At 43.2% G+C, this 135,367-nt stretch overlaps 2 protein-coding genes across 2 annotated transcripts in view; both read right to left on the bottom strand.

The window, feature by feature from the left end:
* The window catches only part of LOC117506911 (RNA-binding protein 15-like), a 2,916-nt gene extending 929 nt beyond the window's left edge, over positions 1-1,987 (bottom strand). Inside the window, exon 1 of the mRNA XM_034166586.1 lies at positions 1-1,987. This exon is cut by the window's left edge and continues 929 nt beyond it. Coding sequence (XP_034022477.1) covers positions 1-1,764 — 1,764 coding nt within the window. The 5' untranslated portion in view covers positions 1,765-1,987.
* An 11,791-nt stretch (positions 1,988-13,778) lies between these two features.
* Positions 13,779-83,255, bottom strand: urb1 (URB1 ribosome biogenesis homolog). The gene is made up of 39 exons (XM_034166585.1): positions 83,003-83,255; positions 82,755-82,894; positions 73,488-73,639; positions 73,286-73,415; positions 73,113-73,209; positions 72,943-73,028; positions 69,680-69,805; positions 69,467-69,594; positions 66,327-66,522; positions 66,105-66,242; positions 65,837-66,010; positions 65,615-65,735; positions 61,375-61,497; positions 59,913-60,025; positions 56,442-56,558; positions 54,927-55,043; positions 53,433-53,571; positions 53,182-53,340; positions 52,902-53,101; positions 52,606-52,824; positions 50,476-50,661; positions 49,480-50,317; positions 49,143-49,347; positions 48,877-49,063; positions 48,744-48,802; positions 48,461-48,645; positions 46,839-46,949; positions 46,686-46,749; positions 45,349-45,517; positions 40,143-40,245; positions 39,898-40,058; positions 39,700-39,811; positions 37,706-37,812; positions 37,344-37,487; positions 36,999-37,108; positions 36,661-36,867; positions 31,768-32,009; positions 27,137-27,715; positions 13,779-14,378 (listed from the first exon to the last, which is right to left on the bottom strand). The coding sequence occupies exons 1-39, from the start codon at positions 83,127-83,129 to the stop codon at positions 14,188-14,190; spliced, it is 6,762 nt and encodes a 2,253-aa protein (XP_034022476.1). The 5' UTR covers positions 83,130-83,255; the 3' UTR covers positions 13,779-14,187.
* Positions 83,256-135,367: the final 52,112 nt, after the last annotated feature.

The following is a 135,367-nucleotide window of genomic DNA, read 5'->3' as shown; positions in this document are numbered from 1 at the left end:
GCTGCTCACTCCAGGGCTGCGCTCCAGTGAGCCACCATGGCGACGCAGGCTATAGTCACTCCCATCAGGTGAACAATCAAGGCGCCAGCCATCGTCCAACTGTTTCCTTTTACAGTTTAGGTCTCTGTTTTGCAATTCCCTTTCACGTTCCGCTGCCCAGGTATCGTGGGAACGCCTATCCAGACGATCCAATGGTTCAAAGCCTGCTCCTCTCATTCTGTTGGAAACACCCAGGCCAGGCCACTCAGGAGTAGAGTAGAACTCCCTTTCTCTCAAGCGAACAGGGAGCAGAGTCCTCTCTCGTGATCTCACCGGGTCTGTAGTAAGGTGGCGGACGTAAGGCTCAGGGACTAAGTCGTAGGGAGGCAGGGGGAGAGGGAGCTGTATGTACGGCTGCTGCTGTTGGTGGTAGCGTTGCTCCATATGTGCAAAGTCTACTCTGAGTCTCCTGTCAGGGCCACCCAGAGGGAACCCATGCATGTGGGCACAGGCAGCCTGAGCAGCATCCAAGCTTTCGTACTGAATATAGGCCCACACCTCACCTTTCCTGTAGTCTATAGTTCGAATTGTGCCAAAGCGGTCAAACTCCTTGGCCAGAGCAGCAAGAGGGACCCACGGTCCAAGGCCACCCACCCATAGCCGGGTTGTGGGAGTAGGTTTACCATATCCAATCTTAATTTGGCTGTGACCCACAAGTTTCCCTGACATAGCCACTTTGGCACGATGAGCCATGTCAAGATTCTCAAACTTTATAAATCCATATGTGTTACTCTGACCGCGTGCTGCCCACTTTATGTCCACCTCTGTTATCACCCCAAATCTGTCAAAAGCCCTCCTCAGATCGTTCTCTGTCAAACTAAGGTCTAGATTCCCAAGAAACAAAGTCCTGTTGGGCCTCTGCTCATCCTCACAGGTCCTCAGCTCATCCTCCCGGAACACAGCACATTCAGGGATAAAGGGCGGGCGGTTTCTGGCGTCATAGAGGGCATAGTCTTTGTCCAGATCCCGGAGGTGAGGCGGTGGGTGAGGCGGGGGGAGGCGGCCTAAAGCCAGCTGCTGTAAGCGGTAGTCTCTGTAGCCCAACGCCGTAGGGGACAGCGGCCTCTGGGAGTGTCTGTTCCCTGACGGGAAGCTGTCTTTGCAAACAGGCGAGCGGCTTCTGTGTCGGTTCTGGTAAACGGGCTCGATTTTCAGAGGACGGTCGTACAGCATCAGCTTGCCGCGGGCGCGTTTAGCCGCGCGTGCGTCCTCAGGCCTCCTGAAGTTAACGAGCGCCACCTTCTGGTCGTTTTCTCGGCTCATTTTAATACTCACTTCGCCAAACTTTTTAAATTCGTGAAACAGTGCGTCTTCTAGCTCCTCGTCGTTCAGCTGCGAGCCCAGCTCACTTACTCTCAGAGTCTTGTACTCACATTCTGGGTCTGACGGAGGCCGTGAACCGGACATGGACGCAGCGACACCGTCCGCGGCGGCGTCAGCGCCACCGTGCGGTTTGTTATACGAAGCAGCTCCGTAATCGTAAGGCCCAGGTCTGTTCAAAGAATTAAGGCCGCCGGGCTCCCTCGAGTCTCGTTTCTCGCCGTGTAAAGTCCTCTTGGACGGAGCGCCGCCGCTCTGTGCGGAGCTGGTACCGTTGCTGCTGCCTGCTAGCCGCGGCGGCAGCGCGGCCGCCTTCCTGCCGCTCGGGTGGCTTCCTCCGCGGTCACGGCTCTCATCTGACGCCCGGGAACGTTTCTTCAGCGGTGATCGCTCTTTTCCCTTCATGTCCAAAAGCCGATGTCTGAGGTGCAGCAAGACGAAGCGCGTTGTCTAAACGAACATCAACTGCTTTCTTTCAAGCAAGAGTCACCGCGGCCATATTGCACTACTTTACGGAAGGCCCGGCTACACTGAGGCAAAAACTCATTGGCTGCACGGGCTGTCAGTCAAGTGAGACAGGGGCGGGCGTGTCTACTCTGTGGAACGAGTCGAATGAGTTTTTTTGTTTTTGTTTTTTCAAAATTAAGCCAGATAGTTGCCAGCTACTCTTTATATGAAGAAGCCCTTGAAATTCCTGCACATATATTATCCAGTACACCGAACTCGATGCTGTGACCATCTGTTGTGGTCAAGACGGACTCTAGAAGGGACAAAACAAGATTGCCACAAACACGCAGTAACCACTGATCTGAACGAACAGTGGCTTATAACAGTTAAGTTGCACAGTGAAACAAGCAAATAGATAATTGTGTGCAACGGAAGGATTACTTTAATGAATACAGAACAGAACGACAAGGTGGTGATCAAAGCCTGACTGCTCTACTCCGCACCCTGGTGGCTAAACCTAAACACTGGATGCATCTGCTGAGCTGACAGGGAGGGGAAAAAAACAAAAACCCTGCATTCAATCCAGCACATATACATGTGGGATTTTGCTTCAACCACACTGATGAGAAACCTTTCCACGTGCACAGAAAAGCGTTTTTTTTCCTGCCTGATTCTTGGGGTGACACATGGAGAACTCAACCAGTTTTGTGAGCTATGAGTACTATTACGGCTACCTGGATCCTATAATTGTGGATGAGCGTAAACTGAAATATCATAAATGTAAGTATTTTATGCTTTGCTGAATTTTTATATCCATCTTTGGTTGTATGCAATAACAATTTTTCCCCCCTTTCAGATTCAATTGTTATTATATTTTGGATTTGCCTGGCTACTTTTTTGGGATTTCTGTTCTTCATTTTAAAGTTCATGTCTCGCAGTGGAAACCCACAGTAAGTGTCATTCATTCATATTTTAAATATTTGATGCTGACAGGGTAGAGGTGTTTGTCAGTTTGCGATTTTGACACAGAGACTAATTTTAAGACTGTTAAAATCACAGGTCCCAACCTAAAAGGAGTCAGAGAACATCTGCAGCTTAATATGAGGTTTATTCAACTTGGACTCCATCAGGTGAGATCACAAAACCTTCACAATCAAATCAAATCAAATCAATTTTATTTATATAGCGCCAAATCACAACAAACAGCTGCCCCAAGGCGCTTTATATTGTAAGGAAAGGCCATACAATAATTACGGAAAAACCCCAACGGTCAAAACGACCCCCTGTGAGCAAGCACTTTGCGACAGTGGGAAGGAAAAACTCCCTTTTAACAGGAAGAAACCTCCAGCAGAACCAGGCTCAGGGAGGGGCAGTCTTCTGCTGGGACTGGTTGGGGCTGAGGGAGAGAACCAGGAAAAAGACATGCTGTGGAAGAGAGCAGAGATCAATCACTAATGATTAAATGCAGAGTGGTGCATACAGAGCAAAAAGCGAAAGAAACACTCAGTGCATCATGGGAACCCCCCAGCAGTCTAAGTCTATAGCAGCATAACTAAGGGATGGTTCAGGGTCACCTGATCCAGCCCTAACTATAAGCTTTAGCAAAAAGGAAAGTTTTAAGCCTAATCTTAAAAGTAGAGAGGGTGTCTGTCTCCCTGATCTGAATTGGGAGCTGGTTCCACAGGAGAGGAGCCTGAAAGCTGAAGGCTCTGCCTCCCATTCTACTCTTACAAACCCTAGGAACTACAAGTAAGCCTGCAGTCTGAGAGTGAAGCGCTCTATTGGGGTGATATGGTACTATGAAGTCCCTAAGATAAGATGGGACCTGATTATTCAAAACCTTATAAGTAAGAAGAAGAATTTTAAATTCTATTCTAGAATTAACAGGAAGCCAATGAAGAGAGGCCAATATGGGTGAGATATGCTCTCTCCTTCTAGTCCCTGTCAGTACTCTAGCTGCAGCATTTTGAATTAACTGAAGGCTTTTCACTGAACATTTAGGACAACCTGATAATAATGAATTACAATAGTCCAGCCTAGAGGAAATAAATGTATGAATTAGTTTTTCAGCATCACTCTGAGACAAGACCTTTCTAATTTTAGAGATATTGCGCAAATGCAAAAAAGCAGTCCTACATATTTGTTAAATATGCGCATTGAATGACATATCCTGATCAAAAATGACTCCAAGATTTCTCACAGTATTACTAGAGGTCAGGGTAATGTCATCCAGAGTAAGGATCTGGTTAGACACCATGTTTCTAAGATTTGTGGGGCCAAGTACAATAACTTCAGTTTTATCTGAGTTTAAAAGCAGGAAATTAGAGGTCATCCATGTCTTTATGTCTGTAAGACAATCCTGCAGTTTAGCTAATTGGTGTGTGTCCTCTGGCTTCATGGATAGATAAAGCTGGGTATCATCTGCGTAACAATGAAAATTTAAGCAATGCTGTCTAATAATACTGCCTAAGGGAAACATGTATAAAGTGAATAAAATTGGTCCTAGCACAGAACCTTGTGGAACTCCATAATTAACCTTACTCTGTGAAGAAGATTCCCCATTTACATGAACAAATTGTAATCTATTAGATAAATATGATTCAAACCACCACAGCGCAGTGCCTTTAATACCTATGGCATGCTCTAATCTCTGTAATAAAATTTTATGGTCAACAGTATCAAAAGCAGCACTGAGGTCTAACAGAACAAGCACAGAGATGAGTCCACTGTCTGAGGCCATAAGAAGATCATTTGTAACCTTCACTAATGCTGTTTCTGTACTATGATGGATTCTAAAACCTGACTGAAATTCTTCAAATAGACCATTCCTCTGCAGATGATCAGTTAGCTGTTTTACAACTACCCTTTCAAGAATTTTTGAGAGAAAAGGAAGGCTGGAGATTGGCCTATAATTAGCTAAGATAGCTGGGTCAAGTGATGGCTTTTTAAGTAATGGTTTAATTGCTGCCACCTTAAAAGCCTGTGGTACATAGCCAACTAATAAAGATAGATTGATCACATTTAAGATCGAAGCATTAACTAATGGTAGGGCTTCCTTGAGCAGCCTGGTAGGAATGGGGTCTAACAGACATGTTGATGGTTTGGAGGAAGTAACTAATGAAAATAACTCAGACAGAACAATCGGAGAGAAAGAGTCTAACCAAATACCGGCATCACTGAAAGCAGCCAAAGATAACGATATGTCTTTGGGATGGTTATGAGTATTTTTTTCTCTAATAGTTAGAATTGTATTAGCAAAGAAAGTCATGAAGTCATTAGCTAAAGTTAAAGGAATACTCGGCTCAATAGAGCTCTGACTCTTTGTCAGCCTGGCTACAGTGCTGAAAAGAAACCTGGCGTTGTTCTTATTTTCTTCAATTAGTGATGAGTAGTAAGATGTCCTAGCTTTACAGAGGGCCTTTTTATAGAGCAACAGACTCGTTTTCCAGGCTAAGTGAAGATCTTCTAAATTAGTGAGACGCCATTTCCTCTCCAACTTACAGGTTATCTGCTTTAAGCTGCGAGTTTCTGAGTTATACCACAGAGTCAGGCACTTCTGATTTAAGGCTCTAGGAGCTACAGCATCCAAAGTTGTCTTCAATGAGGATGTAAAACTATTGACGAGATACTCTATCTCACTCACAGAGTTTAGGTAGCTACTCTGCACTGTGTTGGTATATGACATTAGAGAACATAAAGAAGGAATCATATCCTTAAACCTAGTTACAGCGCTTTCTGAAAGACTTCTAGTGTAATGAAACTTATTCCCCACTGCTGGGTAGTCCATCAGAGTAAATGTAAATGTTATTAAGAAATGATCAGACAGAAGGGAGTTTTCAGGGAATACTGTTAAGTCTTCAATTTCCATACCATAAGTCAGAACAAGATCTAAGATATGATCAAAGTGGTGGGTGGACTCATTTACATTTTGAGCAAAGCCAATTGAGTCTAATAATAGATTAAATGCAGTGTTGAGGCTGTCATTCTCAGCATCTGTGTGGATGTTAAGATCGCCCACTATAATGACCTTATCTGAGCTAAGCACTAAGTCAGACAAAAGGTCTGAAAATTCACAGAGAAACTCACAGTAACGACCAGGTGGACGATAGATAATAACAAATAAAACTGGTTTTTGGGACTTCCAATTTGGATGGACAAGACTAAGAGTCAAGCTTTCAAATGAATTAAAGCTCTGTCTGGGTTTTGGATTAATTAATAAGCTGGAATGGAAGATTGCTGCTAATCCTCCGCCTCGGCCCATGCTACGAGCATTCTGGAAGTTATTGTGACTCTGGGGTGTTGACTTATTTAAACTAATATATTCATCCTGCTGTAACCAGGTTTCTGTAAGGCAGAATAAATCAATATGTTGATCAATTATTATATCATTTACTAACAGGGACTTAGAAGAGAGAGACCTAATGTTTAATAGACCACATTTAACTGTTTTAGTCTGTGGTGCAGTTGAAGGTGCTATATTATTTTTCTTTTTGAATTTTATTCTTAAATAGATTTTTGCTGGTTATTGGTGGTCTGGGAGCAGGCACCGTCTCTACGGGGATGGGGTAATGAGGGGATGGCAGGGGGAGAGAAGCTGCAGAGAGGTGTGTAAGACTACAACTCTGCTTCCTGGTCCCAACCCTGGATAGTCATGGTTTGAAGGATTTAAGAAAATTGGCCAGATTTCTAGAAATGAGAGCTGCTCCATCCAAAGTGGGATGGATGCCGTCTCTCCTAACAAGACCAGGTTTTCCCCAGAAGCTTTGCCAATTATCTATGAAGCCCACCTCATTTTTTGGACACCACTCAGACAGCCAGCAATTCAGGGAGAACATGCGGCTAAACATGTCACTCCCGGTCCGATTGGGGAGGGGCCCAGAGAAAACTACAATCATATAATGAAGCTGCAGTGTTCACCTCAAATAAGTCAAATTTAAACAGCAGACACTAATTCTTTGCAGTGCTTCACTGAGTAAACAAAGCATTACACAACTGTTATGCTGGGCTTTAAATAAAGTGTGAGGGTGCATGTGGACTTTTAGCTTCATCTTCTTCTTCTTTGTCTTTCGGCTGTTCCCGTTAGGGGTCGCCACAGCAGATCAATCGTTTCCATCTCACCCTGTCCTCTGTATCTTCCTCTGTCACACCAACCACCTGCATGTCCTCTCTCAGCACATCCATGAACCTCCTCTTTGGTCTCCCTCTTCTCCTCCTGCCTGGTGGCTCCATCCTCAGCATCCTTCTCCCTATATACCCTGGGTCCCTCCTCTGCACATGTCCAAACCATCTCAATCTCGCCTCTCTGACTTGTCTCCAAATCGTCCCACCTGAGCTGTCCCTCTGATATGTTCATTCCTAATCTTGTCCATTCTTGTCACTCCCAAAGAGAATCTCAACATCTTCAGCTCTGCTACCTCCAGCTCTGCCTCCTGTCTTTTTGTTAGTGCCACTGTTTCTAAACCATACAACATAGCTGGTCTCACTACTGTTTTGTAAATGTTCCCCTTCACTCTTGCTGATATTCTTCGGTCACAAATCACTCCTGCCACCTTTCTCCACCCACTCCACCCTGCCTGCACTCTCTTCTTCACCTCTCTACCACACTCTCCATTACTTTGAACAGTTGACCCCAAATATTTAAACTCATCTACTTTCACCACTTCTACTCCTTGTAACTGCACTATTCCACTGGGCTCCCTCTCATTCACACACATGTACTCAGTCTTGCTTCTACTGACTTTCATTCCCCTTCTCTCCAAAGCATATCTCCACTTCTCCAGACTAGACTCAACTTGCTCTCTACTCTCACTACAGATCACAATGTCATCTGCAAACATCATAGTCCATGGGGACTCCTGTCTGATCTCATCTGTCAACCTGTCCATCACCACTGCAAACAAGAAAGGACTCAGAGCTGATCCTTGGTGTAATCCCACCTCCACCTTGAATGAGTCTGTCATTCCGACTGCGCATCTCACCGCTGTCACACTATTCTTGTACATGTCCTGCACTACCCTAACATACTTCTCTGCCACTCCAGACTTCCTCATACAATGCCACAACTCTTCTCTTGGCACCCTATCATAAGCTTTTTCTAAGTCCACAAACACACAATGTAACTCTTTCTGTCCTCCTCTGTACTTTTCCAACAGTATTCTCAGAGCAAACATTGCATCTGTAGTGCTCTTTCTCGGCATGAAACCATATTGCTGCTCACAGATCTTCACCTGTTTTCTAAGCCTAGCTTCTACTACTCTTTTCCATAACTTCATGCTGTGCCTGATCAGCTTTATGCCTCTGTAGTTACTGCAGCTCTGCACATCACCCTTGTTCTTGAAAATAGGAACCAGCACACTTCGTCTCCACTCCTCAGGCATCCTCTCACTTTCCAAGATTTTATTAAACAATCTGGTTAGAAACTCTACTGCCATCTCTCCTAGACATTTCCATGCCTCCATTGGAATGTCATCTGGACCAACTGCCTTTCCACTCTTCATCCTCTTCATAGCAGCCCTCACTTCTTCCTTGCTAATCTCTTTTACTTCCTGATTTACTCTCACATCATCCAGCCTTTTCTCTTGCTCATTTTCTTTATTCATCAACTCTTCAAAATATTCCCTCCACCTTCTCAGCACACACTCCTCACTTGTCAGCACATTACCATGTGCATCTTTTACCACCCTAACCTGCTGCACATCCTTTCCAGCTCTGTCCCTTTGTCTGGCCAATCGGTACAAGTCCTTTTCTCCTTCCTTACTATTCAACTTCTTGTACAGCTCGCAATATGCCTTTTCCTTTGCTTTTGCCACTTCTCTTCTCGCCTTACGCCACATCTCCTTGTACTCCTGTCTACTTTCTTCATCTCTCTGACTATCCCAAAACTTTTTCGCCAACCTCTTTCTCCTTATGCTTTCCTGGACCTCTTCATTCCACCACCAAGTCTCCTTGTCTTCCTTCCACTGTCCAGATGTCATACCCAGTACTGTCCTAGCTGTGTCCCTCACCACATCTGCAGTACTTTTCCAGTTGTCCAAAATTACTTCCCCTCCAACCAGTGCTTCTCTCACCTGCTCGCTAAATTTCACACAACAGTCTTCCTCCTTCAGCTTCCACCATCTGATCCTTTGTTGAGCTCTCACTCTCTTCTTCTTCTTTACCTCTAAAGTCATCCTACAAACAACCATCCTATGCTGTCTAGTGACACTCTCTCCTGCTACCACCTTACAGTCTGTGATTTCTTTTAGCTTGCATCTCCTATAAAGAATGTAGTCCACTCTGTGCACCTTCCTCCACTCTTATGTTACCCTGTGCTCCTCCCTTTTCTTAAAGTAGGTATTCACCACAGCCATTTCCATCCTTTTTGCAAAATCAACTACCATCTGTCCTTCCCCATTCCTATCCTTGATACCATATCTACCCATTACTTCCTCATCACCTCTGTTCCCTTCACCAACATGCCCATTGAAGTCTGCTCCTATCACCACTCTTTCATGCTTGGGCACACTCTCCACCACCTCATCTAACACACTCCAGAAATCTTCTTTCTCCTTCATCTCACATCCTACCTGTGGGGCATATGCACTGATGATATTCATCATCACCCCTTCAATTTCCAACTTCACACTCATCACCCTGTCAGACACTTGCTTAACCTCCAACACACTTTTAACATACTCTTCCTTTAAAATGACCCCAACACCATTTCTCTTCCTGTCCTCACCATGGTATAACAACTTGTACCCACCGCCGATGCTCCTGCTCTTACTTCCCTTCCACTTGGTCTCTTGCACACACAATATGTCTACCTTTCTCCTCTCCATCATATGAGCCAGCTCTCTCCCTTTACCAGTCATACTACCAACATTCAAAGTCCCCACTCTCATTTCCACCCTTCTAGTTTTCTTCTTCTCCCGCTGTTCGTGGCAACGTTTTCCTCCTCTTCTTCGTTGTCGTCTTCGCCCAGGACTTTTAGCTTCATGGAGTAGAAAAATTACACTGGTCAAAAAAAAAAAAATTCTCGCATGGACTTGGATAACTGATTTTGGGTAATTTTAGGGTGCTGAATCCAAATTGGAGCTCAGATTTCCTACATCACGTTTTTTTTAATTTTTTGCAATCTACATGTTCCTTATGGATGGATTATGCAAAAGTTGCTCATTCACTCACAAATTTGACACCACTAATCACACACAATTAGGGAGTAACTTTGATTTTGATATTGTTGGGGACACAAAAGTGCTCCAAGACAAAGATATTTTTTTTTGCATTACTAATCATACGTTCATGTCATGCAGATGTTATAGGTTAACGAGCCATCCCAATGGTTAGGGAGTTGGTCTTTCAATCACAGGGTTGCAGGCTCAAATCCCAACCTTACCTCTTTACACCTTCATCCATGACTGTAGTGACCTTGAGCAAAGCAACTAACCCAACATTGCTCCAGCTATACATTTAAATTGAATTCATCGAGGATGGATATTTAACATGAAGTATTGCAATGACCCTATCTGCTAGTGTTGTGACGTTCGTGATGAATCGATTCCCGTTTGTCTGTCTGTTATTGTGTCCGCCCGTGCAGTCTTTTAATAAGTTCCCTGCAACTGTGCAGAAGCCTAGCTCTAACGATGCGTCCTGCCACGTTGCTAAAACCTGCCTAGTGCCTAAAGAGCAGAAGAAGCCTAATGCTTTTAAGAAGGATTTCCATTCATGAAAGGGATTTTGCTTAGTTTTTAAACCTTGACAGAGACCCTGCACTTACATTCCTGACTGTGAAGAATGAACGAATATCTCATTTCTTGGGAGGGGGGCTGTCATCCATTACCAAATATCACCGAAGTCTAGCTCAAGAGAGAGAGAGATAGGGGCGGGGGGGGATGGGGGTCGATGGGCGGTTATGGCCACTGTGGGAAGTGTGCTGCTTGGAGTGACAAGTGGGATAGCCAACCAAGTTAGCTAGAAACAGGCTGAATATTGGTAGGGACGTGACCCTAGCGTCCCTACCCACGAGGAGAGGCGGAGAGCTGGGGTCGTATTGCTTATTGCTCCCCAGCTCAGTCGCCATGTGTTGGAGTTCACTCCGGTGAACGAGAGGGTCACGTCCCTATGCCTTCAGGTCGGGGACAGGTCTCTCACCGTTGTCTCCGCCTACGGGCCAAGCAGCAGTGCAGAGTATCCGACCTTCCTGGAGTCCCTGGGAGGGGTACTAGATAGCGCTCCAACTGGGGACTCCATTGTTCTCCTGGGAGATTTCAATGCCCACGTGGGCGGCGACAGTGAGACCTGGAGGTGGGTGCTCGGAAAGCACGACCTCCCCGATCTGAACCCGAGTGGTGTCCAGTTGTTGGACTTCTGTGCTAGTCACAGTTTGTCCATCACGAACACCATGTTCGAGCACAAGGGTGTCCATAAGTGCACGTGGCACCACGACACCCTGAGCCGGAGGTCGATGATTGACTTTGTAGTCCTATCATCTGACCTTCGGCCACGTGTCTCGGACACTCGAGTGAAGAGAGGGGCAGAGCTGTTGACCGATCACCACCTGGTGGTGAGTTGGATCCGCCGGGAGGGGAGGAAGCCGGCCAGACCTGGCAGGCCCAAACGTATCGTGAGGGTCTGCTGGGAACGACTGGTGGAACCCTCTGTCCGCGAGGTCTTCAACTCCCACCTCCGGGAGAACTTCTCCCAGATCCCGGGGGAGGTTGGAGACATGGAGTCCGAGTGGACCATGTTCTCCACCTCCATTGTCGATGCGGCCGCTCCTAGCTGTGGTCGCAAGGTCTCTGGTGCCTGTCGCGGCGGCAATCCCCGAACCCGGTGGTGGACACCGGAAGTAAGGGATGCCGTCAAGCTGAAGAAGGAGTCCTACTTATCTTTGTTGGTAGGTGGGACCCCAGAGGCAGCTGACAGGTATCGGCAGGCCAGGCGTGCCGTAGCCCGTGCGGTCGCAGAGGCAAAAACTTAGGTCTGGGAGGAGTTCGGGGAGGCTATGGAGGAGGACTATCGGTCGGCCTCGAAGAGATTCTGGCAAACCGTCCGACACCTCAGGAAGCAGAAGCAGCTCTCCACCAGCACTGTTTACGGTGCGGGTGGGGAGCTGTTGACCCTGACTGGGGATGTTGTTGGGCGGTGGAAGGAGTACTTTGGGGATCTCCTCAATCCCATCGTCACGTCTTCCGAAGAGGAAGCAGAGACTGGGGACTCAGAGGCGGACTCATCCATTACCCAGGCCGAAGTCACCGTCCTTAGTACCTTAAGTCTCTGGATGTTGTGGGACTGTCTTGGCTGACACGCCTCTGCAACATCGCGTGGCGATCGGGGACAGTGCCTCTGGATTGGCAGACCAGGGTGGTGGACCGGAGGGTGTGTTCCAACTATAGGGGATCACACTCCTCAGCCTCCCCGGTAAGGTCTATTCCAGAGTACTGGAGAGGAGAATTCAACCGATCGTCGAACCTCAGATTCAGGAGGAGCAGTGTGGTTTTCGTCCTGGTCGCGGCACACCGGACCAGCTCTACACGCTCCATCGGGTGCTTGAGGGTTCATGGGAGTTCGCCCAACCAGTCCACATGTTTTGTGGATCTGGAGAAGGCGTTCAACCATGTCCCTCTGGGCACCCTGTGGGGAGTGCTCCGGGAGTAGGAGGTCCAGGGCCCTTTGCTAAGGGCTATCCGGTCCCTGTACGACCGCAGCAGGAGCTTGGTTCGCATTGCCGGTAGTAAGTCAAACCTGTTTCCAGTGCACGTTGACCTCCGCCAGGGCTGCCCTTTGTCACCGGTTCTGTTCATTAATTTTATGGACAGAATTTCTACGCGCAGCCAGGGTGTAGAGGGGGTCTGGTTTGGGAACCACAGAATCTCGTCTCTGCTGTTTGTGGACGATGTGGTTCTGTTGGCTTTGTCAAATCAGGACCTTCAGTGTGCACTGGGGCGGTTTGCAGCCGAGTGTGAAGCGTCCGGGATGAAAATCAGCACCTCCAAATCCGAGGCCATGGTTCTCGACCGGAAAAAGGTGCTTTGCCCTCTTCAGGTCGGTGGAGTGTCCTTGCCTCAAGTGGAGGAGTTTAAGTATCTTGGGGTCTTGTTCACGAGTGAGGGACGGATGGAGCGTGAGATCGATAGATGGATCGGTGCAGCATCTGCAGTGATGCGGTCGCTGTATCGGACCGTCGTGGTGAAGAGAGAGCTGAGTAGGGGGGCAAAGCTCTCGATTTACCGATCGATCTACGTTCCGATCCTCACCTATGGTCATGAGATTTGGCTCATGACCGAAAGAACGAGATCGCGAGTACAAGCAGCCGAGATGAATTTCCTCTGCAGGGTGGCTGGGCGCTCCCTTAGAGATAGGGTGAGGAGCTCGGTCACTCAGGAGGAGCTCGGAGTCGAGCCGCTGCTCCTCCATGTCGAAAGGAGCCAGTTGAGGTGGCTCGGGCATCTTGACATGCGGGTATGTTTAAAAATGGGTAATTTCTTTGGTGAAGAAACTTGTCCAGTAATCATATGTTGATGACATTTGGAGGGGTGGGGGGGGCACAGTCCAACACCTAAAGAAAAACAGCTGTCGCTTTTCAGTTGTTGTATTATCCCTTGCGTGATGCCTCAAACTATCAGTGGGGATACAGTCGAGAGTATCACATGTACTTGTACATCTGAACATTAGCCTCTAGACATCTTCCAAGGCCTTGGAGCCCTACTAACCATACTTGGCACGTGTAGTTTTAGTTGGGGAGATGATCACTGTAGCAACAGTGAGCTGATTTGGATATTAGTCATGGTGCCTGTGTGTGTGTGTATATTCAGATTGTGGCTCATAGATTACATTCCTCGAGCTAAACACACAAAATGCCAACAGCCTACAACTGACTTCAAGGCAGCCGAAAGTTATCAGATATATTTCTTTAAATCATGAGGTCATTCAGTGTAGAACTGTACCCAGAGCTGGGTGGAGGATTTGATTTAAAAATTCCACAGCTGTACTGATCTTGTGAAAAGAGTAGTTTTAATAATTTTTTTAAAATACAATTTATGAGTTCTATCTGAGGTGTACTGTACATGGTCATAAACAGACACCTTTATGCCCATGTACAGGCATGTCAAACAAGCACTTGAAATTTACTTTAAAGGGCGTATTTGCAAATTTAATACAAACTGGCACCCAATAATCCTGACACCACGATTCATCTGGTGCTGCCACTGACCTGCTAAAATAATACTGTACAATTCCACTTTTAAAGCCATACAGTTGGTTTTCAGGAAACAACCATGTGTTTAACAACAATCTACAATTTGCTTTGCAAAGCAACAATTTATAGTAAAAATGATTAGGAACGATTACAAAATATTTTCTACCTGTGTTACAGATTACAAAGTAAAGGAATGACACATTTTAACTGTGCATGGCGATGATGTCATTACAGATGTCTCTGATGGCTGTTCGGGTCACTGACGACTTGGATGACTTCTGTCTCTTACACTTTGCTCTGCTCACTAAACTGACATGAGACAGGAAAAGCTCCGCTGATTTGCCTTCACTCCATAACTCGTGGATGTATAAGGACAGCAGGAAGAGTCCTGCTTCTGCAAAAGAACAACAAAAACAAGACATTTAGTCTCATCCCAAATGAACACACCCAAAGGCTCCTTTTATCAGACAGACATTTTCAGAGAAATGTTCTGATTATTTAACATTCTGACTCATCTACCGCTGGTCAATATTCGGCCGTAAGACAGTATGTAATTTCTGTTCATCTGATAGCAGGTTTTCATGACTCTGTTATTCACTGTCTGTTAGCAGGATAACTCCAAAAGTAATGAATGAATACCAATGAAATTTGGTGAGTAGACTGATTATTCTGGGAGATAAGTGAATCTATTTTTGATGTGATGCAGAATATATTGTGGAACTGAGATCCAGAAGAATGTTTGGCACATAGCAATGTTTAACTCAAAGTTATGAGAAGGTGTTCAACTAATTTGGTGAGGAGATGGCTGATTTCCTAGAAAATGAGGGATTTTATTTAGAATTTGATCCATACATATTTTGGAAACAGGATTCAAAAGAACTTTTAAGCAACGTAACCTGGACTACTCAGAGTGCCTTCTAGTTAATCCTCTTTTTGGTGGTACAAACATCGAACAGAGAAGCAAAAACGGTTTTTGTTAAGAATAAACCCAGAAAGCCTTCAGTGCTGAGTTGGATTTGCTTTCCTTCATTTTATCTGCTCACATCATCAGCATTCTGCCTTAACAACTGATGTTATTAATATTCTGCATCTTTATCTGAATAAACTGTTCAAAACTGGACTGCCTGCTTATAAAACAATTATTTTACATAATTTTTTTTAAAACTACAGAGCATTCAAATCTTCTGCATTCATCATTTTAATAGCAAATGTTTTGACTTGTTTCAATCTTTCAATCTTTTAAAAAACTCATGGAAAGATCTGATTTCACATTATATATACACACACACACACACACACACACACACACACACACACACACACACACACACACACACACACACACACACACACACACACCACACACACACACACACACACACACACACACACACACACACACACACACACACAGTAGTGTTCAGAATAATAGTAGTGCTATGTGACTAAATTATTAATCCAGGTTGAGTATACGAGGGCTGTCAATAAAGTAACGGTCCTTTTTATTTTTTTCAAAAACTATATGGATTTCATTCATATGTTTTTACGTCAGACATGCTTGAACCCTCGTGCGCATGCGTAAGTTTTTCCACGCCTGTCGGTGACGTCATTCGCCTGTGAGCACTCCTTGTGGGAGGAGTCGTCCAGCCCCTCGTCGGAATTCCTTTGTCTGAGAAGTTGCTGAGAGACTGGCGCTTTGTTTGATCAAAATTTTTTCTAAACCTGTGAGACACATTGAAGTGGACACGGTTCGAAAAATTAAGCTGGTTTTCAGTGAAAATTTTAACGGCTGATGAGAGATTTTGAGGTGAGACTGTCGCTTTAAGGACTTTTCACGGTGCGAGACGTCGTGCAGCGCTCTCAGGCGGCGTCATCAGCCTGTTCAAGCTGAAAACCTCCACATTTCAGGCTCTATTGATCCAGGACGTCGTGACAGAACAGAGAAGTTTCAGAAGAAGTCAGTTTCAGCATTTTATCCGGATATTCCACTGTTAAAGGAGATTTTTTTAATGAAAGACGTGCGGACGGGTCCGCGCGTCGGGACGCAGCCGCCGCGACGCTCCGCCACAGGAAAAACACCTCTGTTGAAAGCCTTAAGGACAAGTTGGAACATGTCCTGCCTGTTAAACAATTTCTCATATACTCACTCCACTGAAAGCCATCAAAAGCCGCCTGGATTTTACAAATGGTTATCAACACGGAGGTGTTTTTCCTGTGCCGCCGCACCGCGTCGGCTGCGTCCCGACGCGCGGATCCGTCCGCACGTCTTTCATTAAAAAAATCTCCTTTAACAGTGGAATATCCGGATAAAATGCTGAAACCAACTTCTTCTGAAACTTCTCTGTTCTCTCACGACGTCCTGGATCAATAGAGCCTGAAATGTGGAGGTTTTCAGCTTGAACAGGCTGATGACGCCGCCTGAGAGCGCTGCGCGACGTCTCGCACCGTGAAAAGTCCTTAAAGCGACAGAATCACCTCAAAATCTCTCATCAGCCGTTAAAATTTTCACTGAAAACCAGCTTAATTTTTCGAACCGTGTCCACTTCGATGTGTCTCACAGGTTTAGAAAAATTTTTGATCAAACAACGCGCCAGTCTCTCAGCAACTTCTCAGACAAAGGAATTCCGACGAGGGGCTGGACGACTCCTCCCACAAGGAGTGCTCACAGGCGAATGACGTCACCGACAGGCGTGGAAAAACTCACGCATGTGCACGAGGGTTCAAGCATGTCTGACGTAAAAACATATGAATGAAATCCATATAGTTTTTGAAAAAAATAAAAAGGACCGTTACTTTGACAGCCCTCGTATTTCTTATTGTTACATGGGAAACAAGGTACCAGTAGATTCAGTAGATTCTCACAAATCCAACAAGACCAAGCATTCATGATATGCACCCTCTTAAGGCTAAGAAATTGGGCTATTAGTAAAAAAAAAAAAAAAAAAAAAAAGAAAAGGGGGTGTTCACAATAATAGTAGCATCTGCTGTTGACGCTACAAACTCAAAACTATTATGTTCAAACTGCTTTTTTAGCAATCCTGTGAATCACTAAACTAGTATTTAGTTGCATAATCACAGTTTTTCATGATTTCTTCACATCTGCGAGGCATTAATTTTGTTGGTTTGGAACCAAGATTTTGCTCGTTTATTAGTGTGCTTGGGGTCATTCTCTTGTTGAAACACCCATTTCAAGGGCATGTCCTCTTCAGCATAAGGCAACATGACCTCTTCAAGTATTTTGACATATCCAAACTGATCCATGATACCTGGTATGCGACATATAGGGCCAACACCATAGTAGGAGAAACATGCCCATATCATGATGCTTGCACCACCATGCTTCACTGTCTTCACTGTGAACTGTGGCTTGAATTCAGAGTTTGGGGGTCGTCTCACAAACTGTCTGCGCCCCTTGGACCCAAAAAGAACAATTTTACTCTCATCAGTCCACATAATATTCGTCCATTTCCCTTTAGGCCAGTTGATGTGTTCTTTGGCAAATTGTAACCTCTTCTGCATGTCTTTTATTTAACAGAGGGACTTTGCGGGGGATTCTTGCAAATAAATTAGCTTCACACAGGCGTCTTCTAACTGTTACAGCACTTACAGGTAACTCCAGACTGTCTTTGATCATCCTGGAGCTGATCAATAGGTGAGCCTTTGACGTTCTGGTTATTCTTCTATCCATTTTGATGACTGTTTTCCGTTTTCTTCCACGCGTCTCTGGTTTTTGTGTCCATTTTAAAGCATTGGAGATCATTGTAGATGAACAGCCTATAATTTTTTGCACCTGCTTATACGTTTTCCCCTCTCCAATCAACTTTTTAATCAAACTACGCGGTTCTTCTTAATGTTTTGAACGTCCCATTTTCCTCAGGCTTTCAAAGAGAAAAGCATGTTCAACAGGTGCTGGCTTCATCCTTAAATAGGGGACACCTGATTCACACCTGTTTGTTCCACAAAATTGACGAACTCACTGACTGAATGCCACACTACTATTATTGTGAACCCCCCCCCCTTTTTTTTTTTTACTAATAACCCAATTTCATAGCCTTAAGAGTGTGCATATCATGAATGCTTGCTTGTTTCCCATGTAACAATAAGAAATATACTCAAAACCTGGATTAATCTTTTTAGTCACATAGCACTACTATTATTCTGAACACTACTGTACATATCTATCTATATCTATATATAGATATAGATATACACAGTAGTGTTCAGAATGCATGATTTCATGATTTCCCTGCATGATTTCTAAGTGAGGAAAATAAGTATTTGAACACCCTGCGGTTTTGCAATTTCTCCCACTTAGAAATCATGGAGGGGTCTGAAATTTTCATCTTAGGTGCATGTCCACTGTGAGAGATATAATCTTAAAAAAAAAAAAATAATCCAGAAATCACAATGTATGATTCTTTAACAATTTATTTGTATGTTACTGTTGCAAATAAGTATTTGACCTCCTACCAACCAGCAAGAATTCTGGCTCACACAGACCTGTTAATTTTTCTTTAAGAAGCCCTCTTATTCTGCACTCTTTACCTGTATTTAATTGCACCTGTTTGAACTTGTTACCTGTATAAAAGACACCTGTTCACACAATCAATCACACTCCAACCTGTCCACCATAGCCAAGACCAAAGAGCTGTCTCAGGACACCAGGGACAAAACTGTAGACCAGCACAATGCTGGGATGGACTACAGGACAACAGGCAAGCAGCTTGGTAGAAGACAACTGTTATGATTATTTATTAGAAAGTGGAAGAAACACAAGATGACTGTCAATCTCCCTCAGTCTGGGATTCCATGCAAGATCTCACTTTGTGGGGTAAGGATGATTCTGAGAAAGCTCAGAACTACACAGGAGGACCTGGTCAATAACCTGAAGAGAGCTGGGACCACAGTCACAAAGATTACATTAGTAACACATGATGCTGTCATGGTTTAAAATTCTGCAGGGCAGCAAGGTCCCCCTGCTCAAGCCAACACATGTCCAGGCCCGTTTGAAGTTCACCAGTGACCATCTGGATGATCCAGAGGAGGCATGGGAGAAGGTCATGTGGTCAGATGAGACCAGAATAGAGCTTTTTGAAATCAACTCCACTTACCATGTTTAGAGGATGAGAACAACCCCAAGAAAACCATCCCAACCGTGAAGCATGGGGGTGGAAACATCATTCTCTGCGGGTGCTTTTCTGCAAAAGGGACAGGACGACTGCACGATATTGAAGGGAAGATGGATGGGGTCATGTATTGAGAGATTTTGGCAAACAACCTCCTTCCCTCGGTAAGAGCACTGAAGATGGGTCATGGCTGGGTCTTCCAGCATGACAATGACCCCAAACACACAGCCAGGGCAACTAAGGAGGGGCTCCATAAGAAGCATTTCAAGGTCCTGGAGTGGCCTGGCCAGTCTCCAGACCTGAACTCAATAGAAAATCTTTGGAGGGAACTGAAATTCCAAATCTGAAAGATCTAGAAAAGATCTGGTATATGGAGGAGTGGACCAAAATCCCTGCTGCAGTGTGTGCAAACCTGGTGAAAAACTACAGGAAACATTTGACCTCTGTAATTGCAAACAAAGGCTACTGTACCAAATATTAACATTGATTTTCACAGGTGTTCAAATACTTATTTGCAGCAGTAAAATACAAATAAATTATATATATATATATATAAAAAAAAAAATACATTGCGATTTACGGATTTTTTTTTTTTTTTAGATTATGTCTCTCACAGTGGACATGCACCTAAGATGAAAATTTCAGACCCCTCCATGATTTCTAAGTGGGAGAACTTGCAAAACCGCATGGTGTTCAAATACTTATTTTCCTCACTGTATATAGATATATATTCATTATCTATCAAATTTCACTGAACATTGTTCAGATATTTTGCACCTTGCAGTCAAATGGGCAAAAATCATGAACAAAATCATCATCATCCACAGTTTGTGTTGAGGGACCTTTAACTAACCAACAGCATTTAAGAACTGATTTTTTTTTAGTGAAATGATTTCAGTTAAATTTTTAAAGCAGAAAGTTTCTTTTGGGGTTCCATTCTGAAATCTTACATTACTCAATACAACTCTGACACGTCGCATTAGCAATGTAAGATATAATGTATACCGACACACAATAACAAATGTGGCACCTGTAAAAACATGTATTTTCACTGATCAAATCTAGATGGATGAGTTGATTTAGATCATTTCATGCAAATTGAAGACATTCGTGACAGCAGACTCATTATTTACAGATTAAACATATCACCAAAGACAGATGTTGGAATGCTGAATCTGTCTGTCTGTGGTAAAGAATTTCCTTTTAATTCTGTGGATCAGCCTAATCATGGAAGAGGACCACACAATGGTGACACCCTACCTTTGTGCAACACCCGCACCACATCTCTGACACAGATTCATGCATTATTTATTTGTATTTCAGTAATGTCATCATATGATGTTCTGTCTGGCTTTGATATTTGATGAGTTCTGTCCAGACCAGAACCACTCTATCCTTGACTAACAAAAACCCTTCCGACATATTTAGTCCATGTTGGTATCTAATTTTAGGTTAAACAGTTATGGCCTTGAATTTGATCCTTCAAGGTCACCCAGGTCAAAGGGTCATGTAACCAACAGAAAGGTGACACAACTTCATACTGGTGTTTCGTAGTAATTATAGGATAATACATAAATACATCTTCAGCCTCTTATCTGGGATCAGGTCGCGGTGGCAACTCCAGCAGGGGACCCAAAACTTCCCTTTCCTGGGCCACATTGACCACCTCTGCCTGAGGGATCCCGAGACATTCCCAGGCCAGTGTGGAGATATACTCTCTCAATCCTAGACCTGGGTCTTCCCTGGGGTCTCCTCCCAGATGGACGTGTCTGGAACACCTCCCTAGGGAGGTGCCAAGGAGGCATCCTTACCAGATGCCTGAACCACCTCAGCTGGCTCCTTTCAACACAAAGGAGCAGCGGCTCTACTCGAAGCACCTCACAGAGCTTCTCACCCTATTGCAACAGAAGACACCAGCTACCCTCTCGAGGAAGCCCATTTTGGCCGCTAATACCCTAGTTCTTTCGATCATGACCCAACCCTCATGACCGTAGGTGAGAGTAGGAATGAACACTGATTGGTAGATCAAGAGCTTCACCTTTTGGCAAAGCTCCCTTTTCGTCACAGCAGTACGGTAGAACGAATGCAATACTGCCCCTGCTGCACCAATCCTCCGGCTAACCTCATGCTCCATTGTCCCCTCATTCGTGAACAAGACCCCGAGATACGTGAACTCCTTCACTTGGAGCAAGACTGCATTTCCTACCTGGAGTAGGAAATCCATCAGTTTCCTGCTGAGAACCATGGTCTTAGATTTAGAGGTGCTGATCCTCATCCCAGCCACTACACAGTTGTGGCTGTGAACGGACCCAGTGAGTGTTGGAGGTCACCGGCCGATGAAGCCAACAGGACCACATCATCTGCAAAAAGCAGTGATGAGACCCTGAGCCCACCAAACTGGAAACCCTCCTCCCCCCCAACTACGCCTCGATATCCTGTCCATGAAAATCACAAACAGGACTGGTGACAAGGCGCAGCCCTGGTGGCGGCCAACCTCCACCAGAAACGAGTCCAACTTACTGCCGAGCACCCAAACACAGCTCTCGCTTTGTGAGTACAGAGATTCCATGTCCCTGAGAAGGGACCCCCTCACTCCATACTCCCACTGCACCTCTCACAGTATCTCCTGGGGTACCTGATCATACACCTTCTCCACCTGATCATACACCTTCTCCAAGTCCACAAAACACATGTAAACTGGCATACTCCCGGGCCCCCTCCAGGATCCTTGTGAGAGTGAAGAGCTGGTCGGTTGTTCCACAGCCAGGATGGAACCCGCATTGTTCCTCTTCAATCAGAGGTTCGACTATTAGCCAAACCCTCCTTTCCAGCACCCTGGAATAGACTTTACCAGGGAGGATGAGTAGTGTGATGCCCCTGTAGTTGGCACACACTCTCTGGTTTAGGATTATCTTTCACTAATTCCTCAAAATAACAATTCAGAGTTTGAAACTTCAGGGTGACCAAAGGCTATGTGGCCAATAGAAAGATGAAATATTTCATATGAATATTTAGTAGTTACCACAGTGTCTGTAACTAGTTTCTGAAAATGACCACTATAAGGGAGGTTGAGTTTTCAAGATCCCTCAAGATCAAAGGTTGTATGACAGGCATATATATTCATATTAGTGTTTCACACTCCCCTTCTAGCTGCCACCTTATCGTGGTGGGGGAGTTTGCGTACCCGGATGATCCTAGGAGCTATGTTGTCGGGGGCTTTGTGCTCCCTGTAGGGTCTCCCAAGGCAAACAGGTCCTAGGTGACAGGTCAGACTAAGGGCAGTTCAGAACCTCCATGACCAGTAAAAGATCAAGGACCGAGACGTCGCCCGGTATGGCGGAGCCGGGGTCCCACCCTGGAGCCAGGCCTGGGGTTGGGGCTCGCGCGCAAGCGCCTGGTGGTCGGGCCTTAGCCCATGGGGCCCGGCCGGGCTCAGCCCGAAAGAGTGACGTGGGCCCGCCCTCCTGTGGGTTCACCACCTGCAGAGGGGGCCATGGGGGTCGGGTGCAGAGAGGACTGGGTGGCAGTCGAGGGCAGGTGGCCCGGCGGCCCGGTCCATGCTCACAGCCCCTGGCTGTTGGGACGTGGAATGTCACCTCGCTAGGGGGGGAAGGAGCCTGAGCTTGTGCGGGAGGTTGAGAGATACCGACTAGAGATAGTCGGGCTCACCTCTACTCACAGCTTGGGCTCTGGTACCTAACTGCTGGAGAGGGGCTGGACACTTCATTTTTCTGGCGTCGCCCACGGGGAGAGGCGGAGAGCTGGGGTCGCATTGCTTATTGCTCCCCAGCTCAGTCGCCAAGTGTTGGAGTTCACTCCGGTGAAGGAGAGGGTCGCGTCCCTACGCCTTCGGGTTGGGGACAGGTCTCTCACCGTTGTCTCGGCCTACAGGCCGAGCAGCAGTGCAGAGTACCCGACCTTCCTGGAGTCCCTGGGAGGGGTACTAGATAGCGCTCCGACTGGGGACTCCATTGTTCTCCTGGGGGATTTCAACACCCACGTGGGCGGCGACAGTGAGACCTGGAGGGGGGTGATCGGGAAGCACGGCCTCCCCGATCTGAACCCGAGTGGTGTTCAGTTGTTGGACTTCTGTGCTAGTCACAGTTTGTCCATCACGAACACCATGTTCGAGCACAAGGGTGTCCATAAGTGCACATGGCACCAGGACACCCTGAGCCGGAGGTCGATGATCAACTTTGTAGTCCTATCATCTGACCTTCGGCCACGTGTCTCGGACACTCGAGTGAAGAGAGGGGCAGAGCTGTCGACTGATCACCACCTGGTGGTGAGTTGGATCCGCTGGGAGGGTAGGAAGCCGGTCAGACCTGGCAGGCCCAAATGTATTGTGAGGGTCTGCTGGGAACAACTGGCGGAACCCTCTGTCAGCGAGGTCTTCAACTCCCACCTCCAGGAGAGCTTCTCCCAGATCCCGGGGGAGGTTGGAGACATGGTGTCCGAGTGAACCATGTTCTCCACCTCCATTGTCGATGCGGTTGCTCGTAGCTGTGGTCGCAAGGTCTCTGGTGCCTGTCGCGGCGGCAATCCCCGAACCCGGTGGTGGACACCGGAAGTAAGGGATGCCGTCAAGCTGAAGAAGGAGTCCTACTTATCTTTGTTGGTAGGTGGGACCCCAGAGGCAGCTGACAGGTACCGGCAGGCCAAGCGTGCCGCAGCCCGTGTGGTCGCAGAGGCAAAAACTCAGGTCTGGGAGGGGTTCGGGGAGGCTATGGAGGAGGACTATCGGTCGGCCTCGAAGAGATTCTGGCAAACCGTCTGACGCCTCAGGAGGCGGAAGCAGCTCTCCACCAGCAGTGTTTACGGTGCGGGTGGGGAGCTGATGACCCTGACTGGGGATGTTGTCGGGCGGTGGAAGGAGTACTTCGAGGATCTCCTCAATCCCATCGTCACGTCTTCTGAAGAGGAAGCAGAGACTGGGGACTCAGAGGCGGACTCATCCATTACCCAGGCCGAAGTCACAGAGGTGGTTAGAAAGCTCCTCGGTGGCAAGGCTCCTGGGGTGGATGAAATCCGTCCTGAGTACCTTAAGTCTCTGGATGTTGTGGGGCTGTCTTGGCTGACATGCCTCTGCAACATCGCGTGGCGATTGGGGACAGTGCCTCTGGATTGGCAGACCGGGATGGTGGTCCCTCTGTTTAAGAAGGGGAACCGGAGGGTGTGTTCCAACTATAGGGGGATCACACTCCTCAGCCTCCCCGGTAAGGTCTATTCCAGAGTACTGGAGAGGAGAATTCGACCGATGGTCGAACCTCGGATTCAGGAGGAGCAGTGTGGTTTTCGTCCTGGTCGCGGCACACTGGACCAGCTCTACACGCTCAATCAGGTGCTCGAGGGTTCATGGGAGTTTGCCCAACCAGTCCACATGTGTTTTGTGGATCTGGAGAAGGCGTTCGACCGTGTCCCTCGGGGCACCCTGTGGGGAGTGCTCCGGGAGTACAGGGTCCTTTGTTAAGGGCTATCCGGTCCCTGTACGACCGCAGCAGGAGCTTGGTTCGCATTGCCCGTAGTAAGTCAAACCTGTTTCCAGTGCACATTGGCCTCATGACCGAAAGAACGAGATCGCGAGTACAAGCGGCAGAGATGAGTTTCCTCCGCAGGGTGGCTGGGCGCTCCCTTAGAGATAGGGTGAGGAGCTCAGTCACTCGGGAGGAGCTCGGAGTCAAGCCGCTGCTCCCCCACGCCTTGGGGTTCCCCCAGAGGAGCCGGGGGAGGTGTGTGTGGATCGGGAGGTCTGGGCGGCTTTGCTTGAGCTGCTGCCCCCGCGACCCGACTCCGGATAAAGCGGAAGAAAATGGATGGATGGATGTTTCACAGCAACTACATGTATATATAGAGTGTCTCAAAAAATGTATTTTGACAGCATAGAAAAACCAATCAATAGACATTTTATGCATGACCATGGCTGAAGCATATAATTTTTCTCCACAAAGCACAGTTTTTACTTCAGTCTTTCCTTTTTGATGTTTTAACCGTTTATCTTTTACACCACATGACCAATGTAACCTCCTCGTCTGAAGTTTCTTAAAAAACAAATCATCCGTCTCCAGGTTTCCGGAAAACCATGTAGCAAATTCAAGCCTCCTTGCCATTTGCTGGGGAGTTAGTTCGCTCTAAGACTGAATTTTTGTATAGAAAATGATGCAAGTCAGCCCATAGGATGCAGCACAGAACTCAACAATTTTTGTTCTCTGAATTAGGGTCAACTGCGGCATTTTTCCTGGACTTTAATGTCTTGCAGAACAAACTTTAGGGTTCCTGAAATGAGAAAAACGCCATTAATTCCCAGTAAAACCATTTCCTGGTATTCATATTTCAGAGTACTTTTGGGTACATTCTTTTGAGACACCCTATATTTATCTTGTTCCTCAAAACAGTCAGTCTTTTTAAATACAGTGCATCTGGAAAGTATTCACAGCACTTCACCTTTTCCACATTTTTTTTTATGATACAGCCTTATTCCAAAATAGATGAAATTCAATTTTTTTCCTCAAAATTCAACACACAATTCCCCATAATGACAATGTGAAAAAAGTTTATGATTTTTGCAAATTTATATATAAAAAAAGAAACAAGAAATCACATGTATGTAAGCATTCACAGCCTTTGCTATGAAGCTCAAAACTGATCTCAGGTGTATCCTGTTTCCACTGATCATCCTTGAGATGTTTCTACAGCTTAACTGGAGTCCACCTGGGGTACAATTAGGTGATTGAACATGATTTGTAAAGGCACACACATGTCTACATATAAGGTCCCATAGTTGACAGTGCATGTCAGAGCACAAACCAAGCATGAAGTTAAAGGAATTGTCTATAGACCTCAGAGAGTGGATTGTCTCGTGGCACAAATCTGGAGAAGGGTACAGAAACATTTCTGCTGCTTTGAAGGTCCCAATGAGCACAGTGACCTCCATCATCTGTAAATGGAAGAAGTTCAGATCCACCAGGACTCTTCCTAGAGCTGGCTGCCCATCTAAACTGAGCAATCGGGGGAGAAGGGCCTTAGTCAGGGAGGTGACCAAGAACCCAATGGATGTTTTTCAGAGGCAGGAACTGGAAGACTAGTCAGGATTGAGGGAAAGATGAATGTAGCAATGCACAGAGACGTCCTGGATGAAAACCTGCTCCAGAGCGCTCTTGACCTCAGACTGGGGCGATGGTTCATCTTTCAGCAAGACAGTGACTCTAAGCACAGTCAAGATATCAAAGGAGTGGCTTCAGAACAACTCTGTGAATGTCCTTGAATGGCCCAGCCAAAGCCCAGACCTGAATCTGATTGAACATTTCTGGAGAGATCTGAAAATGTCTGTGCACCGACATTCCCCATCCAACCTGATGGTGCTTGAGAGGTGCTGCAAAGACGAATTGGCAAAACTGTCCAAAGATAGGTGCACCAAGCTTGTGGCATCATATTCATGAAGACTTAAGGCTGTAATTGCTGTCAAAGGTGCATCAACAAAGTATTGAGCAAAGGTTGTAAATACGTAGGTACATGTGATTTCTTAGCTTTTTTGTTTTTGTTAATGAATTTGCAAAAAAAAAAAAAAAAAAAAAAAAAAAAAAAAAAAAAAGTCATTATGGGGGGTTATGAATAGACTTGAGAGAAAAAAAAATGTATTTACTCCTTGTTGCAATAAGGCTGTAACATAACAAAATGCGGAAAAAGTGAAGCGCTGCAAATACTTTCCGGATGCACTACGTAAACACTGGGCCAAAATTTGGACCGCCTGTGAGCGTGACTTTTAATAAATTTTTCTCAAAATGAAATTACTTTGTCCTTGGCTAACCCTCAGACATTCCATAAGGTTTGGTCTAAATCAGATCAAAACTCTGAGTTACTTTGTTCGCACAATCTGATGACCAGACAGACATACAGGACCAATAACAATACTACTGCATGTGTATCTGCGTGTGATTAATCCAGAGCAAGTGTTTTTTTAGTAACCGTGTCTGCCGACTCTCCAGAACAAGGAAAGAGTCATAAGTTTAAGAGGAAAGCAGGCGTTTACCTCTTCTGGACTGATCCATTGTGACGTCTTTCAGGCACGCAGAGACAACAGTCTGATGCAGCTCTGGAAGGAGGCCTCGTGTCTCAAGTAAGTTCAACATGATGTCAGTAAACAGCTGGATGGTTTCTACCTGTGCTGAAAGGGTGGAATGACACTGGTCTTCAAAGACCCGATGGTAAAGTCGAAGAAGGTCGGCCTTCAGACCACCATCGAGTAGCACCACATCCACAATTCCCCAATGTTTTATCACAGCTTTTTCAAACCAATGCAAGAAGACCTTTGTTCCATTTTCATCGTAGGGTTTCTCCACCAAGCACCTCAGGCACCACCAAGTGAGCAGGTGTGCCGTATCTCTGACTAGATGGCTGGGAACCTCTGTGTCACTTTGCTCAGCTGTTCTGGGAACAGTAAGAGGAATCACAGGCTCCCAGTGAACAAAGATGCTGCTGAGGTAAAATTTACAGTCTGCCAACAGAGTCTCTTCTCGTTTCTCCATCCCTGTGTCCTCTGCCAGGTTCTGTTTTTGTGCATGGGCCTGAGACAAAAAGCCTTTACCGTGGGCCTTTTGTTTTGCTGTCCCTGAGGGAGAGGAAGAAGTAGAAGAAGAAAACTACTTTTATTCCAGCAGATAAACAGGTGATGATTTAGATGCAGTGATCAAATATTTATGGCGACCATGAGAAGCCACAATACCTCCAAATGAAAACAGAAAATGCAGAAAATAAACAAAAAACATCAGCATCAGTTCAACAACAGGTAGTACATCAGAAAAGTGTTGAATTGGTGGTGGGTTGAATTGATGTCGGTGTATTTTTGTATTTGTTTTTTCTGCATTACTGGCATCAACTTAATTTGGAAGTGTCATGGACTCTCTTGGCCACCGTACATATTGTTAAATGCTTGGGGCAGAAATGCGATTTTTTTTTTTGCAATGCTAATACTGGGTTACTGGAAATCAGAACGTAAAGCACCAGGTTTGAAAATGTGAAATACAAGTTAAACTGTTGCATGTGAGTTAAAATCAATCTTCATCACAGTGATTAAAACCATAAAGAGAGGTGTGTGTAAAAATCAGTAAAAGTTAAACTTATGGTGGAAAAAATTAGTTTTCATTCTCCAACAGAAAAGACAACACAGGGTCAGCTACAGAGCAGCAGCCTTGGAGTCAGCATTGATTCATAGTGCAAACCTGTTCAAGTCATCTGTAGCTGCTAAAAAACAAAACAATAAGACTGTTTACACTATAGCATTTACGCTTAAAAAACCTGACATTTTACACTGCATCCACAAAATATTCACAGCACTTCACTGTCTCCACATTTTATGTTACAGCCTTATTCCAAAATGGATGAAATTAACTTTTCCCTCAAAATTCTGCTGACAACACCCCATAATGGTAACATGAAAAAAGTTTTGGGGAAATTTTTGCAAATTCATTAAAAACAATAATAATAATAATAATTAAAAAAAAACCCTAAGAAATCACATGTACATAAGTATTCACACCCTTTGCTCAATACTTTGTTGATGCACCTTTGGCAGCAATTACAGCCTCGAGTCCTCTTGAATATGATGCCACAAGCTTGGTGCACCTATCTTTGGGCAGTTTTGTCCATTCCTCTTTGCAGCACCTCTCAAGCACCATCAGGTTGGATGGGAAGTGTCACTGCACAGCCATTTTCAGATCTCAAAGATGTTCAATCAGATTCAGGTCTGGGCTTTGGCTGGGCCACTCAAAGACATTCACAGAGCTGTCCTGAAGCCACTCCTTTGATATCTTGGCTGTGTGCTTAGGGTCATTGTCCTGCTGAAAGACGAACCGTCGCCCCAGTTTGAGGTCAAGAGCACTCTGGAGCAAGTTTTCATCCTGGATGTCTCTGTACATTGCTGCATTCATCTTTCCCTCAATCCTGACTAGTCTCCCAGTTCCTGCTGCTGAAAAACATCCCCACAGCATGATGCTGCCACCACCATGCTTCACTGTAGGGATGGTGCCTGGTTTCCTCCAAACATGACACCTCACATTCACAACAAAGAGTTCAATCTTTGTCTCATCAAATCAAATCAAATCAATTTTATTTATATAGCGCCAAATCAGTTGCCCCAAGGGGCTTTATATTGTAAGGCAAGGCCATACAATAATTACGGAAAAACCGCAATGGTCAAAACGACCCCCTGTGAGCAAGCACTTGGCAACAGTGGGAAGGAAAAACTCCCTTTTAACAGGAAGAAACCTCCAGCAGAACCAGGCTCAGGGAGGGGCAGTCTTCTGCTGGGACTGGTTGGGGCTGAGGGAGAGAACCAGGAAAAAGACATGCTGTGGAGGGGAGCAGAGATCAATCACTAATGATTAAATGCAGAGTGGTGCATACAGAGCAAAAAGAGAAAGAAACACTCAGTGCATCATGGGAACCCCCCAGCAGTCTAAGTCTATAGCAGCATAACTAAGGGATGGTTCAGGGTCACCTGATCCAGCCCTAACTATAAGCTTTAGCAAAAAGGAAAGTTTTAAGCCTAATCTTAAAAGTAGAGAGGGTGTCTGTCTCCCTGACCTGAATTGGGAGCTGGTTCCACAGGAGAGGAGCCTGAAAGCTGAAGGCTCTGCCTCCCATTCTACTCTTACAAACCCTAGGAACTACAAGTAAGCCTGCAGTCTGAGAGTGAAGCGCTCTATTGGGGTGATATGGTACTATGAGGTCCCTAAGATAAGATGGGACCTGATTATTCAAAACCTTATAAGTAAGAAGAAGAATTTTAAATTCTATTCTAGAATTAACAGGAAGCTAATGAAGAGAGGCCAATGTGGGTGGATATGCTCTCTCCTTCTAGTCCCTGTTAGCACTCTAGCTGCAGCATTTTGAATTAACTGAAGGCTTTTCAGGGAACTTTTAGGACAACCTGATAATAATGAATTACAATAGTCCAGCCTAGAGGAAATAAATGCATGAATTAGTTTTTCAGCATCACTCTGAGACAAGACCTTTGTAATTTTAGAGATATTGCGCAAATGCAAAAAAGCAGTCCTACATATGTTTAATATGCGCATTGAATGACATATCCTGATCAAAAATGACTCCAAGATTTGTCACAGTATTACTAGAGGTCAGGGTAATGCCATCCAGAGTAAGGATCTGGTTAGACACCATGTTTCTAAGATTTGTGGGGCCAAGTACAATAACTTCAGTTTTATCTGAGTTTAAAAGCAGGAAATTAATGAAAATAACTCAGACAGAACAATCGGAGAGAGAGTCTAACCAAATACCGGCATCACTGAAAGCAGCCAAAGATAAGGATACGTCTTTGGGATGGTTATGAGTAATTTTTTCTCTAATAGTTAAAATTTTATTAGCAAAGAAAGTCATGACGTCATTACTAGTTAAAGTTAAAGGAATACTGGGCTCAATAGAGCTCTGACTCTTTGTCAACCTGGCTACAGTGCTGAAAAGAAACCTGGGGTCATCAAACCAGAGAATTTTGTTTCTCATGGTATGAGAGTCCTTCAGCTGCCTTTTGGCAAACTCCAGGTGGGCCGTCATGTGTCTTTTACTAAGAAGTGGCTTCCATCTGGCCACTCTACCATACAGACCTGATTGGTGGATTGCTGCAGAGATGGTTGTCCTGCTAGAAGGTTCTTTTCCATCCACAGAGGAATGCTGGAGTTCTGACACAGTGACCATCGGGTTCTTGGTCACCTCCCTGACTAAGGCCCTTCTCCCCCGATCGCTCAGTTTAGACGGGCAGCCAGCTCTGGGAAGTGTCTTGGTGGATCTGAACTTCTTTCATTTACAGGCAATTCAGGCCACTGTGCTCATTGGGACCTTCAAAGCAGCAGAAATGTTTCTGTAACCTTCCTCAGATTTGTGCCTCCAGACAATCCTGTCTCAGAGGTCTACAGACAATTCCTTTAACTTCGTGCTTGGTTTGTGCTCTGACATACACTGTGAACTGTGGGACCTTATATGTAGACAGGCGTGTGCCTTTACAAATCATGTCCAATTAACTGAATTTACCCCAGGTGGACTCCAAATAAGCTGTAGAAACATCTCAAGGATGACCAGTGGAAACAGGATGCACCTGAGCTCAATTTTGAGCTTCATGGCAAAGGCTGTGAATACTTATGTACACGTGATTTCATAATTTTTTAATTTTTAATAAATTAGCAAAAATCTCAAACTTTTTTTTACATTGTCATTATGGGATATTCTGTGTAGAAGTTTGAGGGAAAAAATAATTTAATCCATTTTGGAATAAGGCAGTAACATAAAAAAAATATGGAAAAAGTGAAGCTGTGAATACTTTCTGGATGCACTGGACAGTTGGACTTTTAAAGGACATCCATTACATCATATATTTTGCATTTCTCCAGATTAAATTAAACAATAAAATAATGACAGAAATAATACAACCCCTGGCAAAAATTATGGAATCACCGGCCTCGGAGGATGTTCATTCAGTTGTTTAATTTTGTAGAAAAAAAGCAGATCACAGACATGACACAAAACTAAAGTCATTTCAAATGGCAACTTTCTGGCTTTAAGAAACACTATAAGAAAAGTTATATGTGTGTAAATATGCATGTGACTTCTGTTATCCTGCAGCCCGATCTGACAAAGAACTTCAGCAGCACTCACCCAACAATTCCCTCACTTTGTACTTTTCAGACAGCACATGTATCTGAGTGAGGAGTGCTGCATTGTGTGACAGGAAGGCCCAGCACTGGAGCAGAATGAGGACTTCAGTACAGGTCAGGGGCTGTGGTTCGAGCGTCAGCTGGTTGGCCTGTCTCTTTGCACAGAGAGATGTCCAACGCTGCTCCAGAACAGAACTGAGCATCTGCAGAAACAGACCGAGCTGAGCGGTCTTCACTCCCGACCTGTCAGGAAACAACCAAGCAGACAGTTCACGTTAACTGCACACTAGCATGCATGCTTGATGGAAAGCGGGATTTAGCAAAAACAGTTAAATTAATAGTCGTTCTTTTTATGAGTTTTGTTATTGTCTGTGTTTTATTCATCTGTGTGCCGAATAACTAAATTCATTTATTCATTCATAAATTCTGAAAAGGTTGGCTCTATATCAAAATAGAAACCATTAAATTTGTGGACTGACTAATGCTTTTTATGGCTAATGTACATTTAAGCAAATGTACAGAGTGAAAAGATGGATAAACTAATGAGTCCTTCCCTTTCATGCTGATAACAAGAAAACTCAAAAACAATAAATGTTATCAACTTGTATCTCAACAAATTAAAAGAGCATACAATGAGGACAAACTGATTAAAACCCGATGAACTATATTGCACCAGATCAATCACAAAAGCAACTTTGATTTGCTCATGTAATGTCTGCCTCCTGCTTAACACTGCCACCCACTGCATCTTACATGCTGGATAGATGATGAAGGCCCATGTGTGGTTGTCAGTGACAGAAACAGTATTTCTGCAGAGAAATTTACTAAATCAGAGAAGTAGCCCATTACTCTCTGTTTCACACCTCCACACAACCCTGAGGAAAGGATTACTGCATTTTCTGAGTACAAGTCGTGCTTTTCTTAAGTAGTTTTGGAGTTCCTGCAACTTATACTCTAATGTGACTTATATAAAATAATAATAATAATAATTCTGAGTTGTCATTATTAATAATAATTAGAATGACTATTTATATAGGACTTTACCAGGAATCAAATGCACTAAACAAAATAAACTAATAATGAAAGAATAAATACCAATGATTAAAAAGTACACTACAACAATGCTCAAAAAGTCCCAAATAAAAGAACTGATAATACAAGAAAAAGGTGCAACTTGCACTCCAGTTCGACTTATACATGACTTTTTCTTCAAGAGGCATTTTTTAAACAGGTGTGACTTAAAAAAAAGTTAGTCATATACTGGATTACAGTCCAATCATACTGGAAGCAGTTTCAGATATGTCAAGTTAATTAAAAAAACAAATAAATGAACTCATTGGTAATGTCGCAAAAAGGAGAGCTTCGATAAAAATAGTTTTATAAAACTTTGTGAAAACGTAGAGTCAGTTCTAGAACTGGTACCAAGCAAAAGCAAAGGACTGAACATGTTAATGTTTGTTTTTAAACCAAACATTTTACTAACATACCAATTTCCATAAAGCTTGGTGAAAACCTTCAGCTAAACCTGGAATTTAATTTCAAAATGAAAAACAAGACGACATGCTTTGGATGAGTACCCTTCTAGCTACAGTGAATTGAATTGAATAAGCTTTATTGTCACTGTATAAAAAACACAATGAAATGTCGTTCGGCAACACCTCTGTGCAGCAGCTCCCTCACAGATAAATTACAATATACAATAGACTATCACATATAAAATATATAGTCTGTTAAAAACTCAGTATAAATAAGATAATGAGTATTAAATACATATTTTAAAGAATAAAACAGTGGAGGGAATATCCGGTGCAATAATAAAAACAGTGCAGTGTGATCCCCAGTGCGATACAAGTAGTCAATATTCTTCTAAAAGTCTTTTCACAGCCATTGGGAAAAAGCTGTCCTTCAGTCTGTTTGTGCGGGCTCGGATAACCCGGAGCCTGCCAGACGGGAGGATGGAGAAGAGGGAGTGTCCCGGATGGTAGGGATCATTCGTGATCTTTGTGGCCCGTCCGAGAAGGCGTTTTGAGTAAATCTCAGCCAGGGATGGGGGCGGGCAACCGATGATCCACTGAGCTGTTTTAATCACTCGCTGAAGCTGTTTCTTCTCAGATGCGGTGCAGCTGGCGTACCACACCGTACATCCATATGTGAGTACGCTCTTGATGGTGCAGCTGTAGAAATTCTTCAACAGAGGCAGAGGCAGCTTGTTCTTTTTCAATGTTCTTAGGAAAAATAGGCGTTGCTGGGCCTTTTTAACCATATGATTGGTATTGGCTGTCCAGCCAACTTCCTCAGAGATGTGTAGTCCTAGGAACTTGAATTCTTGGACACATTCCACCCGTTCCCCTTTGATCATCAGAGCATGGTGAGGTGTAGCCCGCGCCTTCCGAAAGTCAATTATTATTTCTTTCGTTTTTTTGGTATTCAGGTTGAGATGGTTTTCACTGCACCATGTCACCAGTGAATCCACTTCCTCTCTGTAGGGCATTTCATTGTTGTCACTAATCAGTCCCACGACTGTCGTGTCATCAGCAAATTTGATGACAGAGTTGGTGGCGCTGTGAATAGCAACGCAGTCATGGGTGTATAGTGTGTACAAGATGGGGCTTAGTACACACCCTTGTGGCACGCCAGTGTTGACAGTGGAAGCGGATGTGGAGTTGCCTATTCTCACATACTGCCATCTGTTTGTCAGAAAGTCCTTAATCCATAGGCATAGCGGGGTTCCAAGCTTCAATGCCTGCAGTTTGTTGACAAGCCTACTAGGGCTGATAGAATTGAACGCTGAGCTGAAATCAACAAACAGCATTCAGACATAAGTGTTTGGATTTTCCAAGTGGCTGAGAGCAGAATGAAGCACGATGGAAACTGCGTCATCTGTGCACCTATTGGACTTGTATGCAAACTGGTGCTTGTCGAGGCCGGGTGGAATCTTGTCCTTGATGTAGTTGAGCACCAGCTTTTCCATACACTTCATTATCACTGGTGTCAGAGCCACCGGCCGGTAGTCATTCAGTCCCGAAATGGCAGAGCATTTGGGCACAGGAATGATCCTGGCAGTTTTCAGGCAGGCGGGGACTGTGGTCTGCTGCAGTGATTGATTAAAAATCTTTGTAAACACGTCAGCCAGTTGGTAAGCACACGACTTCAGCAGCCTCCCTGGCACGTTGTCGGGCCCAGGTGCCTTGCTGATATCGATCTTCCTCAGTACCTCCAGTACCTGGTGCTGCTGGATAACAAGGGGCTCACTGTAAGGTGATATTGGTGGCAGCAACAACGTGTCTTCAGCCTGTCCTCTTCCTTCCTCAAAGCGGGAGAAAAAGGCATTGAGCTGGTCCAGGAAAGCCACATCTGCGTCAAGGGGAGTGATGTGGCATTTTTTATAATCCGTGATGTTTTGGATACCCTTCCACATGGAGCGTGCGTTGCCCTCTATGAAGTTGGCCTCTATGCACTTCCTGTAGTTTGCCTTGGCAGCCTTAATACCTCGGGTCAGGTCTGCTCTGGCCTTTCTGTATGAGTCTCTGTTCCCTGACCTCAGTGCCATGTCCCGAGCCTGGAGAAGTAATCTGGTATTTTTACTAAACCAGGGTTTTTGGTTGGGGAAGACCTTCACCACCTTTTTAGTTGTTGCACTGTCCATAGAAAAAGAAATGTATGACAGGACTGAGTCAGTAAAATGCTCAATGTCTGTGTGCTCAAAAATATCCCACTCTGTGTCCTCAAAGCAGTCTTGAAGAGACAGTTTGGTCTCTTCAGTCCAACACTGAATTGTTTTATTCAGCGGTTTAGACCTACAGATGAGTGGTTTGTAGGCTGGTGTCACTATCAAAGAAAGGTGATCAGAGTGGCCCAGGTGGGGGGAGGGACGGGCTTTGTATGCCTCTGGAGAGCTAGTGTAAACCTGGTCTAATGTTTTGCTTTTCCTCGTCCTGATATCCACATTTTTGTAGAACCTGGGGAGCACAGTCTTTAAATTTGTGTGGTTAAAATCCCCAGCCACAATATATAAGCTATCTGGGTGTTTGTTCTGCTGTCATACAGCTTGGACATCGCAATTTTAGCATTTGCACGCGGGTGTACATACACAGCGGCTACAAACACTCTGCCAATTTCTCTCGGCAAGTAATAGGGTCTGCATTTTAATAATAAAAACTCTAGGTTGGGGCAGCAGTGCTTCTCAATGACCGTAGTGTCCGTGCACCACTTGTTATGAACGTAGACACACACGCCCCCTCCCCTGGTCTTACCGGAGTTTGTTGTGCAGTCCGCCTGGTAGATTGTGCGACCTGCTAACTCCACAGCCTGGTCGGGAATATTTCCATGGAACCACGTCTCCGTCATCACCAAGAGGCAGCTATCCATCGCGTTGTTGGTGTCGCGTAGTTTAATCCCATCCATTTTATTAACCAACAAGCGAACGTTTGCTAAAAAGACGCTAGGAACAGCCGGCTTGTGTGGGTTGGCGGCTAGCCGCGCCCGGCTGCCCGCATGCTTGCCTCGTTTCTGGCGTCTTCCACACCGTCTTCGCTGCCTCCGCTCTGTCCATAGACTCTTCCGCTTCCTTCGGCTTGTGCACTCCTGCCGCACGGTCCGCTCTCGGTCCGACTTCTCAATCCGTCCTTGCCGACGTATTTCATCTGGGAACAAACTGAATCCTTCTGGCGTCCAGCCGGTCCAATATTGTTCAAGTTCAATAATTTTGGTTCGAGTAATAGTATTTCTGTGGATTGCTGCTGTGCTACATATGGCTAATGTCTCAACCTTTGTTTTGCATAGAGAAACAAAAAAAACAGTTTGGCATTCACATACAACTGTAGTTCATCACATTCACATTTCCAGTGCGGTGGCTTAAATATGCAAAATTATGTGTCCAGTGCAGCTCTTTTACCTGAGGTGTCTGATGATACTTAGTCCCACATACAAGAATTCACCGATGAGTGGGAGTGGGAGACACTTCACTGAGCTGGCGGCTTTCTTCTCTCTCCCAGGGGAGGTCGAGCTTCCGTCTGCCTGAGAGCACTTGTCTCCCAGAAGAGTAAACCACAAGATATGGAGCAAATCTATGACAGCACTCAGGAGATGCTGCTCCACTTGTCTGAGAGACAAAAGGGATCCATTAATGTGGAAGCCATAGAATCCAACAGGATGTTTCACCATCATACATCAGTGACAATACAAAAAAAGAAAAAAACTCAAATGATTAAACATGTAAGCTTATGTCTGCACCTTTTTTCAACCATCTGCAGGATCCAGGTGAGCAGGCCACAGTTCTTGGTGAGGTTATAAGCCGCTTTGGTCACACGAGCAGTCTGACATAACACCCTGATAATCTGAGCCTATTCAGCACACAAACACATCATTTAAATGGAAAAGAAATAAGACACCACATTCATCTCACTATCACACTGAAGAGAGTCTCAATATCACATTGTGTTATTGCCTGGTCACGTGAGCAATAGGCAAAGTTTTTACCAGGCAAAATTTTTTTTTTGGGGGGGGGGGGGGGGGGGGGGGTGGTATTTAGTTTTTGTTGTTGCTGCAGTGAGCTCGGGTGTGAGTCTTGGTGTGTACCTGGATGTGCTCGTCACACAGCGGGCTGCTGCTGAAGCCTAAAAGGCTCTGGAAGATGCTTTGCTGGTTGCACAGTTTATAGCAGTAACCATCAGCCATACCTTCCTCCAGCACTTTTAGAATCCACTCACGCTCCATCTTGTGCTACAGGGACAAGGCGGGGACAAACCATCAGTCACACGGCTCGAAATGACCTCCCCTTCATATAAGAGATAAGAGTGTAAAAACACTGAACACAGTAAAACTAAGCACAGAGGAAGGCTGAATGCTGCTGACACAACCAGTGTTTATGGACAGCCACGTGTTTATTTTGGGCAACATTCACAAATCATCTTATTACAAGGTTTTCTTTGACAGTTTACCTCCAAGTCAAAGCCATAGAACAGTTTGAAAAACTCAGGTACTCTTCTGAAGTCCAAACTCTGATGAGACAGCAGAAACCTGTTCAACACCACATACATATGGTCCTCTGGAGAAAGAAAAAGAAATAATAATAATAATTCAGCATCACAAAAGGATCATGAACAGTGCACAGAGCATCAAAGGGATCAAAACAGGCATGTGATAAAACAGGAATAATGCCCAGATAGCCATGCAGGTTGACAGCTGGTACATTAATTTGATTACAATATCAAGTTTATTGGTGAAATCTGCCCCTGGTTTGTGGTGAGAGTTCATCATAATACTGGTATAACATCCTAATGCCGCCGCTGTTGCACTTGTGTTAGTACTTCGCAATGGCTGCCAGCCCCCTGGCGGCCAAATAGTTCAGTACCAAAATTCACAGATGTGTAGACAGCCCCATTGTGTGAAAGCAAGAAGCATCACCACAAGGAGATGGAATTGCAGGGCAGAGTAAACGCATTAGTAAGATTATAATAATTTGTTTCTATGTGTACTTTTATTTCTTATTCATTTAATACTTTTTGTACTGTGAATAAACTATGATAAATGGAAACTATTGTTTAATTTAAGTCATTCAACTAATTATTAATGTACAGTACAAATGTTTTAGGCATATTTAAAGCATCATAAAAGCATTAAAAATGATGAAGACCTGATAAATACATGAAATGTGTGATTAATTTCAACTTCAATGATGATCATTATGAAAGCTGGGTTCTATTTATATGTGAGATTTTTTATTTTTTGTATATAAGTCACACCAGCGTATAAGTTGCAGGATCTCAAAAACTATTTTCAGAAAAATGCGACTTCAAGTGTGAGTAATTGTGTTTTACAATCATTTTAATATTGCATGATCATTTGCAATTGTGTTTGTGTGGTATTCTACTGGCTAGTAGTTTTACAAAGAAATTACTATTACTATTATTATTATTATTATTATTATGGAATAAAAAATATAGCTCACACATTCACTTTTGTTGGAAATGATTTTGTGTTGACATGTCAATTAAAAAGGGGATGGCGGAGGGGCATCAAACACAACTTTTATTATAATTCTGGGATGCCTGAAACATTTGCACAGTACTGCACATCTTTTATCATCTGATCTTGGCATGCTAAACTTTTTTTGGAAACCTCCATATTTATTTTAGAGCCTACTAAAATTTTAGTTCTTGGAAGTCTGTTTTTCAAGGCTTCATAGTTTAAAAAAAACAAACAAAAAAAAAAAAACAGAAAAAGACACAAGCCTAAACTAAATTAAAACAATACATGTTAATGGTTATATGTAGTTTTAAATGTTTTAGTAGTTTAGCCGTTTAGTATTATCACAGTTAACTTTTATCACTGAAGAAACATGCTTATTTAACCTTAAAGCAACCGAGTGGATGCATTTATGTGTTTTTATATGCTGTTGTGATATTTTAAAAATCAGAAAAATATGTCCTTCAATGAATGTGTCAAGCAACTTGACCTACAGCTTTTCATATTTTTTCCAGGAATTGTCCTATTGGTGTGGCAAGGATAATGGAAAATTATGTGAGGTCATTTATGACTCCAGCCAAATATTTGTATGTGCCATTACATATATTTTTAATCAGAAAAATCTGTCCTACCATGAATTTCTCAATGTACTTAAAAAAAAAATAACAGGAAAGTTATGTAGGGTCGAATATGACCTCAGAACGGTATGTATGTTTTAACATTGCAGGCTTTGATTTTATCATCTAAAATCAATAATTACTTATATAACATTTCAGACTGTCATAGACAATGGAGGCATTAGAAATATGAATTTAAGGTACAAATAGAACCATTTAAAAATTATAAAATATAACAGAGTCCTAAATGACCTCACGCTCTCATTTTAGTTGCTAAAATAGCTCAGCCACATGAGGGTTAAACACAATGGTTAAGAACTACCATAATGCAGGTTTTCTGGTTTACATACCAGGTTTGAGCATCTGTTGAGCCACTTTGGTGATGTAAGTTGTCAGAATAAACGGAAGTCTTTGGTTCTGCTGGCGAACTCCATTCCTCACCATGTCCAATAAGTACAGCAGCTGTTTGACAAAAACGAGCTCGTCAGGTGAGATTTTTTTTATTTTCCCCCCCAGTCTGAAAACTGCTGACAGTAAAGACATGTTACCTGTCTCTTCTCTCTGAAACTAGCTCCTTCTAAGTGATGGTAGAAACAGCTTAGAACGTGGTAACCTGCTGCCCGCACCTGGAGGTCGTAGCTACTTAACGCCATCACACTCACGCCGAGCGCGTGGCAGGACACAAACTTCAGGCAGTCAATCACACACTCTGTGTAACAGGGAGAAGAACAAAAAGGTTTCAGACACTGATGACCTCAGCTGGTGACTGCGGCACTGCTGTTAACATTCTCACCTGGGCGCAGTATGGCGCTGAACAGGGCTAAAAGAAAACATGGATCATACAAACTCCCAGCATCCTTCACCGTCTCATTACAGTACAGCACATCTTCACCATCCTGTCAGGGGGAAATGTCAATGTTAGAAACAGCTCTTCACCCAAATATTAAAAAAAAAAAAATCATGCTTTCTCACTGTCACAAATTGTCTGCACTCATGCAGATAATTTTGGCTTTAAATCTTGTGGGTTTGTGATAAATGTGTTCAAAATGCTTCAGTACAGTTGGATACTCCTCAAATTCACATGAGCAATGCAGCAGAGAATATGGGGCCCAGAGTAGCCCTGAATTTAGAGAACGAGAGATCACAACAGGGTTCATAAGATTTAAAGGACACATCTCCCGTTTTTTTAACATCCCAGTCAGTAAGACAACATAAAAGTACTCATGACTGTGTCTCCACACACGTGCTAATAATTAGTGATCTCTGATGTATTTTATTCCTTTCACTCTGAGCGTTAGCAGGTGCATTTCTGGAAAATGTTTCGCTCTGCAATCCTCAGCATTTTCCAGTGTGTGACGTCCTTATTAGCAAAATAGAAACATCCCAATGACTGACAGACAGAGGGAAACGAACCTGCTCCATCTGAAAACAAAGCTTTTGAGCTGCCATTTGAACATGATGGCTCAGATTTACAGAGAGGAGACGACACGCTTCACCCTGAAACTATTGTCTTTTTCAGAGTGTTGGATGTTGGAGCCTAAAATGTGGTGACGCGCTGTTTGTGTGGATGCTGGTTACTGAAGCAGATGTGGATGTCGGAACACCGGACACTGTTTTTAACAGACTGCCTGGACACAGAGATGGATTTGTTACATTGGAAAAAGTCAGAATACATTATTTCCAGGAGTTCATGGACATTATTTTACATGCCATGACTGAGAGAAAGACAGACTGGCAGCCACAGCGATCTCGCGTGAAGTTTACATTTGGAAATTAATCCATAACACGACATTGAGTCTGGCATTTCAGGATTTTACCCCTTTTGTGTTTTGTGGCTAGATTTCTTTTTTTTTTTTTTTTTAAACTTTGACAGAGCGTAAATTTGGAGCTGGAATGTGGGTGTGCTGCAAAGCTTGCTGTGTGTGTGTGTGTGTGTGTATGTGTGTGCGGGCGTGCGCTGTGCAGCTGACAAGACGCTCGTTTTCCCCCAGCAGCAGATGTATTTTTTTTTAGATTTTATTGACAACAACACTCATAATTAATCGTGCACAAAACTGATCCTGGAGCAGAGACAGTTATTGACAGGCAGCTTTTATGACTCATGGCCATGCAGGTGCACAGAAACATTATTGAAGCTGCAACTTTTAGCGTGACTCCATCAAAATGAACAATTATCACTTAAAAACAAGTCGTCATAACACGACATCACACTTAAGTCAACTTTGGAATTAATATGTGCCTCTGTTCTTAACATCATCAGCTGCATTCCACTGAAGCGCACGCTAGGACACTTCTCGTAGCGATGTCACTTGTCAGAAACACCTGAGTACTCACGAGTACTTTGTTTTCGGACGTGTAAGTAGCTATTTGTTGCGAATGCCATATACTTTGAAACTGGTCATGGAAGTGCACAAAGTAATCCTGGTGGATCATCGGCTGGTTAATAACAACCCCAATCTTAATTGTTATGATTTTGGTGCGACATGTCCTTTAATTAAGTCAACTAAGTAAGAACGTGCACAACTATGACGTCTGTACAGAAAGCCAAACTAAAAAGGCTGTGTGTGTGTGTGTGTGAGTGAGAGAGAGAGAGAGAGAGAGAATTATTAAATAACGAGAAAAAAAATCCTAAAAGCAGAAAATTATCTTACTTGCACCCAATCAATCTATGAACCGAACTCAACAGAACATATCCGAAACCCATCCATACCTTTGTGAGATCTCCTGTCACAATAGACTGAACAAAACAAATAAGTAATACAATAAATATAATGACTGGGAATCTTTAAAAACCACCTATTCTATCTTTTCTCTCTTATTCCTGTCAGGGTGGACCAACACCAAAGCAGTTTGTTGTTTTTTTTTCTTTCCTTTTTAGCATTTGTTAAACAAAATGTGAACAAATTGTCTTAATATGGCACAAATGCTGTGCTTAGTGTGGAACAAACACCATTACATTGTGGGGTGGATTATAATAAAGAGCTGGAGTCAAGCAATTTCAAAATGATTTCTAGTCACACAGCCTGTGCAGGCCTTTTGCATAATGATTTACTTCTTTTTGCTTGTTTACTTGTAAGCAGGACTACTTAAAAAGGTATGAAGTAATACTCAAAAAAGTATTTAATATCAGTGATCCAGATGTCAAACCAGGATTTAGTTACTACCTTTTTGAATTAACGTGTGGAGCTTGGAGGATTTTCATTCTTATTATTATTCTTTCATAAGCTATTGATCGATGCTGGCTTTATAAAAATCATTTATATCATCATTAGTTCAATCAATCAATTCAATCAATTTTTTTTTTTATATAGCGCCAAATCACAACAAACAGTTGCCCCAAGGCGCTTTATATTGTAAGGCAAGGCCATACAATAATTATGTAAAACCCCAACGGTCAAAACGACCCCCTGTGAGCAAGCACTTGGCTACAGTGGGAAGGAAAAACTCCCTTTTAACAGGAAGAAACCTCCAGCAGAACCAGGCTCAGGGAGGGGCAGTCTTCTGCTGGGACTGGTTGGGGCTGAGGGAGAGAACCAGGAAAAAGACATGCTGTGGAGGGGAGCAGAGATCGATCACTAATGATTAAATGCAGAGTGGTGCATACAGAGCAAAAAGAGAAAGAAACAGTGCATCATGGGAACCCCCCAGCAGTCTACGTCTATAGCAGCATAACTAAGGGATGGTTCAGGGTCACCTGATCCAGCCCTAACTATAAGCTTTTAAGCCTAATCTTAAAAGTAGAGAGGGTGTCTGTCTCCCTGATCTGAATTGGGAGCTGGTTCCACAGGAGAGGAGCCTGAAAGCTGAAGGCTCTGCCTCCCATTCTACTCTTACAAACCCTAGGAACTACAAGTAAGCCTGCAGTCTGAGAGCGAAGCGCTCTATTGGGGTGATATGGTACTACGAGGTCCCTAAGATAAGATGGGACCTGATTATTCAAAACCTTATAAGTAAGAAGAAGAATTTTAAATTCTATTCTAGAATTAACAGGAAGCCAATGAAGAGAGGCCAATATGGGTGAGATATGCTCTCTCCTTCTAGTCCCCGTCAGTACTCTAGCTGCAGCATTTTGAAATAACTGAAGGCTTTTTAGGGAACTTTTAGGACAACCTGATAATAATGAATTACAATAGTCCAGCCTAGAGGAAATAAATGCATGAATTAGTTTTTCAGCATCACTCTGAGACAAGACCTTTCTAATTTTAGAGATATTGCTTAAATGCAAAAAAGCAGTCCTACATATTTGTTTAATATGCGCTTTGAATGACATATCCTGATCAAAAATGACTCCAAGATTTCTCACAGTATTACTAGAGGTCAGGGTAATGCCATCCAGAGTAAGGATCTGGTTAGACACCATGTTTCTAAGATTTGTGGGGCCAAGTACAATAACTTCAGTTTTATCTGAGTTTAAAAGCAGGAAATTAGAGGTCATCCATGTCTTTATGTCTGTAAGACAATCCTGCAGTTTAGCTAATTGGTGTGTGTGTCCTCTGGCTTCATGGATAGATAAAGCTGGGTATCATCTGCGTAACAATGAAAATTTAAGCAATACCGTCTAATAATACTGCCTAAGGGAAGCATGTATAAAGTGAATAAAATTGGTCCTAGCACAGAACCTTGTGGAACTCCATAATTAACTTTAGTCTGTGAAGAAGATTCCCCATTTACATGAACAAATTGTAATCTATTAGACAAATATGATTCAAACCACCGCAGCGCAGTGCCTTTAATACCTATGGCATGCTCTAATCTCTGTAATAAAATTTTATGGTCAACAGTATCAAAAGCAGCACTGAGGTCTAACAGAACAAGCACAGAGATGAGTCCACTGTCCGAGGCCATAAGAAGATCATTTGTAACCTTCACTAATGCTGTTTCTGTACTATGATGAATTCTAAAACCTGACTGAAACTCTTCAAATAGACCATTCCTCTGCAGATGATCAGTTAGCTGTTTTACAACTACCCTTTCAAGAATTTTTGAGAGAAAAGGAAGGTTGGAGATTGGCCTATAATTAGCTAAGATAGCTGGGTCAAGTGATGGCTTTTTAAGTAATGGTTTAATTACTGCCACCTTAAAAGCCTGTGGTACATAGCCAACTAACAAAGACAGATTGATCATATTTAAGATCGAAGCATTAAATAATGGTAGGGCTTCCTTGAGCAGCCTGGAAGGAATGGGGTCTAATAGACATGTTGATGGTTTGGATGAAGTAACTAATGAAAATAACTCAGACAGGACAATCGGAGAGAAAGAGTCTAACCAAATACCGGCATCACTGAAAGCAGCCAAAGATAACGATACGTCTTTGGGATGGTTATGAGTAATTTTTTCTCTAATAGTTAAAATTTTGTTAGCAAAGAAAGTCATGAAGTCATTACTAGTTAAAGTTAATGGAATACTCAGCTCAATAGAGCTCTGACTCTGTCAGCCTGGCTACAGTGCTGAAAAGAAACCTGGGGTTGTTCTTATTTTCTTCAATTAGTGATGAGTAGAAAGATGTCCTAGCTTTACGGAGGGCTTTTTTTTTATAGAGCAACAGACTCTTTTTCCAGGCTAAGTGAAGATCTTCTAAATTAGTGAGACGCCATTTCCTCTCCAACTTACGGGTTATCTGCTTTAAGCTACGAGTTTGTGAGTTATACCACGGAGTCAGGCACTTCTGATTTAAAGCTCTCTTTTTCAGAGGAGCTACAGCATCCAAAGTTGTCTTCAATGAGGATGTAAAACTATTGACGAGATACTCTATCTCACTTACAGAGTTTAGGTAGCTACTCTGCACTGTGTTGGTATATGGCATTAGAGAACATAAAGAAGGAATCATATCCTTAAACCTAGTTACAGCACTGATTCACAAAAACGGTTTCAGAAATTGCCAAGAAATCATGCTAACACAAACAAAAACGGAGCTAAATGCCACGTGTCACTGAGAAAACATCTGAGATGTGTATAAAATGACCTTAAATATTTTTGGAAACAGTGAATGAAAGGCTAACCAGTGGGATGATGGTGCGTTTCTGGGGGAATCGCAGTATTGTTTGCAGCATTTTGTCAGGCTTTAACAGGGACAGAACATCGTCCGAGTTTGCCTGCTTCCACAGAGAAGCTCCGAGGCTTTTGCTCATCTTGTGATGCTCCACTGCTGCTGGACCCCACAAGAACGATCTGCAGCGGAAAACAGAACAAACACCACCATGTTTTAACACATATTTATCACATGTGCCATCCAAACAACCAGGGGTGAACATTTTATCCACCAGAACCAACCGTTGGAAATGAAGGAAAACTGACAAGATCATTTTAAACTACACACAACTTCAAATACAAAGCAATGCTAAAATACCCTCGGCCATATGAGCATTGTCTTCTTTATAACTTGTAGTTAGTTGTTTAGTTGGTATCCCAGTGCAACGTATATATATATATATATATATATATATATATATATATATATAAAAGACAGTTATTGTTATTGACATTGATTATTAAGATCCTACATACAATTCGTACATGTTCAATAAAGCCCCTCTATCAATCCATCATCAACAATATTTACGTATTAATGGCATCTGCAGGAGGGCGTGCATGTGTGCATACATAAGCTTTTGACAAGAGCGGAAGTTACCGTGCACGCTGGTGTGTGAAATGTCCTGTTTTCAGTTTTAAAAGTGTTTCTTTCTCTCTAGCTTTTACATAATATATGACAAAGAGGTTATATTTACACACACACAAAAAAAACAGAGTTTGCAGCTAGCTGGACCAGCCACTGATGTCACAGAGCCACTCTACTCTGATTGGCTGTCACCTCCATCCCTCAAAAAAATAAAAGTAACAGAATGAAACAGAGTGTGAGTTTTTAACTTCTTACAATAGGCTGAGGTTAGCCATCAGGTCTGCGTCACAAGAATGTTCCCTGTGAATTTGAAGACCCTGGCGATAACAGGACTGAACTTATGCTGAGCACAGACAGACGGACGCAAAGTCTTCACAATACCCGATGGCCATATCTGATGGCCTCGGGTAAAAATAAAGAGAGAGAAGAAAAAAGTGTCTGCTTCAGCTACATTCATACAACATCCTTCCAGCAAGACTGCATCGACTTAAGACTGTTTTGTTCCTTGTTCAACCATCTCTCTGTAACTTTGGCAGCTATGAATTCAGACAAAATCCTTTCCACAAGGTTGTGCAAAGAACTGACTGTGTTTTTTTTTTTTTTTTTTTACAACATAACCTCTGTGGAACAAAGTAACAATTTACATTTCACATAGTCAGTCTCTCTCACTGACAACCACACCTGCAATTATATTATACCCCTGCAATTTGTGAAACTTACTGAAATTTCAGCAGACTGACATTGTTTTTCTCATATTCCTGCAGAAGTAGCAGCATTTTCTGATCTGTAAAACCAAAACAAATTGTGACAAAAACTTAGACACAAAAGAAAACACCTACAGTACTTGCCAATAATTCAACTTTACTGTTTTACCGAAAGTACTGAGTGTAGCTCCATATGCTCCCAAAAATACAACAAAGTGACTGACGTTGCAAACTTCTGGGCATTTCTTCACCAGGCAGAGAAGTAGAGACACTAATGCTTCTGAAATGACAACAAAGTATTTGTTATTAATTACAAGTATATCTAATAAAAATTAGAATATCTTGCAAAAGCTAGAACCATCCACCCCAACCAGTCTACATGTGTTGTGCGGACTTGGGGAAGGCATATTATCGGGGACCCCAGGAGATACTGTGGGAGGTGCTGCAGGAGTATGGAGTGAGGGGTCCCTTCTCAGGGACATCCAATCTCTGTACTCACAAAGCGAGAGCTGTGTTCAGGTGCTCGGCAGTAAGTCAGACTCATTTCCGGTGGGGGTTGGTTTCTGCCAGGGCTGCGCCTTGTCACCAATCCTGTTTGTGATATTCATGGACAGGATATCGAGGCGCATTCGGGGGGAGGAGGGTTCCCAATTTTGATGGCTTAGAGTCTTTTTGAAGATGATGTGGTCCTGTTGGCTTCATCGTCCTGTGACCTCCAACACTGACTGTGTTGGTTCGCAGCCAACTGTGTTGCGGCTGGGATGAGGATCAGCACCTCTAAATCTGAGGCCACGATTCTCAGCAGGAAACAAATGGATTGCCTACTCGGGTAGGGAATACGATCTTTCCCCAAATAAAGAAGCTAGTACTTCGGGGTCTTGTTCACGAGTGAGGGGACAATGAAGCATGAGATTGGCCAGAGAATCGGCGCAGCAGGGGTAGTGTTGCATTCGCTCTACCATATACTGTTGTGACGGAAAGGGAGCTGAGTCAAAAGGCGAAGCTCTCGATCTACTTGTCAATCTTTGTTCCTACTCTCACCCATGGTCATGAGGGTTGGGTCATGACAGAAAGAACTAGACTGTGGGTACAAGCGGCCAAAATAGGTTTCCTTAGGAGGGTGGCTGGTGTCTCCCTTAGAGATAGGGTGAGAAGTTCAGTCATCTGTAGGGAGCTCGGAGTAGAGCCACTGCTCCTTCGCGTTGAAAGGAGCCAGCTGAGGTGGTTCGGGCATCTGGTAAGGATGCCTCCTGGGTGCCTTCCTAGGGAGGTGTTCCAGCACATCCACCTGGGAGGAGACCCCGGAGAAGACCCAGGACTAGGTGGAAAGATTATATCTCCCCACTGGCCTGGGAACACCTCGGGATCCCCCTGTCAGAGTTGGTCAAAGTTGGGAAAGGGAAGTCTGGGTTCCCCTGCTAGAGCTGCTGCCCCGCGACCCGATCTCAGATAAGTGGTTGAAGATGAGTGAGTGAAATCTTGCAAAAGGTCAATATTTTTTGTCAGTTATTTCAGAAAGTCATTTTTAATAGACATGCCAGATTCACTGCATATAGACTAAAATGTTTCAAGCATGTTTTTTGGTAATGACAGCCTACAGCGCCAACTCCCCCCCCCCCCCCCCCCAAAAAAAAACATGAATATTTCATTTTAAGTTATGGTAACTCACTATATATGCAGTATAAACACCATGAATCTCTAATATGTGTTCACTACACCAACTAATTCTGTGAATTGCACTGGTAGAAACAAACAGTGCACCAAAAAGACTTGAGCTGATATTTAAAGCACCTTTAGTTTCACAGTTCAGCTGTTCATCTGTATCCAACATTGAGGGCAAGAACAGCGAGTGACTGCTGGTCATCATGTGCACGGTGGATAACGGGGTCAGATCCATTGGAACTTTATTTCCTCCGTACATCCTCTCCAGCAGACTGCTCAAGGTGTTCAGGAAGTGATGGTCTCTGTAGCGATATCTTGAGTGGAAGGAGATTTTTAGGACTTTTAATTCTTTTTTTTATGATTTAATTACTTTTAATCAGGACAGCAGAGTGAACTCTGACAGAAGTCTTACTTGAGTCCATTCTTGATGAAGCTGTTCCACTCAGATGCAGTGATACCTTCAGCACAATTCTGCAGAAACAAAATAAACTATGTTCATGGATGAAGTTAAACCGATGTAGTAAGTATGAGGAGCCCAAACATACAAGGAGTCTTTGTAGTTTTTCCAGGATGCCTGGCTCGTGTGCTGGAGGGGATACAGTCTGAACTCTGAAGTGACTGAAGGAGGCAATGAGACATTTCAGAGCCGCAGCTGTGACAGATTTTCTCCAGGATTCTTGTTCTGCTGAACAATCAGTCAGCTTCTCCGTAATCACATCCACCAGCTGCCATCTGGTGGAGAAAGTTCATTCAGGACCTGCCAGCAACTTCTCTCAACAATAATCGACCAGAAGTGTTTGAGTGATGTTACCTTTCAAAACTGTCCACTCTTTGAAGGGCATCAGGCAGATTGTTGATCAAGTCCCTGATGTCCTTGATGTTTGCAGAAAGCCTGATTAGATGAGACAATGTCTCAGCATGCAAGGACCCAACGTCTTCCATCAGGTTTCCCAAAATTATGTTGGTCAGCTTGGTCAGCAACACTTGCTTCAACATTTTTAAAACATTTTTTTGCACTGCAAAAAAATAAAGATGGGAATTTAACAGATCTAAATTAATAAATACAATAGGTCAGAGCAGTGTACAGTGGCATAAAAAGGTTTACACAAATTATGTATTTTTGCATCTAGGAATGTTTTAATACAAACCATCTTTCGGCCTGGCAGGATCCTCTCTGCCTGCCACCTGCAGGTAGGTGTTGATCAGTGGAAGGAAGGTCTCTGCCTGGTCTGAGAGCTTCTCTATGTTTGCTGGCTTCAGGCACCACATCTCAAACTGCAGACGGTGGGTGGAGCTGTTCTGCAGCAGCAGGGTGCTGATAGCCTGAGCGGCTGGAAGAGGCTGCTGGAGACAGTGCAGCAGCACGTCTGTGTGGATGAGCTTGGCGCTGCCTGGTTCGGTGGACAGAGTACGCAGCAGGAAGGCCTCAAGTGCAGGACTGGAGCAAGACAGCAGCAGGGTGGCCAGGCCTTGGAGGTGAGCCTGTGACAGAAAGATGCTGTGGTCCTGGGAAGGATTGGCACCGCAGTCTGTGAGTATCTGCAGAGCTGTGTGACCATAAACGCTGAGTTTGGCTTGTGCATCCTCACCGCTGGGGGAGATGAGGCTCTCCTGTGGGAGAAGAAGCAACTTGGAGGCCACTTCCATCACATTAGAAGAGGTCATGTAGCTATGCAGGGCCAGGAGGGCCTGGAAAGGACGAGATCGTTTCTTTGTAGTTTGACACATCTTTTCCTGAAGTTCTCTGAGCGCGGCCCTTTCTACAGCATCCATGTAGCTGGAGATAAGTTCCAGGTGACCAAGGCCATGAAGAATGGGGGCGCTGAGCTTCAGCAGGGCCAGAATGTCATCACTCAGTTGAGCACACAGATACTTTAATCTGACTGGGTTTAGATTGTGAGGAGGTAAAGAGGCCAGCTCCAGAGCCAGAAACCACTGTTCCAAACACGGATGTTTGAAGATGGAGCCAAGTGACGAAACAAGAACCTAAACAAAACAAAGTGCAATATTAAATAAACTGTAATAAAAAAAAAAACAAAAAAAAAAAACAAACAAACAGATCTTTTCATATTTGCAAAATTAGCAAAATATTTTACAAAAAAAAAAAAAAAAAAACATAAATTAACATTAACTATTCACACAACCTGCTCTTTGCTGGCCTTTACTGTGGAGAGCTGGTCGACATTCATGAAGAGGTCTGACCCCTCCTGCACATTCTCTGAGTCTTCCTGAGTAGTGGAGTTCTCTTCGATGTTTTGTAGTTTAATCACCAAATCCTGGATTATTGTCATTAAGATCATCAGAAAAGCAGCTGCAGTGTCTTTGAAGAACTAAGAAGAAAAGTTTAATTTATAGTGTCTCTGCAGGTTAACACATTTTGCACTGCAGCCACAACTTTACATACTGTGAGCCTGGCAAGGGTGAAAAGTCATTCAAAGCAGTGTGAACTACAAGTGCACTCAGAAAAGTGTTAACATATGTCATTTAGCAGCTGAAAAATGACAATCAACATACATGATCAGTCAGAACACGCTGACCACTGACAGGCACAGTGAATAACGTTGATTATCTCATTATAACAGCATTTTTTAACTGGTGGAATATATGAGGCAACAACTTAACATTTTGTCAATGTGGCGGTTCCGCCCATCGGCCCGTTTGACCATGGTTTTTAGTTCCTTTGTTAGTTCATTTGTCCGTTTACCTACGATTCCTGTCCTGTAGGTTTATACGCTGTGTTCTGTTTATGTCTCGGTCCTCCGATGTGTGTGTGTGTCCTGGTCTATCGTGTGCACTTTTTCCCTGCCTCCAGTGTGTGTACAGTGGGGAAAGTAAGTATTTGATCCACTGTCAATTTTGCCCACTGTATGTGTGTGGGTGTCTCCCTGGTCCTTCATATGCACGTGTCTTCCTGCGGTCTGTGTGTCGTACACGTTGCCTCTGCCCGGCATTTGTGTCTTGTGTGTGTCCAATCACCGCTGTATGCTGATCTTCTGTTTTGGTTAATGTGTCAGTCCCCAGTCTGTTGTCAACCTGCTTCTCATGGGCATGGTTTTGCCATTTGTTCCGCATCTTTGTTCTGTTGTACTCTGGGTTTTGGTTCTGATCATCATTTTGTTCTGACTATCATTTATGTTTTATCACCTTGATGTTTCATTCTTAGTTTTTCGTATTAGTTTGCGTTTCGTCTGCATCTGTAGTTGTCATTTATTTCCATGTTTTTATTTCTCTTCTTCTGCGGGTTTTGTTGGTTATTGTTATTTATTTCTTACTCACCCTTTGTTGTCTGTGTTATTATTTTATCACTGGTTACTGTCTGTTCAGTTATTCATCTCCTTGCGTTCTGTTTCATTCGCGTGCATCTTTTACTTCCGTCTCGCTTTTGCACACCGCTTGTCAATTACCCCGCCCTTATTTAAGCACTCCCTTGTTTGTCAGCATTTGCTGGTTCATTGTGAATGTCACTGTCAAGGTCAACACCTATGTCATGATCTGTGCCTTCTTGTTGTCCTTGCCCTGGTGTGGTCTCAACACTTTGTGTAAGTACCAGCTCTCCGTGTTTACCCTGCCGTAGTCTTGTGTACCTCTAAGTCTGTGTTTGATAGTTCACCATGCAATTCTCCTGAGTTTTTGTCGTCACTGGGTTTGTGGATTTTTGTCACCTCTGCATTCGTTTGAACCATGTCACAATAAATCACATGGATTGATACACATCCCTGTGTATTTGCTGTCTGCAGTGTGGGTTCATCATCTCCTTAAATCGTAACAGTCTTTGAAGGTGATTTATTGGAAACAAGAAAAATGGGGACACAATGACCTTGCACTTCCAAAGACATGAACTGGTGACTCACTCTAAATTGACCGTAGGTGTGAGTGAGAGTGTGAATGTTCGTTTATACCCATCAGCCCTGTGACAGACTGACAGCCTGTCCAGACTGTATCCCGGCTATCACCAATGACTGCTGGGATGGGCTCAAGACCCTCAACTGGAAAAACGGTTTCAGAAAATAAATGATTGAATGAATGAAATCAGAATTTTCTTGCTCGTTATAAAATTCTGACTTCATTGTTTTCAATTCTTGTAGCTTTGCTGTAGGAAACCTGAGATATCATGCCAGCAAAGATCTCAGGTTGCCTATTTTGTTTTTTGATGGGCCTATATTCCCAATATCCACTGTTCCAGATGAAGCAACTATCAGTAAAAATGGTCTGATGACACAACAGCTGTAGGTGTAGAAGCAGCATCAAAGTACTGAGCTAGTTTAGCCTCTTACCGTGCCAAAGTCTTCCACGGTTGCCTTGATATAGAGTAACGTCTGCATTACGGCTACAGGGAACTCATCCACTGACATCACAGCCAGAGAATCTTCTACATTCTTCCTGAAGTTGTCTTCAAGGAAAGCAGCAGGTCCGCGTTGATATGCAACTTTCATCAGTTCCGTGAATGAAAAGCGTGTGGGCAAACTCTTTGAGCTGCATTCAAAGGACTTGAACTGTCAATGAAGAGAGAAAGTGTATATTCTGCAGAGAAAATAAGAGTATCACACTTTTGATGAAAGAGAAGACTTACCAGATCCTCCTGGCACTGCTGTGGTAACCATTTGGAGTAATAGTGGTGAAATCGGATGATGGAGGGATGAGGAAGATTTGTGTGCTCAGACGATATAAGCTCTTTGTCGTAGTGCAGCAGAGCCAGACAGAGCGGAATGGGCTCCCTCTGACAATGCAACACATCTGAGAGCACCGTACACAGGTACTCATGCACCATCCCTGAGGTTACCAAAAAAAACCATGACAACAAAACACACAAGTACTTTTGAAATACCTCTAACACAGCAGATTTACTTTACCTTTGTCTGCTGGCAGTTTGTTTCTGGCCTCCAGAGCTGAAGGTACGACCACGCTGAAAGGGAACGTCTGCATGATGAGCTCTTCACTCAGAGACGGCCCAAATTCCTCCATCTGTCTTTCATTGCCCTCCATAATGACATCCAGCATGTCCAGGACATCTAGAGGACATTGTCAATTTAGAACTAAAATGTGAAGTCTTGCACAAGATTTTAGCAACAGGAAATCAAACGTCACTTCAGTTCTCAAATACCATCGATGTGAGACACGGGGATACTGGCAGCTTCTTCATCCTGGCTACTCAGGTTAGCTTGCACGCTGGCCGCATCCTGCACCAGACTCGCGACCTTATCTGTATATATGTAGGAACTGTGGACCAATTTCACCAACACCTAGTGTGAAAGACCAGAAGACATAGTGGAAACAAAAATCTTCTACTTTGGGCCGCTCCAGTCTGGGGCCGCCACAACAAATCATCGGTCTCCATTCCACATGATCATCTGCACCATCCCACTATCTGCATGTCCTCCTGCACCACACCCGTAAACCTCCTCTTTTCCTCCTACCTGACAGGTTCATCCTCAGCATCTCCTGATATACCTCGCGTCCCTCCTCTGCATGTGTCCAAACTATCTCAACCTGTCTATTTCACTTGATCCCCAGTACATAGTACAGGCAGTCTAACTCTGATATACATATTCCTAATCCTGTCCATCATATTCCTAATCCTGTCCATCTTTCTCACTCACAAACAAAACTGCAGCATCTTCATCTCTGTCACCTCCAGTTCTGTCTCCTGTCTTTTTGTTAGTGCCACTGTCTCTAAGCTGTAAAACCTGGTCAACTGGTCTCACTACTATATCATGAACATTCCCGTTCACATTTGCGGATACCTTCCTGTCACAAATTACTCAACCTTCTCCACCCTGCCTACACTCTTATCTTCACCTCTCTACCACACTCTCAATTACTTTAAACAGCTAACCACGAATATTTAACTTCATCCACCTTTACCACCTCTACTCCTTGTAATAGCACCTTTCCGATGTACTCTTTCCATCCTGCGCCAAATAACTTTAATTCCCCTCCTCTCCAGAGCATGTCTCCACCTCTCTTGACTTACCTCAACTTCCTCCCTACTCTCACTGTGGATCACAATGTCACCTGCAAACATTATAGTCTATCCATCATTTCAACCATACATCTCACCGCAGTCCCACTGTCAAATTACATATCCTGTGCCACCTAACATCCGTCTGACACGCCTGACAAGCTAAACAATAAATTCAAACACTTCCTTTGGCATTACAAACTACAGACAATATTTAGTAGAAATATGTTGTACATAGTCTGTCTCAAACACTATTCAATCAAAAGTATATCAATAAGTAAGGTGATTACAAAGCGTATGTTTGAAGGGGAAATCATTAATCAAATAAATTATTCTGGATCTTCTTGACAGAGGCAGCATGGTGACCAAGTAGTTAGTGCACTTGCTTTAAAAAAACAGAAGGCTCCCAATTCAAGACTACCCATGTCCATTCACCACATAACATGGATTAGCTTCAGGAAGAGAACCCAGTGCAAAATTTGTCCAAAATCAACAACCCATATCAGATGTGCTGTGGCGACCCTGAGCAAAAAGGGAGAAGCCAAAAGTACTTAATGTCAATCAACATTAAAATAAAAACTGTGCCTATGGCGTCTGCCATGGGATACTATGCTGTTGTCATGGTTATGGGCTCACCTTCTCCAAGAACACGATGACAGACTCTTGATGGTTTGAATCTACTCTGGCCAGTTGATTGAGCCACAGCTCAAGCTCAGTCCAAGTGTACTCGAACGCACCGCTGTTCTTTAGTATCTGAATGTAACAGCAAAAACCCAAATCTGATTATCACTACAAGGGTTGCTCCTTATCAGTCTATTCGGAAAATGTGCTTGTGTACTGCTGGCAGAGTGCACGGTTGCTGCTAGTCATTTGGATGCTACACCTCCTTGTCTGTGGATCGCAGAGTCCGTAATGGGGTGTAGGGGAGGAGATGGTCCAATCTGTCAATCTGTACTGGGGGACGGTCATGTCGGGATTTGTAGGTGAGGAGGACGACTCTGTAGGAAACATAACAGGGACTGGGATAACTAGTGAAGGTGCATTATTATGGGGATGATATGCTTCCAAGGCACAGTGCAGATGAGAACTTTGGCAGTTGAGTTCTACACACACCACAGCTTGTCCAGAGCGTTGCTGGGAAGCCCAAACAGGACATCACTGCCGTACTCTAGGTGGGAGTTGAGGAACACATGAACAAGGGTCTCAGCTGCAGAGTTGGAGATTGATGGGTGGAGCCTGGAGGCATTCTTAAGGTGATAAAAGGCACACTTAGAAAAGTGATATATGAAATATGAATGCGGAGTCCAGAATGACATCTAGATTGCAGACCTCCGGGGATGGAAAGATGGAGCAGCCAACAACATTCAGGGAAAAAAATTACCCACTTTCTGGCACAGCAGCTTAGGGGCCATAAGCAAGAGATCAGTTTTAAGATCATTAAGTTTGAGAAGTCTGCTTGACATCCACGTTTTGATGTTTTCTAGGCAGTTGATGAGGGACTGAGGCGGGAGCTGATTTGGGGGTTTGGTGATGAGATACAGTTGTGTATCATCAGCATAGCAGTGGAAGCTCAGACTATAGCAGTGGATGATCTGACCAGCACACAGATGTTGAAGAGGAGAGGACAGAGCACAGATCCTTGGGGACACCTTGGATGACTGGAGCAGGGGAGGAATTTGACCTTTGCGTTGTGTTTTCCCCCACTCAGAGCACAAACTCACGATCTTCCAGATGGGAGGCAGGCACACTAACCATGAGGCTAAAACTCATGGGCTCTAGCATCCGTCACTAGAATATCTTTTGGTGTTGCGAAATTAGTTTTTTTTCCTGTCAACATATGCACAGCACGCCAGCTTGCCTCCATCACAGGAGCATGAGCCACTACATGTGTCACTGTGCATCCTAATAGCAGGTAAGACTGAAACCATGAAAGCACAGCACCAGTAAGGCCAACATAGTCAGATAGGCAGTTGAATAGGATGGAGTGGGAAACTGTCAAATGCTGGTGAAAGGTTCCAGAAGAATGAGGATGCTGCCACACTTGGTACTTAACTGCTCTCTAGCAGTAGTTATTAGCCCTAAACAAAATTCATAATATAACAGGTAAGATTCTATTAATAATAGAAAACAATAAAAATGAGTGTTTCTTACTTTTAGAACCAGCATCCTTGTGGTGGTTTTCAAGTGGCTGCTGCTACTGTTCACAAACATGTTGAGGAGCAAGTAAAGGACTGACTTCTCGCCACATGTATCTGCATCTGCCGATTCCTGCAAAAGAGAAGCAAAACAATATGAAAGATTTGAAGCTGGAAACTGTTGCTGTGTGGTGACACAAGTATCTACTGTACCACTGTGGTACATGACCACTCGAGGCTGATTTTTAACTATTTATCAAATGCAGCGCCACAATGGTCTACACCAGACTGCGTATTCATTCTTATGCATTACTGTAAATTTGCAAGTACAGTTGTGTTCAAAACAATAGCAGTGTTTTTGAAAAAGTGAGTAAAGCTCAAAATCCTTATAACAGCTTTTATACATGCAAATGCAGTATAAAATACATGCAAATGCAGTGTGAACACAACATTCTATTCCAAATCAAAACATGAAGAAAAAATGATCTAATTTGTTTTTACTTTACAGAAAGTGAAGAAAAAGGAATAATAGGCTATTCAAAAAATTGCAATGTCTGAATTTTTCATTACAAACTAAAATATTTACTGTATAAACTGTAAAATGCTTGAAGATTCAGCTTTCATGTGAACCACCGAACTAATATTTACTTGTATAACTGCTGCTTCTGAGAACTGCTTCACATCTGTGTTGCGTGGAGTCGACCAACTTCTGGCACCTGTGAACAGGTGATCCAGCCGAGGAAGATTCACTATACAGTGGTCCCTCGCTATAACACGGTTCACCTTTCGCGGCCTCGCAGTTTCACAGAATTTTTTTTTGTGCAATTTTGCATGCTTTTTTTTTTTTTTTTTTTTTAACATCGCATTGTGTTCTGCGTCCTTATCAGGCGGGCCGGTCGCGGCACCGGTCGGCATCACCTCGATTGCTCTCACTGCCTCCAATGCGCTTTCTGCGGGCTCGGGAAGCGCAGCAGCTGGCCACTCACACCGCCTTCCTGTCTCCTGTTCGGAACTGCGCCAAATCTGACAACAGGTCCAGAGACTACGCTCGCTGTTTTGATGCGGATGTTGACCGCAGCCGCAGAGCTCCATGGCCACCGAGAGAGGACTTGGATTCTTTGCGGGTCCCACATTCGTACCCCCGGAGGCAGTGAGCGAAGGGAGAGTATGCGCATTGTGTTCTGTGTGTGTCTGTTTATAATCTTCTCGCCCAGAAGAAAAAAAGAGAGTGTTTACACAGGAGAGAAAAGTGAGAAAATGTCAATGCCTGTTTGAGAAAAGGGTATAAAGTGTGTAGTGAGAGGTTTTACAGCCTTAGAACATCTATAATAATTGCAAAAAATAGTGGTGACTACTTTGTGGATTTCGCTTATCGCAGGTTATTTTTAGAACGTAACTCCCGCGATAAACGAGGGACCACTGTATTCCACATTTCTGTTGGATTAAAGTCCGGGGACTGTAGTCGGGTGGCATAGCAAAACAATTGTGCAATTTGTGATATAAGCATCAAATTTGGCACACATATTCTAAATTAACTATTGCTTTTTTTCAGCTATAGGGCCATCCTGGAGCTGACCTCTAATGAGCTACAGGGATCAATAAAGAATTACACAGGGGTCAAAATTTTAAAATGCTCCAATCATGTTGTAAACTATACCACATTATTTGTCTGATCATAACAATTCCAAAAAGGTTTAGTATGGACTATCTATGACTGAATATTCTGGAGTTATGGGGTGAAAACAGCAAAAACGGTGACAAAGATCAGTTTCAGTTTGTACAGGGGTCAAAATTTAAAGTTGTTCCAATTTTGGTAAAAAGTGATGCAAATTATTGGTTGAAATAAAAGGATTAAAAATGGAATAGCTTTGACTGTTGAATATTTGGTCTCCAAAGTAAAGGTCAAACAAGTTTGACGTCCACTGGATTCTATGACGTGACATATGTTGCGCCATAACATGATAACTTTAACATGACAGATGGTGCAAACTATTCCTTTTTAAAATGCTATTAACTCCAGAACATTCAGTCATAGACAGTCCAAACTATACCTTTTGTTGGAATTATTATGATTAAACAAATAATGTGATATAGTTTTCAACATGATTGGAGCATTTTAAAATTTTGACCCCTGTGTAATTCTTTGACCCCTGTAGCTCATTAGAGGTCAGCTCCAGAATGGCCCTATAGCTGAAAATAAGCATTAGTTAATTTAGAATATGTGTGCCAAATTTAAGGGTTTATCACAAAATGTACAATTGCTATGGAAATTTTAGTTAAGCTGCTCCACTACTGGGCTGGCCACTCCATAACATTAATCTTGTTGGTTTGTAAACAAGATGCTGCTCCCTTGCTGGTTTGTTTGGGGTCATTGTCTTGTTGAAACACCCATTTCAAGGGCATTTGTTCTTCAGCATAAGGCAACATGACCTCTTCAAGTATTCTGAAGTTTTCAAACTGATCCATGATCCCTGGTATGCGATAAATTGTCCAAGCACCATAGTATGAGAAACATCCCCATATCATGATGTTTGCTCCACCAGGCTTCAATGTCTTCAGTGTACTATGGCTTGAATTCAGTTTTTGGGGTTCATCTGACATCTGTCTGCGGTCTCAAAACCCAAAAAGAACAATCCTGTCTTCATCAGTCCACAAAATGTTGCACCATTTCTCTTTAAGCCAGTTAATGTGTTTTTGTGGCAAATTGTAACCTCGTCAGCACGTCATTTTTTCAACAACGGGACATTGGGGGGGGGGGGGGGGGCTTCTTGCCCACAGCGTGACTTCACTTAGGCATCTCCTAATTTTTACAGTACTCACAGGTAACTTTAGACTTCCTTTGATCACCCTGGAGCTCATCACTGGCTGAATCTTTGACATTCTTTGACCCATTTGAATGGTGGTTTTCTGTTTTCTTCCATGTCTTTCTGGTTTTGGTTGCCATTTTAAAGCATTTGAGATCATTTTTAGCTGAGCAGCCAATCTCCCACACTTCTTTATGTTTTCCCCTCTCCAATCAACTTTTAAATCAAAGTATACTGTTCTTCTGAACAATGTCTAAAATGATCCACTTTACTCAGAGAGAGATGCACAACAACCAGCATGTACAACATTTGCTGTCTTCCTCCTTAAAATAGGGGCCACCTATAAGGGTGTAATAAGGGTCACAGAAATAAAAATGCAGACACCACTACTTTTTTTGAACAGCCTAAAATTCCTTTTTCTTCACTTTCTGTAAAGTAATAAATTTGATAAATTTTTCTTCATGTTCTGATTTGGAATGGAATGTGTAGTGTTCCCAATGCATTTGCATGTATGGAAATAAAAGCTATTATAAGGATTTTGAGCTTTATTCACTTTTTAAAAACACACTGCTATTACTGCTATAATTTTATTACAGAACTGATATAAACATTAATGTCATCGCACAGTGTCTCAAAAGCAGACAACCATTATTTTATTTTTTAGAAATAAATCTGATTTTCACCTGCATACGGAACCAGGAGAACTTGTTGGCAGGAAGATCTAAAGCCAACTGCAACATCTGATACTGCAACACAGGGGGAACCTCTTCCCCTATCCCTGTCGCTGACACAATGCCTGGAAATTAAAAAAAAAAGTTACATTTTACTCTCCGTCTCTCTACATACATACATCTCTCACAATGTTCTGTGTTTTTCTCGTGTCTTCCACGTCTTATGTGCTGTGAGGATGTCATCACTGTGCATTTGTAGTAGTTGCATGACACTAAAGTGACAGTAAAGTGATCAGAATGGATTTAATTAATAATTTGTCTAGTAGGAGAAAAAATACGCATCGATTTTCTGTGGGTTTTGGGCTCTCATGGAATGAGCGAACAAAGAGACAGCTGGCGTGCAGCACTTCTGGACACGAACAGAAGATAAACAGACCGGCAAGGAGAAACTGGATGTTCCATTATTTTCAGCGAGAGGCTGACGGGAAAATTCCATCTGCTGTGGCAAATGGAAATTGTTTTGTCTTTAATGAAGAGAAAACACAGACAGCAAGAAACTGATTATTTAAGTGCAGAGAGTTACCTGGTTTTAAATATGTAGGAACTTTTTAAGCTGCCATCAGAGCCAGGGTTTCCTGTTTTAATATAAAGCTGTGCAAATTGTTTCAATGAAATAAACTATTGTTTGTGTTGGTATCATTAAAAAATGATAGCACTTCAAAAAACAAACATACAACCATCGGGAAAGTTCTTTGTCTGATGTCCGCCCAAAGTTTTGAGCATACATACAACTTTCCGACAGACCCATCAAACATCAGTTGTTGAGGAACACATTTAATGAATGAGGAAAGGATTTGAACATGACAAAAATGGATATAAATGGATGAGATATTTATGATTTCTTTTTTATTTGTGACAAAATCTGATATTTTATGAGAAAGGGCGCTCCGACGAATATAATACACAACGTGTATGTCCATTTTAGGTTTGTTTGATTTTTGTGCAAATGATGGCATCTCATAAAACCTCACTCTGTACAGATCTGAAATCATTATATGCAGTGCTGCTATTTAGCGGCTATCTCATCTGTGAACCTTTACACTAATTCATATAAAATCTCAACTATTGTCATAAGTTGGTGGCATTGTCTGTCTAAACTCGAATGCAGCTGACTAATCTCATACAAGGACAGTCAATCAATATAAATGCGTGTCAGTACGCTTTTGCTTTTATGCTCATATTTCGGAAGAAGGTAAATTAACCAATTACATTTACCGTTCCAAAGTTTCTGGGTGGAATAATGCTGTTGCTTGCTTCAACTGGCTGACTCGCTGTTCTCTATGATCGTCTCACACACAGAAAGCAGGCTGACCTGAAGATTGACAGTTCTGTGTACTGAACCACTGTGTGTGTACTGTACGGTTAAGTGTGTGTGTGTGTGTGTGTGTGTGTGTGTGTGTGTGTGGAGCATTACCTTTTAAGAGTTTGCTGAAGTCAAATTTGCACTGGCTCACCAGATGGGGGACGACCTTCTGGTAAAGAGAGATGACCTGGAGAATAAGAGCTTTCAGAAAGATGACTTCAGTTGAATCAGCAGCTGCTCAAAAAAAGGAGAAAAAGAAAGAAAAAAAAGTAGTTCAGTGATATTTTTACAGTACTGCCTACAGTTTAAAGAAAAGCTTATGGCTACAGTGCTGGAAATTTGTAGCCACATGGGTTCATATATTAATCTCTACTCTGTATTTTATTTGTTATGAAGACTACAAATCATATGCCCTGGGTTCATTTCCTTAAGGAAGTGCAACTTTATGACATGTTCATGACATCTGTATTTTATTTTATTGTTAAGTTCTAACCCTAGTCCAGAAACTAAAGCTCTCCACACTGAAATATCATGAATCGGGAAAGAAAAGGAAAAAAATCATCATGAACACGATAAAGTGACACAAAGTAAAAGTTTAAAGTTCCCTGAGCCTGAACACCAGACAGCACCCAAACCCTATACGGTAGGGCTGAAACGATTAATCGAGTAATTTGAATAATTTGATTACAAAAAATGTTTGACGCAAATTCTTTGCCTCGAAGCTTCGTTTAAAGCTGTAGTACATACGCCAGGGCATTACGCCAGTAAAGTTCCCACAAAAAACTGAGAAGAAGACCGTAGAGCATGCCCATAACTAATGTAAGCGCTAATCAATGAAGCAGGAAATGGTACAAGTTTACAAAGCCGCATGCTGAGTAAAATAAAGCCGTTTAAGAGAATGGGTCTGCGCTGATCATCTGAAACGGACTTATTATGCATTTAAAGTGAAGTATTGTGTTTATACAACCCTTGGCAAAAATTATGGAATCACCGGCCTCGAAGGATGTTCATTCAGTTGTTTAATTTTGTAGAAAAAAAGCAGATCACAGACATGACACAAAACTAAAGTAATTTCAAATGGCAACTTTCTGGCTTTAAGAAACACTATAAGAAATCAGGAAAAATAATTGTGGCAGTCAGTAACGGTTACTTTTTTAGACGAAGCAGAGGGAAAAAAAATATGGACTCACTCAATTCTGAGGAATAAATTATAGAATCACCCTGTAAATTTTCATCCCCAAAACTAACACCTGCATCAAATCAGATCTGCTCATTAGTCTGCATCTAAAAAGGAGTGATCACACCTTGGAGGGCTGTTGCACCAAGTGGACTGACATGAATCATGGCTCCAACACGAGAGATGTCAATTGAAACAAAGGAGAGGATTATCAAACTCTTAAAAGAGGGTAAATCATCACGCAATGTTGCAAAAGATGTTGGTTGTTCACAGTCAGCTGTGTCTAAACTCTGGACCAAATACAAACAACATGGGAAGGTTGTTAAAGGCAAACATACTGGTAGACCAAGGAAGACATCAAAGCGTCAAGACAGAAAACTTAAAGCAATATGTCTCAAAAATCGAAAATGCACAACAAAACAAATGAGGAACAAATGGAAGGAAACTGGAGTCAATGTCTGTGACCGAACTGTAAGAAACCGCCTAAAGGAAATGGCATTTACATACAGAAAAGCTAAACGAAAGCCATCATTAACACCAAAACAGAAAAAACCAAGGTTACAATGGGCTAAGGAAAAGCAATCGTGGACTGTGGATGACTGGATGAAAGTCATATTCAGTGATGAATCGTGAATCTGCATTGGGCAAGGTGATGATGCTGGAACTTTTGTTTGGTGCCGTTCCAATGAGATTTATAAAGATGACTGCCTGAAGAGAACATGTAAATTTCCACAGTCATTGATGATATGGGGCTGCATGTCAGGTAAAGGCACCGGGGAGATGGCTGTCATTACATCATCAATAAATGCACAACTTTACGTTGATATTTTGGACACTTTTCTTATCCCATCAATTGAAAGGGTGTTTGGGGATGATGAAATCATTTTTCAAGATGATAATGCATCTTGCCATAGAGCAAAAACTGTGAAAATATTCCTTGCAAAAAGACACATAGGGTCAATGTCATGGCCTGCAAATAGTCCGGATCTTAATCCAATTGAAAATCTTTGGTGGAAGTTGAAGAAAATGGTCCATGACAAGGCTCCAACCTGCAAAGCTGATCTGGCAACAGCAATCAGAGAAAGTTGGAGCCAGATTGACGAAGAGTACTGTTTGTCACTCATTAAGTCCATGCCTCAGAGACTGCAAGCTGTTATAAAAGCCAGAGGTGGTGCAACAAAATACTAGTGATGTGTTGGAGTGTTCTTTTGTTTTTCATGATTCCATAATTTTTCCTCAGAATTGAGTGATTCCATATTTTTTCCCTCTGCTTGGTCTAAAAAAGTAACCGTTACAATTGTGAGATAATAAGTCAGAATTGCGAGATATTTACCACACCAAAAAAATATGGAATCACTCAATTCTGAGGAAAAAATTATGGAATCATGAAAAACAAAAGAACGCTCCAACACATCACTAGTATTTTGTTGCACCACCTCTGGCTTTTATAACAGCTTGCAGTCTCTGAGGCATTGACTTTGTTTCAATTGACATCTCTCGTGTTGGAGCCATGATTCATGTCAGTTCACTTGGTGCAACAGCTCTCCAAGGTGTGATCACTCCTTTTTAGATGCAGACTAATGAGCAGATCTGATTTGATGCAGATCTGCATGTTAGTTTTGGGGATGAAAATTAACAGGGTGATTCCATAATTTATTCCTCAGAATTGAGTGAGTCCATATTTTTTTTCCCTCTGCTTGGTCTAAAAAAGTAACCATTACTGACTGCCACAATTTTTTTTCTTGATTTCTTATAGTGTTTCTTAAATCCAGATAGTTGCCATTTGAAATGACTTTAGTTTTGTGTCATGTCTGTGATCTGCTTTTTTCTACAAAATTAAACAACTGAATGAACATCCTCCGAGGCCGGTGATTCCATAATTTTTGCCAGGGGTTGTATATTTTTTAAAAAACATGGGTTGCTCCACTTGCTGCTCTCCACTTCCATAAACGAAGCAAAAGGACGCGCACTTTAAATGAATCATGTTTAACTATTCCAAAAAAAAAAAAAAAAAAAAAAAAAAAAAAAAGCCTATATTCAGATTTGATGAGTTTTTAAATCAACAGGCTGTTGAGTTAATTTATCAGTGGAGCTGTTGTGGAAACGTTGCACTCCACAGCCGTTTTTTTTTTTTCCCCAAAGGCTTTGTTATTTGCCAAGCCTCCACAGAAAACAAGGAATTTGATTTCGGTTTGAGCTGCCATCTGTACGGCATGTAGAAATATACACTAAAACACTGGCTAAATCACAGTAATAAAAAGTGCAAATGAAATGTGCAATAAGAAAAAAAAAAGAATGTCTTGTCTACAGACTGAAAATTTCACAGACCGCCTGGGCTTATGGTTTGGCAAAGCTCCAAAAGTCCTAACAATGTGAAAAAATAAATAAATACCCAGGAAAACAGAACGAGAGGGTACATCCTAAATTAGAATTCTGCATGATGGCACATCGACATTGTGCCATTGCTTAGGGAGAGCACTGCCACTACTGATATTGTTCAAAAATACAAAAGTACTTTTTAACCGATTACTCAATTAATCGAAAGAACACTCGATTCCAAAAATATTCGATAGCTGCAGCCCTACTAAACACATAGCAGGGCAGTGCCTCGCTGAGGACTGACCACTGGGGCACAAACCAGAAGGAACTCCCAGGCGTTGCCGTGCCCCCACACACCCACATTTGAGATCCCTGCACCTCGGGAAAAAGGGGGAAGCATGCAACGATTCCAGCCACAAAGGAAGTGGCCAACAAGCCCCAGAGGGATGCCCCTGACAACCCTGCATCCCACTATAGTACACAACCAACCCCAGACCCCTCCCCCAGACTCAGCATACTAGCACGCCCACTGAACGACACTCGTCAAGAGCGCACACCCACACCATGAGGCACTGTCCAGGAGGATGTGCCAGAGAACCACAAACCCCAAGGATATGCTCAAGGATCCTCGTTTGGGACCCGGGTGCCCCCAACATCCAGGTCATGGGTAGGAATACAACTCCAGCTCCCACAGCCACAGAGCAGACCCTGAACCCCCACTGACAACCCTGTGTCCCCCTGAATATGTGTGTGGCATCATATTGTGTAATTCTTCCATGAGATCAGTGGATTACAAACACAGAAACACTGACATTAGTCCCATCACCATAGCAATGACTTAAAAAAAGTTCTTACCTTGCATTTCATTTTTATCCTCTGTCTCTTCATTTTTGGCCTTTTTTTCATCACCCTCTGTCATTTCCATCTTTGTAAGATGCTGCCACTTTGCAACTATGTGTGTCATATCAGGTAAAATCTAAAACAGAATATAAGAAGTGAAAAGTGGAAATCTTATTCAATTCAAAATGAAAAGTGTTCAGAATGTGACGTCAGAATCCATAACCTCGCTGGACTTACTTTGCTTACTGTCTCTCTGTACCGTTGTACGAAGTCGTCCATTGTGTTGCAGGTGTACACATGTGAGCTGTGCCACTCGGATTTCTCCGTGAGATATTCCAAATTCTTATTGGCTCTTTTCAAGATGAAACTCAACATGGAGAAAGTTGTGTGCAGCACAGCCACATTGGAAAACTGTCCGAGATAAGAGATATTCTGATAAGAAGACGCGGCCACGTACAGTATGACATTCACATGCCCATGCAAATGTTTACTCATGTTCACTTGCATTGAGGCCCTGTGTGAAGAAGGCTTTGTTACACACAGGAGGAAACGATATCACCATGATGATGGCGAGCAGGCGAGGCAGAGGGATGACCTCACGCCTTTGAAAGACTGTGGAAATCTCTGGTTGGGCCTCATAGATCTGAAATAAAAGAGTAAAGTTGTTATTAAAAGGTACAAATAGTGACGTCTGATGCAAACAAAGAAAAGAAATGAAAAACGTTACCTTTTTGAGTAACTTGACACTGTCCTGCCAGGCACTTCTAAGGCGTGGAGTGTACGAATGCTGCGTCTCCTTAAAGTATCGGGACAGAATGTCAGGGCTCGCTTTAAGCACATTCACCACCAACTCTGCTACCAGCTCGTCCTCTGAGGCGGATTTCAGCCCCACCAGGAACTGAAGCAGCACAATGTTCCCAAGTCTGGAGGGGGCGGAGGGGTATAATTAACCCTACAGTCACAGCATCGGTTACAAAATCAGAGGAAGGCAACCGTGCATCTATGTTATTTTACATCAAGTTAACAGACATTAGAAATTGTATCCAGTGATGCTTCCCGTTTGAGTCTCACTGTGTATTTAAGGCCTTGTGCTTGTGCATTTCACCGACGGAGTATGGTGCCAAATATGAAGCCATGCTACATAGAATCCAACACAGACAGTTCAAACACAAAGTCTGTGAGAAAGCACTGGTGACATATGTTGGTGCATTCACCCCACCAGAGGACTGCCACGTACTGCCGCATCTACAACATCAAAGAAAATGGGACCTGGATGTCAACCACCCAGACATACAGCCAGTGTCTCCCCAGCTCTTCAAAGTAACAATCTATTTAAGAAAATACTTGCTGACTGTATTGGAACTTTCTGGAGTTGAAGAAGACACTGATGGAATGACTGGAAACAATTTAGTGTTGAAAAGGTGTGGGACAAATTCATATATATATATATATATCTTCTCATATACAAGTGGCTGGGACTTTGTATCAACATGCAGTCTATATTAAAATTTTTGAATTTTTAACCCAGGGAATTCTCTTTGTTGGATGATCTTGGAGGGAGGCTGGAAGTCCATCTGGATCAGGGCGAGCTATGGGAAATCTCCTTCCTCAGTGACAGGTGTAGTGACATTCTATCATAGTCACCTAACTGTAGTGTATTCAACTATCCTATCATTGTCATGCATGTTTTGTCAATCTTATCATACTGTCCTTTTTGTATCGTTTTGTTAGAAAGGCTATAGCAGATGGTCACCTCACTGGCTCTGGTCCAGTTGAGGTTTCCTCCAATAACAAGTTTTCCTTACCACTGTGCTTGCAATCTGAATCACAGATCCCCAACCATGCTATTTGAGGACACTTGCCCTGCATGTTTTCATTGTGTAGCTGTTGTAAACTGATTTTAATTCTCTAAGACTGAATTAAAAACAGATTCTCAATGTTCAATTGTAAGGAATTCAGGGATTCCATCATCTACAGTCCATAATATAATCAGAAGATTCAGAGAATCTGGAGAATTTTTTACATGTAAGCGGCAAGGCTGAAAGCAACATTGAATGCACGTGACCTTCGATCCCTCAGGCGGCACTGCATTAAAAACCAACATCATTGTGTAAAGGACCTTACCGCAGGGGTTTAGGAACACTTCAGAAAGCCATTGTCAGTTAACACAGTTCGTCGCTACAACTACAAGTGCAAGTTAAAACTCTACCATGCAAGGGGAAAGCCATACATCAACAACATTCAGAAATGCCACTGCCTTCTCTGGGCCTGAGCTCATTTGAAATGGACAGATGCAAAGTGGAAAAGTATGCTGTGGTCTGATGAGTTCACATTTCAAATTGTTTTTGGAAATCATGGACGTTGTGTCCTCTGGACAAAAAACAAAACAAAAAAAAAACCATCCAGATTAAGCCAGCATCTGTGATGGTATGGGGGTGTGTCAGTACCCATGGCATGGGCAACTTACACATCTGTGATGGTACCATCAATACTGAAAGGTACATCCAGGTTTTGGAGCAACACATGCTGCCATCCAAGCAACGTCTTTTTCAGGGATGTCCCTGCTTATTTCAGCAAGACAATGCCAAGCCACATTCTGCATGTGTTACAACAGCGTGGCTTCGTAGTAAAAGAGTGCGAGTACTAGAATGGCCTGCCTGCATCCAGACCTGTTGCCCATTGAAAATGTGTGGCGCATTATGAAGCGCAAAATACGACAACGGAGACCGCTGACTGTTGAACAACTGAAGTCGTACATCAAGCAAGAATGGGAAAGAATTACACCTACAAAAGCTTCAACAATTAGTGTCCTGAGTTCTTAAATGCTTATTGAGTGTTGTTAGAAGCAAAGGTGATGTAACACAGTGGTAAACATACCACTGTCCCAGCTTTTTTTGAAACATGTTGCAGACATCCATTTCAAAATAAGCAAATATTTGCACAAAAACAATAAAGTTGATCAGTTTGAACATTAAATATCTTGTCTTTGTGGTGTATTCAATTGAATATAGGTTGAAGAGGATTTCCAAATCATTGTATTTTGTTTTTATTTACATTTTACACAATGTCCCAACTTCATAGGAACTGGGGTTGTAAATCCACAGCACTGTGTGGGGGCAGGTCTTTTGAAATGAAACATTTGCTGGATCTAGTTATTCTATTTGCACCTTTCAGAATTGGCTGGAAATTTGTTAAAGCAAAGCAAAATAAAATAAAACAAATAATTCAAGACTTGTAATGAATTTAGCTATTTTAAGAACCACAACCTGAGCCAATTAAATTTAATATACACACTTCATATTTCCTTAGTTTCTTATATTTCATGTTATTTGTTATATATTAGTCTTAAATAATGTTAAAAACAAATTGATATTGGATGGATTTAGTGTTTGCTACTGTGTTCAAAAATCTTCAGAGTAACAATCTGAGCCTCAGAGGTTGATCAGACACTTTAACACCGTGAGACAAAGTGCAAATGTAAACTAACATATAGAAACTTTAATCTGAGCCTTAATTTTTTTATACAATTTAAAAAAAAAATGTAGCTTGTACAATATGCAACTGTCAGTAAACCATTTTAGAAGTTTAATACACCTAAGAGTAAAATACTGCATGTAAAGTTCAACCATGTAGCATGAACACTTAAACAGTAATGATTTATGGAACGTTCCCTTTTGATTTTTAAGCAATATTCGTTTAGTCTGACATTTTTGGGAGCTTCCAAATTTAAGAAACTAATGAAGACACCATCTTAACATTTTGGACACTAATTGTTGGGTGCACTGACATTAATTATATGGAGTATGACGCAAACTCGACATGCTCAGTTGATATGACATGGAATGACCCGTTCCACACATTTCTTACCTTTCAGCTGTTCCAAAACTTATGTCATGAAAGCTGATACCATGCTTACGAGAGCAACACAGATCAAGAAGGAAACTGTGGACAAGTTCACGAACCACAGACAACCCAGCATCTTCACAGCCTTCAATCTAATAAATAAAAAAAAGGCATCAAGTGAGAAAGAAGCAGTACTGTATGAATATGTTCATGCAAAATAAGAAGGACATAACTCACTGTAGGATCTTCAGCATTCGCATCTACAATCCCATTCCACTTGTACAGTGATGCTATGTTGGCTAATACAGCAGGAGTGAAAAAACGCACTTTCTGCGTTTTACTAATGGCCTTGTTCCATACAACCTGAGCACAAAAAATAAATGAAAGAAAACTTCATTAGGTTTTCTGTAAAATGCACCAGACAAATTTTACTCCATTTGTGCCACAATAACCAACTTTTCAACAAGGTACTTTGGGTGTTATAATTAAACCAGCCTTCTCACTAAGTTTCTGAGTAGGAGGCTAATGGTTCACAGTAGAAGACTGAGCTCCACAGCTGGCCTCAGAGCAACCTGATGCAGCCAAATATTATATACATACAGTGAGGAAAATAAGTATTTGAACACCCTGCGATTTTTGAAGTTCTCCCACTTAGAAATCATGGAGAGGTCTGAAATTTTCATCTTAGGTCCATGTCCACTGTGAGAGACATAATCTAAAAAAAAAAAAATCCGGAATTCACAATGTATGATTTTGTAATAATTTATTTGTATGTTACTGCTGCAAATAAGTATTTGAACACCTACCAACCAGCAAGAATTCTGGCTCACACAGACCTGTTAATTTTTCTTTAAGAAGCCCTCTTATTCTGCACTCTTTACCTGTATTAATTGCACCTGTTTGAACTTGTTACCTGTATAAAAGACACCTGTTCACACACTCAATCAATCATGCTCAAACCTGTCCACCATAGCCAAGACCAAAGAGCTGTCTAAGGACACCAGGGACAAAACTGTAGACCTGCACAAGGCTGGGATGGACTACAGGACAACAGGCAAGCAGTTTGGTAGAAGACAACAACTGTTATGATTATTTATTAGAAAGTGGAAGAAACACAAGATGACTGTCAATCTCCCTTGGTCTGGGATTCCATGCAAGATCTCACTCTGTGGGGTAAGGATGATTCTGAGAAAGCTCAGAACTACAAAGGAGGACCTGGTCAATGACCTGAAGAGAGCTGGGACCACAGTCACAAAGATTACATTAGTAACACATGATGCTGTCATGGTTTAAAATCCTGCAGGGCAGCAAGGTCCCCCTGCTCAAGCCAGTCTTCCAGCATGACAATGACCCCAAACACACAGCCAGGGCAACTAAGGAGGGGCTCCGTAAGAAGCATTTCAAGGTCCTGGAGTGGCATGGCCAGTCTCCAGACCTGAACTCAATAGAAAATCTTTGGAGGGAGCTGAAACTCCAAACCTGAAAGATCCAGAGAAGATCTGTATGGAGGAGTGGACCAAAATCCCTGTTGCAGTGTGTGCAAACCTGGTGAAAAACTACAGGAAATGTTTGACCTCTGTAATTGCAAACAAAGGCTACTGTACCAAACATTAACAGTGATTTTCACAGGTGTTCAAATACTTATTTGCAGCAGTAACATACAAATAAATTATTAAAAAAATCATACATTGTGATTTCCGATTTTTTTTTTTTTAGATTATGTCTCTCACAGTGGACATGCACCTAAAATGAAAATTTCAGACCCCTCCATGATTTCTAAGTGGGAGAACTTGCAAAATCGTAAGGTGTTCAAATACTTATTTTCCTCACTGTATATATAAAAGATTTTTATGGCGTCGCATGAATGAGCAAATGCACGTTAAAGCCAAAGGGTTTAGGCTCCTGTTCTTCAGCCTAGACAAGCACATGCAGGACTCCAGCTCTGGTTCTGGTTACAGATTAATCCAAACATTACTACACTTTATTCTCATCTGTGACAGCTTTATTTTACTGAACATTTAAAGAAACTGTGAGATTTATGAAGTTTTACAAGGAATATTTTATTTAGAGCATTTGAAAAGCCATTAGAAGTTCAGTTAATGAGCCACTGTGCAAAATCAGTCCTTGACACCTCTTACTGAAAAGGTAGGTTTGGTGGGAGGGTTTTTTTTTTTCTTTAGAGTTGCAACATTTACTCAACATACTGTCCACAGTATTTGGTTTTTGTTATTGATTATCTCATGAAAAGCAGACATACTGCCACACGACAAAGGTATCTATTCATTTAAAGATCAAATCATATTCGACTTCCCCCATGAACGAAACACGTGCATGATTAAATGTTTGAAAACTGGTGACTTGCTATGTTGCTTTCTGCCACTGGAATCGCTCAGAGTGGTTTACACACAAGAATTATTATAATTACCCGAGGCCAACATATGGCCATCAGGGATTGCAAATACCTGGCGTCCGTCCGTCTGTCTGTGTGTGTACAGCACAAGTCCAGTTCTATTACTGGCACAGTCTTCAAATTCACAGGGAACATTCTTGGGACGCAGACCTTGGACAAGTTTGAAGATGGCTAACCTTGACATATTTTAAGAGGTAAAACGTTGCATTCTGTACCTAATTTTATGGCATGGTCTCACGGACGTTAGCGTGGTGACGTCACACGCTGCTAGCTACGTGGGAACTCTGTTTCGTTTGTGCGTAAATATAACCTCTTTGTCATATATTAAGTAAAAGCTAGCAAGAAATAAACACTTCTAAAACTGAAAACACTGTTTTTAGAACCTAATAATACTTATGAAGTCATTTAAAAGACATTTAGCAGATGTTAGCATTCAGTTAAGTTTTTGAGTGGCAGGGTGACACAGCCAACCAGAGTAGAGCTGCCCCGTGACGTCACAGTCTGGTTGCTAGCTGCAAACTCAGTTTCTGGAACCTAATAATTACTTAATAATAATAACAACTGCAAACTATACAGAACACAATGCTCACACGGCCGAGGGTATTTTAGCATTGCGTTATTTTTATTTATATGAGGAGAGGAGGTGCTCTTAAGAGAGATCGATCTTCAAAAGGTTCTTGAAGAGAAAGCAGGATGGCCCTACTCCGAGACAAATGGGTAGCTACCTCCACTATCATGGAGTTACGATGGATAGTAGTCTGGACTTCAATTTTCTTGTGCATAAGGATGGAAATTCCAGACGTGTTCTTGTGAAGAATGTCGTAGTTGAGATGAACATAAGCCTGTACGATGATTCAAGTAGCTGGGTGAGGACTCAGTAGTCACTCTGTAAGCAAGCGTGACTGACTTGAAATGAGTCACATCATAAATAAATATAAAATTAACTGCAGGACTATTAGGCATAGGGCTGTCGGCCCAAACAACAATTCAAACTGAAGCTCTGTGAAGAACTCCACTTGGCCCTAATGTCACATTTGCTAAATTTGTTGGTTGGAAGCAGGACATACATACTTTTTAAGCACATACTCACTTTACTTTTCAATGTGGACAAAATCAGACCGACAATGGACAGCCTGTCCTCTTTCAGCCCCGTAGTCAGGATCTCTGGCAGGAGCTCTAACACACCAAATTAAGGTGCCATCAGTACATATATGTATTGCAACTGCAGCAAATAAAGTGTAATCTATGTACAAATCTCACCTTTGACCTCCAAAATTTGCCCAATCATTGGATTATCTCCAGAAACCAAGAAGGACAGCACAAACTGGATAAAAGCCATGCGGACATCCAGTCTTCCCTGAAAAACATTTTTTTTAACTTAATCCATTCATCACAGATCAAAAACTATGAAAAAGATGCACTGTTCATCATACCTTTGTGTCACGTCTCCTTGCCAGTCCAGACAGGCCTTTATTGATGTGAAGATTATTTAAAACGTCTCTGGCAGCTTCTCGACCCTGAGACACCAAGGCGGTCAGGAGGCTGAGGCAGCGACGGACAAACCTGCACACAGCGTTAAACCACATCAAGCCACCAAGAACCCCAAGAGCATTGGAATTTGAAATCGGCACCAACCTGTGATGGTCTGTATGGAAGGAAGCCTGGAGACGTTTCATGTGGCTAGAAACTATTTTTTTCACTATAGCATTGCCGACCATGCTGAAATGGGACAGATCACTGGCTGTCCTCAACAGGATCATCTCCAAACTCTTGAAAATCAGCATCATCTAGACAGAAGCAAGATTTAATAAATGACTGTTTCTCCTTTAAATGCAGGTCATTTTAACACCTTCACCATGTTTGATACGACACATGAGGAATTATAAGAAAATCAGCTCTATATGTGTGTAAAACAACACATGACTGGCTGTTTCTGTTTTCCCTCAGTATTTATTCCAATACTTATCTTTGTCAATGGAGCTCCTCTATCTACATACTTCCCCTCATCCCCCCAGTGCATTAACATGCAGCATTCATGCCCTTTATTCTTCCACTGTACAGATTTTCATTTTCTTACCCGCCGAGGATCAAACTCTGGTTATTGGCGACTCTGTTTTGGGAAATGTGAAGTTAGCGACACCAGAAACCATAGTCAATTGTCTTCCGGGGGCCAGAGCAGGCGACATTGAAGGAAATTTGAAACTGCTGGCTAAGGATAAGCGTAAATTTGGTAAGATTGTAATTCACGTCGGCAGTAATGACACCCGGTTACGCCAATCGGAGGTCACTAAAATTAACATTAAATCGGTGTGTAACTTTGCAAAAACAATGTCGGACTCTGTAGTTTTCTCTGGGCCCCTCCCCAATCAGACCGGGAGTGACATGTTTAGCCGCATGTTCTCCTTGAATTGCTGGCTGTCTGAGTGGTGTCCAAAAAATGAGGTGGGCTTCATAGATAATTGACAAAGCTTCTGGGGAAAACCTGGTCTTGTTAGGAGAGACGGCATCCATCCCACTTTGGATGGAGCAGCTCTCATTTCTAGAAATCTGGCCAATTTTCTTAAATCCTCCAAACCATGACTATCCAGGGTTGGGACCAGGAAACAGAGTTGTAGTCTTACACACCTCTCTGCAGCTTCTCTCCCCCTGCCATCCCCTCATTACCCCATCCCCGTAGAGACGGTGCCTGCTCCCAGACTACCAATAACCAGCAAAAATCTATTTAAGCATAAAAATTCAAAAAGAAAAAATAATATAGCACCTTCAACTGCACCACAGACTAAAACAGTTAAATGTGGTCTATTAAACATGAGGTCTCTCTCTTCTAAGTCCCTGTTGGTAAATGATATAATAATTGATCAAAATATTGATTTATTCTGCCTTACAGAAACCTGGTTACAGCAGGATGAATATGTTAGTTTAAATGAGTCAACACCCCCAAGTCACACTAACTGTCAGAATGCTCGTAGCACGGGCCGGGGCGGAGGATTAGCAGCAATCTTCCATTCCAGCTTATTAATTAATCAAAAACCCAGACAGAGCTTTAATTCATTTGAAAGCTTGACTCTTAGTCTTGTCCATCCAAATTGGAAGTCCCAAAAACCAGTTTTATTTGTTATTATCTATCGTCCACCTGGTCGTTACTGTGAGTTTCTCTGTGAATTTTCAGACCTTTTGTCTGACTTAGTGCTTAGCTCAGATAAGATAATTATAGTGGGCGATTTTAACATCCACACAGATGCTGAGAATGACAGCCTCAACACTGCATTTAATCTATTATTAGACTCTATTGGCTTTGCTCAAAAAGTAAATGAGTCCACCCACCACTTTAATCATATCTTAGATCTTGTTCTGACTTATGGTATGGAAATAGAAGACTTAACAGTATTCCCTGAAAACTCCCTTCTGTCTGATCATTTCTTAATAACATTTACATTTACTCTGATGGACTACCCAGCAGTGGGGAATAAGTTTCATTACACTAGAAGTCTTTCAGAAAGCGCTGTAACTAGGTTTAAGGATATGATTCCTTCTTTATGTTCTCTAATGCCATATACCAACACAGTGCAGAGTAGCTACCTAAACTCTGTAAGTGAGATAGAGTATCTCGTCAATAGTTTTACATCCTCATTGAAGACAACTTTGGATGCTGTAGCTCCTCTAAAAAAAGAGAGCTTTAAATCAGAAGTGCCTGACTCCGTGGTATAACTCACAAACTCGTAGCTTAAAGCAGATAACCCGTAAGTTGGAGAGGAAATGGCGTCTCACTAATTTAGAAGATCTTCACTTAGCCTGGAAAAAGAGTCTGTTGCTCTATAAAAAAGCCCTCCGTAAAGCTAGGACATCTTTCTACTCATCACTAATTGAAGAAAATAAGAACAACCCCAGGTTTCTTTTCAGCACTGTAGCCAGGCTGACAAAGAGTCAGAGCTCTATTGAGCTGAGTATTCCATTAACTTTAACTAGTAATGACTTCATGACTTTCTTTGCTAACAAAATTTTAACTATTAGAGAAAAAATTACTCATAACCATCCCAAAGACGTATCGTTATCTTTGGCTGCTTTCAGTGATGCCGGTATTTGGTTAGACTCTTTCTCTCCGATTGTTCTGTCTGAGTTATTTTCATTAGTTACTTCATCCAAACCATCAACATGTTTATTAGACCCCATTCCTACCAGGCTGCTCAAGGAAGCCCTACCATTATTTAATGCTTCGATCTCAAATATGATCAATCTATCTTTGTTAGTTGGCTATGTACCACAGGCTTTTAAGGTGGCAGTAATTAAACCATTACTTAAAAAGCCATCACTTGACCCAGCTATCTTAGCTAATTATAGGCCAATCTCCAACCTTCCTTTTCTCTCAAAAATTCTTGAAAGGGTAGTTGTAAAACAGCTAACTGATCATCTGCAGAGGAATGGTCTATTTGAAGAGTTTCAGTCAGGTTTTAGAATTCATCATAGTACAGAAACAGCATTAGTGAAGGTTACAAATGATCTTCTTATGGCCTCGGACAGTGGACTCATCTCTGTGCTTGTTCTGTTAGACCTCAGTGCTGCTTTTGATACTGTTGACCATAAAATTTTATTACAGAGATTAGAGCATGCCATAGGTATTAAAGGCACTGCGCTGCGGTGGTTTGAATCATATTTGTCTAATAGATTACAATTTGTTCATGTAAATGGGGAATCTTCTTCACAGACTAAAGTTAATTATGGAGTTCCACAAGGTTCTGTGCTAGGACCAATTTTATTCACTTTATACATGCTTCCCTTAGGCAGTATTATTAGACGGTATTGCTTAAATTTTCATTGTTACGCAGATGATACCCAGCTTTATCTATCCATGAAGCCAGAGGACACACACCAATTAGCTAAACTGCAGGATTGTCTTACAGACATAAAGACATGGATGACCTCTAATTTCCTGCTTTTAAACTCAGATAAAACTGAAGTTATTGTACTTGGCCCCACAAATCTTAGAAACATGGTGTCTAACCAGATCCTTACTCTGGATGGCATTACCCTGACCTCTAGTAATACTGTGAGAAATCTTGGAGTCATTTTTGATCAGGATATGTCATTCAAAGCGCATATTAAACAAATATGTAGGACTGCTTTTTTGCATTTACGCAATATCTCTAAAATCAGAAAGGTCTTGTCTCAGAGTGATGCTGAAAAACTAATTCATGCATTTATTTCCTCTAGGCTGGACTATTGTAATTCATTATTATCAGGTTGTCCTAAAAGTTCCCTAAAAAGCCTTCAGTTAATTCAAAATGCTGCAGCTAGAGTACTGACGGGGACTAGAAGGAGAGAGCATATCTCACCCATATTGGCCTCTCTTCATTGGCTTCCTGTTAATTCTAGAATAGAATTTAAAATTCTTCTTCTTACTTATAAGGTTTTGAATAATCAGGTCCCATCTTATCTTAGGGACCTCGTAGTACCATATCACCCCAATAGAGCGCTTCGCTCTCAGACTGCAGGCTTACTTGTAGTTCCTAGGGTTTGTAAGAGTAGAATGGGAGGCAGAGCCTTCATCTTTCAGGCTCCTCTCCTGTGGAACCAGCTCCCAATTCAGATCAGGGAGACAGACACCCTCTCTACTTTTAAGATTAGGCTTAAAACTTTCCTTTTTGCTAAAGCTTATAGTTAGGGCTGGATCAGGTGACCCTGAACCATCCCTTAGTTATGCTGCTGTAGACGTAGACTGCTGGGGGGTTCCCATGATGCACTGTTTCTTTCTCTTTTTTGCTCTGTATGCACCACTCTGCATTTAATCATTAGTGATCGCTCTCTGCTCCCCTCCACAGCATGTCTTTTTCCTGGTTCTCTCCCTCAGCCCCAACCAGTCCCAGCAGAAGACTGCCCCTCCCTGAGCCTGGTTCTGCTGGAGGTTTCTTCCTGTTAAAAGGGAGTTTTTCCTTCCCACTGTAGCCAAGTGCTTGCTCACAGGGGGTCGTTTTGACCGTTGGGGTCTTACATGATTATTGTATGGCCTTGCCTTACAATATAAAGCGCCTTGGGGCAACTGTTTGTTGTGATTTGGCGCTATATAAAAAAATTGATTGATTGATTGATTGATTGATGATTCTATTCCATGTTTGCTGTGTGTTTCCTCCATACAGCCATAGGGGAGTTTTTCCAGATAAGCTGTCACTGGATTTTTAACCCTTACAGTGAGGAAAATAAATATTTGTACAACCTGCGATTTTGCAAGTTCTCACACTTAGAAATCATGGAGGGGTCTGAAATTTTCATCTTAGGTGCATGTCCACTGTGAGCGACATCATCTAAAAAAAAAATCTGGAAATCACAATGTATGATTTTTTAATAATTTATTTGTATGTTACTGCTGCAAATACGTATTTCAACACCTGTGAAAATCAATGTTAATATTTGGTACAGTAGCCTTTGTTTGCAATTACAGAGGTCAAACGTTTCCTGTAGTTTTTCACCAGGTTTTCACACACTGCAGCAGGGATTTTGGTCCACTCCTCCATACAGGCCACTCCAGAACCTTGAAATGCTTCTTCCGGAGCCCCTCCTTAGTTGCCCTGGCTGTGTGTTTGGGGTCATTGTCATGCTGGAAGACCCAGCCATGACCCATCTTCAATGCTCTTACTGAGGGAATGAGGTTGTTTGCCAAAATCTCGCAATACATGACTCCATCTATCCTCCCTTCAATACGGTGCAGTCGTCCTGTCCCCTTTGCAGAAGAGCACCCCCAGAGTATGATGTTTCCACCCCCATACTTCACGGTTGGGATGGTTTTCTTGGGGTTGTTCTCATCCTCTAAACATGGTAAGTGGAGTTGATTCCAAAAAGCTCTATTCTGGTCTCGTCTGACCACATGACCTTCTCCCATGCTTCCTCTGAATCATCCAGATGGTCACTGGTGAACTTCAAATGGGCCTGGACATGTGTTGGCTTGAGCAGGGGGACCTTGCTGCCCTGCAGGATTTTAAACCATGACAGCATCATGTGTTACTAATATAATCTTTGTGACTGTGGTCCCAGCTCTCTTCAGGTCATTGACCAGGTCCTCCTGTGTAGTTCTGAGCTTTCTCAGAATCATCCTTACCCCACAAAGTGAGATCTTGCATGGAATCCCAGACCAAGGGAGACTGACAGTCATCTTGTGTTTCTTCCACTTTCTAATAAATAATCATAACAGTTGTTGTCTTCTACCAAGCTGCTTACCTGTTGTCCTGTAGTCCATCCCAGCCTTGTGCAGGTCTACAGTTTTGTCCCTGGTGTCCTTAGACAGCTCTTTGGTCTTGGCTGTGGTGGACAGGTTGGAGTGTGATTGAGTGTGTGAACAGGTGTCTTTTACACAGGTAACAAGTTCAAACAGGTGCAATTAATACAGGTAAAGAGTGCAGAATAAGAGGGCTTATTAAAGACAAATTAACAGGTCTGTGTGAGCCAGAATTCTTGCTGGTTGGTAGGTGTTCAAATACTTATTTGCAGCAGCAACATACAAATAAATTATTAAAAAAAATCATACATTGTGATTTCTGGATTTTTTTTAGATTATATATCTCACAGTGGACGTGCACCTAAGATGAAAATTTCAGACCCCTCTATGATTTCTAAGTGGGAGAACTTGCAAAATCATAGGATGTTCAAATACTTATTTTCCTCACTGTATATGTGAGGAACTTGTGTGAAGTTGAACTTGGTCAATGTGAGAAACCTCTGACACCATCTTTTGTAAAGTGGAGTTTCTAATCAGTATTATTATCATTGGTACAGTTATACTTTGTTGGCAAGTATTTCATTTTCTTTTTACATTTCTTTTTCCATTTTTACCAGAGGCCAAAATACGGCCATCGGGTATTGCGAAGGCTTTCCGTCCATCCGTCCGTCTGTGCTCAGCATAAATCCAGTCCTATTACTGTCAGGGTCTTCAAATTCACAGGGAACATTCTTGGGACACAAACCTTGGACAAGTTCAAAGATGGCTAACTTTGACCTATTTTAAAGGTCAAAAGGTCAGATTCTGTTTCCTATTGCTATGCTCATATGGCTGAGGGTATTTTAGAATTGCGTTATATTTATATTTTATGAGTGTTAAAGGTTTTAACACTATATTTTTGGCTTTGAGTGAGAAAAGGGGGAGTATGTCAGGATGCTCCTGACACAGTCTGGCATGGTAACGGAATGACCTAGAGCACCATGCTAGTAGAGCGCATACCTCTGCCAACACTAGTTCCCAATTCCACAAATTTTAACCTTGGAAAAAGTTTTCAAAGTCAAAGTCAGAAGTGGCTTTTCATAAGCTAAATTAGATGTGATCAAGTATATATTTAGTTCATTCACTTGAATCAAAGTTTTTTTTGTGGTGTTGTCAGGCTTTTGTTTTGTTTTTTATTTTTTTCAACTTTTCCGGTTTCTGAATACTTTTTCAGATAGTTTTCACAGAGCATTGGTTATCTCTGCTATGCACAATTTGTCATTGCTATTTGGCACTTGGTTTCTGACCGATAACTGGAATAATTTCAAATTCAAATTGGAACCTCCATACAATTTTGGTGGTGTAGGTAAATCCATAACTGAAAAATGAGAGTGATTGAGACACTTTTGATTGAGATATAATGAAAAATGTACACCAAATGGGCTATTCAATATTAAATTCAAATGTCCACAAAATCCACAATCTGGATCAGAACCAAATCAAATGTTGAGCAACAGTGAGTGCCAGTCTGCACCTCACTTTAAAATGCGCGCGTGATTGGGGCATTTTTGATTAAGATATAATGTAAAATATATATTAAGTTGCATTTTCAATGGCTACAAAATTTGTAATTTGGATCAGATCCAGATCAAACTTTGTCAATCGATAAAGGATACCATCCTACATAATGCTCTCAAATATGAAAGCAATTCAACCTTTTTTGACAGAGTTATAAATTTTTGAAAATTCATTGATTCATTTGTTAAAGGATAGGGATTTCCCACGATTTTTTCTGACTTTGACCTATGACCTTGAAAATTTCATCAGTTCTTACCTATCATGATATGAATCCTCTGTAAGAATTTCATAACGATATATGAAGAATTGTGGGTTCCATTCTGTTCACAAACAAACAAACAAACAGGGGCGAAAACATAACCTCCATCCAACGCCATTTAGTGACACAAAGTAATAGATGGTGTCTATAGTTAGGTAGGATCAAGGTCCCAGTTTTTGATGTTACTGTTGTTGTCCATTCGGCTGCTCCCGTTCTTGGTCAGGGTCGCCACAGCAGATACAGCCAGATCCGCATTAGTATTTGACACAAGTTTTATGCCGGATGCCCTTCCTGACGCAACTCCAGTGTAACCTGGAGAAACACAACCACTGGTGTTCCAAAGAGGTCTCCCATCCAAGTACTAACCAGGTCTTGCACTGCTTAGCTTCCAAGATCTGACGGGATCAGGCTCACAAAATGTTATCAACCTGTTTCTCCGCGGTGCTCACCTGGGGTTGCTCAAAACTCATGGTTCAATAACTAGCAGGACCGGCTTGACTGCTCTAATTTTTGTCTACTCATATTCTTTAAACTACAACAAGCGTTGTCACACTATGACGGATTGAGTAAACAGATGGGTAATGGATAAATTGACTGCATTTATATAGCTATAGAAATAATTTGTCTGCGTTTATCTCTTCTAGACTGGACTACTGCAATGTTCTATTTTCTGGTTTACCGCAGTCCAGCATTAGGGGTCTGCAATTGGTTCAAAATACTGCAGCCAGACTTTTAACACGAAGCAGAAAGTTCAACCACATTACACCCATTTTGGCATCTCTTCACTGGCTTCCCGTCCCAGTGGGATCAGATTTTAAGGTTCTGCTACTAGTCTATAAATTGTTCATGGACTGGCACCTCCCTACCTAGGTGATCTAATTAAACCTTACGTACTGGACCCGGCTTTGTGTTCTCAGGGTGCAGGACTACTTTGTGTCCCTAGGGTGAATAAGAAGTCTGCGGGTCATAGAGCTTTCTCTTATCGTGCCCCTGTTCTGTGGAATGATCTCCCTGTGTCAATAAAACAGATTCAGTAGAGACTTTCAGGTCCAGACTTAAGATGCACTTATTTTCCCTTTCATATGGTTAGCATACTGGCATAGTATAGTTCTACGCTTTTTACTCTTAAATCATTTTATTAGGAAACGGAGCGTGCCACGGCCTCAACTTTACCTAAATTCTGGGTCTTTTAGTGAAGCTTAGGGCTAGTGGCTGACGGTCACCTTAGTATTTCCTGTTTTTCTTGTTGTTTAATGCTGGCAAATTATACTGTATTTCTCATCTTTTGATGCCTGATTCTGTTTTTTCTCTCTGTTTAAGGTGCAGTTCCATCCAAAGATGGGTGTGGTATTTGTGCTGGAAATCCTCCTGTCCTGTGCACCAACAGCATTTCGTGTATATTCGTTTTATGAATTGTTCTGTAATTTATGTCTGTAGCATGGCCCAAGCAGAAGGTTACCCCTTTGAGTCTGGTCTGCTTGAGGTTTCTTCCTCAGAGGGAGTTTTTCCCTTACCACTGCTGCTCTGGGGGTTAGTAAGGTTAGACCTTACTTGTGTGAAGCGCCTTGAGGCAACTCTGTTGTGATTTGGCACTATATAAATGAAAATAAATTGAAATTGAAATTGGTGGCAAAAATCGCTTAATCCATCAGTCTCCTGTGGATGTGGGGGTGTGACTGACTTGGATAAGTACAGGATATGTAACGAATAAAACTGACAATGAACGGAAACACAAACTAGAACACCCTGGTATTGTGTGCATTCCCCATAGTGTAATGCAACCTGCTTTTTGGCAAAACAAATTTAATAAAGTTCATATTTTTACTTGGGATTCATGAGAAGTTTTTTTGGAGTTAAAATGACAGAAATTAGTCTATTTTACCTCACTCTCATTTTGCTTGTCACCTTCCAGTAATTTGAATATTTCTGCGCACTCCATGGAGATTTTAATGTAACCTTCCACCACATCATACAGACCAGGACACGGCAGCTTCTCGGCAATGGATATGAAAGTCGTCAGTCCTGCAAAAATAGCATATAAAAATTAATCAGCAAACTGTGGCTTCAGTTGACGTTGGTGACCACAGAGCTCAGCTTCGTCTGTGAAAGTGTTCTCACGGTTCTTCTCACCCTTCGTGGCGGTGGTGGCATCCTTTAACATGCCTTTAAAAACAGTCCCGTTAAACTCCGGGACGTTCTGTTTGTTCCGCGGTCCGTTGGACTCCACGGAGTCCACACTGCCGCGCCTTTTAACCATTTTAACGTGACTATACAACCCTTACTCTTTAACTACCTAGTAACACTCATTTTTATTACTACAAATAAACTCCAGCAGAACGACCCACGTTGCAAAAAATAAACAGAAATCTGTCCAACAACATTATCATCCCGGCCGGAAACTTTAATGGAGTAATTTCAGTTCCTACCACACGCTGTTGTAAGAGCATTTCAACTGTTGTCCAAAACACACACACACACACACATACGAGAAAAAAGTCGTAATATTACAAGAAAAAAAAAAGTCGAAATATTATATTATGACTTTATTCTCGTAATATTACGACTTTATTCTCGTAAAATTACGACTTTATTCTGATAATATTACTTTTTTCTCGTAAAATTACGACTTTACTCTCGAAGTCTTAAAATTACGACTTTATTCTCGAAGTAAAAAAAAAAACACAAATTCTATGTGGCCTTAAAACGCCGTCGTAGTCAGCAGATTGTACAAATTCAGATGGAGTTATTTATTTATTTTGTTGTTGTTTTTCTCCTACCTGTGGGGGGGGAGTCACAAGACTAAACGGGAGTCCAATAAAGGACACATTTAGCTACATGGGGTTTTTCGATTAGCGTACAATTTTGAGATGAACATTGCTCCAATTTGAGTGAGAGTGAGTTAAGTGAAATTGTGAGAGGACAGGAGACGGACGTGCTGACGACGCCACACCGCCACCCAGAGTCAGCGTGTGGAAGTCTGTTAGAGTGCAGCTGGTAGTCAGAAAGGAAGAAAAATAAAATGTAAAAGAAACTAACATGAATAAAAAAAAACAAAAACAAATAAAAAATAATAATAAAAAAAAACAGAAAATTGTTTCTTTGCTCAAGATTTTCTTTTATTTGCTCAACATTGTTTTCCTATGTATGGAAGCCCATTTGTGCCACTTGAAAAAAAGGTTTTTTGATTAATTGCGAGATAGTATCTCGCAATTCTGACATATTATCTCACAATTCTGACTTCTTATCTCACAATTCTGAGTTACTATCTCACAATTCTGAGTTACTATCTCGCACTTCTGACTTATCTCGCAATTGTGACTTATTATCTCACAATTGTGACTTATTAACTTACAATTCTGAGATACTATCTCGCAATTCTGACTTATTATCTCGCAATTCTGAGATGCTATCTCGCAATTCTGACTTATTATCTCACAATTCTGAGTTACTATCTCACAATTCTGAGTTACTATCTCGCAATTCTGACTTATTATCTCACAATTCTGAGTTACTATCTCACAATTCTGAGTTACTATCTCGCAATTCTGACTTATCTCGCAATTCTGACTTATTATCTCACAATTCTGACTTATTATCTCACAATTCTGAGATACTATCTCGCAATTCTGACTTATTATCTAGCAATTCTGAGTCACTATCTCACAATTCTGAGTTACTATCTCGCAATTCTGACTTATTATCTCACAATTCTGACTTATTATCTCATAATTCTGACTTATTATCTCACAATTCTGAGATACTATCACGCAATTCTGACTTATTATCTCGCAATTCTGACTCACTGTTGGTTGGCTCTCACTGCGGAATTGTATCACTTCCTGTTCCGGAGCACAGCGATGTTTTGCTGTATCTGTTAGCTGTTTAATCTGTGCAGTTAGATTGATCTAGATAACGATTTGTTTCACAGTGTAATCTTCACGTGCCTTAACTAAAGCACTCCCTCTGCTGAATCACCTCTAAATTATTTACACATTATTCACTTTGTGTGTTTTTAGGAATCTGCTAGCTTAGCGCAGCTACTAGCTCATTTTTGATCAGGATATGTCATTCAATGCGCATATTAAACAAATATGTAGGACTGCTTTTTTGCATTTGCACAATATCTCTAAAATTAGAAAGGTCTTGTCTCAGAGTGATGCTGAAAAACTAATTCATGCATTTATTTCCTCTAGGCTGGACTATTGTAATTCATTATTATCAGGTTGACCTAAAAGTTCCCTGAAAAGCCTTCAGTTAATTCAAAATGCTGCAGCTAGAGTACTAACGGGGACTAGAAGGAGAGAGCATATCTCACCCATATTGGCCTCTCTTCATTGGCTTCCTGTTAATTCTAGAATAGAATTTAAAATTCTTCTTCTTACTTATAAGGTTTTGAATAATCAGGTCCCATCTTATCTTAGGGACCTCATAGGACCATATCACCCCAATAGAGCGCTTCGCTCTCAGACTGCAGGCTTACTTGTAGTTCCTAGGGTTTGTAAGACTAGAATGGGAGGCAGAGCCTTCAGCTTTCAGGCTCCTCTCCTGTGGAACCAGCTCCCAATTTGGATCAGGGAGACAGACACCGTCACTACTTTTAAGATTAGGCTTAAAACTTTCCTTTAAAATTGATTTGATTTGATTTGACTTATTATCTCGCAATTCTGACTTATTATCTTGCAATTCTGACTTATTATCTCGCAATTCTGACTTATTATCTCAAAATTCTGAGTTACTATCTCGCAATTCTGACTTATTATCTCACAATTCTGACTTATTATCTCACACTTCTGACTTATTATCTCACAATTCTGAGTAACTATCTCACAATTCTGAGATACTATCTCGCAATTCTGACTTATCTCACAATTCAAATTCTGAGTAACTATCTCACAATTCTGAGATACTATCTCGCAATTCTGACTTATCTCACAATTCAGAGTTACTATCTCACAATTCTGAGTTACTATCTCGCAATTCTGACTTATCTCACAATTGTGACTTATTAACTCACAATTCTGAGATACTATCTCGCAATTCTGACTTATTATCTCACAATTCTGACTTATTATCTCGCAATTCTGACTTATCTCACAATTCTGACTTATCTCACAATTCTGAGATACTATCTCACAATTCTGACTTATTATCTCGCAATTCTGACTTATTATCTCACAATTCTGAGTAAGTATCTCACAATTCTGAGATATCTCACAATTCTGACTTATTATCTCACAATTCTGAGTTACTATCTCACAATTCTGAGTTACTATCTCGCAATTCTGACTTATCTCGCAATTCTGACTTATTATCTCACAATTGTGACTTATTAACTCACAATTCTGAGATACGATCTCGCAATTCTGACTTATTATCTCGCAATTCTGACTTATCTTGCAATTCTGACTTATTATCTCGCAATTCTGACTTATCTCGCAATTCTAAGTTCCGATCTTGCAATTCTGACTTATTATCTCGCAATTCTGACTTATTATCTTGCAATTCTGAGTTGTTATCTCGCAATTCTGAGTTACTATCTCATAATTCTGACTTATTATCTTGCAATTCTGACTTATTATCTCACAATTCTGAGATACTATCTCGCAATTCTGACTTATATCTCGCAATTCTGACTTATTATCTCACAATTCTGAGATACTGTCTCACAATTCTGAGATACTATCTCACAATTCTGAGTTACTATCTCACAATTCTGAGTTACTATCTCGCAATTCTGACTTATTATCTCGTAATTCTGACTTATTATCTCACAATTCCGAGTTACTATCTTGCAATTCTGACTTATTATCTCGCAATTCTGAGTTATTATCTCACAATTCTGAGTTACTATCTCACAATTCTGACTTATTATCTCACAATTCTGACTTATTATCTCACAATTCTGAGTTACTATCTCGCAATTCTGACTTATTATCTCACAATTCTGACTTATTATCTCACAATTCTGAGATACTATCTCGCAATTCTGACTTATCTCACAATTCAGAGTTACTATCTCACAATTCTGAGTTACTATCTCGCAATTCTGACTTATCTCACAATTGTGACATTAACTCACAATTCTGAGATACTATCTCACAATTCTGAGATACTATCTCGCAATACTGACTTATTATCTCACAATTCTGACTTATTATCTCGCAATTCTGACTTATTATCTCACAATTCTGACTTATTATCTCACAATTCTGAGATACTATCTCACAATTCTGACTTATTATCTCGCAATTCTGACTTATTATCTCACAATTCTGAGTAAGTATCTCACAATTCTGAGATATCTCGCAATTCTGACTTATTATCTCACAATTCTGAGTTACTATCTCACAATTCTGAGATACTATCTCGCAATTCTGACTTATTATCTCGCAATTCTGACTTATTATCTTGCAATTCTGATTTATTATCTCGCAATTCTGACTTATTATCTCGCAATTCTAAGTTACGATCTTGCAATTCTGACTTATTATCTCGCAATTCTGACTTATTATCTTGCAATTCTGAGTTATCTCGCAATTCTGAGTTACTATCTCGCAATTCTGACTTATTATCTCGCAATTCTGACTTATTATCTCACAATTCTGAGATACTATCTCGCAATTCTGACTTATCTCGCAATTCTGACTTATTATCTCACAATTTTGAGATACTGTCTCACAATTCTGAGATACTATCTCACAATTCTGACTTATCTTGCAATTCTGACTTATTATCTCACAATTCTGAGATACTGTCTCACAATTCTGAGTTACTGTCTCACAATTCTGAGTTACTATCTTGCAATTCTGACTTATTATCTCACAATTCTGACTTATCTCACAATTCTGAGATACTATCTCGCAATTCTGACTTATTATCTCGCAATTCTGAGTTACTATCTTGCAATTCTGAGATACTTTACGTTACAAAATGCATTTCCCCCTACCCCACATGGTCATTCCATGGATTCGATCATTGAAAGCTATTTTCGGCGTGGTTTCACAAACAGTGAGATTTGGACGCTATTACATGAGGAGCATGACATTGAAATAAGCCTCCGAACTTTACAAAGAACTTTGGCAAGGAACCATCTCTGGTGCAGGCGAAATAAAACGGATGTTGTCGAGGTGGCAGAGTTCATCCATCAGCAGCTACAGATGTCGGGTCAACAACACGGCTACAGATGGATGCACCAGAAGTGCTGGATGGCTGGCATAACCACGGACAGAGAAACTGTCTGTCTGTTGTTAAGACTCATGGATGGTGGTGGCGTAGATTTACGAGCAAGGCATCGCTTGAGACGTCGTGTTTATGTTAATCGTGGGCCAAATTACGTATGGCATATAGATAGTTATGACAAACTTAAGCCGTACGGTGTCTGCATCAGTGGCTGCATAGACGGCTTCTCGTGAAAGATAGTCTGGCTAGAAGCCTAAAAAACCAACAGTGACCCGCGCATTATTGCTGGATACTACGTAGATGCTGTGACATCGGCCGGTTGTCCACTGAAGGTGAGGTTGGATCACGGGACTGAGAACCGTCATATTGCAACAATGCAGAGTTATCTGCGAGGCACAGAGTATGGCCGTTCAGACGATTCTGTAATTCTGGGCCCAAGCACAGGCAATCAAAGAATCGAACAATGGTGGTGTACCTTGCGGAGTGAATGTATCCAGTTCTGGATGGATCATTTTGACCAGATGAAGGCAGATGGACATTTTAATGATGGCTTCATTGACATGTCACTAATCCAGTTTTGCTTTCAGAACGCCATTCAGGTAAGTTGATTTGCGCCCTTACTGATATTTATGTCACTTTGGTGCTACTTGCAATTCCTTCCATAGCCTACCAAATTCGAACAGATCATTTGGCTATGGAAGACTGTATTAAGAATTTGCTGGGTTCATTTTTATTTACTTAGAATAATTAAATAGCAGCTGTTCAGCGGGCCCTACTCATATTGCATACAAGCCAGGAAGATACTTGACAGCCCTCTGGTAAGCTTGGCCTGATTGACAGGTTATTAGGCTGCAGGCTCAACCTGGCTACATAATGATTGCACAAAGTCTTCAATTCAGTAGCAGTTGGAATAATAACTGTCTTGTGTGCATGAAGACTAGTTAGTGTTTACATTTGGCAGATGTCCCCTGAAGCTCTGCTCCCACCCCATGATTTCTTTTATTGCAGACATATTATAAATTTGTTATTTTACCTTACATGTTTCAACGGTAACAGTTGCGACTTCGTCAGAGGATGTGTGCATGGTTTCAATGAGCTTCTTATATGACACGATTTGTTTCACAGTGTAATCTTCACGTGCCTTAACTAAAGCACTCCCTCTGCTGAATCACCTCTAAATTATTTACACATTATTCACTTTGTGTGTTTTTAGGAATCCGCTAGCTTAGCGCAGCTACTAGCTCTTAGCCGATTTAGCATGGCGGCTTCTCCTGTCTCTCCCACACTTTTCTGCTCTGAGTGTGAAATGTTTAGTCATTCCTCTGCCTCCTTTAGCAGTAATGGTACTTGTAATAAGTGTAGCTTATTCGTAGCTTTGGAGGCCAGGGTGGGCGAATTGGAGACTCGGCTCCGCACCGTGGAAAATTCTACAGCTAGCCAGGCCCCTGTAGTCGGTGCGGACCAAGGTAGCTTAGCCGCTGTTAGTTCCCTTCCAACAGATCCCGAGCAGCCGAGAAAGCAGGCCGACTGGGTGACTGTGAGGAGGAAGAGTAGCGTAGCCCTAAACAGAAGCCCTGTGTACACCGCCAACTCGTTCACATTTCTAACCGTTTTTCCCCACTTTGCGACACACCCGCCGAGGATCAAACTCTGGTTATTGGCGACTCTGTTTTGAGAAATGTGAAGTTAGCGACACCAGTAACCATAGTCAATTGTCTTCCGGGGGCCAGAGCAGGTGACATTGAAGGAAATTTGAAACTGCTGGCTAAGGCTAAGCGTAAATTTGGTAAGATTGTAATTCACGTCGGCAGTAATGACACGCCAATTGGAGGTCACTAAAATTAACATTGAATTGGTGTGTAACTTTGCAAAAACATGTCGGACTCTGTAGTTTTCTCTGGGCCCCTCCCCAATCGGACCGGGAGTGACATGTTTAGCCGCATGTTCTCCTTGAATTGCTGGCTGTCTGAGTGGTGTCCAAAAAATGAGGTGGGCTTCATAGATAATTGGCAAAGCTTCTGGGGAAAACCTGGTCTTGTTAGGAGAGACGGCATCCATCCCACTTTGGATGGAGCAGCTCTCATTTCTAGAAATCTGGCCAAATTTCTTAAATCCTCCAAACCGTGACTATCCAGGGTTGGGACCAGGAAGCAGAGTTGTAGTCTTACACACCTCTCTGCAGCTTCTCTCCCCCTGCCATCCCCTCATTACCCCATCCCCGTAGAGACAGTGCCTGCTCCCAGACCACCAATAACCAGTAAAAATCTATTTAAGCATAAAAATTCAAAAAGAAAAAAAAATATAGCACCTTCAACTGCACCACAGACTAAAACAGTTAAATGTGGTCTATTAAACATTAGGTCTCTCTCTTCTAAGTCCCTGTTAGTAAATGATATAATAATTGATCAACATATTGATTTATTCTGCCTTACAGAAACCTGGTTACAGCAGGATGAATATGTTAGTTTAAATGAGTCAACACCCCCGAGTCACACTAACTGCCAGAACGCTCGTAGCACGGGCCGAGGCGGAGGTTTAGCAGCAATCTTCCATTCCAGCTTATTAATTAATCAAAAACCCAGACAGAGCTTTAATTCATTTGAAAGCTTGACTCTTAGTCTTGTCCATCCAAATTGGAAGTCCCAAAAACCAGTTTTATTTGTTATTATCTATCGTCCACCTGGTCGTTACTGTCAGTTTCTCTGTGAATTTTCAGACCTTTTGTCTGACTTAGTGCTTAGCTCAGATAAGATAATTATAGTGGGCGATTTTAACATCCACACAGATGCTAAGAATGACAGCCTCAACACTGCATTTAATCCATTATTAGACTCAATTGGCTTTGCTCAAAATGTAAATGAGTCCACCCACCACTTTAATCATATCTTAGATCTTGTTCTGACTTATGGTATGGAAATTGAAGACTTAACAGTATTCCCTGAAAACTCCCTTCTGTCTGATCATTTCTTAATAACATTTACATTTACTCTGATGGACTACCCAGCAGTGGGGAATAAGTTTCATTACACTAGAAGCCTTTCAGAAAGCGCTGTAACTAGGTTTAAGGATATGATTCCTTCTTTATGTTCTCTAATGCCATATACCAACACAGTGCAGAGTAGCTACCTAAACTCTGTAAGTGAGATAGAGTATCTTGTCAATAGTTTTACATCCTCATTGAAGACAACTTCAGATGCTGTAGCTCCTCTGATAAAGACAGCTTTAAATCAGAAGTGTCTGACTCCATGGTATAACTCACCACCTCGCAGCTTAAAGCAGATAACCCGTAAGTTGGAGAGGAAATGGCATCTCACTAATTTAGAAGATCTTCACTTAGCCTGGAAAAAGAGTCTGTTGCTCTATAAAAAAAAAGCCCTCCGTAAAGCTAGGACATCTTACTACTCATCACTAATTGAAGAAAATAAGAACAACCCCAGGTTTCTTTTCAGCACTGTAGCCAGGCTGACAAAGAGTCAGAGCTCTATTGAGCCGAGTATTCCTTTAACTTTAACTAGTAATGACTTCATGACTTTCTTTGCTAATAAAATTTTAACTATTAGAGAAAAAATTACTCATAACCATCCCAAAGACGTATCGTTATCTTTGGCTGCTTTCAGTGATGCCGGTATTTGGTTAGACTCTTTCTCTCCGATTGTTCTGTCTGAATTATTTTCATTAGTTACTTCCGCCAAACCATCAACATGTCTATTAGACCCCATTCCTACCAGGCTGCTCAAGGAAGCCCTACCATTAATTAATGCTTCGATCTTAAATATGATCAATCTATCTTTATTAGTTGGCTATGTACCACAGGCTTTTAAGGTGGCAGTACCCTTACGAAAAGAAAATATATTTACCAATATATTTTCTTTAATATATTGAAATATATTTCAATACATTATTACCTCCAATACATTATATATTGTAAATACATGGATTAATATATTGTTGATACATATATTACACACCATATTATATATTCACAAAATATATTGCAATATATTGTAAAATATACAAATGATTGCCGATTTCCATATATTACAATATATTTAGCATGAATATATAATATATGTGTTTATATATCCCAAAATATATGTAATTTTATGTTTATAAATATCAGCCATCATGTATTGCAATTTATATGTTATGTGGGCCGCTGAAGAGGAGGTACTGCTGGCCCACCACCACCAGAGGGCACCCTGCTTGGAGTGCGGGCTCCAAGCACGAGAGGGCGCCAGACCCAGAAGAAGTGACAGCTGTCACTCATCCTTAGCTCCAGCTGTCACTCATTCCTCATCATCACCATCACCATAAAGGCTGGACTTCAACTCCACCTCCTCGCCGAGAAATCAACTACCGAAGAGGTAATTTCTCTGCTGACTCAAACCGTTGAGTGATAATATGAACTTCTTTTGCAGCCGTTATCCTGTGGTGTTCTGCCTTATCTGTGGGATTGGCGTTTGGTGTGATCAGCGACGGCTTCGCCTCACACCCCAAACTAAGATAAGTGGTTAAACAGGAGCTGCACAAGTGTGTGATTGGAGGTGGAGGTGCTCCCTCCTAACTGAGTGCAGACTGTGGATTACTGAGTGTGCGGATTCACACTCATTCATCTTGTCTGCCAGCAGTACCAGGGTCGACAGCCGAAGACAGAGGCCACCTGGGGACTCGGGACTTGGCGGCTCCGGTGTTCTTCAGACCGTTGGTGGTGGAAGCCGTGTGGGACGCGGCTCCTCTCTCGTCGGGGGTCTTCTATCTTCGAGCCTGCCCACACGTCACCTGGTGTTGTGTGTTTAGTTGTGTTTTGTCACAACATTAAATTGTTACTTTTTGGCTTATTCATTGTCTGTTCTTTTGCGCCCCTTGTTGTGGGTCCGTGCTACGACACCTTCCCAACAGGATTTCTCGGCCATTCGTCATGGATTCCGAGGGGCGTCAACCCGAGCTTGAACGGCCAATGGAAGAGCCAGGAGTGCAGGCGTCAGCAGGAGGCGTGTTGAGTGAGCTGCAGCAGATCTTAACCACCTTCACAGCTCGGCTGGATTTAGTGACCGAGCAGAATGTTCTCCTTAACCGGAGGGTGGAGGCTCTCACCGCCAGGGTGGAAGCGCGCGATCAGGGCGCTGCTGCAGCCACTCCTCTTGCTGGTCCTGGGCCTGTAACAGACGTTCCACTGGTCGTTCAACGACCCCCCCCCCCCACCGTCCCCTGAAGCATACATAAGCCCTCTGGAACCATACGGGGGCTGTGTTGAGACGTGCGCAGACTTCCTCTTGCAGTGTTCGCTCGTCTTTTCACAGCGTCCTGTCATGTACGAGTCAGATGCCAGCTGGGTGGCTTATGTTATTAATATACTCATCTTTTCCCCGGACCCTGAGACCCATGTCCAGCATGTACGTCAGGTCCTACAGCGGTTGTTGGAGAACCGGCTGTTTGTGAAGGGCGAGAAGTGCGAGTTCCACCGCACTTCTTTGTCCTTCTTGGGGTTCATCATCTCCTCCAACTCCGTCGCCCCTGATCCGGCCAATGTTGCGGCGGTGAGAGATTGGCCCCAACCAACAAGCCGCAGGAAACTGCAGCAGTTCCTCGGCTTTGCAAATTTCTACAGGAGGTTCATTAAAGGCTACAGTCAGGTAGTTAGCCCCCTGACTGCCCTGACCTCCACCAAGGTCCCCTTCACCTGGTCGGATCGGTGCGAAGCCGCGTTCAAGGAGTTGAAACGCCGGTTCTCGACTGCACCAGTTCTGGTGCAGCCTGATCCTGATCGCCAGTACATAGTGGAAGTGGACGCCTCTGACTCAGGGATAGGAGCCGTGCTGTCCCAGAGCGTGGAGGCTGATAAGGTTCTCATCCTTGTGCCTATTTTTCCCGCAGGTTGACCCCAGCTGAACGGAATTATGACGTCGGCAATCGGGAGCTCCTCGTGGTGAAGGAGGCTCTTGAAGAGTGGAGACATCTGCTGGAGGGGGCGTCGTTGCCTTTCACGGTTTTCACGGACCATCGGAACCTGGAGTACATCCGGACCGCCAAGCGGCTGAACCCCAGGCAAGCCCGCTGGTCTCTGTTCTTCAGGCGCTTTGACTTCCGGATCACGTACCGCCCCGGGACCAAGAACCAAAAATCGGATGCGTTGTCCCGGGTGCACGAAGAGGAAGCCAAGGCGGGGCTGTCGAACCCCACCGAGACCATCATCCCCGAGTCCACTGTCGTGGCCTCCCTTACCTGGGACGTGGAGAAGACCGTCCGGGAGGCCCTGGCAAGGAGCCTGGACCCGGGGACCGGCCCCAAGAACAGACTGTACGTCCCACCAGAGGCCAAAGCTGCCGTACTGGACTTCTGTCACGGATCCAAGCTCTCCTGTCATCCCGGAGTGCGTAGGACCGTGGCAGTGGTCCAGCAGCGCTTCTGGTGGGCGTCCCTGGAAACTGACGTTCGGGACTACGTCCAGGCCTGTACCATCTGCGCCAGGGGCAAGGCAGACCGTCGGAGGACCTCGGGACTCCTCCAACCCCTGCCGGTGCTTCACCGCCCCTGGTCTCACATCGGCCTGGACTTCATCATGGGCCTCCCGCCGTCCCAGGGCAACACCATCATTCTCACGATAGTGGACCGGTTCTCCAAGGTGGCCCACTTCGTGGCCCTCCCGAAGCTCCCGACGGCCCAGGAGACGGCAGACCTCCTGGTCCACCACATCATGCGGCTGCATGGGATACCATCGGACACTGTATCAGATCGTGGTCCCCAGTTCTCTTCGCAGGTTTGGAGGAGTTTCTGTAAGGAGCTGGGGGCCACCGTGAGTCTCTCGTCCGGGTACCACCCCCAGACAAACGGCCAGGCAGAGCGGGCTAACCAGGAGTTGGAACAGGCCCTTCGCTGCGTCACCTCCGCGCACCCGGCGGCCTGGAGTCACCATCTGGCCTGGATCAAGTATGCCCATAACAGCCAAGTCTCGTCTGCTACCGGCCTCTCCCCTTTTGAGGCATGTTTGGGGTACCAGCCCCCATTGTTCCCGCTGGTGGAGGGAGAGGTCGGTGTGCCCTCGGTCCAGGCCCACCTCAGGAGGTGCCGCCGGGTGTGGCGGACCGCCCACTCTGCCCTGTTAAAGGCCCGGATGAGGGCCAAGACCCATGCGGACCGCCGGCGTTCCCCGGCCCCCACATACCAGCCCGGGCAGGTGGTGTGGCTCTCGACGAAGGACATCCCTCTCTGTGTGGACTCCCCAAAATTAAAGGACAGATTTATAGGACCCTTCAAGATCCTCAAAATCATCAACCCGGCCGCAGTGAAGCTCCAATTCCCAGCTTCACCCTGTGTTCCACGTGTCCCGCCTCAAACCACACCACACCTCGCCCCTCTGTGCTCCGGGACCTACGCCGCCTCCTGCCCGGCTCATTGACGGGGAGCCTGCTTGGACAGTCCGCAGGCTCCTGGACATCCGTCGTAAGGGCCGGGGGTTCCAATATCTGGTGGACTGGGAGGGGTATGGACCTGAAGAATGCTCCTGGGTGAAGAGGAGCTTCATCCTGGACCCGGCCCTCCTGGCTGAGTTTTACAAGAGACACCCGGACAAGCCTGGTCGGAAGCCAGGAGGCGCCCGTTGAGGGGGGGGTCCTGTTATGTGGGCCGCTGAAGAGGAGGTACTGCTGGCCCACCACCACCAGAGGGCGCCCTGCTTGGAGTGCGGGCTCCAAGCACGAGAGGGCACCAGACCCAGAAGAAGTGACAGCTGTCACTCATCCTTAGCTCCAGCTGTCACTCATTCCTCATCATCACCATCACCATAAAGGCCGGACTGCAACTCCACCTCCTCGCCGAGAAATCAACTACCGAAGAGGTAATTTCTCTGCTGACTCAAACCGTTGAGTGATAATCTGAACTTCTTTTGCAGCCGTTATCCTGTGGTGTTCTGCCTTATCTGTGGGATTGGCGTTTGGTGTGATCAGTGACGGCTTCGCCTCACACCCCAAACCAAGATAAGTGGTTAAACAGGAGCTGCACGAGTGTGTGATTGGAGGTGGAGGTGCTCCCTCCTAACTGAGTGCAGACTGTGGATTACTGAGTGTGCAGATTCACACTCCTTCATCTTGTCTTTGTTTTCTGCCAGCAGTACCAGGGTCGACAGCCGAAGACAGAGGCCACCTGGGGACTTGGGACTTGGCGGCTCCGGTGTTCTTCAGACCGTTGGTGGTGGAAGCCGTGTGGGACGCGGCTCCTCTCTCGTCGGGAGTCTTCTATCTTCGAGCCTGCCCACACGTCACCTGGTGTTAATTGACTTTACAAATTTTGTGTGTTTAGTTGTGTGTTGTCACAACATTAAATTGTTACTTTTTGGCTTATTCATTGTCCGTTCTTTTGCGCCCCCTGTTGTGGGTCCGTGCTACGACACCTTCCCAACATTATATGGGCAAATGTATTGGTATTTTATGTAAAAATATATTGTCACATATATGTTCAATATATGGTAAATGTATTATACATGTGTGGATACATATATTACACACCATATTATATATTCACAAAATATATTGCAATATATTGTAAAATATACAAATGATTGCCGCTTTCCATATATTACAATATATTTAGCACGAATATGTTATGTGTCGACGCAGATTGAGGAGCGAACCTGCGTCAGACAGGACCCAGCACTAAAAATAACCAAGAAGCGGTTCCATCAACAAAAAACAATTTATTTTTCACCTGTGCCTAAATAAATCATACAAAATAAACCCCAACCCAATGTCCTTCAGGAGGAGTGACTGCTGGCACGCTCTCCAGTGTTCACGGGGAGAGAAGTCCGATGCTCCTGGACTCACTACCAACAAACAGACACCCCCCAGGTGGACACGACAAACTGATTCTCTGTTGAAGCACAGAAGATGTGAGGCACGTTAGCTATTATAGCAATTTCTTTCACAGAACACATGCTATCAGCAACACATCAAGGTTTATACTTTTTATCTTTATGCACATGAGCAGCTTCTCACAATAAGTGGAGGATCACTTATCCTGCACGCCACAACAGTGAGAAGCAAGCCACACCATTCTCATCACAATTTCACGTATACTATGTACCAAAACCTCAAGTTATTATCTACAATTAATCCAACAGTTAATTACCTTTACTGTGTGCTGACAGCATGTGTCCTCACCCTTCCTTGCTTCACAGGCTTATTGTGTCAAACCCAGGTGCGGTCCTCAGCGTCTCACAAACGAACATCACAGGGTCGAGTTCCCGGCAGTTCTGCTTGGCTCACACCTGCCTTAAAAGCAGAACGCCATCCAATTATCTGCTACAGCTGAAAGTCTTTAGGGCTGCACGTGAGCACCAGTCCCAGGTGCCTCACATGATATTGACGAGGGTGAGGATTCTTCAGCCAGCACCTTCTTTTCCACAGACAAATCAGCTTCCATGCCACCTGAGGAGCAAAGAAAAGAAAACAACACCAAAACCTCCAGCCACACCCCCCGACACACAAGAGAATATATAATACATGTGTTTATATATCCCAAAATATATGTAATTTTATGTTTATAAATATCAGCCATCATGTATTGCAATTTATATGGGCAAATGCATTGGTATTTTATGTAAAATATATTGTCACATATATGTTCAATATATGGTAAATGTATTATACATGTGTGGAAAATTATATGGAAACATACATTAAATATATACACAATATATGGTGGAATATATTGTAAATATATGTAACATTATATGGAAACACATGAAATATATGTACATTTATAATGTTTAATATATGGTACAATACATTTTAAATATATCTTAAATAATATGGAGAACACCCTGCACTTCTTGTATGAATACAAACATGTATACGATAATCAACACAAACTCAGGGGTATCCATCAAATTCACCTTTATTTTCTTTTGAGGCACAAATCCTCAGGATGTTGAGGTACATTTTACCAGTACAAACTTTGAACATGTTCAGAGACTCAGCTGAAACAAACTTCCACAGTGCAACATGCTGGTATTCAAAATTTAAATTAAAGCAACTTAAAACGTTCAGCAACACTTTTATGAAATTGAACAATATATACACTCAACAAAAATATAAACGCAACACTTTTGGTTTTGCTCCCATTTTGTATGAGATGAACTCAAAGATCTAAAACTTTTTCCACATACACAATATCACCATTTCCCTCAAATATTGTTCACAAACCAGTCTAAATCTGTGATAGTGAGCACTTCTCCTTTGCTGAGATAATCCATCCCACCTCACAGGTGTGCCATACCAAGATGCTGATTAGACACCATGATTAGTGCACAGGTGTGCCTTAGACTGCCCACAATAAAAGGCCACTCTGAAAGGTGCAGTTTTATCACACAGCACAATGCCACAGATGTCGCAAGATTTGAGGGAGCGTGTTGGGGGGCTTGGCTGGACACTGTTTTGCGGCTTTTGTGTTTGTTTTCCTTCCCAGGTGGTTTGGGGCTGATCTCTGGGGAGAATGTGCTGCAGAAGAGTCTCTCACCTCTGTCACTGTGATCTGCTGCACCTGTTGCACTCATGTGCGATTCTCTAATCAGGACGATCTATGACACCTGTGACATTCACGTGCAGTTCTGAGGACTCTCAGCTGGTGCCAATGAAGAAATGAAGAACTGCATTTAAGCCAGCAGTGATCAGGGCTGAATGGTCGGAGAATACGACCATGTGACGACCGTTTGAGGACGCTGAGGGCCGCTCCAGAAGCTGACATTGCACCTGTGAAGGAGGACGAGGGTGAGAGGCAAGCGCTGTCAGCACACGTCAGAGGTGATTATCCTTATAAGCTTATCTGTGAATATAACGTGGCGTTGTTGAGCAGCTAAAATTAAGTATTGAAGAGAATCGTCTCGTTTGCTCCTCGCGGCTGTGGCATGCGGATTGATAATCCTCCACAAGCTGTGAGCAGCTGTTCTTTTGAATTAAGCCTGAAATCAGTCCTGAACGTGTTGCTGATAAGTGTGCCTCTAAATAGTTTTTCTTGATAAAAGTACTGAATAACCTTACCTCTGTTCCTCCTTCACAGAGTACAGTCTTGGGAAAAGCCACCTGGGGGGTGTCGGCGGAACTCCTGAGTCCAGAACGTTCGGGCTCCGATCTGTTGAGGCGCTGGGAGAGCGTGCCGCCTCTTCACCCCACCAGACTCATTTACGCTGGGTTCAGTCAGACGCTGGACCGCTCCTCAACCTGCGTCCAGACCATAACAGGAATGTCCGGATAAACTGCTGATTCCGACCTCTTCTGAAAATTCTCTGTTCTATCACGATGTCCTGGGTCAACAGAGGCTTAAATTTGGAGGTTTTCAGCTTGAAACAGGATGATGACGTCGCCTCGGAGCGCTGCGCGACGTCCTGCTCCGTGGGAAGTCCTTACAGTGATAGAAACAATCCAAAATCTCTCATCAGCCGTTAAACTTTACACCGAAAACCAGCTGAATTTCTCGAATGGTGTCCAGTCGGATGTGCCTCACAGTTCTTGAAAAAATTTTGATCAAGCACAGCGCCAGTCTCTCAGCAACTTCTCAGACAATGAAAATCCGACGAGGGGGCTGGACCACTCCTCCCAAAAGGCGTGCTCACAGGCGAATGACGTCACCGACAGGTGTGAAAAAACTCATGCATGCCCACGAGGGTTCAAGCTTGGCTGATGTAATCACACGTGATTCAAATCCATATAGTTTTTAAAAAAAATAAAACTGTCGGTTTCTTTTCTAATAGACCTCGTATATACACACATAACCATATATGGCACAATATATATTGCCGTATATTGATGCAAATAAAGTCAGACTTTACATGTAAAAATATAGTGGCCTCTTTGGTCTTGATTGCAATATATATTTTTATATTTACCAATATATACACATATATGGTCTACGCATATATTGCAATATATTCAAAAATATAAATGCAGAATCTCATATATGGAAATATATTGATAAATGTATTGCATGATATTCTCTAATATACTGCAATATATTTTTGTTTCATAAGGGTAATTAAACCATTACTTAAAAAGCCATCACTTGACCCAGCTATCTTAACTAATTATAGGCCAATCTTCAACCTTCCTTTTCTCTCAAAAATTCTTGAAAGGGTAGTTGTAAACAGTTGTTACAGTATTCCCTGAAAACTCCCTTCTGTCTGATCATTTCTTAATAACATTTACATTTACTCTGATGGACTACCCAGCAGTGGGGAATAAGTTTCATTACACTAGAAGTCTTTCAGAAAGCGCTGTAACTAGGTTTAAGGATATGATTCCTTCTTTATGTTCTCTAATGCCATATACCAACACAGTGCAGAGTAGCTACCTAAACTCTGTAAGTGAGATAGAGTATCTCGTCAATAGTTTTACATCCTCATTGAAGACAACTTTGGATGCTGTAGCTCCTCTGAAAAAGAGCGCTTTAAATCAGAGAGTCAGAGCTCTATTGAGCCGAGTATTCCTTTAACTTTAACTAGTAATGACTTCATGACTTTCTTTGCTAATAAAATTTTAACTATTAGAGAAAAAATTACTCATAACCATCCCAAAGACATATCGTTCTCTTTGGCTGCTTTCAGTGATGCCGGTATTTGGTTAGACTCTTTCTCTCCGATTGTTCTGTCTGAGTTATTTTCATTAGTTACTTCCTCCAAACCATCAACATGTCTATTAGACCCCATTCCTACCAGGCTGCTCAAGGAAGCCCTACCATTAATTCATGCTTCGATCTTAAATATGATCAATCTATCTTTATTAGTTGGCTATGTACCACAGGCTTTTAAGGTGGCAGTATTTAAACCATTACTTAAAAAGCCATCACTTGACCCAGCTATCTTAGATAATTATAGGCCAATCTCCAACCTTCCTTTTCTCTCCAAAATTCTTGAAAGGGTAGTTGTAAAACAGCTAACTGATCATCTGCAGAGGAATGGTCTATTTGAAGAGTTTCAGTCAGGTTTTAGAATTCATCATAGTACAGAAACAGCATTAGTGAAGGTTACAAATTATCTTCTTATGGCCTCAGACAGTGGACTCATCTCTGTGCTTGTTCTGTTAGACCTCAGTGCTGCTTTTGATACTGTTGACCATAAAATTTTATTACAGAGATTAGAGCATGCCATAGGTATTAAAGGCACTGCGCTGCGGTGGTTTGAATCATATTTATCTAATAGATTACAATTTGTTCATGTAAATGGGGAATCTTCTTCACAGACTAAGGTTAATTATGGAGTTCCACAAGGTTCTGTGCTAGGACCAATTTTATTCACTTTATACATGTTTCCCTTAGGCAGTATTATTAGACGGCATTGCTTAAATTTTCATTGTTATGCAGATGATACCCAGCTTTATCTATCCATGAAGCCAGAGGACACACACCAATTAGCTAAACTGCAGAATTGTCTTACAGACATAAAGACATGGATGACCTCTAATTTCCTGCTTTTAAACTCAGATAAAACTGAAGTTATTGTACTTGGCCCCACAAATCTTAGAAACATGGTGTCTAACCAGATCCTTATGTTGTATGGCTGGGGGGGCCTGGCTGCCTTTTTGTTTCTGTCTTTTGTTTTTCCTTCCAGGTGGCTTGCATTTGGGACTGAGTGGCTGTGTTGCTGAGGTTATCAGGACCTCACCCTGATCACCTGCGGCTCGTCAGGACTCACAGCTGTGGTGCATCTATATGGATTGGAACATGGTGGCATTTAAGACTGGAGTATACAGTGTGTATTTGCCAGAGACTCGACCTTGTGACCAGACGGGTGAGATCGTCGTCTCGGGAGCCATCTCATCATCAGTGGATGCAGAGAACGTCCAGGGTTTGATGCACGGTCTGTGAAAGAGGAGGGGGTGAGGTCTCACGCTCGTCAGCACACTTCCTGAGGTACGTTAGATTTTGTGACTAACGTTTATACAGTCAGTAAATGTGGTGTCCCTCACACCTTATTATATTGAGCTGTACGTTAGTCATGTATCAGCTTCCACTGCAGTGGAGTTTTGTGAACTGGATGTTCCATGCCTGCAGGTTGGGAAGCTGATTAGTAATTAAGCCAGGAAGTGTTTGCTGTTTATGTACACCTTTGAGTGGTCTCTCTGTGTGTAGAGTGTGGACTCACATAATGGTTCCTTCTTTCACAGACTCGGTTTGTTGCGGCCACCTGGGGGGTGTCGGCGGGGTCCTTGGGTCCGAACGGCTTCTGGCTCCGGACCGTTAGCGCTGCTGGGAGCGCACCGTATCACCACCACGCCAGACCGCACACTCTTTTGTTGTTTTGTATCACATCACTGTTATGTATTAAATTCAGTTAGCCTTTGTACCGTGCTCTGCTTATTTCATACTGGGTCCTTCAAACGCTGGTCGGTTCTCCGAGCTGCGTCCGACACATAACACCTTACTTTGGATGGCATTACCCTGACCTCTAGTAATACTGTGAGAAATCTTGGAGTCATTTTTGATCAGGATATGTCATTCAATGCGCATATTAAACATGTGTAGGACTGCTTTTTTGCATTTGCGCAATATCTCTAAAATCAGAAAGGTCTTGTATCAGAGTGATGCTGAAAAACTAATTCATGCATTTATTTCCTCTAGGCTGGACTATTGTAATTTATTATTATCAGGTTGTCCTAAAAGTTCCCTGAAAAGCCTTCAGTTAATTCAAAATGCTGCAGCTAGAGTGCTAACAGGGACTAGAAGGAGAGAGCATATCTCACCCATATTGGCCTCTCTTCATTAGCTTCCTGTTAATTCTAGAATATAATTTAAAATTCTTCTTCTTACTTATAAGGTTTTGAATAATCAGGTCCCATCTTATCTTAGGGACCTCATAGTACCATATCACCCCAATAGAGCGCTTCGCTCTCAGACTGCAGGCTTACTTGTAGTTCCTAGGGTTTGTAAGAGTAGAATGGGAGGTAGAGCCTTCAGTTTTCAGGCTCCTCTCCTGTGGAACCAGCTCCCAATTCAGATCAGGGAGACAGACACCCTCTCTACTTTTAAGATTAGGCTTAAAACTTTCCTTTTTGCTAAAGCTTATAGTTAGGGCTGGATCAGGTGACCCTGAACCATCCCTTAGTTATGCTGCTATAGAGTTAGACTGCTGGGGGGTTCCCATGATGCACTGAGTGTTTCTTTCTCTTTTTGCTCTGTATGCACCACTCTGCATTTAATCATTAGTGATTGATCTCTGCTCCCCTCCACAGCATGTCTTTTTCCTGGTTCTCTCCCTCAGCCCCAACCAGTCCCAGCAGTAGACTGCCCCTCCCTGAGCCTGGTTCTGCTGGAGGTTTCTTCCTGTTAAAAGGGAGTTTTTCCTTCCACTGTTGCCAAGTGCTTGCTCACAGGAGGTCGTTTTGACCGTTGGGGTTTTTCCGTAATTATTGTATGGCCTTGCCTTACAATATAAAGCGCCTTGGGTCAACTGTTTGTTGTGATTTGGCGCTATATAAATAAAATTGATTTGATTTGATTTGATATGTCTAAGATAAAATAAATCAATCAGTAGTATTATCAACAAAGAAATAATAAACATCATACAGGAGTCACTGTCTTGTGACAGACAATTGCTTATTCTCATCTATCACTCACCCACTTTATCCTGCACCTACTGTGACTGTACTGTGCTGTTGTTGGTGCCACTCAGTCACTGTCCTGATTCCTGCTATCCAACACCACTGGCTTGCTGTCTTGTGTATAGTCCTGTACCACTCACACAGTCTTGGAACACAAATTAACCCCTGTCCCATGGCTTTGGTTCAAGGTTAGGTATTTTCCAATTGAAAAGTCACAGGGCAGTATAAGGGACATTGTGGAGTACAGAATGTGAGAGGCAAAACTCACCAGCGACTATACAGTTTTTGCTACTCCTGCATCTCTCTGTGTGTCACCCCTAGGGTGTTACAGTGTACAAGAACAACCCAGAAAGTTATAGAATAGTCAATTCCACATTAATGCCTATTAAATGAGCAACATCCATCCATCCATCCATTTTCTTCCGCTTTATCCGGAGTCGGGTCGCGGGGGCAGCAGCTCAAGCAAAGCCGCCCAGACCTCCCGATCCACACACACCTCCCCCAGCTCCTCTGGAGGAACCCCAAGGCGTTCCAAAGCCAGCCGAGAGATGTAGTCCCTCCAGCGTGTCCTGGGTCTTCCCCGGGGCCTCCTCCCAGTGGGACGTGCCCGGAACACCTCTCCAGCGAGGCGTCCAGGGGGCATCCGGAAAAGATGCCCGAGCCACCTCAACTGACTCCTTTCGATGTGGAGGAGCAGCGGCTCGACTCCGAGCTCCTCACCCTATCTCTAAGGGAGCGCCCAGCCACCCTGCAGAGGAAACTCATCTCGGCCGCTTGTATTTGCGATCTCGTTCTTTCGGTCATGAGCCAAATCTCATGACCGTAAGTGAGGATCGGAACGTAGATCGATCGGTAAATCAAGAGCTTTGCCCCCCTACTCAGCTCTCTCTTCACCACGACGGTCCGATACAGCGACCGCATCACTGCAGATGCTGCACCGATCTGTCTATCGATCTCACACTCCATCCGTCCCTCACTCGTGAACAAGACCCCGAGATACTTAAACTCCTCCACTTGAGGCAAGGACACTCCACCGACCTGAAGAGGGCAAAGCACCTTTTTCCAGTCGAGAACCATGGCCTCGGATTTGGAGGTGCTGATTTTCATCCCGGATGCCTCACACTCGGCTGCAAACTGCCCCAGTGCACGCTGAAGGTCCTGATTTGACAAAGCCAAAAGAACCACATCGTCTGCAAACAGCAGAGACGAGATTCTGTGGTTCCCAAACCAGACCCCCTCTACACCCTGGCTGCACCTAGAAATTCTGTCCATAAAAATAATGAACAGAACCGGTGACAAAGGGCAGCCCTGGCGGAGGCCAACGTGCACTGGAAACAGGTATGACTTACTACCGGCAATGCAAACCAAGCTCCTGCTGCGGTCGTACAGGGACTGGATAGCAAAGGACCCCGGACACCGTACTCCCGGTGCACTCCCCACAGGGTGCCCCGAGGGACACGGTCAAATGCCTTCTCCAGATCCACAAAACACATGTGGACTGGTTGGGCAAACTCCCATGAACCCTCGAGCACCCGATGGAGCATGTAGAGCTGGTCCAGTGTGCCACGACCAGGATGAAAACCACACTGCTCCTCCTGAATCCGAGGTTCGACCATCGGTCGAATTCTCCTCTCCAGTACTCTGGAATAGACCTTACCGAGGAGGCTGAGGAGTGTGATCCCCCTATAGTTGGAACACACCCTCCGGTCCCCCTTCTTAAACAAAGGGACCACCACCCCGGTTTGCCAATCCAGAGGCACTGTCCCCGATCGCCACGCGATGTTGCAGAGGCATGTCAGCCAAGACAGCCCCACAACATCCAGAGACTAAAGGTACTCAGGATGGATTTCATCCACCCCAGGAGCCTTGCCACCGAGGAGCTTTCTAACCACCTCGGTGACTTCGGCCTGGGTATGAGCAACAGGTGTTTCAATAATTACTGTTTAATGTCTATTAATGTGGAATTGACTATTCTGGACACTGGGCATATAACTTTCTGGGTTGTTCTTGTACAATGTAACACTTAATCACTTAATCACCTCTGTATGTAACCATGTTTTTTTTTTTATTATTATTAAATCTTTAGGAGGAGCTTGATGAAGTTGCTGTTGCCTGGAATGACCACCGCATCAGGGCTTCACATAATCCTACAGCACCAAGTGGGCATCCTTCCATGCTGTATGCAGTTCCTCATCTCTATGGGGCTCAAAACTTTGGTCAGGCAGTTGACCAAACAAAGATTGCCGTTTGTTTGGAAGAATGTAGCTTTAAAGACTACCCTTGTGATGTGGATTTTTACCGTATTTGTACAGATTTCATGGCAGAACACAATCTAACTATGTCCAATGACGTATTTAAAATCACAGACCTTTATCTGAACCTTCATGAGTTTATTCGACTTGAGCTAAGGGAATGAAGTGTTTCCCTCCCACTGGGACACAGTGGACTTCAGCATAGTGAAGCCTTTCCTCTCCCATCCACATACACACACACACTCTCCCTCTCTCACAGGTAGGCCTGAGACAGCGGAATGCAACGCCTTGGATGGCAACGGACCGCACTCCTCTCGCTCACACACTGTAACACATGCACCCTCTCTCTCTTGTGCCCGCTCTGTCTCCCATACGTGAAGAAATCAGTGTTGCTGAACTGGTACCATCCCTCTCACACAGGACTCTCCATACAAAGTGCTAGCCTACTCGATATTTGTAGGCTGCTCATTGCACTTTCACTGTCAGACCTCTGTTGTCATATGTACAGTCTTCTGTGATGTGATATCTGTGATTGTTACATTGTGGTAGAGGCAGCTGTGGCCTAATGGTTAATTCATTAAGACATGGCCCATGTTGTAAATTTGTTCTTACCAGAATGGCAATGACGAAGTTGTAATGTATTACTAAGCACTCTGTGTCATGCCGTAGTAGTGTATTACTATGGTAGTGAAGTTTTTTCCAACCAATAGTGAAGTGTTCCACTGTCAGAACAATGCACATTACCAAGCTATGTTGGAGGTCATGTTTGTTTTCTTATTTCTGTTTGTGTGCTTTGTTTTAGTAGTGAAGCTTTCCCCTGGCAGAGTTAGTTTCTGGATCAGAGGGTTGCGAGTATGAATCCCACAGTTACCTCTCCCTACAACACCATGGCTGAAGTGACCTTGAGCATGGCACTTAACCCCATATTGCTCTAGGGATTGTTACCAATAGCCTGTACCTAAATAACTTTAAGTTGCTTTGGATAAAAGTATCAGCCACGTATAATGTTGTGTTACCCAGTCTCTGATGGTAATTTTTCTGTTAATACAGCTGACTTATTTTCAGAGCTACAATAGTGGTGAATGCCCATTTGTTAATATTTATTTCTGATTCAAAAAGTGTGTGATAAAGTAAAACACACCGCCAGAAATGTGTTTACTTTATTATTTAGCATTAACTCACCAGATGAGTGAAAAGACCACAACCAAGACAATGCTGCACCCCCCATACCACCATAGATGCTGACTTTTGAAATGACCATTTAAACAAGTTGTATGATTTATGTTCTCTGTATAGCACCAAGAGAACAAGACTCCATGATTTTTCAAAAAAAAAAAAAAAAAAGAACGGGGAAAAAAAATCACTTCTGTAATCAGATGACAGTTTCTTATGTCTTCTGGGTCAATTTAAATTGTGCTCTGGCATACATGCGACTGTTAAACCTCTGCATCATGTGCATATGAAGAATTCATTGTAATGTTTTTACCAGCTTTCATTGTTGGAGTGTCAAGAGTATGTTACTAGATGGTAGGGTAACAATGGACATTTCATGATTATAGAAACTGGTCTTATAAATCTTGGCAATTCGTTGTTATTTATAGAATAAGTAAGTACTCACTGTAATACCTCCACATCTTTAATTCTGATTGCCTCTCTGCAATGGTCTTTTATCTGTACAATCATGTTGGCAGTCAATATAATTCAATTTGAATTGTTCGTCTTTGTGTTGTTTTTACAACTGTTTTTATTAATTATTACCAAGGGTCCCAACTTCTTACAACTGGGTTGGTTAGAAACTTTCTTGTTTGGAATTTATTCCCTGTTAGGTGAGAATAGGTTTAGGATTTAACTTCCTGTTGTTGTTGGGAAAGTGTAGTGACACGGACCCACAACAGGGGGTGCAAATGAACGGCCAATAGATGAGCCAAAAAGTAACAATTTAATGTTGTGAAATCGTGCACAACGAAATACAGACAATCTCAGAATATAATTACAGTCAATTCACAAAGGTGACGTGTGGGCAGGCTCGAGGATAGAAGACGTCTGTCCTGAGAAGAGCCGGAACCACACGATTTCCGCCGCCACTGAACCTGGTGAATACTGGAGCCGCCAAGTCCCGAATTCCCAGGTGATCACCGTCCCCGACTGTCGGATCTGGTACTGCTGGCGAGAACAAGATGAAGCTCATCTTCACCCAGGAGCGTTCTTTGGGTCCATACCCCTCCCAGTCCACCAAATACTGGAACCCCCGGCCCATCTGACGGACGTCCAGGAGCCGGTGCACTGTCCAAGCCGGCTCCCCGTCAATGATCCGTGCAGGAGGCGGAGCCGGACTGGGAGCACAGAGGGGTGAGGTGTGGTGAGGCTTGATTCTGGACACATGAAAAACCGGGTGGATCCGCAGTGAAGCTGGGAGTCGGAGCTTCACTGCGGCAGGACTGAGGATTTTGAGGATCTTGAATGGTCCAATGTAACGGTCCTTCAACTTAGGGGAGTCCACTTGGAGGGGGATGTCCTTCGTGGACAGCCACACCTCCTGCCCGGGCTGGTAAGCAGGGGCCGGGGATCGCCGGCGGTCCGCATGGGTCTTCGCCCTCGTCCGGGCCTTCAAGGCAGAACGGGCGGAGCGCCACACCCGACGGCACTTCCGCAGGTGGGCCTGGACCGAGGGCACACCGACCTCTCCCTCCAGCACGGGAAACAATGGGGGCTGATACCCCAAACACACCTCAAACGGGGAGAGGCCGGTGGCAGAGGACACCTGGCTGTTATGTGCATACTCGATCCAGGCCAGATGTTCACTCCAGGCCGTCGGGTGTGCGGACGTTACGCAGCGCAGGGCTTGCTCCAATTCCTGATTGGCCCGTTCTGCCTGTCCATTGGTCTGCGGGTGATACCCGGACGAGAGGCTCACAGTGGCCCCCAGTTCCCGGCAGAAGCTCCTCCAGACGTGTGAGGAGAACTGGGGACCACGATCAGAGACGATGTTGGTGGGTATCCCATGCAGACGTACGACGTGGTGGACCAGGAGGTCTGCTGTCTCCTGGGGGGTGGGAGCTTCGGGAGGGCCACGAAGTGGGCCGCCTTGGAGAATCGGTCCACTATCGTGAAGATGGTGGTGTTGCCCTGGGATGGCGGGAGGCCCGTGACAAAATCCAGGCCGATGTGGGACCAGGGGCGATGAGGCACAGGAAGTGGCTGGAGAAGCCCTTGGGACCTCTTGTGGTCTGCCTTGCCCCTGGCACAGGTGGTGCAGGCCTGGATGTACTCCCGGACGTCGGCCTCCATAGACGCCCACCAGAAGCGCTGCCGGACAACTGCCACGGTCCTTCGCACCCCTGGATGACAGGAGAGCTTGGAACCGTGACAGAAGTCCAAGACTGCAGCTCTGGCCTCTGGTGGGACGTATAGATGGTTCTTCGGACCGGTTCCGGGGTCCGGGCTCCGTGACAGGGCCTCCCGGACGGTCTTCTCCACGTCCCAGGTGAGGGTGGCCACGATAGTGGACTTCGGAATGATGGGCACCGGTGGATCCGACAGCACCGTTTTGACTTCGTCTGCGTGTACCCGGGACAAGGCATCCGATCTCTGGTTCTTGGTCCCGGGGTGATAGGTGATCCGGAAGTCAAAACGTCCGAAGAACAGTGACCAGCGGGCTTGCCTGGGGTTCAGCCGCTTGGCGGTCCTGATATACTCCAGGTTCCGATGGTCAGTGAAAACCGTGAACGGCACAGACGCTCCCTCCAACAGGTGTCTCCACTCCTCAAGAGCCTCTTTCACCGCAAGGAGTTCTCGATTGCCGACGTCATAGTTCCGTTCAGCTGGGGTCAACCTGCGAGAAAAGTAGGCACACGGGTGAAGAACCTTATCGGTCTCTCCGCTCTGGGATAGCACGGCTCCTATCCCTGAGTCAGAGGCGTCCACTTCAACCACGAACTGGCGGCTAGGGTCGGGCTGCACCAAAACTGGCGCAGTAGAGAACCGTCGTTTCAACTCCTTGAACGCGGCTTCGCACCGATCCAACCAGGTGAAGGGGACTTTTGGAGAGGTCAGGGCTGTCAGGGGGCTAACTACCTGACTGTAGCCCTTAATGAACCTCCTATAGAAATTAGCGAAGCCGAGGAACTGTTGCAGCTTCCTACGGCTTGTTGGTTGGGGCCAATCTCTCACCGCCGCAACCTTGGCCGGATCAGGGGCGACGGAGTTAGAGGAGATGATAAACCCCAGGAAGGACAAAGACGTGCGGTGAAACTCGCACTTCTCGCCCTTCACAAACAGTCGGTTCTCTAAAATACCGCTGCAGGACCTGACGTACATGCTGGACATGGGTCTCAGGATCTGGAGAAAAGATGAGAATATCGTCCAGATATACGAAGACGAATCGGTGCAGGGAGTCCCGCAAGACGTCGTTAACCAAGGCTTGGAACGTCGCGGGGGCGTTGGTGAGGCCGAACGGCATGACCAGGTACTCAAAGTGACCTAACGGGGTGTTAAATGCCGTCTTCCATTCGTCTCCCTTCCGGATCCGAACCAGGTGATACGCATTTCTAAGATCCAGCTTAGTAAAGATTTTGGCTCCATGCAGGGGGGTGAACACGGAATCCAACAATGGCAACGGGTATCGGTTGCGAACCGTAATCTCATTCAGCCCCCTGTAATCAATGCATGGACGGAGTCCGCCATCTTTCTTGCCCACAAAAAAGAAACCTGCCCCCATCGGGGAGGTGGAGTTCCGGATCAGCCCGGCAGCTAATGAGTCCCAGATGTAGGTCTCCATTGATTCGCGCTCAAGTCGTGAGAGGTTGTATAGTCTGCTGGACGGGAACTCAGCGCCTGGAACCAAATCAATGGCACAATCGTACGGACGGTGCGGGGGAAGGGTGAGTGCCAGATCCTTGCTGAAGACGTCAGCAAGATCGCGGTACTCAACTGGCACTGCCGTCAGATTGGGAGGGACTTTGACCTCCTCCTTAGCCTGTAAACCGGGAGGAACCGAGGATCCTAAACACACCCGATGGCAGGTTTCGCTCCACTGAACCACCACCCCAGACGGCCAATCAATCCGGGGATTGTGCTTCAACATCCATGGGAAGCCCAAAATCACGCGGGAGGTAGAAGGAGTTACAAAAAAGGAAGATGTTTTGCTCGGTCATTTGATCCAACCGAGCCGTAAAGGCGGTGAGAATGTGCTGCAGCTCACCAATCACGCCTCCTGCAGACGCCTGCGCTCCCTGCTCTCCCATTGGTCGTTCAACAGCCGGGTGATGCCCCTCGGAGTCCATGACGCTGGCCGAGATATCCTGTTGGGAAAGTGTAGTGACACGGACCCACAACAGGGGGCGCAAATGAACGGCCAATAGATGAGCCAAAAAGTAACAATTTAATGTTGTGAAATCGTGCACAACGAAATACAGACAATCTCAGAATATAATTACAGTCAATTCACAAAGGTGACGTGTGAGCAGGCTCGAGGATAGAAGACGTCTGTCCTGAGAAGAGCCGGAACCACACGATTTCCGCCGCCACTGAACCTGGTGAATACTGGAGCTGCCAAGTCCCGAATTCCCAGGTGATCACCGTCCCCGACTGTCGGATCTGGTACTGCTGGCGAGAACAAAGACAGTTAAGTGTAGGTGTGTGCACACCCAGTAACAACAACGGTGGGAATGCCACCTCCACCTCTCACTCAATATGTGTTGCAGCGGTCCCTCAGAGGAAAAAGAGTGCCGTCCTGCACAGCCTCCACAAACGAAGGACCGGTACCCCTGCAAACACTCACAATAGACAGATTCAGAAAATACCACAAAGGCTGAGGATATTACCTCCAATGAAGTACGATATCTCGGCGATGAGGTGGAGATGACGTCTGGGTTTTATGGAGTGCGATGATGAAGAATGAGTGACAGCTGTCAGGAGTTAATGAGTGACAGCTGTCACTCCCGGCTGTGTCTGTGGCGGCAGCGCCCTCTCGTGCCTGAAGCCCGCACTTCAGGCAGGGCGCCCTCTGGTGGTGGGCAAGCAGTACCTCCTCTTCTGGCGGCCCACACAACAGTTGTATGGCATTTGAAATTCACACTCATTGCTATTCAACGTGGCATGCAGTTCCATGCTAATGTGTTTGATTTATTCAATGTTAAATTTATTCTAATTCAGTCAGGTTGTTATTTATCCAGAGCAGGGGTAAACTTATCCTTACCACTGGTTGTACTTACGTGGGGAGAGGAACTACTAGGTGTCATCACATATAGGTGAACACTAGGCCGCATCCGTCAGGTAAGCCTGTGACCTTAGTTAACCCTGAAGCCCTTCATCACCTTTTACAATATAGTTGGGGTGTTAGGTTGAGTCATCCTGGGAAATCACAAAGAGATTTTGTATTGTATCTGGAAATAGTGATATTGTTATCCTGCTGCACAGGTAGAGTTCTGCCTGTTACATTTACAAATAATGATTAAAGAGAAACTGAAGAAGACAAATTTGAACAGAGATAAGAATAACTTCATCTTTAATAAGTTCACGGCATCTATTATAAAATCATCATAAAATACTTATATAAAATCATTTACAAGACCCTATAGCAAGTACTGTCAACTGACAGTACTCAACTTGTGATAATACCACAAATGGAACATAAAAAGAAGATCATGTGATTCGTACAAAACCTGTTTCATTATTGTATTAAATAACAGGCGCTATTAATGCATGGAAACGCATTGAACTGTAAAAACAGGAGGACTTACAGCAATTCCTCTCAGCATACTGTATGTCATGAAGATAATGAGAACTAGTAACAGCACACATAGATTGATAATAAACTCACTTATTCACGCTGCATCTATATCAAGTAGACAATTAATTTATGTGGACTGTCATGTAAGAAACAAATATTGCCACAGCCCAGTCAGTAACAAGTACACCACAGTGTAAACCTCTGAAATATTGCAGTGCTTCAGTATCACACTATGTCCATAACCCACACATTGGATTCCAGAACTCTGTTCATTTCTGAACTGAATTTGAGGTAGTTGTCATAATGAACAGACAACTCAAGCACACAACCACAAGTGTGTGCTACAGGGCGCCGCTGCAGGCCTTGGAGCTGGTTGAGGGTAATGGTGATTGTCTTCCCCAGAAATAAATCAGAGCCGGTGCAGAATCTGAGAAAGTTACACAGATGGCGTGTATCAGCATTCTTTACATAGGATGTCAGGTGCTTATGGATGTTTTTCTGTGAGAAATCAAGTGTGTCTGGAAAATGCAACGATTTCAGCACTTTTTTTGCAGTTGGTTGAAGTGCTTCATAAACAGTAGGGGGGTCTTTAAGGCTGTCCTTAACTCTGCTGAGAGGCTTCACCTACTGTTCAATCACATAGGCAGGTTCTTGAGTTTTGTGTGCAAGTTCCTGGAGAATGGCATTTGCATTCTCAGCTGTAGGTAGCTTCCTGCAATCATAGATACTAAGGACTTCAATTAACTCCTCTTCATCCTCAATCACATTTGAACGCCAAGAGTCAATTAATGACCGATCAGAGGGAGGCAGGTATTTCAAAAAGTTTTCCAGAACACTGCTCCTCGTAAATCCAAAGGCAGCTTGCTCTATTATGGTAGGAGCAATGTTCACTGGGAGATACCTCTCTTTCCCATCCAAAAGCAAGGATACGGCCAACACTCTCCCATTCCATTTGGACAAAGTCATGGCGAAGAAAAGGCACTTTGAGGTCATTTCCAGTTGTGCACTGCTCCAAAAACTCACCCCAGAACTCAGAGAGACAATCTCTGACAACGCCTCCTGATTCAAGCCCTTTCTCATAGGTTCCATCTGGCAATACAAGCTGGATTTGCACATCAGCATTCATGATTTGGTCATTATAAAAATGCCCAATGAGCTGTCGAAGAACCTGCCCTCTGTGGATGATCAATATCATAGGATTATTCTCTGTTGGCATGTCTTTTTGAAACATTGGCAATGTGTCATCAAGATCTTGTTCTACATCACCAGAGATGGTTCCTGTAGACACATACACAATGTTGTAGTCATCTGTGTCATTCTCAACATGAAGACCTGAATAAGTGTAGGAAATACCCTCGAAATCAGCATCCTCTACAACTAGGCTAACTTCTTCTGGACTTGTCTGAGGAATTGCATCAGATCCTAAAGAGGGAGTTGACTGATGTTCAATTCTCTCCTGCTCTTCACTCTGATGGGATTCACTGTCCATTTTCCTCTGTGTACTGAGGTTAAACCTGAGCAACGTAAGCCCTGTGTTGTCATACAACTGCCCAACTGTTGTAACATCATTAACAACACCCTGTTTGAAATCCATCAAATCGAATTTAAACTCCTCGATGCCTCCTTCGGCATTTCTTCCAGAAGGAAAGAAAAGCTCCCTGGCTATTTTGATCAAGTCCTCCTTAACAGCATCCTCAGACACATCAATTTTCCTTGTCCCCCCACCACGCTTTGTCCTCACTTGCTTGAAGATGCCACATGTGTCGTCATAGTTCATCCAACCCAGCTCGACCTTCCTCATTGTTTTACGTGTCTTTTTTGGTGGTTTTCGCTCACTCTTTCCACTCTCTTCCTCATCTTTTTTTTCTCTTCAACTTGTTGCATAAGCGTTGAAAAAGGGATTCTTTCCTGGTGCTGTTTGCATTTCTCCTACAAAATCCCGTCAGCGCCAGACGATCATCATAAGATGGTAAGTAGGCACTCAGTTGTGCATCATTCATCTCTAGAACTGCAGTCCTATCAATCTAAAACAAAGACCAATTATGTAAAGGTCAGAAGACGATGTTACAGCTTCAATATAATGTAAATGAGCAAAATGTTGTTGTTTTTTAATTACACATTTTAAGAATCGCTGAAATAGTTACAAACCTTCTCATGCTCCAGCGTCTCTATTATGTCTTCTGGAACATTTCTCTGTCTGAGGAAGTTGAATATGTCATCCATCCTGTGGTGATGAAGACATGAATTTTAAGATGAATTATTGATTTGATTGTCTTTATTTTTTACACTGAAATAAAGGTTATCCCCCATTTACCAAAAGTCTACATTTAAGCAGTCTACATTTAACACAACACCATCTCAGATTTACACATCATGAAATATGATATCAAACACAGACAATATCAGAAACTGTAATTGCTCAGTAGATCAGCTTAGGCACGCTATGTGTACTTTTTTGCTAACAATTAAGGTCTTGTGTATGAACCTCCAGTAGATATGCCATTCTGTGTCATACCAATAGTTACCAATAGATGGTAGACAACCACTAAGGCATACAGAATGTAACCACTAGTTCTATGAGACAATAAAGAAGTGAGTAAAAGTGTCCCCCATGCTCTGTGTTGAGTAAAATTCTTTACTTATTTACACTACGTATAAGGGAGCACTATAAACAGGTATGGTGTAACTTCTTTACACACAACAGTTGTAATTTTGTAAAATGTGTTAGTATTTTGAATGTTGCACAAAGGAGGCTGACATTGTTCTTTGAAGAGGCCTGAGGTTTTGTTTTATTCCTTCAGTCTACGGTTTGGATAACTGTGGAATCATTTTAGTGTGTAGCCTAAATGTTGGCCCAAATGTCTTGCTACATGTATTTCGCACTCTATGTTATGTGTTGACGCGGGTTGAGGAGCGGACCTGCGTCAGACGGAACCCAGCGCTAAAAATAACCAGAAAGCGGTTCCAATAACAAAAACAATTTCTTTACTTCACCCGCTGGTGCACAATAAAGTGTAAAAACTAAAATAGCGTCTTTCTGGTGGAGTGAAGGCTGGCACGCTCTCCAGCGCCCAAAAGGATCGAAGCCCGGCGCTTCTGGACTCACTATTACCGCCAAACACCCCCCAGGTGGACACGACAAACCGACTCTCTGCGAAGGATAGAAGAGGTGAGGTAAGTCAGCAGTTACAACTAATATCCTTCAAAAGACACACACTATCAGCAACACATTCAGGTCTGTATTTTAAGCTTTATGCAAATGAGCAGCTTCTCACAACAGGTGGAGAATCACTTGTCCGCACGCCACAGCAGTGAGAAGCAAGCTGCACAGTTCTCATCACAATTCAAATATACTGCGTAACAAAATACCAAGTTACCATCAACAGTTAGTCAAACAATTAATCACCTCTGATGTGTGCTGACAGCATGTGTCCCTCACCCTTCTTCCTTCAGAGGCACGATGTGTCAAACCCAGGCGCGGTCCTCAGCGTCTCACAAACGAACATCACAAGGTCGAGTTCCCGGCAATTCTGCTTGAATCACACATGACTTAAATGCAGAATGCCATCCAATTATCTGCTTCAGCTGAAAGTCTTTAAGGCTGCACGTGAGCACCATTCACAGGTGCTGCACATGATGTTGATGAGGGTGAAGGACTCTTCAGCCAGCACCTTCTCCACAGACAAATCAGTCTTCATGCCACCTGGAGAGCAAAGAAAAGAAAAGAACACCAAAATGTCCAGCCACACCCCCCAACACACAACACTCTAGTGGTCTACAACTAGTCGATAGTCAAAAGTGGCTCTGAATAAAGTAAAATTCATTGCCCTCTAGTGGTAATAAAGTAAAACAGCTAGTTTCTTCATGGTTAGGGAAATGCACGTCACATTAAACGTCAGAAAACCACAATGATTGTAATCAGACTGCTTAATCTTTCAGCAATCTACGTTTCTGTTATAAACGATACAACAACTCGACAGGAAAGACTATGGTTTTCTGGTTACCTTTGAGCAGCGCCTAACAATGTGGTTAAATGTGTACCACCAGCTGTAACTGTGGCATGCGTGCAGGATGAACCCTCGGCCTGTGTTTTGGCAAAGGGCTGTCTGATTTGAATGACCAAGGAAGGCGGAGGTTTGGATGAAAGAGGGACATACCTGTCAACCCACCCTTTCCCCAGAGAAACGCCCTTATTTTGACTTAATTCCTGCTGCCATCCCTTATGCTACTGTTATTTTCCAGAAAATATCCCTCATTTGTATGTCTAAAAAGTTGGTCGCTGAATTCTTGTGTTTTCGCTGACTGTTTGGTATAAATATGGAATGCAACGTAGTATTACGAAACTTCAACTCGCGTGCTCGCATGAACAAACATTAGCAGCTAGAGCGCGCATACACAGACCTACAATGATTCTAGGACTGGCGTGAAGTTAGACAGTAGACAATAGTTCATTATTCAGACAGTAATTCACGATGAAGCAGTTCTGGTTGTATTATGGGCAAAAAATGTTTTTAAAATGGAAATAAACGTGCCCTGTTGAAGTCTACTTTTAACAAATCCAAAATAAAACAATGATTTGGTTTTGATGCTAAAACCAAAAATGCAACGACAGAATATGGAAAGCGTAAACAGACATACGAGTATACTCATTTATTAGGCTTGTGCTTTGAATTAAATCTGTCACCTCACTCTAGTAACAACTTTACTTAAAAAAGTGTTGTAAAAACAATTATGAAAAGAAGTGACAGTTACGCATCAAAAACAACAACTAGAAATAAAAGAATGACAAAAACAATTTAAAAATTAAAAAAATAGTCAAGATGACAAGTGACTACTGTACAAAGAATATTTCAAAAATTCTGATTTTCTGCGCTGAATAACTGTCCACATTTAAGCAGTAATAGCTTTTACATGGGCAAGTGCATTTTGGCACCACCTTCCCAGATATGTCAAGTGCCCTTGCCCCATGCCCACCAACCTCCATTTCACCCCCTCCCACCCTTCAGTTTCAGTGTATTTAATGCTATGGCAAACTACTGTCTGGAAATTGAATCACAGTCCAGAATCTGAATAACTGTCCACATTTAAGCAGTAATTGCTTTTACATGGGCAAGTGCATCATTAAATAAGCTATTACTGCTTAAATGTGGACAGTTATTCAGTAACTGGACAGTGATTCATTTTCCAGACAGTAGTTCGTCATATCATTAAATACACTGAAATTGAGGGGTGGGAGGGGGTGAAATGGAGGTTGGTGGGCATGGGGCAAGGGCACTTGACATATCTGGGCAGGTGGTGCCAAAATGCACTTGCCCATGTAAAAGCTATTACTGCTTAAATGTGGACATTTACTCAGCACAGAAAATCAGAATTTTTGAAACATTATTTGTACAGTAGTCACTTGTCATCTTGACTATTTTTTTAATTTTTTAATTTTTGTCATTCTTTTATTTCTCGTTGGTTTTTTTATGTGTAACTGTCCGTTCTTTTCATAATTGTTTTTGCAGCACTTTTTTAACTAAAGTTGTGACTAGAGGGAGTTGTAAAGAGTTGACAGATTTAATTCAAAGCACAAGCCTAATAAATGAGTATATGTCTGTTTACGCTTTCCATATTCTGTCGTCGTATTTTTGGTTTTAGCATCAAAACCAAATCATTGTTTTATTTTGGATTTTTTTTTTTAAAGGTAGACGTTAACAGGGCACGTTTGTTTCCATTTTAAAAACTTTTTTTGCCCATAATACAACCAGAACTGCTTCATCGCGAATTACTGTCTGAATAATAAACTACTGTTTAACTTCATGCCAGTGATTCTAGGTCTGTGCGTGCATGGCATGCTCCTCTCTGAATGAAAATATTACTTCAAGTTACCCACGAAATGGCAAAATTGCACTCAACTTATAAACGATATACGACAGCAAGTCACATCTAGCCTACCAAATAGGCTACACCATCCTCCCCCGCACAGTTTTGGTGAATGGGACGACTTTTTCCTCCCCTTATTTTGGGTTTTAATCTTTTTTTTTGAAGCTCAATTTGACAGGGGTGGAGAGGGGGGCTAGCTAGCTATACCACAATGGCTAGCGCATGCCACTGTTTTAACTGTGAGCACAATCACTCAGTTTTAATGCATTACCATTAAAGTAAATACACAGTAGATATAAAAATCCTCACCGAGTTCTTGAATCATGAATAAAGCAGATAACCTAACCAACGGTCGTACTGAGTAAATACTTACGTTATGAATGGCAAATGTGCACCCCATCTGCTTCTCAACTGTTACATTGCTGTGGCAGGAGCGTGGGAAGCGAAACGGAGACGGAGCGTGCTGCCACCGTGTTGATCAGATGGTATCTCAGAATTGCGAGATATTTACATCACAATTGTGAGATAATATGTCAGAATTGGGAGTTAGTATCTCAGAATTGCGAGATGGTAACTCAGAATTGCGAGTTAGTATCTCGCAATTGCGGGATAGTATCTCAGAATTGTGAGATAATAAGTCAGAATTGTGAGATAAGTCAGAATTGCGAGATAGTAACTCAGAATTGTGAGATAGTAGGTCAGAATTGTGAGATAAGTCAGAATTGCGAGATAGTAACTCAGAATTGTGAGATAATAAGTCAGAATTGTGAAATAATAAGTCAGAATTGCGAGATAGTAACTCAGAATTGTGAGATAATAAGTCAGAATTGTGAGATAATAAGTCAGAATTGTGAGATGGTAACTCAGAATTGTGAGTTAGTATCTCGCAATTGCGAGATAGTATCTCAGAATTGTGAGATAATAAGTCAGAATTGCGAGATAGTAACTCAGAATTGTGAGATAATAAGTCAGAATTGTGAGATAATAAGTCAGAATTGCGAGATAGTAACTCAGAATTGTGAGATAATAAGTCAGAATTGCGAGATATTTACCTCACAATTGTGAGATAATATGTCAGAATTGGGAGTTAGTATCTCAGAATTGCGAGATGGTAACTCAGAATTGCGAGTTAGTATCTCGCAATTGTGAGATAGTATCTCAGAATTGTGAGATAATAAGTCAGAATTGTGAGATAATAAGTCAGAATTGCGAGATAGTAACTCAGAATTGTGAGATAATAAGTCAGAATTGTGAGATAATAAGTCAGAATTGCGAGATAGTAACTCAGAATTGTGAGATAATAAGTCAGAATTGTGAGATAATAAGTCAGAATTGTGAGATAGTAACTCAGAATTGTGAGATAATAAGTCAGAATTGCGCGATACTATCTTGCAATTAATCAAAAACCTTTTTTTCAAGTGGCACAAACAGGCTTCCATAGTTCAGAACCACTGAACTTGAGATATCGTTTTTTTGGGGTTTTTTTTTGTTGTTGTTGTTTTTTAAGGGAGACCTCAACAATTATGAAATTTACAATTCACCTAACCTGCATGTCTTTAAACGTGGGAGGAAACCAGAGCACCTGGAGGAAACTCACACAAACACCACAGGTGAGAATTGATCCCATGACCTTCTTGCTGTGAGGCAACAGTGCTAAACACTAATCCACCGTGTTACCTGCATCACTGTAAAACCTGATTAATTAGTTCTATTGGAACATTTTGAGGGAACTGGTTCCCTCAAATGATTTAAGTTTAGGTACCTCAAATTACTGAATCGCATTTTAACGTTTATTAAGTAAAATAAACATTACTTAAATTAATAGAATGTTTTAAAGATTTCATACAGTTTTCTTTTTGACACACAGAACTGGTTAAATTTGGGTCTTTTGTCAACAACGTGCACTGAGACACACAATTATTATGTTCCAGCCTTAAATTTATTTTGTTTTCACGTATGATCAAAATGACAAAGACTGACTCTGTATATGGGAAGTCATTATTATTTTAGTGTTGTACTGAGGCAGACTCACATGGTAACAAATATGCCGAAATAGTGCTCTGCAGATGTTCTATTTTTAGCTCATGACGTGTGATGATGTCACACCATGTAACTTATACCACAAACATACACTGCAGAGTAAATGGATTTGGAGATGTCTCTTTTCTTCACACTGTGCTTTTGTTTTGCAGCATCCAGTGTCATATGCACAGTGTTGGAAGTACAGCCTCTCCTGAAGGTATTTTGTTTTTTCCACAATAACGACTTTGTCCACGGGACCCTTAATTGGAATAAGCAGGTATAGAAAATGAATGAATGACTGAAAAGTGGCATTGTACAACCCCTGGCAAAAATTATGGAATCACCGGCCTCGGAGGATGTTCATTCAGTTGTTTAATTTTGTAGAAAAAAAAGCAGATCACAGACATGACACAAAACTAAAGTCATTTCAAATGGCAACTTTCTGGCTTTAAGAAACACTATAAGAAATCAGGAAAAAAAAATTGTGGCAGTCAGTAACGGTTACTTTTTAGACCAAGCAGAGGGAAAAAAAATATGGAATCACTCAATTCTGAGGAAAAAATTATGGAATCATGAAAAACAAAAGAACGCTCCAACACATCACTAGTATTTTGTTGCACCACCTCTGGCTTTTATAACAGCTTGCAGTCTCTGAGGCATTGACTTTGTTTCAATTGACATCTCTCGTGTTGGAGCCATGATTCATGTCAGTTCACTTGGTGCAACAGCTCTCCAAGGTGTGATCACTCCTTTTTAGATGCAGGCTAATGAGCAGATCTGATTTGATGCAGATCTGCATGTTAGTTTTGGGGATGAAAATTAACAGGGTGATTCCATAATTTATTCCTCAGAATTGAGTGAGTCCATATTTTTTTTCCCTCTGCTTGGTCTAAAAAAGTAACCGTTACTGACTGCCACAATTTGTTTTCTTGATTTCTTATAGTGTTTCTTAAAGCCAGATAGTTGCCATTTGAAATGACTTTAGTTTTGTGTCATGTCTGTGATCTGCTTTTTTTCTACAAAATTAAACAACTGAATGAACATCCTCCGAGGCCGGTGATTCCATCATTTTTGCCAGGGGTTGTAGTACACAGATAAGAGCATAGGTAAAATCTGCTGTTATGGAACATGAGATGGTAACAGCCACTATGCAGACAAGGATTGGGCCAATATGAAGGAATTTTTTCCACACATTTTCCAAAGCCAGTAAATACCTCAGTTTTTGTCAGTTTATTTATTCAAACTAGCAAGCTATTAGAACTTAGATATTTGAAGTTAGTGTTGAATACACACACACACACACACACACACACACACACACACACACACACACACACACACACACACACACGGGTCCCATCCCAGCAGTCATAGAGCGCGAGGTGGGGTACAACCAGTACAGGACACTAGTCTGTCCCAGGCCACAAACAGACAAACAAACACATTCACACCCCCACACACCTACGGACAATTTAAAGATTCCAATCCACCTAACCTGCATGTCTTTGGATGTGGGAGGAAACCGGAGCACCCGGAGAAAACCCACGCAAACACGAGGAGAACATGCAAACTTCACACAGAAAGGCCACAAGTGGGAATTGAACCCATGACCTTCTCGCTGTGAGGCAACAGTGCTAACCACTAAGCCACCGTGCTGCCCGTGTTGAATACATTTAAATTAAAAATACTGATTAACATAATTCACATATTTTCAGTTGTTTCAACTTAGAGTATTCAGGTTAAAAGAATTCAACAGTTTAAAAATGGTAAATGGACGGCATTTATATAGCGCTTTTCCATCTGCATCAGACGCTCAAAGCACTTTACAATAATGCCTCACATTCACCCCGATGTCAGAGTGCTGCCATACAAGGCACTTGCTACACACCTGGAGCAACTAGGGGATTAAGGACCTTGCCCAAGGACCCTCAGTGATTTTCTGGTCAGGCTGGGATTTGAACCAATATTGTATTTTTTTTAAGTTCAAAAAGTACAATATTCAAACAGAAGATAGAATTGCAGATTCAACACGGTGTTCTGTCCCAACTCTTTTAATGGAGTTGGGACTTGAGCATGTTGGGCTTTACATAATTTTTCAAGTACACTGACACACACTTCTACCACCTTTGTAGTTTCAGAACATTTTTTAAGACGTTATATTCTTGTGCACAATAAGTTGATTTACCTCAGATTTCCAAAGCTCATTTTAGTTCAACAAAATGAGCTATGAGTTAAGTTTAAATACATCATTTTGAGTAGATAAACTTAGAAACCTGAGGTGATCCGTTGCCTCAGTTTGTGTGAGCTCCCTCACCTCGTTTGGGTTGACAGTGCATTTTTACGTGATTAACATTAAAGTAAATGTAATTATGTCTTTTGATTGTCACACTGTACATCTGACGTACATGGCAACACTTTGCTTAGTTGCGCCAACAATTACGAGGGCTGATTAAAATGTTTTAAACCTGACCCAGAAAAAGAAGGGCATGGTTCTCCATCTTCTGCGTTCTGAGAAATCAAATCTAAGCTTTGCTGCAGGAGTGTTTTCGGAGGAACTTTGAGCTTTGCCCTCAGCCCTGTGAGCCCATGCTTGTGTGAGAGACCATCTGGTGAGGTTTTTCTGTAGACCATCACTTGACATTACATGGCCACACGAAGCAATCTTCCAATAAATAAATAAATAAATAAATAATATGGGGGCAATTATTGTCCTGCTTTAAAAATCCTCTCAGTATTTAGAAAACAGCATTTGTTTGTTATTCACTTGGAGAATGGCATACGGTGGCTTAGTGGTTAGCACTGATGCCTCACAGCAAAAAGGTCGTGGGATTGCTTCCCACCTGGTCCTTTCTGTGTGGAGTTTGCATGTTCTCCCTGTGTCAGTGTGGGTTTCTACCTGGCACTCTGATTTGCCCACACAATTAAGAACATACTTATTTATGGTCTGCTCCTTTCTGCCCCTGAGCAAGGCAGCATCTCTGCTGCTAGTGGTAGCATTGGGTCTAACTGTAATTAGGATGGGTTAAATGCAGAGGACAAATATTGTTATGTGTTGGGATTTGCCCCTGTTAGTGCACTTTAAGTGTTTATTTGCTGTGGTTTTGTGTGCTGTTCTCATGTCCTCTCTTGGTTTTCTGTTACACTCCCTCACTGGTTTGAGTTCCTCTCTAGTTTAGGTTATGTACTTCATTCTGGTTGTTGCTTAGTTTTCACTGTGATCTTGTTAAATTGCTTGTTTTCTTATTTTCTCAGTTTTCTGCAGTTACCTTAAGTGCACCTTTGCTTTTCAGTGTGATTTTGTGAATCATTTTATTTTCACACTTTCTGTAGTTACTTTATGTGCACCTTTGCTCCCGGTTTAGCTTTTCTGTATATTTTATGTTCTACTCACCTGCAGATTCTGTTTAGTTCTGATCACCTTTTATCACTCACCATCTTCCATTTTGTTCAGTCAACTCCTCCTGTGCACTTGCTCCTCCTCCTTCCCCTGATTCAACACACCTGTTCTTTAATCAGTTTGGTTATTTAAGCACTTCCTTGTTTGTCAGTCATTGCTGGTTCATTGTATGTCTCCTGTGTAAGCTCCTCGCCCAGGTTCCTGTATATCTTTATGTGTAAGTACTGTTTCTGGTGTTTTCTCCAGTTTTTGACTTTTTGCTTTTCTGGCTCTGGTTTTTGATTTTTCACTTTGAAGCCTTTGTTGTATTTTTGTTGCACTGTATGTATGGAATGTTTTGGGACTGTTAAACACCTTTTGCACCTTTTTGGAACTATGTCACAATAAATCACCTTGGTTGATGTAATCCTTTGTGTCCACGCTGCCTGCATTCTTTGGTTGCAATGGAACTCTGCAATCAAACCTTGACAGTTATGTACTGTAAAGGCTCTTCTTCTGTGTGATTTCTGACAGTAAAGTCCACATGTATTTGAAGACTTCGGGTGTCATATTAGAACTGAAAGCAAATAATGACTATGACTTCACTGTGCAGACTGTCAGCTTTAATGTGAGGCAAACTGGAGGCAAAGCTTTTTGTGTGTGCTCTGACCTTTAAGGGATAAGGGCATTATATTGAGTTTAATAACATTATTATAAAGATGCACCATCTGATAATGATCATCAAAAAATTTTTTTTTTTCTTTTTTCAGTGAGGACCTGTTTGGCTTCAGCATGCAGAATTCATATCAAGTTCACAGCCATGAAAACATATCAATCAAACCCAAAACCATGACACTGTTTTCACGCAATTTCAGCACCCAATTAATTCTTATATGCATTTATCTGTTACATTTTCCATGTCATCTCTGATAGATTTATGATGATTTCATGACAAAGCCAGCATCAATTTACTGATTAATTTAATATCCTGATGTAAAGGTACAAGCCATGCAAGAGCATATGACAGGGCGCCACAGTGTGTAGGTCAGAGAATGACCGACTTTCTGCACCATCTGAATACCACAACACCAGCATGCTCCTGTGCAGAGGTGCACACTGTGAAAAGTTGATCCAGTACTGTGTGCTATGTAGAACTTATAATGCAGTGAAGTCCATAAATTGACAGTGACACGTGTGTGTTTCTAATTTTGCCACTGTACAGCAAAATGGAGCTGAAATGAAACAAGCCCAATGTGCCTGTAGTGTCAATTGCCATCTTTAATTCAAGGGGTTTAACAAAAATATCATATGGATTTCATTTTTTAATAACCTGTCACACACAGCTAGAATCATGCAGAATGGTGTCAGAGTTATGAATCGACGCACATCCGAAAAGTGTCGGATTTCAGTTCCGAAACGTTCTGACAGCCATCTGCAGAAGTCCACACAGTTGGTCAAAATTGGCCGGCGGCCCCGAGTGTGGCACACATGAAAATTCAGTAAGGTATATCTGATATATTATATTCCAATTCTAAGGTGGAACTTTGCCAGTATACAAAGGTACAGTAGTGTTCAGAATAATAGTAGTGCTATGTGAATAAAAAGATTAATCCAGGTTTTGAGTATATTTCTTATTGTTACATGGGAAACAAGGTACCAGTAGATTATCACAAATCCAACAAGACCAAGCATTCATGATATGCACACTCTTAAGGCTATGAAATTGGGCTATTAGTAAAAAAGTAGAAAAGGGGGTGTTCACAATAATAGTAGCATCTGCTGTTGATGCTACAAACTCAAAACTATTATGTTCAAACTGCTTTTTTAGCAATCCTGTGAATCACTAAACTAGTATTTAGTTGTATGTACAAGTATAACCACAGTTTTTCATGATTTCTTCATATCTGCGAGGCATTAATTTTGTTGGTTTAGAACCAAGATTTTGCTCATTTACTAGTGTGCTTGGGGTCATTGTCTTGTTGAAACACCCATTTCAAGGGCATGTCCTCTTCAGCATAAGGCAACATGACCTCTTCAAGTATTTTGACATATCCAAACTGATCCATGATACCTGGTATGCGATATATAGGCCCAACACCATAGTAGGAGAAACATGCCCATATCATGATGTTTGCACCACCATGCTTCACTGTCTTCACTGTGAACTGTGGCTTGAATTCAGAGTTTGGGGGTCGTCTCACAAACTGTCCGCGGCCCTTGGACCCAAAAGGAACAGTTTTACTCTCATCAGTCCACAAAATATTCCTCCATTTCTCTTTAGGCCAGTTGATGTGTTCTTTAGCAAATTGTAACCTCTTCTGCATGTCTTTTATTTAACAGAGGGATTTTACGGGGGATTCTTGCGAATAAACTAGCTTCACACAGGCGTCTTCTGTCACAGCACTTACAGGTAACTCCAGACTGTCTTGGATCATCCTGGAGATGATCAATGGGTGAGCCTTTGCCATTCTGGTCATTCTTCTATCCATTTTGATGGTTGTTTTCTTCCACATGTCTCTTTTTTTTTTTTTTTTTGTCCATTTTAAAGCATTGGAGATCACTGTAGATGAACAGCCTATAATGTTTTGCACCTGCATATAAGTTTTCCCCTCTCCAATCAACTTTTTAATCAAACTACGCTGTTCTTCTGAACAATGTCTTGAACGTCCCATTTTCCTCAGGCTTTCAAAGAGAAAAGCATGTTCAACAGGTGCTGGCTTCATCCTTAAATAGGGGACACCTGATTCACACCTGTTTGTTCCACAAAATTGACGAACTCACTGACTGAATGCCACACTATTATTGTGAACACACCCTTTTCTCCTTTTTTTTTTTTTTTAGCCCAATTTCATAGCCTTAAGAGTGTGCATATCATGAATGCTTGGTCTTGTTGGATTTGTGAGAATCTACTGGTACCTTGTTTCTTATGTAACAATAAGAAATATACTCAAAACCTGGATTAATCTTTTTAGTCACATAGCACTACTATTATTCTGAACACTACTGTATATGTAAATATCTAAAAAGGAAGAGTAAAATAGGAGAGTAGAAAAGAGTAGAGTAGAGCCACTTAAGTGCCTGGTCTTGAGAACCAGGGATGGTGTTCAAAACTGTCTAGGCGCCATCGAGATGGGACATCTATCCGATGGTGATCTGAGCGCAATTTACATTTTCTGAAGGCGGCAAAAACAGGATCCGAAACGATGTGAGTGCATATGAGGGAACCTCAAGATTGATCGGGCATGGTAAAGCCTGCGGTATGACCTGCACATGCCACTTATCCACTTATAATGTCCACCTCCACAAAGGAACCGGGGCGCAAAGGAACCGTTGATATGTATGTGGCTTGCAGAGGATGTGAACACAGCGCGAACAAACCGAAAGCACCATGACCACTGCAGGTCAGTGTGTTGCACAGCGCTGCAGATCTGGACAGGCTGTTATATCCATTATTATATGGTATGGGATTTTGCCAACTTCTGATTGGCCCATTCCCCACTTTCTAAGCTGTACCACATGCCGAGTTGGTGGAGCCGAGCAGACTGCGCGTGCGAAACAAGTGCACCTCGCGTGCAACGTAGCGCTAGCTAATCAAGTGACACCTTCTATTGATTACGACCAATCAGATAACGCGATACGCCTACTTTGGCTGTCAGTTTGTTGACAAGATGGTAGAAGACAGGTTTGCGTCTGTTAGCGACGCTGACTTAAAAAACTAATTTTACACGAAAAAGATGTGAAGAACACCCGCAGAAATACACAGTCAGCAGCCAGCCTGTTTCACAAGTAAGTCACTGAAAAGGGACATGCGCCCAACTTTGAAACTTATGACGGACAGATGCTTGACGGAGTACTTGGTCAATTTTACGCAGAAGCTAGACAAGTGAATGGTGAACTTTATAAGAAAACAAGCCTAACTCTTCATCACGGAATTAACAGGCATCTCCCGTTGATTGATGGGATCTCAGTTGGTGCAGTATGACAGTACTAATAAAGGCCTCAGTGAACCCCATCCTGACCAGATCCGCATAATCATGGGTACACCGAAATCAAAAGTTTATAATTGTATATAATAGACCTTACAGGGCAGATAATATTCCTCCCCATTGGCACCGTAAATAATGTGAAATATTGTGCCCATCAGATCTGCGACACCACGGCGGCTGGTGGGCAGGTGCACACGCTGTCACACCTTATGTCAGAGGCTCAGAGCTGAACAGATCTCACTGCTGTAATAAACAAATTATTGCTTGATCACATTTAATTCTGTCGGACATGACGTGGAACTGTTTTGCCAAGACAACATATGAAACATGAATCTCACCTCCAGGAGCATTTCGCAGTGCGTCACGACCACAGAGCTGTGGTGGAATGCTGGAAACGACACCATAAATAATTCCAGTGGGATAATCCAACCAGATATCACCATGCAGAGTTGTGGGGGGTTGCTGCCACGAATATACTAATATAGTGGGAAGGCTCATTGCAAACTTTTTTTAAGCAAAGGTGTCCTTTGACTGTCAGCAAAGGTTCGTTGCGTGCGCGCGCACATGCATGCACACAGCGAAGTTTCTCTGGCAGTAAAACTGTCCACTGACAGCTGAGCACATGTGCGCCGTGCGTGTGTGTGCACATGTGTGCGTGCGCGTAGCAGCTTATTATGAAAGCACACACACACCCTGAGCAGTCATTTCCTCATGTCAGCACTTTTATGCACACACACACGCACGTGAGGTCAGTCAGCCTGGGGAAAAGAGGATGAGCGAAGGAGTAATTGAATGGGAATTAGTTAACGCACAGATGGACACATATGGCATGAGTCCGGTCCATACTTTGGTTTTTCTTTGATGTCCAGTACAGGTCCTGTGCAAAGGGAAGAACACAGCTGGCCATGCCTCCTTTCCTCCCAAGTGTGTCGGATTATGGCAGTATTTGCTGTGTCGGGCATGGCTCCAGCACATTCTTGCTATGTGTGATGGGGGCTTCAGACAAATCTTCACTTTTACAGCCAATTTGCTTTAAACAAGTCAGGGGATGGATGCATGAATATTTCCAAGTTCCTGAATATCTGTTGGACTTGGGCTTCAGACATTTAGAAATAAAAATACTATGGCACTGTTTGGTAAATCTATCTGGAGTAGGCAGTTATCAAAAATTGAGTGACTGTGCAAGAAGGGGACAAGTGAAGGAAACCACCAAGGCTCACAGGCTGAAGGAATATGAATGAACAGGAAGAAGGGCCTTTGTTGTCACCATATATACAGTGCCCTCCAAAAATATTGGGCCCCTTAGTATTTCTCCCACTTTAATTTGTTTATGGCATTTCAAATACAAAAAGTAATTCAGGCTTCTCAATATAAACTTTTCTAAAATTTCTTCCTTAAACTCAAACTGAAACCAAATATCTACAAATTGATAAAAATTAATTCAAAATATTAAAGCCAAGATGATGGGTTGCATAAGTAATGGGCTCCTGTAAATAAGGGCGCCGCCAGGGATTTTGGGCCCCGTGAAAACTGGGCCACCCCCATATTATTTTGTCAGTTGTATTAAATAGACTGCATATAGCGCTTTTCCATCTGCATCAGACACTCAAAGCGCTTTAATGCCTCACATTCACCCCGATTTCAGGATGCTGCCACACAAGGCGCTCACTACACACCGGGAACAACTAGGGTATTAAGGACCTTGCTCAAGGGCCCTTAGTGATTTACCGGTCAGGCTGGGATTTGAACCAAGGATCCCCCGGTCTCAAGCCCAACAGCTTAACCACTAGACCATCACCTGAAGTTATAGGCTTCATGATGATGTAGAGCAGAGAAGGACTTTCTTTCACCAAAACATTAAATCCAGGCTTGCATCTCAGATGTACCTTCTGGCAAATTGTAGCTGAACTTTCAGGTCTTCGTTTTACGAAAATCCTCATCTATACCTCTTCACCATGAAGCTGTATAACTGGGGATACAAAATGCAAACATGCATTATGCACAATTTCTCCAATCACAGCCAGAGAAGCTTCTTCTGGGTTGTCTTGGTGTCTTTCCTCACTCTTCTTCTTGCACAGTCACTCAGTTTTTGAGAACTGTCTACTCCACACAGATTTACCAAAGAGTGCCATACTGTTTGTATTTCTTCATAATTCATGGAAATAAAATCCAAGACATTCAGTGACTTGGAAATGTTCATGCATCCATCACCTGACTTGTTTGAAGAAAACTGGCAATAAAACTGATTTACAGGTATTATACCAAGGTGTTCCATTACTTATGCAACCCATCAGCTTGGCTTTCAAGTTGTAGAGATTTGCTTTGAGTTTGAATTTAAGGAAGATAATTTTATATATTTTTGCATCAAGAAGCCTGATTTACTTTTTTTGTATTAGAAATGGCATAAACAAATTAAAATGTGTGAAATACCAAGGGGCCCGATACGTTTGGAGGGCACTGTATATACACACAATGAAATCTGTCCTCTGTGCTTAACCAATTCCAATTGCAGTTAGAAACAATAGAGTGACTGTGCAAAAAGGAGAGTAGTGAAGGAAGCTACCAGGACACCCAGACAACTGTAATGGAGTTTTTGGCTTCTGGGACCGTGACTGGAGAAACTATGCATAGTACAACTTTTGAGTCTTGCACCACCAATCACATCTTCATGGTGGAGTGGAAGAAAGGAGGAAGAAAGGATTTTCACATAAGAAACGGATCCTATCTAGTGTTGTGTTTTCCATGTGCCTTTGGGCAAACTGTAGGTGACAACCTGGTCTCACGGCAAGTCATGATTCAGCAGCACGAAATATACATTAATCTATTGGTTCGTGATATTGTGATGAAAAGCGCCTCATTTTCGTCAACAGCAGCACGAATTCATTCTAATTCATTCCGTGATGGCTGCACGAAATTAAAAGTGAAGCGGGGGGGGTCGAGTGGTTATGGTTAGGGTGGGGGGAAGGAGTAAGATTAGGTTATGGTTAAGGTTAGCGTTGGAGGTAGGAGTAGGGTTAGGAATAGTGAGTTAAAAAAAAACCGTCACAAAAATTTTTCTCATTTCGTGACAGTAGCACCAAAACAAACAAACAAAAAAAAAAAGTGAGACTGGGCTAGAAATTTCCTTTTTTTTTTTTTTTTTTTTCAGAAAATCCTTCTCTGTACAACTCCACTCTGAAAATGTAGCTGCTGATACAACAGACAAAAGTTACAGTAGTTTCTCCAGTCACAACCACAGAAGTCTAGCTTCTTTGGAGAAGTCTGGGTGTGCTGGTGGCTTCCCTCACTTGTTTCCATTTTGCATGGTCACTTAGTGTTTGAGAACTGAAAACTACCTATTGACAGGCTGGAATGGCTGGACACAAATGCAGGGCTCACAAAGATAGTTCTTGTTGCAGACGGGTTTTAATGAGAGAAGCAGAAGTCGGTACACGGGAAGGCAGTCCAGAACACACAGCAGCAGTACAATAATCATCAGGCTTAATCGTGGCCGAAACAGGCAGGCAGGAGGTCGAGAACACACAAAGCAGGCAGGACAAGGAAACATGGGCACAAGAGCTGGATAGAAGGCACAGGGCGCATCAATCTGGCGAGGAACAGACACAAGCCGTGAGCATATATACTCCTGAGACCTAATCAGGAAATCTAGGACAGGTGTGCATGGAAAGAGCCGGAAACAGGGCGTGGCCAGAGACAGAGTGCAAAAAAAACAGCAGACACCTTCCACAAGGAAAAGCATACATGAACAAAGCGCAGCAGAAAACCAACCCCCCGTCAGACCCCGACAGTACCCCCCCACCACGGCCGACCCCTGGCGGACCAGGGGAAGAGGGATGAGCAGCATGGAAGTTGCGGATCAGACCAGGGTCCAAAACAAAACGGGAGGGAATCCACGACCACTCCTCGGGACCATACCCCTCCCAATCGACCAGATACTGAAAACCGCGACGGCGAGAACCCAAAAGCCGGTGCACCGAAAAAACGGGACCACCATCCACAAACCGGGTGGGCGGCGGGAGGACAGCAGGAGGGCACAACGCACTAGACCGCACAGGCTTCACCTGACTGACGTGAAACGTGGGGTGAACACGCATGGACCGCGGGAGACGGCGACAAACAGAAACCGGATTAATGACCTTGGACACAGGAAAGGGACCAATGAACCTGGGCCCCAACTTCTTTAGTACACCCCTAAGGGTAAGATGGCGCATTGACAGCCAAACCTTCTGGCCTGGAGAGTAAGACGGGGCTGTAGACCAACGACGATCAGCTGCGGACTTGTACGCCGGAGAGGAACGCAACAAAGCGGCACGAGCCCGATCCCAGGTCCGCTGGCAACGGAGGATCAAACTAAGTGGAATCACGGCTAACAGAGGGGAAACAGCGTGGGTTGGTGACCAAAAACGACATAGAACGGCGCGAAACCAGTGGAACGAGAAGGCAAACAATTATGTGCCAGTTCGATCCACGGAAGCTGTTTCGACCATGGTGAGGGATGGCGAGACGCAAGAATGCAGAGTCCCTTCTCTAGGTCCTGGTTAAGTCTTTCCGATTGCCCATTGGCTTGTGGATGATAGCCCGAAGTAAGACTACTTGACACCCCGAGGAGATGGCAAAACTCCCTCCAAAAATGAGACACGAACTGTGGACCCCGTTCAGACACTATATCTTGTGGCAAACCGTGTAACTTGAAAACGTGGTCAAGCATAACTTCAGCTGTTTCCTTGGCAGATGGTAATTTTTTCAATGGTATGAAATGAACCATCTTGGAAAGACGATCTACTACAGTCAGCACAACAGTGTGCCCGTCAGAAGATGGAAAACCTGTCACAAAATCTAATGATGTGGGTCCAGGGCCGAGTTGGAATCGGTAGTGGAAATAAGGCCCCAGCCGGCGGACGGTTGGACGACTTGTGCATGGCGCATACTTGGCAGGCCGAGACATAATCTTTGACATCCCTCACAAGCCCCGGCCACCAGAATCTTTGTTGTACTAAGTATACGGTCTTCTTAATACCAGGATGGCAAACAATACGATTATCATGGCACCACTTAATTGTCTCTCCCCTAAGGGATACCGGAACGAAGAGCTTGTCATGAGGACAACCTGAGGGAACCGGTGCATCACCTAAAGCGGACCGTATTTTGGATTCGATATCCCAGGTGAGCGCCGCCACAAAACATGATTTGGGAAGAATGGTATCCTGATCCGCGCTCTCTTCTATAGTGTCCTCCCGACGGGAAAGTGCATCCGGCTTACCGTTCTTTGTGCCCGGACGATAGGACAGGGTAAAATCAAAATGGCTAAAAAATATGGCCCACCGAGCTTGACGCGAGTTGAGTCGTCTAGCTGTTTTTAGGTATTCTAGATTCTTATGTGTTGTGAAAGTGTAGGAACACGGACCCACAACAGGGGGCATAAAATGAACGGGCAATGGATAAGCCAAACAGTAACAATTTAATGTTGTGAAGTGCACAACGGAATACAGACAAATACAGTTTTGGTAGTACAGACAATTATATGTTGAGTGATGTGTGGGCAGGCTTGAGGATAGGAGATGTCCATCCAGAACCGAGCCGGATCCCACACGGTCTTCACCGCCAACGGACCTGAAGAATACCGGAGCCGCCAAGTCCTGGATCCCCAGGTGGCCACCATCTCCAGCTGTCAGACCTGGTACTGCTGGCAGAGAACAGAAACAGTATAGATGAGTGTGAGTTCGCACACTAAGTAATTCCATAGTCTGTGTTCCTTTGGGAGGGAGCAGCTCCACCTCCAATCACACACTCGTGCAGCTCCTGTCTAACCACTTATCTGGTTGGGGTGTGAAGCGAAGCCGTCGCTGTCCACACCAAATGCCAATACAGCAGATAAGGAACACGTCACAGGAAAACGGCTGCAATTGAGATCAGACTATTATTCGTTGTAAATACAGCAGAGAAATTACCTCTTCTGGTAACTGATTTCTCGGCGGGGAGGTGGAGTGGCAGTCCGGCCTTTATGGTGATGTGTGATGAGTGACAGCTGTCACTCCCGGTTGCTATGATGCCCTCTCGTGCTTGAAGCCCGCACTTCAAGCAGGGCGCAATCGGGTGGTGGTGGGCCAGCAGTACCTCCTCTTCAGCGGTCCACACAACAGGACCCCCCCTCAACCAGGCTTGTCTGGGTGACGCCGGTAGAAGTTGGCCAGGAGGGCCGGGTCCAGGATGAAGCTCCTCTTCACCCAGGAGCGTTCTTCAGGTCCATACCCCTCCCAGTCCACCAAATACTGGAAGCCCCGGCCCTTCCGACGGACGTCCAGGGGCCGGCGCACGGTCCAAGCCGGCTCCCCGTCGATGATCCGGGCAGGATGCAGCGCCGGTCCGGGGGTACAGAGGGGTGAAACGCGATGAGGTTTGATGCGTGACACATGGAAAACCGGGTGGATCCGCAGTGAAGCTGGCAGCTTCAGCTTCACTGCGGCTGGACTGAGGACTTTGAGTATGGTGAATGGTCCAATGTATCTGTCCTTCAACTTCTGGGATTCCACTTGCAGGGGAATGTCTTTTGTGGAAAGCCATACCTCCTGCCCAGGCTGATACGTACGGGCCGGGACACGCCGGCAGTCTGCATGGTTCTTGGCCCTCGTCCGGGCTTTGGGCAGAGAGGGCAGCACGCCACACCCGACGGCACCTCCTCAGATGGGCCTGGACCAACCTCTCCCTCCATGAGCGGAAACAATAGGGGCTGGTACCCCAAACACACCTCAAACGGGGAGAGGCCGGTAGCCGATGATACTTGGCTGTTGAGAGCGTACTCGATCCAGGCCAAATGGTTGCTCCTGGCCGTCGGGTGCGCGGAGGTTACGCAGCGGAGGGCCTGCTCCAATTCCTGGTTCGCCCGCTCTGCCTGTCCATTCGTCTGAGGATGGTACCCGGACGAGAGACTCACGGTGGCCCCCAGTTCCCTGCAGAAACTCCTCCAGACCTGAGAGGAGAACTGAGGACCACGGTCTGAGACGATATCCGATGGAATCCCATGCAGACGCGCGACGTGGTGGACCAGGAGGTCTGCAGTCTCCTGGGCTGTCGGGAGCTTCGGGAGGGCCACGAAGTGGGCCACCTTGGAGAACCGGTCCACTATCGTGAGGATGGTAATCATGCCCTGGGACGGCGGGAGGCCTGTGACAAAGTCCAGGCCGATGTGAGACCAGGGGCGATGAGGCACGGGCAGAAGCTGGAGGAGGCCTTGGGCCTTGTGGTGGTCGGCTTTGCCCCTGGTGCAGGTGGTGTAGGCCTGGACATACTCCCGGACGTCGGCTTCCATAGACGCCCACCAGAAGCGCTGACGGACCACTGCCACGGTCCTTCGCACCCCTGGATGACAGGAGAGCTTGGAACCATGACAGAAGTCTAGGACCGCAGCCCTGGCCTCTGGTGGGACGTACAACTTGTCCTTCGGACCTGTCCCCAGGTCCGGGCTCCGTGTCAGGGCCTCCCGGACGGTCTTTTCCACGTCCCAGGT

This window comes from Thalassophryne amazonica, chromosome 3 (genome assembly GCF_902500255.1).
Source record: "Thalassophryne amazonica chromosome 3, fThaAma1.1, whole genome shotgun sequence".
In the NCBI taxonomy this organism is placed as follows: domain Eukaryota; kingdom Metazoa; phylum Chordata; class Actinopteri; order Batrachoidiformes; family Batrachoididae; genus Thalassophryne; species Thalassophryne amazonica.
Note: the sequence above shows the minus strand (reverse complement) of the source record. Positions and strands in the feature narration are given on the sequence as shown.

What these genes read in the sequence shown, in the direction of transcription:
- urb1 (XM_034166585.1), bottom strand. Translation starts at nt 83,129, where the DNA reads ATGGTTAAAAGGCGCGGCAGTGTGGACTCCGTGGAGTCCAACGGACCG. An exon ending in CAAGGAGACGTGACACAAAG is followed by an intron (nt 73,210 to 73,285) that starts GTATGATGAACA and finishes AATGTTTTTCAG; the next exon opens with GGAAGACTGGATGTCCGCAT. An exon ending in GTCAGTCTGCTGAAATTTCA is followed by an intron (nt 45,518 to 46,685) that starts GTAAGTTTCACA and finishes TTTCCGCTGCAG; the next exon opens with ATCGTTCTTGTGGGGTCCAG.